Below are 144,179 nucleotides of genomic sequence, written 5' to 3'. Positions count from 1 at the left end.
TCTAAAAACCTAACCAAAGCCTAATACATTAATTCTATGCATTAAACCATGTATTAAAAATGCATTAAAAGTCATAACCCTAAAATCTAACCTCTCAGACTATATAAAAACAATATTGTATAATAAAACCATTAAAAACATTACAAAACTCTTATAACAGCGCCTAACTGCTGGATTAACCACGCGGGGAGTCAACCGTGACAGCGGGGCTCATGTGAGAAGTTCAGGGGTTATATGAAACAGTTACCGCAGTAGTTAGACTACAAGACGGAACTGTGTCATGTGTGCGTAACAGTTGGAGGTCATGTTACCACCAGGAGTAACCGCCAAGGATACAGTTGACATGTGAACATTTGTTGACAATTGAACAGAACCGTCGGGGGTAAGACCGCCAGGTAAGCCGCAACAGTCGGAGGGTATGCGTGTTCACATGGCAAGCCACACCGTAAGTCGAGACCGTCGGGATGATGACCACAGATGTGGACGCATGCGGTTAGTCTGCGGCAGTCACATGCTGGTCGTCTGCTTCCTCATCTCAGTTAGCTAAAGGCTAGGTTTTTCACTTATCCTAAACTCTAAAGTGGGTTTTTCATTAATTTTTGGTCCTATATTAATTCAACTACCATGGCAACCTTATCTTTAGGTGTTCAACCATGATATGACCGAGACTCATGAACCCTTTTGCTAGCCATTCATGCCAAGTTTATTCAAAGGAGTTCGAATGAACCTACTGAGCCTATAAATTTATCCTTTTACTCATGGAGAAGGGATAGGGTGGTTTTGAGTTTTATGTGCAAGTTCTAGAGGATATAGGCGATTTTGTCTTCAGTGTAATAGGAGCATCCGAAGTTAGAATTGGGAACCGTGACAGGCGTTGGAAAGCTGGTTCAAAGAGATTTCTTATGACAGTGACCAAAAGTGCCTGCATGCACATTCATTTTGGTCAATTTGTTTTGTAATCGACCCCCTCATATTCAATCCTAATAAAGTGGTCTCACATCTTGAAAGGGGACCCAAAGACGTAGTCCATCAGGGACGAACTCTGTAATTAATCTTGTTGTTTGGTATCGTTGTGTATTTGTTGTTTTCACTTTTGTTTTTTCATATTTCTTATGTTTATCATCGGTCGTAAAGTCTTTCTTCTCAACCATTTCTCATGATAAAAGCACTTTTAGTTAACATTCTGTTCACTAATGGCATTAATCAATTCTACATCATGTTGACATATGATCATTTCATATCACAAAACATCCACTTAAGGTTTGGAAAAATATTACAAAAAGAATCTCCTGTGCTCATATAAGAACAAGTTGAAAAGGGGATAAAAACTTAATGAAGAACATCAAATTCAGAAGAATAGAACAATAGCAACTCAAACACCTCCTTTTCCGAAAAGGTTAGTAGAGAAAAAATTTGTATTCTCTCTTCCTGAATTTGATATTTTAGATGAATTGAAAAATTCCTATGTTAAAATTCCTTTATTACATGCTATTAAATATATTCCTATCTATACACAGGCAATTAAGGAATTATGCATCAAGAAAACTGGAAAAAGGAAGAAAGATCCGCCCACAATTTATGTCATTGGGAAATTAACTAGTCTTATGTCAACAAATACTACAATTGATAAATATGTTGATCATGGAATACCTATGGTAACAATTTTAATCAACAACTTCTCAGTTTCTAAAACTCTAATTGACTTAGGAGCTGTTATCAATGTCATGACAACAGAAACCATGAAACGTTTGAACTTGCCAAATATCCAACCTACCACTGCAATTTTGGAACTAGTTGATAGATCCAAAGTAGTGCCAGAAGGAGTACTTGAAGACATCATTGTTTCTTTGGATTCATGGGAATATCCTGTAGACTTCCTAGTCCTATAACCAAATTCAAACTTAGGAGCTCATCTCTTAATTCTAGGGATACCATGGTTAGCCACAGTTGATGCCTTTATTGGATGTAGATCAATAAGTATGATCATATCACATGGAAATGAAAGAAATCACATAACATTATATCCTCCTGCTCAATCTCCTTCTTTATTATCATGGTCTGATGAACAAAAAGAAGAAATTCAGCCTATCTTAACCATAAATCAAGTTTTTTTATTTTAGAGAAGAAGATAATGAGGACTTAATAGATCTTTTCATTTCAGAACCTGATATTTCACGGAAGCTAAGAACTATCCAATATGAAGTTGCAAGTCAACTTTTAAATCAATGTTTTTAGGGAAATGGCACTATTAATTCATTGCAAACATCATTTGAAGCTATATTTCCAGTTAACTCCATTACAAATTCTCAAAGTAAAGTGACTCAAATCAACCCTAGAAAGAATCTCAACATTGGTAACAATTTACAATCATCACAAGAAGAATAAGTAATTGCACTATTAAAGAAATATTCAAAAGCATTTGCTTGGGATTTGCTTGGGATTACACTGATATGTAGAGCATTCATCTGGAAACATGCATTCACCATATCTACACATATGATAATATTAAACCTACAAGACAACCACAAAGAAGAATGAATCCAATGATGAAGGAGATAGTAAAAAAAGAATTGCAGAAACTATTACAAGTAGGATTTATCTACCCTCTCTCAGATAGTCAATGGGTTTCTCCCTTAGTTGTGGTTCCCAATAAAAATGGAAAATGGAGAATCTGGGTAGACTACAGGGAATTGAATAAAGCAACACTTAAGGATCATTTCCCACTACCATTCATCGATCAAGTCCTAGATTCATTAGCAAGAAGAAAATTATTTTCTTTTCTTGATGGATTTAGTGGCTATAATCAAATCAAAATAGCATTAGAGGATCGGGACAAAACTACATTTACTTGTCCATGGGGTACATATGCTTACAATGTGTTACCCTTTGGATTATGCAATGCACCTGCTACTTTTCAAAGAGCAGTCCTAGACATCTTTGCTGATATTATTCATGAATGTGTAGAGGTTTACATGGATGGTTTTACTGTTTATGGAAAGACAATTGATGATTGTCTAAATAAATTGGAAAGAGATCTACAAATATGCATTGAGACAAACCTATCTCTAAGCAATGAAAAATGCTTTATGATGCTAGCTGAACGGATAGTGTTGGGACACCATATTTCATCTTTTGGAATAAAGGTGGATCCAACAAAGATACAAGTCATCGAAAACCTATTACCACCAACAACTCAAAAAGTAAGAAAATTTCTGGGTTATGCAGGTTATTATCGGAGATCCATTGAAATTTTCAATAAAATGACCTTGCCTTTATTTAAATTACTTGGAAAGGATGTAACATTTCATTGGGATGTTAATTGTTAAGTTGCATTTGAAAATCTTAAGGAAAAACTATCCATAGCACCTATTTTAAGAGGACCCAATGGCGCTTTTCCATTTCACATTTATATTGATGCATCAGATACTGCAATAGGGGCATACTTAGGTCAAAATTAATATCATATGACTTATGCTATTTACTTCATTAGCAAAAATCTAACCCCTGCAGAATTGAACTACACAATAACTGAGAAAGAAATGTTAACAGTAGTCCATGGTGTTAATAAATTTCGACATTTCTTAGGTCCCTATAGTACTAGTGATTCCCCCATTACTATTGTCATTGTATCCCTTATTGTTATTGTTGTGCCCCTATTTTCCCCATATTGTTATTATTGTGCCCCATATAAGACCACTATTGTTATTTTTGTGCCCTTATATTATTATTGTTAGGTTGGCTTTGGTTATATTGTGACCCCTTAGACTCCTATATATAGAAAGGAGGTTTTGTCATTTGTATCATCCAAGAATTATTCACTTGTGTAATTTAAAGGAGGTTCCCCTCGAAGAGGCTTATTTTGAAGGCGTTTATCTATCTTTTCTATCTTTTTGTGAGCTGGTTTCATAACATTTGGTATCAGAGCTTTGAATTTAGGGTTTCACTGCTACAAACAAGTCATCATGGAATTTTCGCTATAACTTTTTTGCTACGAAGTTTCAGAAGCTAAACAAAAAATCCATTTGAGAAGAAATTGGTCTAAACCTCGAGTCTGAATTTCAGATCTTTTCTCTCTATATTTTCGAAGCTATGATCTGAGGAAGTTAGAGTTTTTGCAAGCTCCAGAATTTCATCTCAAACAGGTCATCGTGGAAGTTTCTCTATAATTTTGTTTATATGCAGGATCAGACTCTGAAATTAAAACCCATTTGAGCCGAAATTGTGATGAAGCTCGGGTCCGAATTTCAGATCCTGTATCACTATATTTTCGGAGATATAATCTGAGGAAGTTAGGGATTTTGTAGACTCCCGAATTACATTCTAAACAAATGACCTTGGGAAAATCATCATAACTTTCTCTCTAAGCATCATATTGAAATTTTTTAAGAAGCTACAAGAAGAGGACGGATTGTAATTTTCTGTGTATTGTTTTTAGGTCCGAAGGTTGAAACAGTAACACGTGGCACTTCGCACAAGTTCGCTCTACTGAATATGTATATAAGCAGGTCATCTTGGGAGGTGGGGCATAACTCTTTCTTGAAGAATCCAATTTCGGTAATACTGGTGGCATTAGAAAAAGGGCACAGAGGGATACTGCAGGTCACAATTTCAGACCTTGGAGATCTGAAATTACAGAGTTACAGCCATTCAATATCGAGCTCCTACGAAGTGAAAAAAGGTGTGTAGTTTTTTTTTTTTTTTTTGCATAAGTTTGGTTTGAAAAATTAGTTTGAAGGAATTCAAAGAGCATAGTGAAGCATTCTTATCAGTAATTGATGCCCCAAAGAAAGAAAATGGAAACACCTAGTAAGCAACCTGAAAACTCTAGCATGACTCATAAAGAAGAGAAAGAAATGCAACAAGATATATCAAAATTACGAGAACAAGTGCAACAAATTTTACTCACACAAAAGGTGACAGACGCTAAAATGGATGGTTTAAATAATGACGTAGAAGCTAAGATGTATGGTGTGTAAATTAAGATGGACGTTTAAAGAAAGGTGTAGAAGCTAAGATGGATGGTTTGAAGAAAGGAATAGAAGCTAAGATGGATGGCGTGGAAGCTAAGATGGATGATTTAAAGAAAGGCATGGAAGCTAAGATGGAAGATTTGACAAAAATTCTACAAGAAATGCTTCCTAATGGCGAAAGAGTAGTAAAGGAAACTCATGATGAGAACAAAATAAATGTTAATCATGATTTCATAGACTCTAACGTTGGATCGAAGAACCACCATGTTCCAAAGATCGATATGAGGAAGTTTGATGGCAAGGATCCCGCAACATGGATACTACAGATGGAGCAATTTTTCGATCCCCATAATGTCCAAAACACACAAAAGATACGCACTGCAACTTTATATTTGGAACCAAATCAGTTGGTATGGTATCAATGGCTTTGCTCTCGTAAACAAATTGTCACTTGGGCTATTTTTACGGATGAAATGATAGCACATTATTAGGATACAAAAAGCAACGCGTTTTTTAGCTAATTGATAAATCTCAAACAAAAGGGTTCAATGATGGAGCACATTGAGGACTTCCAAAAATTGAATATAAGGGTAAAAGATATTCCAGAGGAGCATAGGATTGATGTTTTAATAGGGACTTTAAAGGATAACATCCAACATAAGATTCGCCTTTGGGAACCTGATTCATTGGAGAAGGTGTTCAGGTTGGCAAGAAAAATGGAAAGCAAAATTATGGCAACAAGAAAGCCTACCACTCACAATCATAAAGATAGAAGTGTTGTTTCCCCTAGCCATCCACAAACTACAAGGTTGACACCACAACATTTGGAAGAAAAAAGAGCAAAAGGGCTTTGTTACAGTTGTGATAGCAAATACACTAAAGGTCATAAGTGTGCTGAGAAGAAATTACTTTACATAGATTGTAAAGAGGAGGAAGAAAAGGAACATGAAACGTCAAAAGAAGAAGATATACACCAGGAACAAACCCTAGAGAAAGAAGAAATTAATCTAGCCACATCTTGTAATGCATTGGCTGGAATTACCACTCCTCAAACTATCAAGATAGAAGAGCATATCAAGAAGAAAAAGTTAATAGTGTTGATTGATTCGGGCAATACCCATAATTTTATTCATTGTAAGATAGCCAAGGAATTGAATTGCTTCCTATATCCAACACCAGAGTGTCAAGTGATGGTTGCAAGTGGAGGAACCATAACTTGCTCAGGTAAGTGCCATAATATCAAGCTATCCATGGGAGAATATGTATTGAATAGCCCAATGTTTTCCATTCCAATGGGTGGTGTTGATGTTGTACTAGGAATCAAATGGCTACAATCCTTGGGTACAATAACTTTTAATTTTCAAGAACATTTCATGAAATTTTCTTCAGAAGGAAAGGAAGTTGAATTAAGGGGTATCGTAGGGAAACCGAGAAGGATAATCAGCTCTAACGGAATGACGAAGCTTCTAAAGAAAGAACAACGAGGCATAATTGCACACTTATGTTCACTAGAGGTTGCCACATCGAAATCATCTATTTCTCTAGATCTCCAAAAAATCTTGGACAATCATTCCAAGGTATTTGAGACTCCCAAAGGCCTCCCACCTATTCATGATCATGATCATGCTATTCATTTGATTCCAGGAAGTGTTCCTCCAACCATCAAGTCTTACAGATATCCCTATGCCCAAAAGAGTGAAATTGAACGTATGGTTGCAGAAATGCTAGAGGCTAGTATAATTCAACCTAGTCAAAGTTCTTTCTCTCCTCTAGTAGTATTGGTTCACAAGAAGGATGGATCATGGCGCATGTGTCTAGATTATAGGGAGCTCAACAACCTCACTATTAAAAATAAATTTCCCATTTGGATGAATTACATGGATCAATTTGCTTCACCATATTGTATCTTCATTCAGGATATCATCAAATCATAATGAAGACTGAAGACATTCCAAAAACAACATTTATAACTCATGAGGATCATTATGAATTTTTGGTCATGCCTTTTGGTCTTACCAATGCACCTTCTACATTTCAAGGTTTGATGAATTCCATTTTCAAATGTTTTCTTAGAAAATTTGTGTTAGTATTTTTTGATGATATACTAATCTACAGCAAGTCTTAGAAGGATCATGTTCAACATGTTGACATGGTGCTCAAACTATTGGAGGAGAAACAATTCTATGCAAAAAGCTCCAAATGTTTCTTTGGAGTACAAGAGGTGGAATATCTGGGTCATATTGTATCTCATGAAGGTGTTAAGGTAGACCCTAGCAAAATTAAAACCATTAAGGAATGGAAAATCCCCACATTCATAAAGCATCTATGAGGATTTCTCGGGTTGGGAGGGTATTATCGCAAGTTTCTTAAGAATTATGGGAGAATAGCAGCACCTCTAACAACATTATTGAAGAAAAATGCATGTTCATGGACTCTAGAAGCAACGAAGGCCTTTGAACATCTTAAAGAAGCAATGTGCCAAGCACCGGTCTTAGCTACACCAGACTTCACAAAAACCTTTATTGTGGAATTTGATGCCCTAGGAAATGGAATTGGTGTTGTTTTAATGCAAGAACAAAGACTTGTTGCTTTCGAAAGTCATCCAATCAAAGGAAAGTATTTACACAAAGCTATTTATGAGAAGGAGATGTTGGCAATACTACATGCACTTAAGAAATGGTGACCCTACCTAATGGGAAGACACTTCAAAGTAAAAACAGATCATGATAGTCTTAAATACTTTTTAGAACAAAGATTGTCTTTGGAAGAACAGTAAAAAAGGGTCACAAAGATGTTGGGTTATGACTTTGAAATAATCTACAAAAAAGGGACGCAAAATGTTGTGGCAGATGCACTCTCAAGAAAGAATGAGGATGTGGAAGCATTTATTTGCGCCATTTCTATTATCCAACTAGATTGGATAAACGAAGCAAAGGATGAATGGAGAATGACGAAGAAGTGTGGGCACTCATTCAAAAGTTACAACAAGATGTCAGTACACTTGATGCATTTATCTAGAAAAATGATTTGTTATGGTACAAAGATCAGTTATACCTATGTAAGAATTCCAACTCAAAAAAGATATTCTTAGGGAATTGCACAACTCTCCCTTAGAAGGGCATTCTGGATTTCTAAAAACTTACCACAAGGTTAATAAGGATTTTTTTTGGGATGGCATTAAATCAGATATTCAAAAGTTTGTGGCGGAATGTTAGGTTTTCCAACAAAATAAAGTTGAAACAATTAAGACCCCAGGTCTATTACAACTTTTGTCCATTCCAAGCCAACGTTGGGAGGAGGCTTCAATGGATTTTATCATAGATTTACCCAATTCTGAAGGAAAGAGTGTTATCATGGTGATAGTTGACAGACTTACCAAGTATGCACACTTTTGTGCATTATCTCATCCATTTAAAGGGAGTACAGTTTTTACTGCATTTATGGAAATAATTCAAAAGCTACATGGAAACCCAAAGATTATTGTAAGCGACAGAGATCCCATTTTCACTGGAATTTTTTGGACAGAATTGTTTTCTTGTCTTGGTACTCAGTTAACTCATAACTCATCTTATCATCCTCAATCTGATGGGCAAACTAAGATAGTAAACAAATGTTTGGAAGGATATCTCCGTTGCTTTGTATTTGATAAATAGACACAATGGGTCATATGGTTGCCTTTGGCTGAATGGTGGTATAACACTTCCTTCCATACTGCAACAAAAATGACCCCATTTATGGCACTTTATGGATATCATCCACCATCCATCACATCATATTTAAGAGAAAATTCTAAGGTTCAAGCAGTGGAAGATCACATCGAGAACAACAAGTTCTTCAAGTCTTAAAGGATAACCTCACCTTAGCACAGAATAGAATGAAACAGCAGGCGGATCAACATCACAACAAAAAAAGTTTTGATGTAGGTGATTGGGTATTCCTACGGCTACAACCATATAAACAAATGTCCCTCAAGCAATCTAAGAAGGATAATAAATTATCACCAAAGTATTATGGTCCATACAAGGTGTTGTAAAACATAGGTACTATGGCATACAAATTGGAGCTTTCTGCAGCTTCCCGAGTGCACCCAATTTTCCATGTTTCGTTCTTAAAGAAGGTTATAGGTGACAAGCTCCCAGTTCAAACAATATTGCCAAAACTTGATGAAGAAGGAAAAATCATATTGGAACCTAAAACAGTCAAAGAAACAAGAACTCGACAGTTATGAAATCGATCAATTTCAGAGTATCTCATCAAGTGGAAGAACTTACCTGTTGAAGATTCCACATGGGAGGGTGAGAATTTTATACAAAAGCATCCAAGAACTACTCAAGCATTGAGGACAACACTTTTTTGAAGGAGAGGGGCATGTTAAGTCCCTATAATACTAGTGATTCCCCCATTACTATTGTCATTGTATCCCTTATTGTTATTGTTGTGCCCCTATTGTCCCCATATTGTTATTATTGTGCCCCATAGAATACCACTATTGTTTATTTTGTGCCCTTATATTATTATTGTTAGGTCGAATTTGGTTATATTGTGACCCCTTCGACTCCTATATATAGAAAGGAGGTTTTGTCATTTGTATCATCCAAGAATTGTTCATTTGTGTAATTTAAAGGAGGTTTCCCCCTCGAAGAGGCTTATTTTGAAGGCGTTTATCTATCTTTTCTATCTTTTTGTGAGATGGTTTCATAACAATATTACATCATAGGTTATGAAGTCTTTATCCATACAGATCATTATTCCATCAGGTATTTAATGAATAAGCCTATTACCAATGGCAGAATAACAAGATGGTTGTTATTGATGCAGGAATTCAACATTGTTGTCCTAGATCGACCTTGAAAGGAAAATCAAGTGGCAGACTTTCTATCTCGAATACAAACATTTGGTGAGATTGTCCCTGTTTCAGAAAATTTTCCTGATGAACATTTATTTGCAATATCATTTATAACTCCATGGTATGCTGATATAGCTAACTATTTATCAATAGGAAAATTACCTCCACATTTTACATCAAAAGAGAAAAGAAAAGTGATTAGAGAAAGTGCTAGATATACATGGCTTAATGGAGATCTTTTCTATACTGGTTCTGATCTTATTATAAGGCGATGTGTGAGACAAGATGAAATATTAGAAATTTTAAAAGTTTGTCATGATGAGCCTTGTGGTGGACATTTTGCAGATAAGAGGACAGCATACAAAATACTCAATTTGGGGTATTATTGGCCATCCATCTTTAAAGACTCAAAGAAATATGTCAGAAGTTGTGACAACTGCCAAAGGATGGGCAAACCAGTACCATCTGATGAAATGCCATTGAAGCCACAAGTTCTCATAGAACCATTTGAAAAGTGGGCACTTGATTTCATTGGCCCTATTAATCCACCATCAAATGGAAAAAAGTACATCTTGGTATGTACTAACTATGTGACAAAGTGGGTAGAAGCAAAACCATTGATCAAAGCAATAGAACAAACAGTGGTGAATTTTCTCTTTGAGGAAATTTTTGTTAGATTTGGAGTCCCTAGAGAAATTGTCACTGACCAAGGAGCACAATTTACCTCTAAACTGGTTCAAGACATAGCAAAGAAGTACAAAATCAAGCATCGCAAATCTACACCATATCATCCACAAGCTAATGGTCAAGTGGAGTCTACTAATAAAACTCTTGAAGCAATAATGACCAAGACAATGAGAATGCATAGAAAAGATTGGTCAAAAAAGCTTCATGAAGCTCTATGGGCATACAGAATCACTTGGAAAAACACAACATGTTTCACTCCTTACCAATTGGTATATGGTAAGCAAGTCCTACTCCCTATTGAATTCCAAATTCATACTTACAAATTGGTAGTTGATTTAGGGATGAACCTGGATGAAGCACAAAAAGAGAGGATGATGCAATTAAATCAGCTAGATGAGATCAGACAACAGGCATTACAACATACTCAACTCATTCAGCAACAAAGGGCAACATGGCACGACAAATTCATCAAGAAGAAGAAATTTAAAGTAGGAGACTAGCCATTATTATTTGACTCAAAGTTCAAGGACTTTCAAGCCAAATTCACAACACACTGGCTTGGTCCATATGAGATTCAAGAGATATATGATAATGGTTCAATCAAAATTAAGACAATTGATGAAGAACAAATTTCATTTTTGGTTAATGGACATAGGCTAAAGTTATATAACAAGCCTATAGACAAAGAAACTTTCTTGCAGAAAATTACAGAGAAAAATGAGATGGAGGTATTGGGAAAACACAGTCATGTGTCTACCGAACTTCACCATTAAAAAAAAAATATATATATATATATATATATATATATAAGGAATTTAGTTGTGAAAACCAGGGAACTAGCATAACATAAACTCAGAATTCTCATTGGAAAACCAATTCACATTGGCTAATGGGAATTCACAAAAAAAATAGTTACTTCATCTGTTTCATTTCAATGACAAGTTTTCAATAGAATAAAAACAAATTTTCATGGAGACTTAAGGACAAGTCAACACTTTAGCGGAGGAGAAGGTGCAAATATTTTTTTAAGTTTTCTTATTTATATTCATGTGCACCAGTCTTTTCTTGAACAGAGGGACCTATTTTGAAAGAACAACATCAACAGTTGCAAGTGACAGAGAGACCTGAGGTGTTGTCAGAAGGACATCTTTAAAGACAGTAAAAGGAATTTTCAGACTACGTTAACAATATCTTTTGACAAAGGGACCTGTACCTTACTCTAGCAATAAAATTACAAATTCAGAAGATCAGAAAGAATAAGCTCCAGCTACTACAAAAATTATGATAGCTTACTCTAGCAATTGAATTTCAAGATCAAAAAGAAGAAGCCTCAACTTACAAAAACCAGCAAGTAATTGCAAAATCTGTAAGAAAATTTAATTTTAATGCTTTACTTTTGAAAAAATTTATCATTTTAAAGTAGTGATAATGTATTTATTTGATTAATTCATCATTCATTCATTCATCTATCTACCTTACTTACCCTATTTCATCTACCTTACCTACCCTACTTATCCTACCTCAAACTTATCCACACCAATCATGAACCCAACATGCTCTTTTAAGGAATGTCAAAACATTACAACATGGGCAAAGGCAGCAAAACAGGGCAGTCAATAGAAGGTACAAGGCATCATTTTTAGCAAAATAGGGCACTCAATAGAAGGTACAAGGCATTATTTTTAGCAAAATAGGATACTCAATAGAAGGTACAAGGCATCATTTTTAGAAATGCAAAGAATGAGTATAAGGTATAAGCCTAAGGAATATTGAAAATTTCATTTGTCAATATATAAAGCACATATGAGAACTTATAAATATGATAGCTCTCTCTGCTGACAAAACTGACACCTACAGGAATTTTTTAGTAAACATGATATCTTGACAAAACTGACACCTACAGGAAACAAGTCATATATAACGAATGCATAAAAGTTATAAGTGCCTAGGGTATAGGTGTCAAGTCAAAAATTTTAATTCAGGATATAGTGAATGTCATTGAGAGAAGTTAAAAAAACTAAGAGCCATTATGTTGTGAATGCCTAAATGTCTAAATACCTGAGCCCGTTGTGTACAAAAATCAAAATGTTTACCCTGTTGATTTGAACACGGAGCCATTGTTGAAGTGAAATGTTGTGGGTGTTGTGTCAAAATTAAATGCCGAAGTCGTATAAAAATCGAATGTTAAGCCTGAACGCAAATGTCTGTTGAGTGTAAGCATTGAATGTAGAAAGCCTCTCTAGAGTGGAATGCAGTAATTGAACATTGTGAATCCCTGTTGGGTGAAATGTTGGGCGTGTTGAGTGAATGTTGAGCATGTCTGGAGTGGAATACGCAGAATTGAACACTGAGAATGCATGTACGCAGTTGAGCATGTTGAGTTAAAAAAAAAAAATCAGTGGAATGCGTTGAACTTGTTAATGCCAGAAACTGAGTGAACAAAAGTTGGATACGAGCCGTGGTGAATACGTTGACCAATTTGTAGTAGAAAATCACTTAGGGAGGATTTCGTTGAGCATTAAAAAGGTAAGCCTCATTTCTCTGCCAAAATAAGGGAGAAATAATTTTCTTGTTAAGATTATGTGTCAATATCTCTCCAAATCTCAGTGATCGATTTTCAAGAGCATCAACCAAAGGAATCGAGATTTTGTTAACCTATATTCAAACCTATGTTGCACGAAACTTCTAGGTGTTGAAATATGGCAACAAGAATATTCCAATTTAATTTGTCCTTGAATTAAATTATGAATTAAAATCGAATTTAGTCTTAACAGCTACTTGGAAATAATTAATTAATTTATTTTAAATTAATTAGTTGGAGAAATTCAAGTTAGAACTCTTTCTAAAGTCATGCAAGAGTTATCCCTTAAATTAAGGAGATAAGATTGAGTTATATTTGAGTTGTAATTAGTTAACTCAGTTTACTGAGTTAAGTCCAGTTGAATTAGTTCCAAATTGTTTGAGGAACTAATAGTAAGTTAACAGTCAGTTGATGCATTAATGCACTCAACTAGTGCTACTCCAGTTAACTGAAGATTACCTCATCAGAAACTCATGCATGTCTATTCTGAGAAAGACCCAGTTGAGATTAATGTTCAAGGACAGTGTATTATCAGTTGCATGTGTTTTCTCATGGAGAAAACTCATGCATGCAGTCAAGGATAAATCCTTGAGGCTTGCGCAGTTTTGAGGAGAGATCATCCACTTAGTAACTTGGAATCATCTACAAGGAATAGCGCAAGGAAATAGGAGCTTGGAGGGCAGAGAGGAAGGTTGGAGAGAAGCCAAGATTTCCCGTGAGCATCTGTGAGGATTGTATTGAGATCTGGCTTTGTATAATTCCTATGTATTTCCACCATCTATGATAATACAATAGTGTGGGGTTTCTAGCTGAGGCTTTCCCAAAAGTATTTTCATGTGTATTGTGCCATTGATTCTTCTTCTTCTTGTTATATTGTTCAGCTGGATCTTTAAGCTTCCGCAAATTGATAGTAGAAGTAGGTTATAGTATTTTGCTTTGATTTATATTGCATTATCGGGTTAACCTACCAGAGATTTTCTACATGGTATCAAAGCTGTGAACAGTGTACTGAGAAGAGAATTCGAAGTTTGAAGTTCAGGGTTGCAGGTGCAAATCAAATTCATATCATACTTCAAGGTTGGCCAATGGTGTTCTATGGCTTGAGACTTGAGTATGCCTTGGAAGGTAGCTCGAATTACATAGCATGGAAAGATAGAATGGAGGTTGTATTAAAAGACAATGGCTTGAAGGAATTCATTGATCAAGAAATCCCAAAGCCAGCTTCAACCGATACACAAGAGTTGGTTGAGTGGAAAAAGTGTGTGGCAAAGGCGAGACAGATCATCCTTAAGGGAGTTCGAGACCATATTGTCTCAAGTCTCCATGGGAAGGATACTCTATTTTCAATGTGGAAGACATTTAAGGACCTCTACCAGAACAGTGGCGACCAAAAGGAAATTGGCGCTTAAGGATAAGCTTCGAAGAATCAAGATGGAGAAGGGTGATATTATTTCCACATATCTGAACAAGCTCACCACCTGCAAAGATGAGCTTAGCAGTGTGGGAATAACTACTGTCGGTGATGATATGGTGAGCCTCGCTCTCCTTGGCCTTCCAAAGAGTTGGAATAGCTACAAGGACTCTGTGAATGGAAGGGAGAAACTGTCGGATTGGGAACGACTGTGGTCGGATCTTATGCAGGAAGAGATTAGCAGGAGCACACGAGATGGTTCTTCATCCAAGAATGATGATGAAGAAAATCTGGCCTTAGCAAGGCAAGGAAAGGGAAGGGGAAAGCTTCCCATTTCAAATCAAATTCTTCTCATGGAAAGAAAAAGGGTGACATGTCTAAAGTAAGATGTTTTAATTGTCACAAGATGGGACATTATGCGACTAATTTCCCATCGAAGAAGTCCAAGAAGGGATCCTCGAAAGGATTGGAAGGTGAGGCATTAGCCTTTCAGTTCGAAATGGACTTTACCCTCATCGCATGCATGGTGGCATCGATGATGGGTTTTGTCTGGTATCTTAACAGTGGAGCCTCATTCCACATGATCGTTGATAAGAATTTATTCAGTGCCTTGGAGGAGAAAGACCTCAAGATGCGCATAGAGATGGGTGACGACGGAAGGTATGGTGTTTCAAGAGTGGGCACGGTTGCTTTTCAGAGGGAGCATGGAGCTCCTCTCACCTTGACGTATGTGATGTATGTGCCTGGACTGAAGAAGAACTTGCATCAATCGCGATGTTGGAGGAAAAAGGCTACGATGTTGTCTTCACTAAAGGAAAGGCGTTCCTAAGACACATCGCCACGGCTCAGACGAAAAGGATAGGGATTCGGGTGACGAATCTCTATAAACTAGAGGTAGATGATTGTGTAGCATTGAGTACGAAAGCAGAATTGGTGCAAATCCAAGACATTGGCGAGTTGTGGCACAGGCGGTTGGGTAATTTGCATCATGGGGCTTTGAAGATATTGCAGCGGATATCTACAAGACTTCCCAAAGGTAAACTTGAGCAAGTTGACACATGCAAAGGTTGTACCTTGGAAAAGTACACCAAGACTTCCTTTCATGATCGAGACAGTCGAGCAGAGGCTATCATAGAGTGAGTTCATACTGATTTGTGTGGACCATTCTCGACGGCATCCACAGTGAAGCAAAATTATTATGTGATTTTCATTGATGATTATTCTCGTAAATGTTGGATTTATTTCATGCAGAAGAAGGACCAAACCTTCACAAAGTTTTGTGAGTTCAAAGATTTGGTCAAGAAAGAGTCAGGGAAGAAGATCAAGCCCTTGAGAAGTGACAACGGTGGAGAATATGTCTCTCAAGAGTTTAAGGACTTTTGTGCGGCGGAAGGAATTAAACGAGAGTTGACGACACCTCATAACTCACAGCAGAATGGGGTGGCCGAGAGGAAGAACAGAACTATTGTAGGGATAGCACGGGCAATGCTGCATGACCAAGGCCTACCACTTCACTTGTGGGCTGAGGCATGCAACACAACGGTCTATTTGCATAATAGAAGCCCGCATTGCATTCTTGGGATGAAGACACCAAAGGAAGCTTTCTCCGGTAAGAGACTAGACGTGGGTCACTTTAGGATCTTTGGCTCATCAGTATATTTCCATGTGACAAAGGATGCAGGGAAGAAACTTAAGCCTACAACAGAGTTGGGGGTATTTGTGGGGTACACTGATACACCTCACAACTATTGGTTGTACTTGCCTACCAGTCGAAGGACAGTGGTTCGCAGAGATTTCAAGTTTGATGAGCGGAAGGTCGTGCAAGTTTCCCTTGAGAGGGAGCTCTAACTACAGGCTGTGGAGGAACTGTTGGTTCCTAAGGAGGAGGAGCCTCAGACTTATGCGGAGCAGCCGCATGCAGAGGTTCCAGGAGTGGAGACATCCACTCAAGCAAAGTCCTCCATAGATGGACAGAAGCACGCAAGAGAAGCTAACAGATTGTTGGAGGATGCAAGAGATAATGTGGGAGCACCATCTTCTAAGCGCAAACAGAGGAGGTCACCTAAGAGGTACACTGGATACATGGCCCTTGCTGGGGAATGTGTTGAGACCGAGCCATCTTCCTTTGAGGAAGCAGTGTAGCAGCCGATTTGGGTTGATGTTATGGTGGAAGAGTATGACTCCATAGTTCGTAACAGTGTCTGGGACGTGGTTCCGAGATCGGAGAACAAGTCAATTGTGAGTGCTCGTTGGCTTTACAAGGTAAAGAAAGCTGTTGATGGTAGTGTGGAGAAGCATAAGACAAGATTTGTTGCTCGTGGCTTTTCACAGGTTGAGAGGATAATGTTGTTGCAGTATATTTCGACAGAGGAGCAAGATGTTGACATTTTGACAAAGGCATTGTCAAAGTGAAAATTCGAGTTCCATAGAGACAGGATCGGGGTGGCAGATAATCCCTTTCTTGTTGAGAGGGAGTGTTGAAATATGGAAACAAGAATATTGCAATTTAATTTGTCCTTGAATTAAATTGTGAATTAAAATCGAATTTAGTCTTAACAGCTACTTGAAAATAATTAATTAATTTATTTTAAATTAATTAGTTGGAGAAATTCAAGTTAGAAGTCTTTCTGAAGTCATGCAAGAGTTATGTCTTAAATTAAGGAGATAAAATTGAGTTGTAATTAGTTAACTTAGTTTACTAAGTTAAGTCCAGTTGAATTAGTTCCAAACTGTTTGAGGAACTAATAGTGAGTTAACTTGATGCATTAATGCACTCAACTAGTGCTATTCCAGTTAACTGAAGATTCCCTCATCATAAACTCAAGCATGTCTATTCTAAGAAAGACCTAGTTGAGATTAATGTTCAAGGACAGTGTACTGTCAGTTGCATGTGTTTTCTCATGGAGAAAATTCATGCATGCATTCAAGGATAAATCCTTGAGGATTGCGCAATTTTGAGGAGAGATCATCCACTTGGTCACTGGGATCATCCACAAGGAACAGCGCAAGGAAATAGGAGCTTGGAGGGCAGAGAGTAAGGTTGGAGAGAAGCCAAGATTGCCTGTGAGCATCTGTGAGGATTGTATTGAGAGCTGGCTAGTTGTGAAAGCTAAGGCTTTGTATAATTCCTATGTATTTCCACCATGTATGATAATACAATAGTGTGTGGTTTTTAGTTAAGGCTTTCCCCAAAATATTTTCATGTGTATTGTGTCGTTGATTCTTCTTCTTCTGGTTATATTGTTCAGCACGATCTGGGAAATCAAGAAAAGAGTTGAATTTTGTTTCAAAATGGTATCTAGAATTGAACTAGAATAGTTTGATATTTCTACAATACACCAAGATTGTTTAGGGCTTTTAGAGACAAATCACTAGACTTCATTTTTAACTAAATTCAATGGGCATAATAAGAAGGCATCTCTAGAGTTTGCAACATCATTTGATGGAGAAAGAGCTACTATAGGAAATCTTACTATCGGGTTATCAGAAGACATCATGGCATAGGTCAATGGGCTTCCTCAAGAAGGAGAGTGATATTTCAAAACTAAATAGTGGAAAGAGAAATCATGGGCACCATTCATTTGCAGATCTAGACTATCATCAGTCAACTGGAAAAAAAGAATCTTTAGAAGTTGGCTCATGCATCCTTGGGATGAAATAGTGTATATCATCCACAATTTATTACATGTGAAGGGAGGTTTAGCATAGTTTACCTATATCATGTTAAACTTTTGCAACACCTAAAAGGAGATTACAAAATCAATATGCCTTACTACCTGTTGCAAAGTCTCGCTAAAATGGAAAAAGGGGTACAAAAACAAAGCAATAATCCAGAAAAGAGTCTTTATCATTACGGATTAATTAAAATGGTCATCGTGCATGAGCTTCAAAAGCATAACTCCATGTGGAATCAGTACATAACCGGAAATAACCTTGAAGAGGAGAATGATTCAGAAAATGAGTATATTTGTGTTCCAAGTGAGGATGAAAAGGAATAAGTCTTTCTAAGGGCAACTAGCACAAAACCACCCTTGGAGAAAAGGAGTATGATCAGAGAAGAAGGAAAATTGAAAGAACACGACAAAATCTTCCATACATATGAAAGAAAATCTAGAAAGCGATCTCATACTCAAAAAGGACAAACTTTGGAGGAAAATGATAAGGCACAACAATATCAATATGATTACCTTCAAACTCTGGAAGAACAGGAGGAAAGAGAGAGGCAAGAAGAGGAAATGATAGAAGAGATGCCAATGAATGAACCAGAGCCCATCATTCCAATCAAGGTAGAAGAGAAAATTGTTTCAAAGAAAGATTAGAAACTCAAGAAATTAAAAAAATGATTGTCAAGGAAATGGAGGTGCTTGAAAGATACTTGAAACAGGAAAATGAAAGGTTGAAAGATCAAAGTCAAAGGATTCAAATGGAGAATGAAAAGCTAAAGAAGAGAAATAAGAGGTTGAAAGTGAGAGATATCCTAATCTCTAAACAGGCACACAAGTGGTATCATCAAAAGAAGGCTTTAATAGCAAAATACCAAAGACTGAAAGTTCTCCACATGGCACAGAGAAATGTAAACATTTTTTTGTAGGCAGCAGAAGAAGCAGAGGGGCAGTAACGAAAACACAGGGATACTTTTTGTGCATGAGAAATGCAAAGACTTCCTCTTGGGGGAATGTTGGGTGTCACTTTTTGTTGTTTTTCCTTCGCCATATAAGCTACTTTTGCCTTCATTTTCCATTTTTCACTTCCACTTCCACCCATAAAAGCTTTAAAATTAATCAAATCAGGTGCAATTGTCATTTATTTTGAATGATTTAAATTTTGATGAAGTTTTGCTTCAAAATTAAAATTTTAGCAGTGATTACGAGATGTTACAACTTCCCGTAATAGCTCCATGGTTTTCATACACGCAGGACAACTGGGTGAAATCCGAAAGTTGCAGGGTAATACTCATTGTACAAGGATGGTGAAACTCTCATTTTGCTCCTTTAAAGGTTCACGGAAGTCTCCGGCCAACGTTGGTCAAACTAGACCAATTGTGCAGAAAATCCCCTATTTTAGTGATAGGAGTGTTGAATTCGAATTATAGCCTCTATCTAAGGTTGTCATAAATGCATTTGAATATTTTTAGTTAAATCTGTTCCAAACACTTTTATAAATATGTGATATTTGAAGGAGGAAGACATCTATTATCTATGTAAATTTTGAAGACTTTTGCAATTTAGTAAAGAGAGTTGGTTCAGAGTTTCTTCTATCTTTATTGTGCTTGATGGATGATGTTTAATATTGTCTTCAATTTCTTCTAAAGTTTGTACTCACTTAAAGCGTGCAAGCAAAGAGTGGAGGGGCCCCATTGCCAAGCATATGCACTAGTTTCTCATTATTTTGGTATGGTTTTCAGATTGTTGTAATTTCATTGAGTATATTTGTGATTTATTTTGGTATCATTTGACAAAGTTGTTATTGATATGCTTGATAAAAGATATTATGAATTGACCTCTTGTAAGAGAGCTTAGTATTTCTTTCATTTTCAATAAGCTAGACTAGTCAAAGATTGCTCATTTTGTTTATATGTGATTGAATCGCTGCAATATTAGTTAATTCAATGTTTGATTGAAGGAATTGAGGACCTAATGGTGTTAATCTTGTCATTGAAATCTTTTTGAATCCATCTCATGTAAGGGAGATTGAAGTTTGCTTGACAATAATGCTTAAGATCTCAAACTAGCTAAGTGTTAATCTTTTAGAAACCATCTCTAAACCATAGATTTTGGTGTTCTTCTAAGCTTACAAAGTCCAGATTGATAATAGAATTGAAGATCTAATTTATACCCTTAAATTAGACTGACACTAATAACTTGCAATGGTCTAATAAAGTGGTTGAAATCTAACTAGATGACTTGTATTACTAGGATGGGAAACAATGTCATGGATTGTGTGATACTAAATACCCCTATATACAACCAAATAGTACCTTTTGGCCTTTTAAATATCCACGAACCCAACTCTCATCATAAACCTTTAACCCTAGGTTTAAACTTTATCATGCCAAAAAACATCATTGAAAAGAACTCACAAAAATTGATGTTGATATTTTCTTAGAGGATTTAAATAATGTATTAAATCTATTGTTATATAAAAGAACAATATGAAGACCTTTGTCATAATTTTATGGCAACCATCTGTAATTTCATTTACAAATTCTCTATCAAGTTGTATGTATTAAAAAGGACAAAAAAAAAACCCAAACAAAAAAATATATATATATATATATATTTGCTAGAAAAACCATTAAGGATGCCTCTAATTACTACTTAAATATGATATGAAAAATAGAAACAAAGCCTTGATTAAGAGGGACAAAATGTATTATATAAATAGAAAACAAAAAGGGTTCCAAACCTATCTAAAATAAATCCTAGAAAATCCAAGTAAATTTTAAACTCAAACTAAAAATAATATGATTCTCTCAAGGACCCAAAATTACTACCTTAAAAATCTTTATGAATTCCTAATGTTATGGACAGCATTCCACAAATGTTTCTGCAAAGCATGATGTTTTTTCTTTAAAAGGAAAAGTTTGGGGTCAAGTAGCTCGCAAAAGGGAAAGTTGAAGACATCAAGCACAACCACAATGAAATTTTAAAAAATGAATTTATTATTGTCTCTCATGTACACAAGATTTTCAATTTCGCGATGACGCAAGGCTTCTTTAAGCCCTGCACTCGAAGCCTCATTATACCTATTTTTAAAAGAGGGAATAAAAGTAATCCCTCTAATTATAGAACTATTATGATAGGCCCATTTTAGCCAAATTATCTGGAATTATTTTGGAAAAAAGGATAACAAATAGCTAAAATTTCCACAAAATTAGAGCTAGAGGCCAAGCCAAACTTAGAAATTACCATTCAACTATGGACAGCATTGTTATGCTTAGGGTCATTGCAATGGAGTTTCATCGATATAATAAGCTCGAGCATAAACAAATAGCTAAAATTTCCACAAAATTAGAGCTAGAGGCCAAGCCAAACTTAGAAATTACCATTCAACTATGGACAGCATTGTTATGCTTAGGGTCATTGCAAAGGAGTTTCATCGATATAATAAACTCAAACTCTCGTTTTGTTTAATTGACTTTAGGAAAAAATTTAACATAGTTCCAAAGATTAACATTTGGAATAGGTTAGAAGATGCAAAAAGGTGCTTTTGAATTGAGTATTGTTGCAACTAAATTGTATGAGAACATTATTTTCATGTTTACAAACATTAACTAGTCGAAATAAATTAGTTATAATATAGGAGCCAAGCTAGCTAAGTTATCCCCTATCTGCCACCACTTTATATACATTAGCAAGTTAAAAAATTGTTTGGAAGAAGTTGTGACTACTAAATTCTCTTTAGTATAGTCATTATCCATTTTGTTTGCATTCAGTATATTGTTCTTATGGTGATGTGTTGATCTTGATAAGCAACTAAGAATCGTCAACTATTTCTGCTTTAGTGCAACTATGAACACTAACTAAATGAATGTTAAGATAATTAAATCCAAAAATATCACCTACAATGCTTGCACATGTGACAAGAGCAACAAGGCAGTACTTTCATACGAGTATCTCAAAATTGAAATTCATCACAAGCTCAATCAAAAATATAACTTTGAGGAAAAAAACAAATGGATCATGGAAAGTTTATTATGAACTTTTAAACAATCATAAATCAACAAACCTTTGGCTATGGAATTTAATTAAAAAAAAAAAAACAGAAATACAACCCTTTGATACTATCACCACTCTTATTATCTTATATACATATAACATTTGGGATGCAATATCACTAAATAGTCATGGGGAGGAATAGATAGATTCAAAAGAATTTTATGACTTGTAATTTCAATACTAAAGGCAACACACCCTATTCTATCCTCATACGAGCATGCATTTCCCCTATTGAGAATATCACTGTGGTTAGATAACTAATATACAAAAATAAAATAAACAATATAGAAAATAAGAGGCTTCCCAAAATTGTTTCAAACTTGGGCAAAACCACCTAGAGCTCAAGGAACATGGACATGGATCATACACCAAAGGGCGTCATACACCAATTTGGTGTTTGGTTTGGCCGTGACTTTAAAATTACATTATAATATAATTATAATTTATAAAAAGAGCATGTCTTCACTAAATCATTATGTAGGATAACAATAATATTAAAAATTGTGGTGCGATAAAGAATTAGAGGATAAAAGAAGAATAAAAATATTATAAAAATATAACCAACACCAATTTAACCAAAAAAACATCTTTTTGTTTGTTTTGAATAGCGTTAAAACTAGAGAAAACTATTCACAAAAATAAAAAGTTGTTAGAAAATGAAAAAATAAGAGGTAAAAACAAAAAAGAGTCAACATTGATAAATAAAAACAAACTTTCACTTGGGCCTGGAGTATGCCCTAAAATTACTTTTGCTTAACTAAAAGTTGGGCTTCTTCAAACTAAGGAAACAGGTGAACAACACAAGATAGAAAGACATATGGCAAGAGTGAAAGTCTGCTCCCTTATGGACCACCAGCAGGTAGTTCCAGATGGCGTAGTTTTCCTTGAATAACAGTGATGAGTCAGCCCACATCTGCAGATAACAGTGGGTGATAGTTGTCCCCACTGCTGGTTTGACAAATGAATTATGATGGGTTTTCCCATTTTCTAGATAAAATAAAATAAACTAAACTCTCACTAGCTCCATAGTGAAAGTGGATATTGAACGATTCCCAAAACATTATAGGTCAAAAGAATATGTCATTTTAGCAACACTGAAAGGATTGAAGATGAAAAGCACTTTCTCCTAAAATGTCTTACTTATACCCAAATTAAATCACAACTTCAAAATGTTTGTCACAATACCGCCTTCCCTAACTTTTTAAGTCATCAAATCTCACAGTGATATTGGAACATTTTTCTTAGTACTTTTTGCGTTGGAAATTATATTCCAAGGAAATCCAAGTAATCTCTTACATTTTTAAAGTCCAAAAACCAAATCTAATCTCAATAGATGTTAAGTATCGTCATCACAAATCAAATCACATCCAATATTGAGAAAAATGAGATGATACAAACACTCATCCAATAATATTTATTGTATTATTTTATATTATTGTGACATGATAGTGTTGCTGCTTCAAAGCACCTAGGATGCAAATAGATACAATTAAGATGAACTGGGTCATAAGTTTATCACATCACGTAACACAAGGGTGCAACAAGGCTAGTTATTGGATGTAATTTGGACATTAATGGCCAATCATAGCTCACAAATTAAACAATAAACTGTAGAATCGAGATAATGCAGAGTGGATCAAATTACACAATAGTTAGAGTGGATCAAATTACACAATAGTTAGTGGTTTTGGTGGTTGGTTTCTAGATCCAGAGTAGACACAAATTACACATCTCACCAAAAATGGAAAAATAAAACAAAGTTACAAGAAGCAATTTGGCCATATATCACAACATAATGCAGGGCCGTTTTGAAAGCAGAGCAGATTGCTAATCCTCCTAGACGGTAATTTTAAAGATGACCTGCTGAAGTCACGCAACGATTTATAATGAGAACGTAAATTGCATACTCCTAGCACGTAAATCAATTGCTGCAACCAAAGTCGTTGCTACAAGCCCTCCACCCGAGTCACCAGTCATCGAGTCTACATTCCAAGTATTGTCATATATTTTTCCGATCCAATGAACATTTCTATTATCCTTTGCAAAGCACACTATATTTTGAGCTAATGAACCTAAAAAGGTATACATCTTCCAAGTTCAGATGTGAAATTTTTCAGCCTTAATATAATAAAAAGGCTATTTGTATGTATTCCGAGAAATATGCCCTATCTATGACAGAAGTGAAGTGCTAAAACTACAATAGACTAAGCATTCTACCAACTAGACAAAATACTCCTAATTTAAAGCATTTAAACAAGCAGAATTGATAAGAAGCATAATCTGAAGATTTTGTACATCGATTTTGATATCTTTCGTTGTCCAACAGATTAGCAGCATTTACATCAAGAAGATGCAGTTTCGTAATTACTACAACTCTGGTCAAAATTCAAATATGCCATGCTTTATTTCGTACAGTTTTATCACACGAAAATATACATGCCAATGAAATCAAGGTTCCAGACATTCGTAGATTGTAGAATATGATGCCAAATTAATGTTTGTTATGCATAGCATCCTAGAAACAGCTATATATAATCCCAAAAAGGTTCCAGATATTCGTAGATTGTAGAATATGATGCCAAATTAATGTTTGTTATGCATAGCATCCTAGAAACAGCTATATATAATCCCTTCCTTGATGGACGTGAAGCTCGTAGGCCAAAACATAATATCTAGGTAGAAAGAAATTAAAGACAATAACAAAAGTAGAAATTGAAGTGGATGTTTCCTACAGAATAAATGCGTTTCAAGCTTTGGCGTTGCTTGTTTTCATCTTTCTCCACGAACTCATTTCAACTGGATATTGCTAGCTGATACTCTTAGTAGATGCCAATCAAAATTACACGCTATTAAAAAGCTTGTTTGGTTGCACTTGCAAATGTGGCAATGAATTAAAGTTCCAAAACAAATGTCACCCCAGCAAGAGACATTGTTTGAATACAGAGCAATCTGCTTGATAAACTTCTCTGTCACTTTAACATTTGCGATATCCCTAAATAGACTTTCCCACACAAAAAAGAAATTAAAAAACATAATCAGAAATGAGAGTGAATTTTCCGAATAGAAGAAATGCATATTAGCATGTCCATCTTTCTCCATAAACTCATTTTATGTCATTCAGATATAACAAGCTGATATTCTTAGCAGGTGCAACTCGAACTTGCATATTGTATAAAAACGTTTGTTTAGTTGCACTTGCAAATGCGATAATGAATTTGTTTAAATTCCAAAACAGATGTCACCTCAGCAAGAGACCTAGTTTGAATACAATGCAATTTGGTTCATAACCTTTCTGTCACCTTAATATTGGAAAAGCTGCCTCCAAAATTCTAACAGATTTTTCCCACAAAAAAGTTAACTGAAATTTGAAAGACAACGCCTAACAAGAACCAACAAAATTCAATAATTTTGATGCAATTAACGCACTCAATTGAATGTGTCAACAACAGTTACACGATGAACTTCAAGATGAAAAAGAAACTTACCTCAAAATTACTAACACAGACAATAGTGCTTATAAGGGTCCTCCAAATCTACAAGTCCGGTATTTAAAAATCATGTCACATGGACTGTGATCATGTATGATCAGTAACCAAAACAAGAAATACATCCTGCAGAAAATATATGATTTCCTTTCTTTTAAAATGCAATGATAGCATAACTGTCCAAAAGAGGAAATTTGCTCTTGTTTTTTATACATGATTTGAGCTTTTCCACACACAAACCTACTGGAACCCCCCTGCAATACGGTAGATACTGGCCCATTTTAGGGCAAGGGGATGCTAAAAAGTACAGACACTAATCAGTTCCTATGACATTGAAATCTAATTAACTATCATATAACTAGTTTTTCTAGCAACTAGTTAAATGTGACATTTACACAAATAAGCTAACCACAAGCAGAGCTTCTCTTACAATCTTGTGGAGCAAACCATTTTGATGATAAATTTTATATGGTACTATAAACACAGCCAGCCCTGTCAGATGAAGAGCAATGGCAATCGTTATAGCATTCATTGATAAGGAGGTAGCTGGCCAAACAAAGAAACTACAGACTTGAAGTGACTATGCAGGCAAACTGCCTTGAAAAGGTCACGCATTCAACTGGTTTTCCCTTTCAACTTCCATTTATTTCAACTCCAAAAAGGACAGTGAAACAACACTTTCCAACTATCTTGATCCCAGCAGATAAGATAGTGTTGAAATCAAAAAACTGGTCAAAGCAATGCCTTTAGGATTGTGGGTTCTAGGCCAGGCTCCAAATAAGGCCCAGCTTGAAACTCTGATTGATATTGAAGTTTTCCACTCAAATTAACCCACATCAAAGCAATTTAGTAAAACTCAAGACAGCCTTCAGTCAACTTAACAAGCTAGGGCGCTAGTAAAATCCCTGAAAGGGAAGACGTTAAATCTGGTAAGGCTCTCTGGCTGGTAGTGACATCAGAACCTGCTGGATGGGAAACAAGCACAGGCTGATTACTAACAGCTTTTGCAGCAGCAACATTTTCCAAGCGCTTCCATGTCAGTTCACGTTTCTCCTGTAAAGTTTTATCTTTTTCTTCATCTTCACGGGACTTGTTTTGGCAATCTTGAAAAAGATCCTGATCCATCTCCAGAAAAATCTTTCTTACATTTAAAGTCAAACTGTGAACAGACTGATTCCAGTGATTCTTTGTATTTCTCTCCAAAGCAGGGAAAATGATTGGCAAAATGACATGGCGATTTTGAGCAATCAAGCTTACTATATGATCATTATTCCAAAGAAATAAAGCCCGCTCAGCCACCTATAAAATTAAATCAAGTAAGACTGCCAGGCAAACATAAGACGTAAACAAAGTAATCAAACAAAACTGTAGCTTTGACAAATTAAATAAAAATTATATAATGTGCAAAAGCAACTAGTACACTAGGAATGCTCAATAATACCAACCGGAGAGAACTTTTAGTTCTATCCAGAATTAATCAATAGCTGTAGACAGGATCATACATACATGAAGCAAGCAAAGGAATAAATTCATTGATACTACGATGAAGAGAGCCATTTTTCTGAATTCATTGATATTCTGAACAGCTATGCAAGCAAGCAAAGGAATAAATTCACATACAAGGGGAAAGCTTTAAGAAATTTGTGCAAGAAATTTATTCAAAAACTGATTTGTAGGTACCAAAATCACAATGCAAAATAAAAACAGATGTCGAAAACCATAACTAGATGACAGGAAAAAAATTAGCTGACCAATATTTTGGTGATTCCAGAGAATTTCATTGCATTATTGGCCGGCAACAAGGCAAAATTTCTACAATTATAATTTATAAATTTAAATTAGACTATTTTGATAGTCATGTATGAAACTACAAAATCATACCTTCTACTTCTTTATATTTACTCGAATACATGTTAGTTGGGTTATTGCTTTACAAAATATGTTTGTTATAAGGTTTTAACTGGCGGACCAAAGCCCATAAAGGGCAAAAGATCCTTCTAGAAAGATGTCGAGAACAAAGACCCAGCTCTTAGCTATGAGATATATATACAATGCACATAAGTCTTCTTGTCTGAACCCCAATAGCTAAGGAAAAAGAAGATATTTATAAAGCTATGGAATCTACCAGCACTCAGTGATGCTGTACTGCTAGAAATAAGGTATAGTTAACCCATATATGAGAATCTTTGACATCTGACATGTATTTAATTACAGGAATAGGTATCTTATTTCACAAAGTGTACCCTATTACAAGGTCCTAAGCTTTAAAGTGAGCTAATATGTCATTAGGCAAGTGTTTTATAATCTATGTTGCCCAGTATCATAGGTGCAGCCACATATTGCAAGCACAGGTATGACGACATCCCTTTCAAAATCAACGTGGTTCATTAGGGTAAACTGTAAAGGGTGTGTCGCACACGACAAAACTTATTTTAAAACTGAAGAAAAATCAAAAAACAGAACTTCAACCATTATATAATATGTTACTGATATCAGAAGAGCCCTAATTTATTCAATCCTCGTAGTATTGAGTCATAAAAATTTCATGCTGAATTAAAAGTTATAAAAGGATTCAAGGAAAGAGGTATTGGTGACTAGATCATTCCATCACCTCCAGTAGATGCAAATTCGGCCACTGTACAACACTTTTGAAACGCGGCAAATTCATACCCAAGCAAAAGGTATCAGATTGAGCTGAACTTAACTCTTCATTAAATCTTCCATATAGTGTCCACGGAGTCCCATGATGAATTTTATTTGAGGACTTCAGAGATGTTCACACATTTGTCTGCTTGATCATGGTGATAAACATGTTGGTCGACAAAAAATTCAGATTTTGGGGTTGAATTTATTATTTATCTTTGGTCTCCCTGAAATGGTTTTATACTCTTGGCTACAAACAAGATATGTTCATTGTTAACACATTGGTTTCATCTCTAGCAGGTCACTGGTCAGTCCATTCAACCATATATCGATGTCATCAACAAGCTATATATAAAGCTTAAGGTGAAGGGCCGTGATTAAAACCCTTTGTCTAAAGTTCCTTGGACTTTCTGCACACATCTCTGAAAGGAGTTGGAGATGTTTATGTAATGTCCCCAAATTTTGGATTACCTGGTGAGGTGGTTTGGAATGTTTTCCAGAGCTTGTGTCAGCTTGGTCATAGAAGTGGGATTACTCCATCGGTGAGATCAGAAGGTTTTAGAGAAATTTTATGGGTCCGGCTGGGATCGCTTACCTTATTTCATCATCGGGATCAATTCCACATGGTTTGCTCTTGGTTCCATTGCATTCTGACAATTGCTATAAAATGACGTTAGTAATAGGCATATTTTAATTAATTATGTTTAAGGTGTACCTTAGTGTAATAGTTTGTTGGAATCGGGGCAAAAAGATATACAGGGCAGAATGATAAAAAGGGGCTTTGGATGGCCAGTGTGACCACCGAGGAGAATTAGGCATTTTCCAGCATTAAAAGTGACTATAATTAGTTTATAGAAGTCACTTTATTAAATAAAGAAAGGAAAGGTGCTTTTAAATATTTAATGGGAGAAAAGAGGTGAGTGAGTTACAAAAAGGGAAAGGAGCAGATCCCTCCTCATTCTTTCACTTGCCTTTTTGGAGAAAAGAGCTCTTGGAGAGTTTTTGGAGAGAAGCTTGGGGTTTTGGAAAACCTAGCCACCATTGCTAACTTCGATGTTAGAACTAGATACCCTAGTTGGACCAAAGAGTGAAATCACTTTGATTTCACCATTGGGATTCAAAGGAGAAGATGATTTGCAGGAGACATTGAGGTAGAGAAGTGTTATTAGTTGATTTTATTATCTTATATGGTATTTTCTATCTCATCTTTTCAGGTTGAAGAGAAATCTATAAGAGCCCAGTTCCCAAAGAACAAATCTGGCCAAGTCTTGCTCAAGGAAGAAGGGATTCGAAAAAGTGACTACAGTATTCATTACCTCTACAAAGGAACTCGTACAGCCAGTAAAGAAGGCTTCAGTACATCACAGTTAAAAGAAGTTCCTTCCCTAAGCCAAGGTCAAGTTCGCTAAAGAAATCTGGGCAAGTTGGTGAAGTTCTAGATTGAATTTGTTGCATATTGTTGGTCGAAGTTTAGCCCCCAAAATGGGGTCGAAATACCGAAAGGAGAGAGTGTGGAATCACCCTCTGTGTATTCTTGAAAACTGTGCCGGTTTAATCCTCACTGGCACAAGCTGGACATAGCTAGAGTCTCCCTCTTATTGGCTGTGTGTATGGCTGATAGAAAGAACTCTCTGCACAAAGACCTATACTACTCAGAAGGACCACGACTTCAACATATTCCCGGTTGTTGAAAACTGATATAAAGCAATGTTCCACAAGAATATGTCCCCCAGGGTGGGGGGCGCACCCCAGCGCTCCCCCATGCTCCGGGGACGGGGAAACTCCTGGGGAAACGTTTCCCCCATGTCCCCTTTTTGGAGAAACTCGGGGAAACTCCGAGGGGGCATTTTTCTGGCGACGAAACGCGACTCCTTTGCAGGGGGGACGAGGGGACGTCAGGGGGACGCAAGGGGATGCCGGGGGGATGCAAGGGAGAAGGGGGACGTCGGGGGGAAGCAAGGAGGACATCTGGGGCACACATATGCATCCCCCTTTTTTTGTCTAATAATTTTTATAAAACATTAAAAAAAAAATTAAAAATACAAATTTAAATATATGAAAAAATTAAATAAAAAAATGAAACAATATTAAAACTTGAAACTTGTTAAAAGTTAAAACTTTTTTTTAAATAAATTAATTAATTAAAATATATTAAAATTTTAATTTTTAAAAATAAAATAAAACAATAACAAAAATAAAATAAAAAACTTAAAGTACATTAAAACTTAAGACTTGGTATTTATTAATATTATTTAGAATTTTTGAGAAATTTACTAGTATTTCATTGCTTAGTGCTTTCTATGTTTACTTTTAGTTTAGTATTTTATGGCTATTTTAGAATTCAACATAATGTCAATGCCATTGTCATATGATGAATTTACTTTTTATCGTTTTTGAAAATTTGATGTGCATTGCATAATTTCAATTGTCAATAGATGAATTTAATTTAGATGTGCCTTGCATCATGCCAAATGATGAATCTAGAAGGAACATTGCATAATGTCAAATGATGGATTCAATTTAGTAATTTACTTTTAGATTTACAATGCAGAAATATCAAATGATAATCCATAAATGATAATAGTCTAATATGTAATGATGATCATATGCAGTCTTCAGATGTACATTCCATAATTATTAATATTTTCTATTTAGTTATTGACATATTTCTGGGATTTTATTTTTTTATTTTTATATATTAAATTTTTTATAATTTATAATTTATAATTTTATGACTATGACATCCCCCGTTTCCCCAAAAAATCCCTAAAATTTAGGGTTGCTTATATACGTCCTGTATCCCTGCTCCCAAGTTTCCCCGTCCCGGAAACTCGGTGGAACATTGCTTTCAAAACACATTTGACTTTAATAACTTAAGTTACAAGGTACATCTCCCATAAAAAGTAACTTAGCTCCTTGACATTAATAAAACACATAATGTCAATTAGACAAAAGGGTATTAATGAGTCTCCCTAGGCCAATAGGATAAACGCCTAGGAACACTTCCTTGATACCCTTATTTTTAACATCTATCACTTTGAAGATTAAGGATTTGGCCAATGGAGAAATTATAAAGAAAACCTATGGGAGAGGATAAAGACACATTACATTGCTATTGTTGAGAGAGCAATTTTCTCAAGGAGTGAGAGACTCCAGGACCGAAGAGAAGCGAAAAGGATTGTAGCAAGGAAATTCTGGAAGCAAACTTCAAGGAGGCCGAGTCTAGGAGAAAGAGGCTAAAATGCTAAAGAGGGATGGCCAAGTTTATCCAGGGGCCAATTTTTCTCAAGTGTGTAGGGGTTGTAGGAAGGGAGAATGAAGGACCTAGTTAGCTGGTGAAGGAGGCCGATTTCCAAGACCAAAACTTTCAAGAAGGTCGAGTTCCAGGGGGGCCATATCCTTGAGGCTGATTTTGCATGGGGGCAGATTTCCAGGTTCCAAGCACTTGTAGTTTTTCTGTGTATTCTTTGTGGGTCTAGCCCCTAATTATTCTGAGTCATATAGAGTGAAGGAAAATTATTTTGGGCAGAATTTTCTGCTGTGGTGTGATTGATTTCCCTATTTTATTTCCACTGCATATTTAATTTCTGAAAGTTAAAATACAAGTGAATTCATTTTGCAGCAGTTATCAGATTTTATTGAGTAGATAATTTCTGGGTATAAATAATTGTTGAGGTATAAATAAATTAGATCTCGTATTGAAGAGATTTAACATTCTCATAATGATGAGGGATTTTCTTAGTAATCCAATGGACATCAATAAAGATTTTCAGCCACCTAGTTTATATGTTGATAAAATTCCTCAATGAGCTTCCAACGTACTTCAGAGATCACAGTTATCCTAATGACTACACTTGATGTTTGCACACAAAATACAAGACTCAAATAGAACATTGCCTACTTGGTTGGTTGCAAGAGAGTTTTAACTACATAGATCAAGTGGCTGCCTAAAGCCACTTTTCCGCAACAAATTCCTCATGTATGCTGGAAAGTGAGGTCAGTTACCCTAACTAGGGAAGAAATATAATGAGATATACTCCATGTCAAACATGTGCAAATTTCTAAATATGGAAAGTAGTTGCATTCTTATCTAATACATAGCTCTTCCTCTTCTAGTTTTTCTTCTCTTCCACATTATCAACTATGAATGGACGTGATTTAAAAATCCAAGTGACAATCTTTTTGCGTCACTCGTGTTAACAAGTAAGGTATTGGACTTCATTCATAATGGAAGTGATCACTTTCTAATCAACACACAATAAATCCAGCACATATCCATCTTAACCCAAGATCTATTAACCACAAATATGAATCAAAGAAACCAAGGAGAAAACTTCTCAATGCTTAAATTTTGTGGTTAAGATGGATTTATGTTGGATTTTTCTATTATCATGTGTTTTTATGTTAGTTTATTATCATTAATATTATTATAGAATATTCAGATTGTGGTAATTAATGTTAATTGTTTCATATGATGGACCTCAACCTTTTTTGCCATTTTGATTTGTAGGTTACACATCTCATTTGTACTAGGTTATATGTTGCACCTCATGATAGCCCAATATACAAAAGAACAAGAACACCAATATAGTAGAGAACCCTCCAATGAATAAACTGCACTCTCAAATATGGTTCGGTTCCTCTACAAGTCCAAGTGAAGCAAGGCCTTAGACCAAGCGAAGCAAGGCCTTGTATGTATAAATATATAGACACTAAAAGCAAGAGTTGGGGTTTAGCGAGTTGCCCCCAAAACCATAAATGTGGGACCACAAAGCCCATCTAATTAATATCAATGTGGGTTATCACCAAGGGCACAAGTCAAGATTACAATAAATACTCTAACAAGCCGGCAACTTGTGCATCATACCAACTTGGCGTAATATACTCTATATGTTAATAAAATTACTCAATAACAATGCTTTAAAATTCAGCTGAGCCGATTCGGAATCGACCAAGCCGGACCCCTGCTCAGGCCGGCTCGGCAAAAAAACCAGTTCAATGGCTGGTCTGTTGCCGAACCAGCCGAGCCAGTCACCAATTCAGTAACAGACCAGTCGGCTCGACGGAGTCCGACTTAAACCAGACGAGCCAGTCAAACCCAATTAGCGACGTATTTTGGAGGGAAAGTGGACTCCAAAATTGCTTTTTTTTGGTTTTAGGTTTTCTGTTTATTCATCTAACCTCTCCCAAGCCTATAAAAGCTACCCAACCCCCTCACATTTCCTCACAGCTATCTCATTGCATTTGTGTGAGAATTTGTGAGGAGTTTGTGAAGAGTTGTGGAGTTGGTTTTTGGAGCAGCAGTGAGGAGTCTTGGGCAATCATTGGAGCAGCAGTGAGGAGCTTCTTGGGCAATCATTGGAGCAGCATTGAGGAGTTGGTTTGTTGGAGCAGCGTTTGTTGATTGTGTTTTTTTTTTGCAAATCTGGAAATTGAAAAGAGTAATTTTTGTAAAAGAAATGAACATTGAAGAGTTGTTTTTTTTCTTTTCATTTTCAGATTTGTTTCCTTTCATTTCCAAGTCCAAATATCAGAAAATGGCTCCTAGAATGAAAGATGTTGCTTGGGCATATGTTGAGATGATTGATAATCAAATGCATTGCAAATTTTGTCATAGAAAAATTAAGGGAGGTGGAGGGGGCATTCATAGGCTGAAACAACACTTGGCTAGTATTAGAGGCCAAATTGCTCATGTGCAACACTAGCGGAACAAATTGGGGATATTAGGAAGGAGTTGATAGAAAAAATTGAGAAGTTTGAGGAAGAAAAAGCTAGGCAAAAAGAAATAGAGGCCGAAATTGGGAGTAAGAGCAATATAAAACACATGATGGCTGCAATGTGCAACACATGGGGTCCAAAAGATGGTCAGGGCTCTTCATCTATGCATTGCACTGACGCATCCAACCCCTTTTGTTATGTTCCTCCCTCTTTGGAGTCTATTCATGAAAAAAGGGTAAAATTAAAAAGAAGGGTGATATCAAAAGTTATTTCACACCCTCCTCTCCTTCTGATAGTGCACAAGGTCCTCAAGCTAACAGAGGTCAAATGCATCCCACTTTAGGTGACCATTGGAAGAAAGAATTGAGAGAAACTGTCTGTGATTACATAGCTAGATGGTGGTATGAGATATCCCCTTCAATGTTTCTCGTTCACTGTATTATGAACCTATATTTGATATCATATTTGCTACTGGAAAGGGCTTCAAAGGCCCTTCTATGCATGAGTTAAGGGGATCTATTTTGCAAAAAGAGGTTTTGTCCATTGATGAATATTTGAAAGATTTCAAAAGCTCATGGGCAGGCAAAAACAGTACGTACCATCATGTTAGATGGATCGACTAATCAAAGGAACCGTACCATCATAAACTTTCTTATCTTTTGCCCACAGGTAACCATGTTTCTAAAATCAGTTGATGCATTTGATAGGGTGAAAGATGCACAATTGTTGTTTCAGCTTTTGGATGAGGTTGTTGAAGAGGTGGGGGTGGCTAATGTTGTTCAAATCATCATAGATAATGCCTCTAACTATGTTCTTGCTGGTAAAATGTTGAGGAAAAACACAAAACCATCTTTTGGACCCCATGTGTTGCACATTGCATAGACCTCATGTTTGAGGATATTGGTAAAATAGATTGGATCAAGAACACTGTAGAGCATGCCCAAAGCATAACAAAATATATCTACAACCACTCATGGATTTTAAACCTGATGAGGAAACACACAGGGGGCAGGGATATTATTAGGCCTGCCATCACTAGATTTGCAACTCATTTTTGACATTGCAATCTATGTTTTCCCAACATAGAAACTTGCAAAGAGTGTTTTCCAGTGATGAATGTTAATGGTCTCGCAAATAGGATGGAAAAAATGTGAGAAAGAAAGTTAATGAAGAAATATTTTGGTCTCGCAAATAGGATGGAAAAGATGTGAGAAAGAAAGTTAATGAAGAAATATTTTGGAAAGAGGCAGCAGAGATTGTGAAGGTTGTTGAGCCACTGGTTAAGGTGTTGTGGTTGGTGGATGGGGAAAGATTGGCTATGGGCTTCATTTATGAGGCTATGGATCAAGCAAAGGAGAAAATAAAGGCAACATACAAGGATAGAGTGGCTGAGTATGGGCCCATTTGGGAAATCATTGATCAAAGATGGAACAATCTACTCCATCGCCCTATACATGTAGCTGGGTATTTTCCAAACCCAAGGTATCATTATAAATCTATGGAGGCAGAAGCTTTGACTAGGGAGGTTAGAGATGGATTGATTGATTGCATTGACCGCATGGTCCCTAAGGAGAGTGACTAGTTGGAAATACACCGATAGATCACTTGTTTCAGCAAAGCCACAAGTACCACCTTTGGCAAGAATCTAACCAGGATTGCAAGGGAAGCAGATGAGCCAGGTAAAAAAACAATTTCAATTTTCAAATTCTTATTTTGCTAAATGGTTTATAATTTGAAAGTTGGATATATTTTGTTGTGCTAACTCATTACACAACTATGTTTTTTGCAGCACAATGGTGGGAGGCATTTGGTAGCCATTGTCCTCAATTGCAGAAGTTTGCAATCCGTATTTTGTGTCAAACTTGCAGTGCTATTGGGTGTGAACGCAATTGGTTTGTCTTCGAGAGGATTCACACAAAGAAAAGAACTTGTTTGGAAAAAAATGGTTAAATGATCTAATCTATGTCCAATACAACCTTTGGCTAAGGCGCAACCAATTGTTAAACAAAAGACCTGATACAGATCCCATTGTGTTCGAAGATATTGATCAAACATCAGATTGGGTATTGGAGAGTCATCCAACAGAGTTTGATTATGATGAGCATATTGGTATTGATTTGGATTTACAAATGAAGGTATTAGTTGAACATCATGTTCAATTAAATGCAGATCCACTAGTACCAAGCCCAACCCCAAGTCCTCCAGTTGCAGGCACTTCCTCTACTCAGCGACGACGCAAGCGCATAGCTCGTCTATCTCAGCATGCAGCTGTTGCGCCTGCTAGTGCTGCTACTTCTACAATTGCACTTGGAGATTGTGATGAGGAAGAGCCATGGGTTTCCCTATCTGACTCTGATTTAGAGTTTGGGCCAGATGATGTTGGCTTCTCTAACAGTAGCCAGTAGTGACTAGTGACTAGTGATGTTTTACTTTTGTTGTAGAGACCATTTAGAGCCTCCTTGGTTATGTGTTTTTGTTCTGATCTCTATATCATGTATGTATTGGACAGTGCACTGGGTGCCATTTTGATATAATGGATATATTCATTAGCCTACTTTGATCATATGTTGTCTTCTCTCTATATTCTAATGCTTTGTGTTTGGATTCTGGAAACGTGAATGAAAATCTTTAAAATTATGTTTTTTCATTAAAATATATATATATATATATTTAATGTATTTTTTACAACGATCGAGTCATTGAAATCAAACTGGCCAAGTCGGAGTTGGAGTCGACCCTCGATCGGTTCCGAACTCGAGTCAAAGTTTTAAAACATTGCTCAATAAGTTATCAAGGTAATGTAGATATAACTATCCACTTGTAACATCCCTTGTTCTACCCCTGATCTTTGTAATAATAAATGTGACTACAATACTAGTGTGGGGGAAAACCACGACTAGCTAAACTGTTGATTAAATATTAGACAATTATTAAATTAAATTAATCAACTAAAGCAGTTTTAGGAAGGATGGCCTTGCAAATCCTTAGTCCGAGGGAGGCTTGCTTGCTTGGTTGTTTGAAAAGCCATAACACATACCAAGTCAAATTAATGCCACAACTGCTTGCAGCCTGGAGAAGCCATTGTCTAACAGATTTGATGTGATGCGATTGGGGTTGAACTAAGTTTGTAGAGCCACTCACTGCCATTACGTGAATGGATAGGGTGGTGGAAGGACAAGCAACGCCCATTCCCCTTTCCTTTCGCAAATCGAGGAAACACCCCTTCAAAAGACAAGGTCGAAGAGATAAACTACAAAGGGGAGAGAACATTCGAGAGAAGCCAAGACAGGGTTCTCTCTAATGTTAGAAGGGACACTCTCAAAGAAACACAGAAAGAAGAAGGAAGTGCTCTCTCCCTTTCTCTCTTTCAGAAAACACGAAGAGACGTTGCAAAGGATATATACACCCTCACAAAGGACACAGGAGCTCTCGCACTATCTCTCGCTCATGTTGGCTCAATCAAGCTTGCATATTTGTTTGGGTAAACTTATTCTCCAGGGAGAACAAAGTGCATTCAAGGCAGATTCTCAGCATTGTGAAGTTGTGGAGATACCATGGCAACACTGGAGCAGACTTTGAGCCTGTACTCTGTGACCCTAGGTCATAATCCTTGTGGTTGTGTTTAAAATCATTGAGCCCTTGTGTAAGCCTGTGAGGCCTGTGTGAAGCTCAGAGAATGAATGGACCACTAAGTGCTTGTTGTTGAGTTGATGAACCACCAGAATAGTGGACTCCATCTCCTAGCTACTTAACCAAGCCATTGGTGTGAATTTATCCCCTATACAAGCATCCCCTAACACTCTGAATTCGGCTCACGGGTGGTCAACTGCAAGAGAGTTTGCAATGTAACTAGCCTATGGTTGGGTAGAGAGTGGAAGTCTCTCCTTCAGTTGTCTGCTAATCTAACTCACTCAGGTAAGCATAATGGTCTAAGTATATTTATATGTCTTTGGGAGTTGCCTTATATGTCTTTATGATCAAGTTGAACTTCTGGCACTAAGTATATTTATATGTCTTTGGGAGTTGCCTTATATGTCTTTATGATCAAGTTGAACTTCTGGCACTAAGTATATTTATATGTCTTTGGGAGTTGCCTTATAATTCTTTATGATCAAGTTGAGCTTCTGGCACTAAGTGATTGTTATTATCCTCATGAACTGCGGGGTTACTATATGAATATGTTTGGTTCATCTCTCAGATAACCTATTATAAAATGTGCTTTCAATTATTGGGAATGATTATGCATCGAATGGATCATGGTGATACTTAAGATTGTAGACTATTATGCATTGAATGGATCATGGTGATACTTAAGATTGTAGACTATCTCACATGTTAAGAAGGTAACTTATGTATAGTGCGTTAAATGAGGATTTAGCTAGTGTTGACGAACACTTGGTTTAAGAGTGATGTGATGATTCTACAGTGTATGATAGAGTTGTGATATCATAAGATTCAGTGATCAAGGTTTGGCCTTTGGAGTCATTTCTTTCTTTCATTCAAAATCCAAGGTAAATCAAGCCCTGTTGGTATCCTTGAGATCTAGTGGTCATGGCATAGCATCTTTGAGGGTTCCTCGGAATTTGGTCATTGTTTCAGAGATTTGGTGTTTTGGCAAATGTCTTAGTAAGACTTCGAGTAAATTTCTTTGAGTTACCTTCGCTGCAAGGCCTTGGCAGTTATCCCGGACTTATTCAAAATTGAAGTGCCTTAAAACTTGGATGGATCCAGTGATCCCATATTCGAGGGTGGTAAAGAGTTTAAACCCAGTTGAAGGCCCATATGAGAGCCAAGCTGGATCTCCCTCAAATAAACACTAATGCCATGTCATAGCACCGGATCAGCCATAAACCAAACTTAATGCAGAAGTGTAGCCAAACAAGTAAAGGAGCCTCAAAGTGGAACCTCAAGTGTCGAAACTCTATCTGCCACTCACCGCTAAGAGCATTAATGTTATCAGGCTATGTTGACCAAGCGTGCCAGCAGCGTCAACCAACTAGACCATGGATCTACCGCGGAACTTTGTTCACTGCCCAGTGCTCACCACAGTAGGTGTTAGCGTCGGATATCCCTTGTGGGGATGGGCGGCCAATGAGGGCATAACCATGAGCGCAGAACCCCCACCACCTAAGTTGCAGGAAACGCAGGGTAGGAGGCCGTTTTCGTACGGAAACGAAAACAAAACCCTGAAACGCGTGTAGTACGGCCGTGAAACGCGTTTCCAACCGTACTGGCACATTTCTCGATGCGGAAACTTGGCCAGTACGGCCGGAAATGCGTTTCGCGGCCGTACGACGCACGTTTCCACTTGTAACTTGTGTTTTTTTTTAGGTTTTCCTAATGACTTCTAATTGCTTCTAGATGCCTGTCTAAAGTTATAAAAGTGAACTTTTGCCCTAGTGTTGATATGCAGTTCATCAGAAAATTTGAGGCATATGCAGTGCATGGTAATGTTAAATTCTTAAAGTAAAAGTGATACTTAAATTTTTAACATTACCATGAAATGACTCAGGATGTTTGAGAGTGGTTTCACCCTCATTGGATTTCATATGGAGAAAGTAGAATTTTAGATCTCAGAAAATCCAACAGACTTATCTGTTTTTCAGGATTTCAGGATTGGGGGGATTGCAATGTTTCGATTGGATTTTATCATGTACTAAGGTATGGAACTTGTATTTAATCAAGACAACCAAGCCCTTTATGCAGGGGACACTCCCAATAATCAAGAGCATGTAGGGTACTATGGTATGAAACTTGTATTTAATCAAGAGCACTAAGGTCGTTCGACTATGTAGGAGGAAACTCCCAATCAAGCACGAGACAAGAAATTAGAAATTTCTCATGGCTGATTTTGGATATTTCTATTTTCATTATGTGATCATTCATGAGTAAATGTGATGTAAATTTAAAGACTTATAGTTTATGCATTGACAATTGACAATTTTATCATAATGTAAAAAATTAGAATGTATCATATATGCTTTATGATTGCACATATTTCTTAAATGTCCTAATATATATATATATATATATATATATATATTCGCGTTTCCCCGTTTCCAAAATTTGGGGAGGTCGCATTTTGTATCGGTTCCCGTTTCGAAAACTTGTACCTGTTTCCCCGTTTCGTGCAACCTTGCCCACCACCTAATTTTGAGGATTTATTAGCAAGGACAGGAGAGTTGCGTCAATCTAGCATCTCGTGGGTCTGTGAACCCCACCAAAATTGGGATCTGGGTCGAAATACATTCAACATGGAAAGCCCTGCAAGCACATAGGGTAGAACGATGTGAGGCACATGCCTGGATTGACATTGAAGTCCAATAAGGGCCACACGTGGGTGCTATGTGGCAGCCAATGCTGATGTGACTAACTAATTAGCCAAACTTTAGGAGGGCATAACTTTTAATACGAGAATTGAATTGAGATAAAACTTATATCGTCAAAAACTCTTGACAAGCTAAAGGCAATGGTGGCATTGGTTTCAAATTTTACGACACTAGAAAAAGTGAAATTTTTTGACCACATCTTCATAATAGATCTTGAAGGTCGGGTTAAGTTATAGGTAACACCTCCCACAGCCCGAGATGGTAGAAGGGAGTGGGAGGGAGCATTACAAAGTGGTAATAGAGCATTTGTTCAAACTTTGGGCCTGGAGGACCAAAAATACACCATATGAAGCAAAGCAGTGTTCCACGGGAACTCGCCCCCCCTAGGGGTCTAGTTTCCTCGCTCCCCCGCGCTCCGTGCACTTGGGGACGAGTAGGGGACGTTTCCCCACACTCCCAAAATGGAGGAAACTCGGGGGGACGTGCCAGGGAAACGTTTCCCTTCCCTGAGGGGACGTTTCCCCACGCTCCCAAAAAAATGGCCTTGCTTATAGTTTATGATTTAATAGACCTAAAGTGGTACAAAGCTACTCATGTTCTGTATAGGGATAACGTCTTGTGTTGTCTTTTGGTTTCAACAAGCATTATTTTAGAGGGTCAGTATCATGGAAATTTGCTAGACCATATAGCACGTACATGAATTTTCCCTTTTAAAACTTCTCCTTTTTTTCTCAAGTGATGGCTGGATTACAGTGGGGAGATAACTGGAGTGACCGGCAAAGAATATGAGACATTCAGTTTGTGTTTTTAATTCGCATGACATTTGACATACAAACTATGGAAGCAGCACCTATGTCATGTGGGAAATAATTGGATGGACTATAGACTAACATGCGTTTACTGCAAGCATGACAAAATACTATGGGCAACAAGAATCTCAGGAACTGTCGTTATATATGAATTTATACAGTTACAAAATTTACACAGAGCACAGTGGCTTAGCTTGAATTCTCAGGTCTGAAAATTATTTTCACCCCTGAAATACACTGCTAGTTTGAAGTTTGAACTGCATGGCATTGCTCTAATAAGGTAGACAAATTATCCATGCCATCGTTGGTCACCCAAGTTGGTTCGCAGATGGTCATCCTGCAGTCAATGTCATTTGATAGTAAACTGTCAGAAACTCTTTCATGTGATCTTCTCATCTCTCCTGGAACTAAAACTCTTCTTTCAGCATATGGTGTACTGTCTATATTATATATAATATAACAAACGTTCTAGCTGTTGGATCCAATACAGCTGGACAACCCATTGTAGTTGCCCCTTCTACTGCCAATGCAGTGTTCCTGATCTGTTCATTTACCTTTTCACAGAATTCAGTGGCTACCTTATCAAGCTGAAGCTCTCCCTTTGTCTGACCAAAATCTAAATTAGAATTTGACCAAGCTGAATTAGAATTTTAAATTTATTATTTTATATGATATTATAAATTTGGATAATGTCAAATGATATTCATATCAATGATCATGCTTTGCAGCTTTTCAATTCAAACCAAATTGTCATAGTGGACTCAATTAATAAATTATATTTTATATTTATAAATTTTTAAGACCCTGACGCTCCCCCACGTTTCCTAAAAAATGGTAGGGAGCTTTTGCATAGGCCGCTCCCGCGCCCCCTCGTCCCGGAACCTTGGTGGAACATTGAAGCAAAGGTTCAATATTGGACCTTTAGGGATAGAGATGGAGGCTCTAATACAAAGTGGTGACAAAGCCCAGGTTCAACACTTCGACTAGATTGGCTTTGAAAGAGAAAGATAGAATCAAAGCCTAGGTTCAACACTGGCCCTGAAGAATCACATCATTTCTGATAATTTATTTGTTATATATATATATATATATATATATGTTGGCCTTGAACTTGAAAATGTCGTGGTTGCTAACCTTGATAAAATGTTTACATGTCTCTCTTTTTTTCTCATAATAGACTTGCGTTTTGGATGTGTGAACAGGGTAAGATCAGCATGCTTAGTGTGGCATGCCAAGGTAGTGAATTGATACATTTATGATGGATTTAGCTAACAGCTATGTATGTGTGACAACACATAAGAAGACACAATTGCAGCAAGAAATAGAGGAATGGACAGTAGTATGGTTCAGCACGATATGAACCAAATCCATCTTGAGCAAGAAGAGGAAGGATTCCCTAATGGAACTGATACCCTCAAAAGCTTGAGAGTTGAATTGGAGAGTTACAAAGTAGAGAATACAAGGCTCATTAGAATGCAAGAAGAAAAGACAAAGCTAAACACAACGTTGCTACAACACATGTACTACATTCAAGGGTTATTGCAACATGGATGAACCTCTGGAGATATACAAGATCGGAGAGAAACCTCCTAAGGTTGGGAAGAAGAAAAGGTCATTGACATGTTAGGGTTGCAGAGAAAGACACCCGATCTGTGAAATCCCTAACAAAACAAAGGAGGATAGCCCATGTAAACTACAGATGCATGAACCAACAACCAGAAATACTAAAGGAAGTAACACAAAGAGGAAGAGAAATGAGGGAGCATCCCCACAAGCTCTCTAAAATATTGAAAAGCCCTCTTGAACTATCTAGAAATATTTTTGGTACCTAGAAGTTGCCATTGACCCCAAGGAAGACTCCGATTAACATTTCGTGCATGTACTAAGTGTTCTTGTTGAAGTAAACATAGAACGTTGGATGCTTTATGAATTGAGATGTTTTGCAATTCTTTTTGCGTCATTGGCTACATGTTTTTGTTTTATTGACTTTGAGCATGGTTGGGCTTTGTGCTGTTTGTCTTGTGTTGTTGTTTTCCTTAGAATTCATTTTTGTTTCCTTTTTCATTTGGTCTTGGTTTGGTTTGTTGGGTGTGAAAGAGGAAAGACGCTCATGGAGAAGAGCTAAATAAAAACTAACTCGAAGTTCAAGACCCTGATTAAATTCGATGCATGCAATAAACTACATTAGAAGGTAGATGAGGATAACGAATCAGCCAAGGGGGTCCATTCCACAGGAACAAAATCGACAGAAATGTGATGGCTATGAAAATGGCATAAGAAGGAAGTTCCCCTAACTGAAATTATGCTTGTCTCAATATGTGAGTGATGGGAAAAATAAGAGAAGGGTATAATGATGCCATTTCGTTTGAAATGTCATTTTGTTGAGCACCATCATAGTAAGATGATAATTAATTTAATTTTTAAAACATGATGATCGTGTGAGTGGTATACTACTTGGCTATGTTTTAAGTAATATAGTGAAGTTACCTGATGAATCCCATGTCACAAGGAATGCCCATCAAGCAAGCGTGCAAGAATCATCTCTTGTTGTTAAATACCACTGATAGTATGATATGATATGCTTCAGTTTATGAGCCTCATCATGTATATATTTGAAAACAATAGAGGTTGAAAGCTAACTTTAAAAATGATAGGACAATATTAGAATTTGTAAAGTGGATACTTAATATGAGTGCCTTTATGAGAGTTTCATTGGAACTTGTAAACAACTGAATTAATAGAGTTGTGATTAATATGTGAAGTTGAGATAATTTCAGGAACCACTGAAGATTGCAACAGTATGTGTTGCTAAAATCCAATTGGATTCCTTGAAAAGACTTCAATTAAGAATGTTTGCGATGACAACCAACTGCCAAGTAAAGCAAGCAGTAAGCAAAGGTAAAAAGGCAAAGGAAAAGAATAGGGTAAGAATTCCTTTCGGCTGAGTTTGATATCTATTGTTTCACGATTAATGCAAGTACTCCATGGATGCCCAGGAAGGGGTATGGTTAAGGAAAATAGCCATCGGCATGAAAGATGGCAATGACTTAGTAATGAATGCAAAATGAAATAGACAACCAAATTTCTTATGAATTCAAGATATGCATTTCTTATTTTTGATTCGTTGGGTTGCTTAGAATGAATTTGATGCAGCCATACGATGTCATGATAATTTCATTTTAATTCAGTGGAAATTGACGAAATTGTTATATTCGCAATAATTTTTAGATCACTTCAAGATGTTGTGAATCTTTGTAATGAAAAGAAAGTGTATATGGGTATTGATAGTTGTTTCTCTGATTGAAAGATCAGATTGCAAGTAGAGTGTTGGAATGGGGTGTGAGATAGAAGCCACCATAACTAAATAACACCACACGCAAGGGAGCCTAACAGCATGACTAAAGTCTCATGCCTCTGAGATCGGACTTCTAAATGAAGCAAAGTTAGGAAATTAAAATATCTAATCTGAAATATTTTAGTATATCTCATGGAAATTACATGATGTGACATAGGTGAAACGAAGACCGTTGTGGGGACATGGCAGCCCTGTGACAATTTCATTACCTCATGCAAGTAATTCATAATCAGTATCTTGACTCCATAAGCAGTGCAGTGGAGCACGCCAGACCATTACTTGGTCATAAGACTCCATGCATATTACATTAAAGCATGCCAAATTGGTACTTGGCTATAAGACTAATGATTACCCCATGCAAGCAATCCCTTGAACAGGTAGACTGCCCGAAATGGGGGTTGCCTAGGCCCATAAAGGTGAGTAGCTAATGGGGCCCATGTAGGAAAACCTATGCACAGGTAGACTGCACGAAATGGGATTGTTTGGGACCGTAAAGGTGAGTAGATGATGGGAGGAGAAATATGCCCCACAATCACTTGGATGTGAGCACAACGAGGTTTGTTCAGTAAGATAGAGCTCGTTTGGTAAAAACGGGGCTTGTTCGATGACGATTGTGCGTTGCACTTATTACCTATGCAGGCAAGGAAGCAAAGAGTAACCACAGAGATAAGTATCCCTTTAAAGAATTCCCTGTTGAAATTGTGGTTTAATTTGATTTAAAATTTGTATGATAACTCTCATAAGAATTGTATGATTCTGATATAGGTGAGTTGTTGAACTATCCAGCACAATTATATCATGTTGATCACGAGAAATATTAGAGCAGTATCAGCGAGCTAATATCAAAGTAGTGCAGTAGAAGCATAGTGGCTCTTAAGATCTTAGGGACTAGGCTATTATGGCGACACTACAGCCCAATGATATGCATTGATTGACATGAGGTATATTGTGACAAATGTGTTGTGTTATTACTGCAAACCAGAAGGATATCTTGGCTATGAGACTCCATCAAGAATCTTCATGTGCGAGGAAGCTTTGCCAAGGAATGGATAACCCGATGGACTAGGGAGGCAGAGAAGGGGATACCTGAACTTCAGTTAGCCAAGAAGGGGTATGCTTAAATCAGTTAGCCATCGGTATGAAAGATGGCAATGACTTAGTAACGCATGCAAAACAAAATAGAGAGCAAAATCGCTCATGAATTCAAGATATGCATCTCAATTTTTATTCGTTGGGTTGTTGAAATTAAAGTTAATTGTATTATGAATTGCTTAGAATGAATTTGATGCAGCCATATGTTGTTATGATAATTTCATTTTAATCCAGTGGAATTTGACAAAATTGTTATATTCGCAATAATTATGAGATCACTTCAGGACGTTGTGAATATTTGCAATGAAAAAAATGTGTATAACAGTATTAATAGTTGTTTAGCTGATTGAAAGATCAAATTGCAAGTAGAGTGTTGGAATGGGGTGTGGGATAGAAGCCACCAAGGCAGAATAACACGACCTGCAAGGGAGCCTAATAGCATGATTAAAAGTCTCATTCCTATGAGATCACACTTTTGAATGAAGCAAATTTAGGCAATTAAGATTTGAAATTTGAAATTTTTAGTATATCTCATGGAAACTAAATGTTGTGACATTGGTGAACTAATGGAGCATGAAGCTCAAGAAAAAGACTATCATGGGGGCATGGCAGCCCTGCAACACTTTCATTACCTCATGCAAGCAATTCATAATCGATATCTTGACTGTGAGACCCCATGAACAATGCAGTGGAGCACGCCAGACCGTTACTTGCTCATAAGAGTCCATGCACATTACATTTGAGCATGCCAAATCAGTACTTGGTTGTAAGAATTTAATGATTACTCCATGCAAGAAAGCCCTTGAACAAGTAGACTGCCTGGAATTGGGGTTGCCTTGGCCTGTAAAGGTGAGTAGCTAATGGGGCCCATGCAAGAAAACTTTGTACAGGTAAACTGTTTAGTTTTCCTTGGCAATCTTGAATCAAGTCTATGACTAAAACACGATCACAAACACACTAAAATGCCACAACACTAAGCACTCTGCACAGCAGAAAATGTACATCAGTGAAATAATGTAGTACACAAGAAATTTTACACAACCCAAAACTTGTTATGTTACAACTTTAATACAACAAACATAAAGCTCCCAGACAAGGGATCATAGCCTTTACAATTAGCCCCGGTACAAGGAAACTAGAGCTTGATGTCAACAACGTATGACAACCAATCTACCCTTGAACAAGACACACTTGACTCACTTGATGAAGGAGATCTCACACAATCCCTTTCAGTCCACGTACCTTATACACCTAGCAGGTCCTTTGCCACCTATACTTGCAGAGGATATTGTTGCTCCAATGCCTCTGCCACTGCTGCTCACAATTTTTTCTGCTGCACCAAAATGGCTTGCATCTTCAGCTCATCAAACTGCCTCTAACAGTCCACTTGCTTCACCAAGGGTCATTATACTTAAGCTCAACAAGACTGCCCACTAATGTCCACTTTCTCCACCAAGGTGACTGTACTTAGGGCTTACATAAACAACCCCTCAACTGCTATGAGTGACTACTCTTGGGTCATACACAAATTTGCCTCTTAATAGTGATATAGCTCCTTTAATATCACAGTCCTTAGGCTCCAAAAGAACTGTTGTTCAACACCTTATGAACATAAGACCACAAACATACCTCATTAGAAACGCGGCATAACCTCTAACACTCCTCAGTTCTGGGCATGTACTTTGATAGAGATTCTCAGCTTAAACACAATCCTCTACAGCCACAACAACTCAGACCTCTTACTATTACCCCAATCACAAAACAAAGCCTCAAACATTGTGATACCTCCCCTTCTAGCCTTTGAAGCTCCTTCATTGTTCTTGAGAGAACTCGACCTTAACTCGGCCTAGTACTCCAACCTCAACAAGGGTCTCATCCCTCTCTTTAGTAGTTGTTTTCAACTCGGCCTGGTCACATAGATTACCACATAATTATATAACAGAAGTATGCCCAGACTTCCACATGTAGCCCTTCTTGAACTCATTCAGATAGATCACAAGATAAGAGACAAGACTCGTCCTTCTCCTCCTTGCTAACTCGGCTCCTTGAGGTCTTTGATCTTCTTGCGTAGTATTCTATTGATGTATTGCACTTATGGATGATCCAAATGAATTTTCTTCTTATAGTGATCTTAGGGCTTAACATTAAACCCTTGTTGAGAAATTTAGCGCATAAAAGATTAGGGTTTTTATAAACTTGATTTTTCTTTATTCTTGACACTTGCTAGTGATATTAGATTAGTGCTTCAATATTATTACGTTGTTCTATTCATCATCAAGACAAATGCCAATAAAAAGATCATAATGCAAACAAGAAGACACCAGAAATAGGCTCCAAGCCCGGGCAAAACCCACAAAGGTGAAAACCCAGAAACTCCTCTTTACAGAATCAATTCAATGAAGACTTCCGAGACCTTGACCAAAGACCAACCACCAAAAGAAAAGGCAACCACTCTTCAACAAATTCTCTGCAAAAAAAACGGATCTGAGCAGACTTGCACACATGAACTAGAGATGCCAAAGACAGAAATTTAGTTCCTCCTCTTCTTCGCTGCTTCTCCTACAAATTTCGTTCTTCCTTGTTTCGAATCAAATCAGAAACTTGTTATGTTGTATATCTTTCTAATGAGCTCGAGCTTCTCTTTTATAGGCTTCTTGATGCACAGATTAAGCCACTTCTAGGCCGACTTACCTTTTGGTGGGCTTCTAGACTCATCTTTTACGCAATAATATTTCTCTTTCTTTGATTCTTGAGCCACACAAGGGCTATTACATCTTGACTTTGACTCTTTGACATGACTCAACAAATCCTAAAGCACACAATGAGTGCTTGACCTACAATGAGCTATTTTCTTTTTCTTTCTTTTTACCAATACAATAATGACATAATTATGAAGACCGACACTAGTTACATCTTCAACAACCCCAAGGGTTATGTCTTGTAGGTCAAGCCGGCTAGACCCTACACATAAAAACCCCACTAACATAAAAAATAAATTTTCTTTCATTTGTTTTTCGCCACTACATTGAAGCCCCACGTGCCCCTTAGCCCTTCAAGGATGCCCCCCATGAATCTAATGAATAAACAATCAATATATCCTTGGCTCTTTCACCCACAACTTTGGGTACAAAGCCCACCACTTGGGTGCATTGTCCACGGAGCTTCATTTTCGTGGGTCAACTCCTCAGAAACCCAATACCCCAGGCGTTATGGGATTACCTCCCAAGCTACACATTTCAACATTTTCTCTTAGCGAGGGAGGGAGGTACTTCCACTACACGGAAGTAACTTGTCATCGTCAACTACACTAGCCCAATCTCTAGCATTCACAACTGCAGCATACCCTATAGAATGGACCACACTATTCTTTATAGTGTCCTTGCCTCTAGAACCTTCCCACTTCTTCTCCTGAAATGCCTCCAAGCCATTCCACGATTCCTTCTTTCTAGCAGAAGTCCCCTTACTCCCCACTCACCATGTGCTCTTCTTGGGATGCAGATTCTCCCTCTAAACCTGCATACTCTAGCTCGAACTTGACTCCCTCTCAGTCTCATGAACCTACTTCTTCCATTGATCTATAGGCTTGCTGTCAACCGACATAGACCATGCTCCCTAACTCTAATGATAGGTCCAATAGAGTTAGAGCCTTTGGGCTTGAGTTTTTCTTTACCAACCCGGAAAATCACCTCAAACCCCTTCGCCTCAATCACTGAGATAAACAACACGTGGTGTCTGAGCTTTGGTACCCATGGTACATCCTGAACTCGTAATAGCCCACCTAACTCCATCCTAAATGGCACAACACATGACCCTCTAACAGCGTTATGATTCTTGCCGCCAACCTCCATGTGCAACTTCGAGTCCCATTCAGTTAGAGTCTCAAGAACTTCACGCGACCCTGTCATATGCTTTAACGCTCTGCTATCTACATACCATGTAGCCTTGTCAATGGCACCCTCAGAGCAATGAGAAACTAGAGAAAAGTCATCCTCCAATATTTTCGAGAAGTCATGCAACTCAAAAGATGTAGAAGCACCAGTTATCTCCTTCATCTTCTCATTATCTCCCTTCTTCTTCTGCAAACACTTGCTTGCATAATGACCAAATTCACCACATGTATAACACTTCATCTTGTTCAAGTCCTTCTTCACCTTGCCCTCCATCTTCTCTGCAAGAACCACATTATCATCAAAAGTCTTCTTCCTATGAAGGTCCTTGTCTTGCAATTCTTCTTGGATGAAGTCGTCCCATAACATGTTCCAATCTGGAAACATATCACGAGTGGCAATCCCTTTGATAAATGGCATACATTCCTCGAAAAAGCCCTTCAAAGCAATCCTCACCAACTTAGACTCAAGAACATTATCTCCTATGGCAGCTAGCTCATCACGAACTTGAGAAAGTCTTGTCAGATACAAAGCCACACCTTCACCATCCAACATCTTCGTGCTCTTCAACTTCTCTCTCAATACCAACAATTGTTCTCGTTCTTAATTCTTGAACAAGTCTTGAAGAGTTTTCCACAACTCATGGGCAGTGTTCTTCCCAGTCATATGAGGTATCAAGTGATCTTTGACACTGTCTAGGATGATCAACTTAGCCTTCGCATCCAATGCTTCAAATACTTCCAACTCATTAGGGTCAATTGGTTTCTTAATCTCCCTGTCAGCAAAGTCCCAAATCTTGTTCACCAACAAGACCAATTTGTTCCTTTTCTTCCAAGGACTATAGTTGGACAAACCATCCAATCTATCTCCGTACCTCAAACTAGTGACCAACTTCGCCATGTTGCTAGTCCTTCAACAAGAAGGAAACCAACTCCCTCTTGAGTTATATGTTGTGCACACTCCGATTCAGTTGTCCCTTCAAAGTAGCTCTAATACCATGTTGAGTTTTCCTTGGAGCTTCAGAATCAAGTCTATGTCTAAAACATGATCATAGAAACACTAAAATGCGACAACACCAAGCACTTTGCACAGTGGAAAATGTACAACAATGAATCAATGTGGTACACCAGAAATTTTAAACGATTGAAAACTTGTTATATTACAACTTTAATACAACAAACATAGAGCTCTCGTATCAAGGATCATGCCCCTTACAATTAGCCCTGATAAAAGGAAACTAGGGCTTGATGTCAACAACGTATGACAACCAATGTACCCTTGAACAAGACACACTTGACTTACTTGCTGAAGAAGATCTCACACCAACCCTTTAAGTCCACGTAACTTGAACAACTGGTAGGTCCTTTGCCACCTAGACTTGCAGAGGGTATTGTTGCTCCGATGCCTCTGCCATTGTTGCTCACAAGTTCTTCTACTGCTCCAGAATGGCTTGCATCTTTAGCTCATCAAACTGCCTCTAACAGTGCTCTTGCATCACCAAGGGTCACTATACTTAGGCTCAACCAGACTGCCCACTAACTGTCCACTTGCACCAAGGTGACTATACTTGGGGCTTACATAAACAACCCTCGCAATAACCCCGCAACTACTATGAGTGATTGCTCTTAGTTCATACACAAATTTGCCTCTTAATAGTGATATATCTCTTTTAATATCACAATCCTTAGGCTCCAAAAGAACTATTGTTCAACACCTTATGAACAAACCTTCCAAACTTAGCAATTTCATCAAACATAAGACCACAAACATACCTCTTTAGAAACTTGAAATAGCCTATAACACTCCTCGGTTTTGGGCATGTACTTCGACAGAGATTCTCGGCCTAGACACAATCCTCTGCAGCCACTACAACTCGACCTCCGATTGTTACCTCAGTGAAAAACAAAGTGTCAAACATTGTGATACCTGCCTTTCTATCCTCTGAAATTCCTTCATTGTTTCTTGAGAGAACTCGGCTTTAACTCGACCTAGTATTCTAGCCTCAACAAGGGCCTCGACCCTCTCCTTGGAAATTGTTTTCAACTTGGCCTAGTCTCAAAGACTACCACAATATATAAGAGAACTATGACCAGAAATTCCACGAGTAGCCCTCCTTGAACTCCTTCAGACAAATCACAAGATAAGAGACTAATCTCATCCCTCTTCTCCTTGCTAACTCGGCTCCTTGAGGTTTGTGGTCTTCTTGTGTAGTCTTCTATTGATGAATCGCACTTATGGATGATCGAAATGAACTCACATTCATCTCTTCTTATAGTAATCTTAGGGACTAACATTAAACCCCAAGGATCATGTCTTATAGGCCAAGCCGACTTGATCCTACACATGAAAACCCCACTAACATAAGCAATAAATTCTCTTTCATTTGTTTTTCACCAGTCCATTGAAGCCCTACGGACCCTTAGCCCTTCAAGTTTTCCCCTCATGCATCCAATGAATAAACAATCAATATCTCCTTGGCTCTTTCACCCACAACTTTGGGTACAAAGCCCTCCACTATGGTACACTGCCCACGAAGCTTCATTTTCGTGGATCAACTTCTCACAAACACAGTACCCCAAGGGTTGTGGGAGTACCTCCCAAGCTACACATTTCAAAATACTACCTAGAATGGGGGTTGTTTAAGCCCGTAAAGGTAAATAGTTGATGGGGGCACATGTAAGAAAACATTTGGACACGTAGATTGCCTAGAATGGGGGTTGTCTAGGCCAGTAAACGTGAGTGGTTGATGGGATGAGAAATATGCCCCACGCTCACAAGGATGTGAGCATGACGAGACTTGTTTGGCAAAGACAGAGCTTGTTTGGTAAAAATGAAGCTTGTTTGGTAACGACTATGCGATGGACTTATTACCTATGGAGCCAAAGGAAGGAAAGAGTAACCATAGAGATAAGTATCCATTTCAAGAATTCTCTGTGGAAATTGTGGTTTAATTTGATATAAAAAAATTATGATTACTCTCATAAGAATTGTATGATTATGATATAGGTGACCTGTTGAACTATCCAACACAAATATATGATGTCGATCACAAGCAATATCAAAGCGATATCAGTGTGGTAATATCAAAGTGGTGTAGCAAAAGCATACTAGAGCTTAAGACCTTAGGGAATAAACCATTATGGTGACAATGGAGCCCTGTGATATGCATTGATTGCCATGAGGTATGTTGTGACAAATGTGTTGTGTTATTAGTCCAAGCCAAAAGGATGTCTTGGTTGTGAGACTCCATAAAGACTCTTCATGTGTGAGGAAGCCCTGCCAAGGAATGGATCACTCGATGGACTAGGGAGGCAGAGAAGAGGATACCTGACTTCAAAGTTGTGTGACTTCAAGGAAGAGGAAACCTAAATCAATTGGTTTTCAAGGAGTCATGTGCATACTTATTGGGATCAGAAATGCATTAGTTGTGTCCCAAGAAGCAATAAGTTGAGTTTGTTCCTAGTGGAAGCCTTAAGGACAAGGAACGACATGACTGGACATGACAATTTAGGACATGGGAAAGTGTCGTTAAGATAGAGTTGTGGCTCTAAATCTTAGTTATTGTTTATGTTCTCATTTATAGAACACCGAGGACATTGTTCCTTTACGAGGGTCGGGTTTGTAACATCCCATGTTCTACCCCTGTTTTTGTAATAATAAATGTGACTGCAATACCAGCGTGGGGGAAACCACAATTGGTCGAACCCCTGACTAAATATATGACAATTATTAATTACAATTAATCAATTAAAATAATTGAAGGAAGGAAAGACTTACAGATCCTTGGTCTAAGGGAAACCCACTTGCTCGAATTTTTGAAAAGCCATGACCCATACCCAGCCGAATTAATGTCAAAATTGCTTGCAACCAAGAGAAGTCATTGTCTCCCAAGTTTAATGTGATGCAATTGGGGTTGAACTAATGTGGAAGAGCCATTGACAGCCATTATGTGATTGGACTAGGGTGATGGAAGGACAGGTGGTGCCCATTCCCCTTTCCTCTCGCAAATTGGCAAGAAAGTCGTTTAAAAGATGGGGTTGAAGGGCCAAACTTCAAAGGGGAGAGAACATTTAAGAGAATCCGAGACAGGGATTTCTCTAAGGTCTAAAGGGACGCTCTCAAAGAAACACACAAAGAAGAAAGCAGTGGAGCTCTCTCTCTCTCTCTCTTTCAAAAAACACAAACATGCGCTAAGAAGGATATATACACCCTCACAGTGGAGGACACAGAAACTCACGCACTATCTCTCACTCGTGTTGGCTCAATCGGGCTTGTATATTTGTTTTAGTAACCTTATTGTTCGAGGAGAACAGAGTGCATTCAAGGCAAATTATGAGCATTGCGAAGTTGTGGAGCTTAACATTGCAGCGTTGGATCTGATTTTGAGCCTGTACTCTACGATCCTAGGTCAAAATACTTGCGGCTATGTTTGAAACAATTGAGCCCTTGTCTAAGCCTATGATGCCTGTGTAAAGCTTAGAAAATGGATGGACCACTAAGTGTTGGTTGTTGAGTTGATGAAGCATCAGAATAGTGAACTCTATCTCGTGAGTACTTGACCAATCTATTGGTGTGAATTTATCCACTAGGATCTGGCTCGAGGGTGGTCAAATGCAAGAGAGGTTGCATGGTAGCTGGCCTGTGGTTGGGTAGAGAGTGGAAGTCCCTCCTTCAGTTGTCTACTGATCTAACTCACTCTAATAAGTATAATGGTTTAGGCATATTTGACTATGAGTTGCGGCAGTTCTTGTTATGTTATTGGTTGATGTGTAGTTTTGTATGCCTTACGAGTTATGACGATGCTTGTTACGTTATTGGTTGATGTGTAGTTTTGTATGCCTTATGGAATGTTGTTGCATTCATTGCATGATTATAGTGAATGAGTTGCCTTATATGTCTTTATGATCAGTTTGAACTTCTCGCACTAAGTGATTGTTATTATCCTCATGAACTACAAGGTTACTTATTTGAATATGTTTGGTTGTGTGAGTTCTCTCATATAATCTTTTATTAACTGTGTTTTCAGTTGTTAGGCATGATTAGGCTCATGGCCATACTTAAGATTGTAGACTATCTCACATATTAGGAAGGTAAATTATGTGTTGTGTGTTAAATGAGGATTCAACTAGTGTTGATGGTCACTTGGTTTAAGAGTGATGTGATGATTCTGCAGTACATGTACACTTGTATAATGTTGTGATATCCTAAGATTCACTCATCAAAGTTTGGCCTTTTGAGCCATTTCTTTCTTTCATTCGGGATCTAAAGTAAATCAAGCCTTGTTGGAATCCTTGAGATCTTGTGGACATGGTGTAGCGTCTTTGAAAGTTTGTTCCTCAGGATTTGTCCATTGTCTCAAAGATCTAGTGTATTGGCAGAAGTTTGAATCTTCAGGAGATTTCAAGTAAATTTCCTTTAGTTTCCTTCTATGCAAAGCCTTTGCAGTAATCTTGGACTTATTCGAAACCAAATTGCCTTGAAACTTGGTTGGATCAGATTATATGAGATCTGAGGGTCGCAAAGAGTGCAAACCCTAGTGGAGGTTGGAATGGGTGCCAAGCTAAATCCCCCTCAAATAAACAGGTGGATCTGTAGATCGAATGGATTGTGAGGGTAAAACACTAATGCCATGTCATAGCACCAAATCGGCCGCAAAATAGACTTAGTGTGAAATCGTTTCCAAATGAGCAAAGAAGCAGAGAGTGGGACCAAAGTGGAACCTCACGTGTCAGAAGTTTGTCCACCGCCCATTGCTCACCGCCGAGAGCATTGTTTAGACAAGCTATGTTGACGAGCGCACCAACGGTGTTGACCGACCTGACCATGGTTTAGCGCGAAACTTTGTTCACCACCCACTGCTAACCACCACCTCACGTGTCAGAACTTTGTCCACCGCCCATTGCTCACCGCCGAGAGCATTGTTTAGACAAGCTATGTTGACGAGCACACCAACGGTGTTGACCGACCTGACCATGGTTTAGCGCGAAACTTTGTTCACCACCCATTGCTAACCACCAGCAAGTGTTAACACTAGATATCCCTTTTGGGGACGGGCAACCAATGGGGCTGTAATCGCGAGCACAAAACCCCTACCACAGCTTGTCACCCACCATCCAATTTTGACGATTTATTAGCAAGGAGAGGAGTCATGTCAATCTGGCATGCCATGGGTCTGCAGACCCGACTAGAATTAAGATATGGGCCGAAACGCGTTCAACAAGGAAAGCCCTGCAAGCACATAGGGGTAGGACCCTATGAGGCCCACACTTGGGTTGACATGGTAGTCCAATAAGTGCCATACGTGGGTGCCACGTGGCAGCCAATGTTAATGTGGCCTAATATGATTGCCCAAACTTTAAGAGGGCATAACTTTTAATCCAAGAGTCCAATTGAGATCAAATTTATATTGTCAAAAAGTTTTCGACGAGCTAAATGCAATGGAGGCATTGGTTTCGAGTTTTAACGACATTGGAAAAAGTGAAATTTTGTGACCCCATCTTCATAACAAAACTTGTAGGTTGGGTTAAATCATAGGTAAAATGGTACAAGGGAGTAGGAAGGAGCGTTACACCACTAACTCTTTCACAATTTCTCTAGACCATTTTTCCTTCCAAATTGAATGCTTAAATTTGGCATTTGCACATGTGCATCCCAATTTCCCCTTGATAATTCAAAAGCAAACCCTTTGTAAAGCAATGTGTTAGATGTGTAAAAGAAAAGATTAGCCTTTCATTTTAAACACCAAAGCTTTATTTAATGACGACAATCTTAAATAACATCCCATAAGTGTTGTCAACATTCTCTTCAAAAATGTTAAATGTTCACCACCCACTGCTAACCACCAGCAGGTGTTAGCGCTGGATATCCCTTGTGGGGACGGGCAACCGATGGGGTTGTAACTACGAGCACAAAACCCCTACCACAGCTTGTCGCCCACCATCCAATTTTGACGATTTATTAGCAAGAAGAGGAGTCGCGTCAATCTAGCGTGACATGGGTCTGCAGACCCGACCAGAATTGGGATATGGGCCGAAATGCGTTCAACAAGGAAAGCCCTGCAAGCACATAGGGGGAGGACCTTGTGAGGCCCACACTTGGGTTGACATGGCAGTCCAATAAGGGCCACAGGTGAGTGCCCCGTGGCAGCCAATGCTAATGTGGCCTAATATGATGGACCAAACTTTAAGAGGGCATAACTTTTAATCTAGGAATCAGATTGAGGTAAAATTTATATTGCCAAAAAGCTCTCGACAAGCTAAATGCAATGGAGGCATTGGTTTCGAGTTTTAACGACATTGGAAAAAGTGAAATTTTGTGACCACATCTTCATAACAAACCTTGGAGGTTGGGTTAAATCATAGGTAAATAGTACAAGGGAGTGGGAGGGAGTGTTACACCACTAACTCTTTTCGCAATTTCTCTAGACCATTTTTCCTTCCAAATTGAATGCTTAAATTTGGCATTTACGCATAACTAGAAATTTGCACATGTGCATCCCAATTTCTCCTTGATAATTCAAAAGCAAACCCTTCGTAAAGCAATGTGTTAGATGCGTAAAGGAAAAGATTAGCCTTCATTTTAAACACCAAAGCTTTATTTAATGATGACAATCTTAAAACAGTGCGAAACACGCATGTGAAAGAATATCAAATGAATTGATTCACAAAGAGCAAACAGCTCAATGATAATACAAAGATATTTACAATAATAGAAACATCAGGTTTCTATGTACAAACAGTTTCATCTAAGAAACTGCTAAAAGAATAAAAATAGCAACAGCTAAAAGACTGAGCATTAAATACTAAATAGACATATTCTAATACCCTCCCTTAATGCTCAATCTATTTACAACACCAATAGACCCTCTGAATTTTACAAATTTATCAGGACCAAGAGGCTTGGTGAAAATGTCGGCGGGCTGCTCTGTTGTGGGAACATATTGCAACTGAACTGAGCCGTCTTCAACAAGCTGGCGAATGTAGTGGCAATGAGTTTCCACATGCTTTGTTCGTTCATGAAAGACTGGATTCTTGGCAAGTTTGAGCACTCCCTGATTATCACAAAACAAAGGAGTAGGCCCTGTCTGAGAAACATGCATATCTGCAAGCATACGTCGAAGCCAAACTGCCTCACAGGATGCCTTAACTGCTCCTCGATACTCTGCTTCTGTTGAGGAGAGAGCCACTGCCTGTTGCTTCTTACTAGTCCAAGTAACAGCACCGGATCCTAGACTAAACACATACCCAGCTGTAGATTTACGGTCATCAACCGAACCGGCCCAGTCAGAATCAGTGTAACCACTGAGTATAGGATTGGAACTTCGAGTGTATAGGAGGCCATAATCAGAAGTGCCACGCACATATCGTAGCACACGCTTTGCTGCTATCCAATGATCAGCTTTAGGAGCTGACATGAAGCGGGAAATATAGCTTACTGCAAAACTGATGTCAGGTCTGGTAGCAGTAAAATAGATGAGACTGCCCACTAATTGCCGGAATAAAGTTTCATCCACAAGGGGAGAGGATGACTGTGCTGAAAATTTGAGCCCTGGTTCCATAGGAGTCGTGGCCGGTTTGCAATCCTGCATTCTGAACCTGTCCACAAGATTTTTGGCATACTTGGACTGAGATAGAAAGATCTGATTTTCAGTCTGCCAAACTTCAACCCCCAGACAGTAATGAAGAAGTCCCAAATCTGTCATCTCAAAAGTTCTGCATAAATCTTGTTTGATCCCATGGATCAAATGTACAGAGCTGCCAGTAATGATAAGGTCATCCACATAGACAACCACAAACAAGATATCATCACCAGTATGCTTGATATACAAGTTTGCATCAGATGGGCTCCGCTGAAAACCCTGATCTGTCAGGTACTGGTCAATTTTCATGTACCAAGCCCGAGGAGCTTGTTTCAATCCATAGATTGCTTTAGCTAACCGACACACTTTCTGTTCTTGACCAGCAACCTTAAATGTTGGAGGCTGCGTCATGTAGACTTCTTCTTGGAGATCACCATTTAGGAAAGCACTCTTTACATCCATCTGATGAACTTTCCAATTGAACTGAGCTGCTAGGGCAAGCACAAGCCTTATGGTACTCATCTTGGCTGTAGGAGCAAAAGTCTCCTCATAGTCGATGCCTTCCTTCTGTGAGAACCCCCGAGCCACAAGACGAGCTTTATACTTGTCTATGGTTCCATCAGCTTTGTATTTCACTTTATACACCCATTTGCAGCCTATGGGTTTTTTCTCTGCAGGAAGATCAGAAAGTGTCCATGTATGATTCTTCTGAAGACTCTGGAATTCGGCTTCCATAGCCTGTTCCCACTCAGATGTACCTTTAGCCTCTGAATATGTTTGAGGCTCAAAAATACTGTGTAGGTTAGCCATAAGAGCAAAATTGACTATAGACTGTTGTCTGTTCTTATGTCTAGAAGTTCTACCTTCAAGGAGCTCATCATCCCGGAGATCACCAATGGTTTTAGCCCACCATTTTGGCCGAAGAGTAGAAGAACCAATATCAGGAGTAGAGGAACGAATATCAGGAGAAGGTGGAGAAGACTCAAGAGCAATAGGAGCCGCAAGAGGAGGGTTATTTTCTGGAGGAAGCTCAGATAGAGTATTATCAAATACTGATGCTACATCATCCCTCCCATCAGGTGGACCGACCGGAAGAAGAACACTGTGAGGCTGATCCTCAGAACACTGCTTAGAAGAAGAAGACTGAAAGAATCCTCTGTCCTCATCAAAAACTACATCCCGACTAAAGCTAAGACGACCAGTGGCTATATCTATCAGCCTATAGGCCTTGTGATGATCACTGTACCCTGTCATCATGAGTTTTTGGCTTTTGGAATCCAACTTAGAGCGCTTAGCAACTGGAATCCAAACATATGCAACTGAGCCAAACACTTTGAGGTGACTGATCTTAGGCTTACGGCCGGACCAAACCTCTTCAGGAGTCTTCCCTGTCATAGCCTGAGTGGGTGATCGGTTAAGAAGGTAAACAGCAGTAAATACTGCTTCAGCCCAGAATCTGTTTGGAACACTCCTGTGTTGTAACATGGAACGAGCCATTTCAACAACCGTGCGGTTGCGACGCTCGACAACACTGTTCTGCTGAGGAGTGTAGGGTGTGGTTAACTGATGTTTGATGCCATGAATATCACAGAAATTGGCAAAAGCTGAAGAACAAAATTCCCCCCCATTGTCGGTCCTAAGAGTCATGATGTTACAGCCACACTCTTTTTCAACTAGGGTTTTAAACTTCTGAAAGGTACTAAGTGCATCAGATTTATTTTTTAGAAAATACACCCACATCTTTCTACTGAAATCATCTACAATAAGTAAAAAATATTTGCAGGCAGTGATAGAAGCTGTATTCATAGGACCACAAATATCAGCATGAAGTAACTGGAGTACCTTAGATGCACGCCAAGATTCTCCATTCTTGAATGACGACCGATGTTGCTTTCCCGCTTGACAGGCGCCGCATACCCCCAACTGCTGAGTCTGAATATCAGGTAATCCTGACACAAGTCCCTCCCGGGAGAGCTGAGAGAGATACTGCATATTTAGATGCCCATATCGCTGATGCCAAAGAGTACTGATGGGAGAGACACGTGCTGCTAGAGCCACTTCTGGAGAGTCACCGGTGTCAAGTAGCCTGTATAGACCATGGTCCTCTAGGCCAACAGCAACGGTTAGACTAGTCTCCCTGTCAATAATGGAGCACTTGTGTGCACTGAACACAACATCAAGCTGAGGAGAATTCCTCATAATCTGGCTGACAGATAGCAGATTAATTTCCATACCAGGAACATAGTATACATTCAGAAATATGAGTGTGCGCCCACCAGACTGAATTTGAATTGTACCTCTGCCAGCTACTGTGTACTTTTCACCTCCGCCAAATACCACGGAATCACTGAAAGGTGAGAAGTCAATAAACCAGTCACGCCTGTGAGAGAAATGGCGTGATGCACCAGAATCAATGTACCATGCAGAAGAAGGAACATGATCTGAAGACCTTTTAGCCATAAAGGCATAAAAGGCTTGATTTCCTTCTAACATTAGATTGGTGAGCGTGGCCATTTTTCCAAAGTCAATACAGAAGTCTGACACACAAAAAAATGTAGCTGCCTGCTTAAAAAAATTCCTTTCAAGATGACTGTACCAAACCTTAACACATTCTGTTGTGAAAGAAATAGGCTTGCACACAAAAGATTAAAACACTAGACCAAAAGAAAAAATAACTCAGATCTGATCACGCCACTTTACAGATAACTGTGATGCTGTTTTGATCAAAACACCAGATCAAAACCAGATGATAACTGTGATGCTGTTTTGATCCCACTTCAAAAACTAACTGTGATGCTATTCTGGTCCCACCGCTTCAAATAAAATCACAATAAAGTTTAATCCAATTGCTAAGAAAACACGTGAATCTGGAAAATACCTTTACGTGAAAATGCCAAATATTTTCAATGCCGTCACCATAATCTGGAAAATCCCGTCGCGTGATACAAGCAGGCTTAAATCACTGGAAGATCTCGATCTGTGGAATACACTAGCCAAAATGGTGACGCAAACACTTCAGTCTTCGGTTTCCGCTACCGCTTCCGATTCTGAGTTAGGCTCACCGCTTCCGCTTAGCACTTTGATTCCCGTAACTGTAACTGCGATTCCCGTAACTGTGTTGTTCACGTTCCCGTGTTGCAGAGATATGTTATTTCCACGCCAATACAACAAATGCAAACTACCGCAGAGAATTTCGATCGATCAAGTTCGATCTATCAAAACATATATTCTACCGAGATATGAACCACAAATGATTGCCGAAGCTCTGCAGAAGATTCGTAAGCGGGATATACTGATGACCAAAGGAATTCAAAGATGCTATTATCAGAAATCTCGATATCCGGAGATTGGTCGATAAATCGAGAGCCGACTGTGCCAGAGATTTCGGCCGGAAAAAACAGTCCCTCTAGAAAGACAGCTTGACAGCACCTGTAGGGTTTGTTCAAAGCCCGTGGATCGAAAAGAAGACCCGAATCAGCGAAGCGGGTGCCGCTGGAGAAAGTGTCGTCACTGAAAATGCCTTCACGTGATGAAAATGCCTTCACGTGATGAAAACGGAATTAAGTTGCTGGAGAATCTCGATGAATACGTGAGCCAAAAAAATTTCCGCTTCTCGATCTGGTTCCGCTTTCGATTCCGATACACGATTTCCACTGACGCGTCTTGAGATTCGAGTCACGATAGTGGCATCAATGGCCCCGAGGGCAGAGAAGCGGCCCGCGGCTGGAAAAAAATGGTAGGTAATTCGCCTTCAACAACAACAAAGTCTTTGAAGCCGGAAAAAAATCTACGAAGGGAAGACGACAGAAAACGCAGAAGCTGGCTATTACAGCAAGGGTGAAAACCGAATACGGGTTTTACCGAGTCCTTGAACTTGTGCGTATTCTTCCTCTTCAGTAGCTAGGCTTCAAGGGCCACGAGAACCGTGAGGCAACACAGCTTCAAACAAATAAACTGTTCCTTTCAAAGCAATTTTACGATTCCGATGACCACCACAAAGTTAATTCTTCATACAGTGATAATGCAGGAGAAGAATCCCTTTCTGTATCGAGATTGACGACTGTAAGCTTTTATCACAGTGAGCAAAGCCGAGGCTAAGACTCAGTGAAGGCTACCTGGCTTACAGAGGGCTCGACCTTAGAAAGAAATCTACAGATCCTGAGAGCAGTTTCGAAATGAACTACTGAATTTTTCAAACTATGAAAAATTATTTCGAAAAAATCCCTGTGCTCTGATACCATAAAACAGTGCGAAACACGCATGTGAAAGAATATCAAATGAATTGATTCACAAAGAGCAAACAACTCAATGATAATACAAAGATATTTACAATAATAGAAACATCAGGTTTCTATGTACAAACAGTTTCATCTAAGAAACTGCTAAAAGAATAAAAATAGCAACAACTAAAAGACTGAGCATTAAATACTAAATAGACATATTCTAATAAATCTTAAATAACATCCCATAAGCGTTGTCAACATTCTCTTCAAAAATGTTAAATGTTCACTGCCCATTGCTAACCACCAGCAGGAATTAGCGCTAGATATCCCTTGTGGGGACAGGCAACCGATGGGGCTATAACCGCGAGCACAAAACCCTTACCACAGCTCACTGCCCACCATCCAATTTTGACGATATATTAGCAAGGAGAGGAGTCGCGTCAATCTGGTGTGACATGGGTCTGCAAACCCAACCAAAATTGGGATATGGGCCAAAATGTGTTCAACAAGGAAAGCCCTGCAAGCACATAAGGGGAAGACCCTGTGAGGCCCATGCTTAGGTTGCCATGGCAGTCCAATAAGGGCCACACGTGGGTGCCACGTGGCAACCAATGCTAATGTGGCCTAATATGATTGCCCAAACTTTAAGAGGGCATAAATTTTAATCCAGGAGTCAGATTGAGATAAAATTTATATCGCCAAAAGGCTATCGGCGAGCTAAATGCAATGGAGGCATTGGTTTCGAGTTTTAACGACATTGGAAAAAGTGAAATTCTGTGACCCCATCTTCATAACAAACCTTGGAGGTTGGGTTAAATCATAGGTAAAACAGTACAAGGGAACAAGAGGGAGCGTTACACCACTAACTCTTTTCACAATTTCTCTAGACCATTTTTCCTTCCAAATTGAAAGCTTAAAGTTTGCATTTACACAAACATAAATTTGCACATGTGCATCCTAATTTCCCCTTGATAATTCAAAAGCAAACCATTTGTAAAGCAATGTGTTAAATGCGTAAGGGAAACGATTAGCCTTTCATTTTAAACACCAAAGCTTTTTTTAATGATGACAATCTTAAATAACATCCCATAAGCGTTGTCAAAATTCTCTTCAAAAATATTAAATGTGAAAATACAAAGAAGAATCTAAGCTCAATCAAGATAGTCTTTTGTTCTCCATTAAAAAATGTTGATGGCTCTATTAGTAGAGACGTACTAAGCCAAAGTAATTTCCCACACATCGCAAAAACTTTCATCCTTTTAAACTTATAAATGCCTACAAGTTAATTGTGTCAGGCACAAACTAATATCCAACTAAGTGGATAACAACTTAGTATGTAAAAAAAGAAGAAATTTTCATAGATTGACACGTGTATCTTATATTAAAAATTCAAGCTGACTTGTGTTAGGTTTGATGTAGTTTGATTTATATTGTAATATGCTAACTTAATGTATTTTGTTGAAGTATTCCCTATTGCCTATAAGTTATACTAGCATTGGCCCATCTTAAAGATGAAATCAATAAAGCACAAAAAGTAATCACATTTCTCAAGGTGCTAATCCCAATGTTTTTATTTCTTTGGATGTGAAACATCGAGATTGGCACCTCAAGAAATGTGATTACTCTTGATGTTGTATAGATTCCATCTTTAAGATGGGTTAATACTAATCATATTCAAAAGAAGTCAACACATCTAACAAATCTCCATTCCATTGTACTCATCACTAGAACAAAGCTTGTGGCTAATTTAATTATTAAATATCATACTACTACAAGCATTACCAACATCTAACTAAACTAGATTCAAGCATAGACATAAACAACTATGCACAGAACACCTCATTACCAACCCTTGCACCCCAACCATTGAGTGCCCCACACACCAAGAATACTTCTATAACATTTGGCACAAACAATATCACATGCATTTAACTTCATGGTCCAAGTGGATATCAAAGGTCACCCACCTCCTCCACTAACTCAACAGTGCTCTATTCTCTTGGAAGTTTCTTTATGGATTTTTGGGTCCCAAACTTTAGGGACCATTTTGAGGCACTAAACGACATTTTTTAGTGATTCAAGAGGTAAGGGTTTTCCATGGCATACCCTGGTCCTAGTGAAAAGTTGTAATACTCAGATAGTTCTTCTCAACAAGCTATTGTGCGCCCCAAAGGAAATTGTACGTAAAAGTTGCACCCCCAGAAAGTTGATGTACCTACCACCTCAGAATCGGCAAAACTTTTGTCGTTTTTGTTGGAAACAAAATCCTCTTGGGTTATGTAAATGTGGCTTACTCACTTAAGAGGGAGGAAAAAATCCTAAAGTGAACACCAACAGTCATGAGAAATCCATGAGACCTCTTGGAATATTACAAAAAAGGATCAGAAAAATTTTGTATTTAAATGTGTATCCTCTGAATAATATGCCTCCCATGTCTTATATTACCCAATGTCCCATTTATGTGAGTTTAGCAGTAGTATCAGAGTAGGACCCATTAGATTTGTGCTCTACTCAGGCCTGGCATTTCCACAAGCTTGTCTTCAATTGTTACTCTGTCTGACATTCTATCAACTAGTTTTACATTACTTTACTCAGCATTCCACTACTCTCTCTAGAGATTTTTTCATCTTCATTCACATCTGTTTCGTATCTCTACATGTCTCTAATCTTGTTCTACCCATATGTGCGTTAATCCAACCTATTTGTCTTGCTCTCCACTGCCAAAAAACAACTAATCTTCAGCATCACGACACAGGCATAGACATTTCTCAAGCATGAACCTACTTTCTCCCTCTCATGCTTAGAAACATTGTGTTTTACTACCATTTATGAAGGCGTATACATCCTTGTGGAAACAACTTGAGGTAGATTTCAAGTAGTAGGGTTTCAACCATTCACGAGCAGAGTGAATTTTGTGGAAATTTTTAGCTCGAACAAGTGTCTTCCAAATTGGCTTGGTTTATAATACGTGGGAGAATATGACAAAAAAAGGGTCAAAAAAATTTGTATTTAAATGTATATCTTTTGAATAATATGCCTCTCATGTCTTATCTTACCCAATGTTCCATTTATGTGAGTTTAGCAGTGGTATCAGAGCAGGGCCCATTAGATATGTACCCTACTCAGGCCTGACATTTCCTCAACCTTGTCCTCAATTGTTACTCTATCTAACATTCTGTCAACTAGTTTTGCATTTCTCTACCCAGCGTTCCACTACTCTCTCTAGAGATTTGTTCCTCTTCGTTCACATCTATTTCTTTTCTCTACATGTCTCTAATCTCGTTCCACCCATATGTGCATTAATCCAACCTACTTGTCTTGCTCTCCACTGCCAAAGAACAACTACTCTCCAGCATAACGACATAGGCATAGACTTTGCTCAAGCATGAACCTACTTTCTCTCTCTCTCTCGTGCTTAGAAACATTGTGTTTTACTACCATTTATGAAGGTGTATACATCCTTGTGGAAACAACTTGACATAGATTTCAAGTGGTAGGGTTTCGACCATTCACTAGTGGAGTGAATTTGTTGAAAGTTTTAGCTCAGACAAGTGTCTTCCACAAGGTCTTGGTGTATAGCACATGGGAGAATGTCCAAAAGTGGTCACTATAACATTAATTTTATTTTATAAAGTTAAAGTGACTTGTTTGCATTATTAAGGAATAAAATGACTTAAAGTGATTTAAGTGGTCATAATGAGATATTATATCACAATCGTAGATCTTATTGGTTTAGGATTTAATTTGAGCCATTAGATCTAGGTTTAGGGAAAATTCATAATGATGTGACATAAAAGGAGATTCTAGGGAAATGCACCATTATTATTCATTGCATTAATGAGAGAGAGAGACGTGAAGAGTTGAAGAAAGAAGAGTACCAAGAAGGTGTATTTACCAAGAGATTTGGCACACAAACCAAGGAGAACCATCCAACATTTATCGCAAGTCATACAATATTTATTGCAGGTCATACTATTGTTATTTTGCACATAAATCGAGGCTATGTTAATACATAGATTTCAAGGCACATTTGTTATCTAAAATCCATACAACAAATGCATGTAATCATGGCATAGAGACCAATTATTGCAGTTGTCAAATCATATATGTTGTACAGCAAGAAATCGACACAAATTTTGAAGGTCTCTGGCACAAGTTTCGAGGTGGTGAAAAGGCATAATTCTCTAGATAAGTAGAGTCATTTATTGCTAGAAAGAAAATTATTGTAAACTCAATTTTCTATGAGCTCATAATAAAATTTACACTCTCTATTGGTTTTTCCAAGGGCATTGCCCAAAAATACTTTTGTCGTTTTTTATGTGTTTTCCTTCCTAGTTTCCACTCAGTATTTGAAGTAAATGATACAATGTGTTTTCATTTATAGGTTCAATTTACGCATTTATGAATAAGTATTGAAGTCTAACAAGCAACAAAACTGTGAAAACTTATTGAAACTAAAAACCTTCATATTGGGTCAATGAAAAATTTACAAATTTGATCCATACAATAGAGGGACTCATCTTGGCTGGCAAAAATATCTTCTAATCTTTAAGTCCCTATTATCTTTGAGTTGTGCAAGACTTGTCTGATTTAGAGGGAGCAATTGGGTGTCCTCAACAAAGTAACTATTTTTGAGCAACGCATTCTTCAATAGTTAGAATTGTATTGCTACGCTAATAGAGCTATGATTGGAAGCAAAGTTCTTCCCTAAGCTCCCTAACATCAAGCATTCTGAATTTTATATTTCTCAAGTCGAGGTTGTTGAAAGCTATCAATCTCCAAACAGAAACGTAATCGGCACTAGAGAATACAAATATTCACAAATTAAGGTTTTGTAGAGCAGGAAAAAAGTTGAAACCCTTTAATGAATGGTGGGCTAGATTGGAAATGTACAATTAGTCGAGTTATGATTATTCAATCGAATATGTAAGACAACGTGTTCAAGATGTTTTGATTATGAGAGCTTAGCAAACGAAAGTAACCCACCAATTTGGTGTGTAGAAAACAACCAAGAATCAACAAGACCAAAGCAGATAGATCTCTAACAGCAAAAATTTTGTAGCCTAGGCGTAGAAGCAAGCGCAGAAACAAGTGTGAGTTCATTATACAAGATTGGATTTGGATTTCTATGTAAAAAATCCCCATGCTCAAGGGTTTCTCCCATATTAAGATCACAACCATGGAGGATTTATAGTACAAGCAAAAATTTTGAGGCTCCAAATATGGTTCAACTTGCGTTGAAGACTTGAATCTTATTGACAACCAAAGAGCTTGAGGACTACAGTCCCAAGATTCGGTAGGTTATAGACTAGTTTGGCCAACCTTAAGGGTTAATCTTGAAAAATTTTGAACCTGCAATACAATTTGATACTAATAAGTTGAGCAATATGCGTCCTGATAAGCCTATCATTTATAAGCCAAGGCCTCAAAAGTGGAGATCGTGCCCTATCCAATCTATAATTTGATTTCAGAGCTTTTCCAAGGCCATCTTTGAAGTGCAATAGATCAGGAGTGAGCCACAGTGTGTTCAAGTCATATGTTGATAATGAAATATCTTCAATAAGATTATTTGCAACAATTTTCACTATTCTGAAAAAACCACCACAGCTACATAAGCTCTCCTCAAAATATTAATGTTTGTTACAATCCATCTCCTCTGAACCATTAGCAATTAGTGCAAGCATACAAGGAGTTTTATAGGCATTGAAGATCAATTTATTTGTTTCTTGGCCCATTATTACGATTGAGGTGCTACTCAGAGATGGACCAAGTTCCTCATTGCTTCCATGAGCAGCTCCCCCTAAGATGATGATGATTTTATTATGTCATTGAAATCATAACCTACTTTTTTTTCTTCCTTTTCCACTCTTTAGTAGGTTTCCTTTTGTTATCTGCATTTCCTTCATTGTTTAGTCTGCTTGTAGTTGCTTGCATCTTCTGTTTAGAGTTCTTTAGAGTATATGGTTGCTTGCAATCCTTGACTTTGTGACCAAGATTATCACATGCATAACATCTAGTGTGGCTAAGAGATAGAAGGAATGGTATGTGTCTTCTTGTGCTCATATTCTTCCTTACATGCATTTTACGTTCAATAGCTTTATGTCCAAATCTATTACACAAATAACAATAACCATAGAACTGATTTGTGTACCTGGTAGATGATTCTCTTCTTTGATTGTTTACTTGATGAAGCCTTCTTGTTTGTTGCATCTTTTGTTGATTAAACTTGATTTGCTGTGTCTTACATTGTGTTGTAAGATGTCCAGGTTCAAGACAAGAAAAACATGTAATATTTTTCACACGCGCAAAGGATCTCCTTTGAGATCTTCCAAATTTGCTCAATTCATCTCCAGAAGAAAATGACCTTTTTGCAAACAACAATGTCCAGGTTCAAGACAAGAAAAACATGTAATATTTTTCACATGAGCAAAGAAGCTCCTTTGAGATCTTCTGAATTTGCTCAATTCATCTCCAGAAGAAAATGACCATTTTGCAAACAACATTTTCTTTGACTTATTCTTTTCATTTTGATTTAGTTCCTTGCCTTTATTTGTCTCCTTGTTAATCACACTGCTTGTCCCTTCTTCTACATGTGTTTTCAAGATTGTGGTGTCCTCTTGAACAACTAATTTTTTGAGTTCTTCATCGAGATATTCTCTTCTTCTAGCCTAATGTACAATATGTTCTTTTCATCTAGCTCACTTCTAGCTGAAACAATCTCAGCCTCTAATCTTTCACACTGTACCTCTTTCTCCTTTAGCTGATTATTCATCATCTCCTCTATTCTCCTTGCCTCTTCAAGTTTTGTCTTTAGGCTTACAATTTCTTCCTTGAATTTATTTTCTCTTTCATCACATATTTGCAACAGTTTCTTATAGTCTCTGCTCTCATTCTTCAATCTTTTTGTTTCAGCCAAGGCTATGTCAAGTTTGGTTTGTTCTTTGGCTAGCTTTCCTTCACGAGAATCAGGTGCAGAACAAGTCTCATTTGATTGAACATTTTCTTTTTGATAGGACATTTTCTTCCTTCTCTTTTTCTTCTCCTTTTCGACAATGCAACTACTAGTGTCTCCTTCATGCATGAGCTGCAATTTATCCAAGATTTCTTTCACAGATGTAAGATCTATGACTGTATCAAGATCCTTATTATGAAGATTGTTATACATAACACATTTTGCCTTAGTATTCCATTCTTCTTCTTGCACAGAGGGAGAGTCTTTGCAGTAACCATCACATACAAGCTTCCATACACCAAGTCCATAAGTTATTGGTTTTGTTTTAACCTTATCTTTCCATTCATGAAAGTTTGATGTACTAAGCACGGTTACACTTTGATAGTTTGTGACTCAACTAGATCTACCTTCAAGTTGTTAGGCTTGCACCGAAAGAACCGACTCTGATACCAATTGATGAAAACTTGACTAAACTGAGAGGGGGGATGAATCAGTTTAGTCCATTCATGGACATTAAAATTATTTTCTTTAAACTCATTAACTGAAACATTAAATGAGCAACTTAACAAATAATGACCAACAAATTGAATATGTGAACAATAAGTAATAAGCAAACCAAAACATCACATCAGCACATAATAACAACACATATTGACACCAAATATAAGTGGAAACCCATAAAGGGAGAAAACCATGATTTTGTTATTGTTGTGATGCAAAGGCAAGCTCCTACTCCCTTATTACATCTGATTTTCTGTAGGCTCCAACCTACAAGAGGTTTCTACCTCAATTTTCTGCAAGCTGCAACATGCAAGGAAGCTCCAACTCCCATACATTTTCTATAGGCTACAACCCACAGGAGGCTCCTACCTCAACAGGCTCCAACCTGATATTTATCAAGCCACTACTTGAAAGGAGACTACAATCCCCTGATGCAAACAAGAAACAACAATGTGTTGGTTTACCTGGTCATAAATTATGCATATCTCCATCTTCATTTTTGCCTCTTCTTCCCTTCAAATATGCTTCACATAAGCTTCATATGTGCCAGGTAACTAATGCATAACACCTCAATCAATTCTCACACATTTTCCAACTCTCTAACTCCTTCTTGCCTTCCAAAATCACATCTTTTATAAAGATAGTTTGCTGGTTGTTTGTATCCCACATAAGAATATGAAGTGAACAAGCTTGACTCTTTGCCTTCCACTCATTCGTTTCCAAACTCTTCATATTTTGAATATTAGAACACAAAAATAAATGCTCCACCCAATATTGTTTTCATCCACATGTAATGATTAAATTCATCAACATAATGCCAACATCATGTAACATTATAGGAATAACATATGACTATATAATTGAGCATTCATTCCTCATTATCAATAACAACATTTGCCATTAATGCATCACAAAAAAACCTTGCAACATCTTTGCCTTTGCCTTGGACATGCATCACAACATCTTCATGTCATTGTCTCAGCAGGCTTGCCTTGCCTTTGCTGTCATGGAGTATTGCCTTCCATCACAAAAATTTTCCCCAACAAATCAGCCTTATACAAAACATGTATGTCAGCATACCTTGCACCCAAAACCAACAAGCATACCAAGCATACCAATCTGCTTTGCAAACACAACAACCATATATAGTATACATTGTGCCATCATATTTTCCTGCTCCTTCACCCTTTGTTGTTCCTGTTTTTCCTTTGCCATCACCTTCATTTTTTGTTGTCAAATATCCCTGCACCATACCTTTTGCTCCTATTCCTTTGTTGCTCTTTTGCTGCTCCTTTGTCTGTTGCCCTTGTGCTGCTCCTTTGTTATCAATGACAATAATGCCATCAAAGACTCTTGCAAGAGGAAAGATTCACCTTGGATGCATCCATTCTTGGCAATGGCCTTCAACAGCCAAGGGAGATATATCGGTCATATAGCAAAGTTCATTCCCAAGTATTCACAAATCTTGATATTCTGACCAAGGAGGGGGAATTCATAGTCAACTAGTTTCGAAGTCAAATCAAGCAAGCTTGAGCCACAACCAAAACCAAATCCTAGAGCTAGAGTCAGAGTTGTAGCCAAAGGCAGACTCATGTTCCATAAGCACGATTTGGTCGGTGACCAGCCTTAAACCACCACCAATGGAATACTTCGTCCTCTATTACCCATTTGATCAATTTGTGGTTATCTTTAAACCATCATCAGGGAGCACTTCCATTTCACACGAGACATTAGCTTCGAGCCAGATTCATAATTGTTCCAAGAATTGCTTTAAGCCATGTACCAAAGTTGGTGGCCAACCTTAAACCACCACCAGTACAAGACTTTGGCTTCTACTAACCATTTGGTTTGTGGTCTTCCTTAAGCCACCAAATTCAAAGAGCACATTCAGCGATTAAATGTTATACACCTTTGTATTTCAATTTTCTTGGACTCGCATACACCCCTTCAAATTAAGGGGGGCAATGTTGGAAACATAATCCGCTTGGGTTATATAAATTTGGCTTATTCACTTGACAGGAAGGCGAAACGCCTCACATGAACATCAGCGGTCATAAGAAGTCCAACAGACCTCTTCAAATATGAAACCAGCTTCAAAAAAAAATCGCATTTATATGTATATCTTGTGAATAATACACATCTCACGTCTTATCTTACCCTTTGTTTCATTTACATGTGTTTAACAATGTTGTCTTCTAGGGTTTGGGATTTGGACCTCTAGGATTCTTTCTTTATGTTAAAAGATCACTTGCTTGGCCTCTTGTAATAGTTTTTTATGAATGTACGTAAGCGCCATCTCTCTCTTCAGAGATAAGATACCACCATTCTAGCCAATTTGTATTGTATAGCATTCTACTATTTTATTTATTGATAGAAGTTGGGTTTTCTTTGTATCATTATGCTCTATATTATATTTCTTTGTAATTCATTTCCTTCCTTGCCTTCCATTTCATTCCTTATATAGCTTGGATCAATGGTATCAAAGCAATCTGCTCTTTATTGTTTCTCAGTACGTATCCCCAACGAGGTCAAGGTACAGAGAGTTGGGTCTCAAGCTAGTTTCACTTGGAAATGATCACTCTTACCAACCCAAGTTGCTTCCCATGGCAGAAGAAAACAAAGATGATAGTGCAAAAGGTCCTATCAAGTTGTCAGACAGAGTGAGATGTGGACAATTTCGCCCAAATTCTTTGACAATTGCCAATAGCGGTCCAAGCACCTTTAGCAAGCGACAATTTCAGAGGTGTGAAACCCTTCAAGGTACAAGCTAATTTTGATATCCCTTTATTTGAAGGCCAAATAGATGCAGATGTTGATTTTTTGTAGCTTGGGAGGTCTTCTTCATATGATGATGCCTAACATGAAGGGATATCAAAAAGTCTCTCTAGGAAAGAATGTATTTTATATTATAAAGTACAAGTGACTTTATGTTTTTGTATCTTATGACTTAAAGTGAAAATAATAACTTAAAGTGTATTTGATGAGAGATTAAATCATGACCTTCGATCTTGAAAGTGAATCTCAGCCATAAGATTAAAAGAAGTTAAGTTAGTTAGGTCAAGTCATTAATGAGAAAAAGCACATAAAGATAACGAGAGAAAAGGCATTAAAGAGTGTACGAGATTCATATGTGAGAAAGGGGGCATTCATAAGCATTGGATGTGAGAGAACAGAGCTGAGATGAAGGGTTTATTGCAGCAAAATTGAGTGCAAACCAAAGGAGAGAGAAGGGCATGAAAAACCGAGCAAAAGACTCAGCATTAATTGCTAGTACAGTGACCATATAGCAGCAAGAAGGGAAGTTTGAGGCACAATTTACAAGGCAAAGCAGGTTGAAAATTGTTGACTTCTTGGACAGCAACACGAATAAATTTTGCACAGAAATCAAGGAATAGACATGCTATAATCTTGGCTGTACAGTATCGTACAGCAGTATGGATTTCAGAGCAAGTCGGGCACAGAAATTGAGAGGCAGATTTGGCACATTTCTCAAGGAAAAGATAGCAAAAATTAATGAGATAAGCTGTTGTATTTATAGTTGAGCTGTATTACTACAGGACAACCGTGCCTCAAACCTCTCTCTGCTTAAATTTAATGTAGTATTAGGTTTAATATATTATAATATATGTTAATGCATTAAGCTGGAGAATTTTAATATAATATTAGGTTTATTATAATATATTATCATGTTAAATATTAATTAACTATACATATATATATAGATATTTTAAACAATATAGCATTTATATTAAAATATTTGGTTACATGGCCAGAGCCATTTACATGTTTCAGAAATATCCCAGGCTTGCAAATATGAGATTGAGCACAGAGGCTCAATCCAAACCCTCAAGAAAGTTTCCTATGACACAAAAGTTTCAGTCCCTTTTCAAGTAAATTTTTTCCAAAAAACCCCCAATATCTAGACACGCTTACATTCCATTTTTCACTAATTTTATTTTTATCTAGTTTCCTTTTCAACATTATTCCTTGTGGCTGCCAGAGGGGATGAGGGGATCTCTTTTCCAAGAGGGATTGTTGCTTTTCCACTAATGTGGCATCCGAGGAATCCTTACTGGCGACTGGAGAATTCACATTGGCATGCGATTTTTCCTTCTGAGATTTTGACATCGTGGATGTGTTTTCTTTGACTGTATGTGCTTCCTTCTTATCTGCTGGCCCTTTCTTGTCCAGAAGCTACCCTCATTTTCTGCAAATTCCGGCGGATCATTCTTCAACAAGGGCACGACAATATCTTGAAATCTTCCTCATCCGTTTGATCTGCCCAAGAAGTTGCCTTTTCAACATCATTCCTTGTGGCTTCCAGAGGGGATCTGTTTTCCAAGAAGGATTGTTGCTCTTCCACTAACGTTGCATCCAGGGAATCCTTACTGGCGACCAGAGAATTCACATTGGCATGCGATTTTTCCTGCTGAGATTTTGATGTCGTGGATGCGTTTTCTTTGATTGTATATGCTTGCTTCTTACCTGCTTGCTCTTTCTTGTCCGGAAGCTCTTCCTCTTTGAATACCGTATAATGATCACCTTGCACTTCTTCCCACCATTTGGGCATTCGGTATTTTTTTTCGGTCTTTGCTATTCCGAGAATGTTTGGGGCTGTTTTTAATTACACTCCCCATCTCATAGCATGCTATACACCGAAATGAAATACTCGTAGTCAAGCTTTTGGACCGAAACATTGTTCAAAGCTATCAAATTAATTTCCATGGGAAAACCCATGTTAAAGTCCATCTCCACACAAATGCGGGCATAAGTAGTGTTGTAAAATTTTTCTGTTTCAGGACAACGATGATAAAACTTACCTAGCGCATTCTCTATGGAGGAAAGCGATGTAAGATTACAAAAATGCAAGGGAAGGTTCGAAAGCCTTACCTAAACAAGGGTTGTGGAGATTGATGCCATTACATGATAAAAAGAGGAAGTCCAGGGCTGCATGAAGAGATTGACACTACCCCAAAACCACGACCTAACTTCACAGATGGCCTTCTTGTCCTCTATATTATCAAAAAGCAGAGCGAAAAAACCCCGAGCCATAGGGTAAATGTCCATGTCAAAAGGGTCTTTCATGTCTCAGAGATGCATTTGTGCAACCATAAAGAAATATTTACATAATATAATATTACATTATATTAAAGATAGTATTTTTTTTCTTTTTCTTCACTTCTGGTTCACGGATACCCGGGTCAATGGGTAGCCGCTACATCCAGGGTTGTTCAACACTGAGTGGACGCACCCGAAGGCATCAACACCCCTCGGCCTATTCACTGACCTAACCCCAAGAGCTTTCGGGATTCGACCCTGTGACCTCCCATTGGCGAGGCACTTGATTTGACCGATTGAGCTAACTCTTGGGGCTTATTAAAGATAGTATTATAATACTATAATATTAAATATATTATTATAATGTTTAAAATAAAATATTATGTTATATTTAATTTAATATTATGTTTAATAGTATTATTATTATTATCCAATTTTAAGGTCACGACCAAGCAAGACACCAAATTGGTGTATGAGACCCCCTTGTTTGTGGGACAAGGGACCCACCTTCGCGCAGTGATTTGACTGCTAAGTCTACGAAGGCATACATATTCTACCCACCTCTGGTTTTGAACCTATGACCTCTTAGGAGGAAACACATGTTATTAACCATTAGGCCCACTCAAGCTGCATTGAATATAGTATTATATAATAGTGAATATTATTAACCATAGAGGAAGAGCAAATAAAGCTTTTACAGATGGTAAAATAAGTTGGATTTAGAATGCCATCAAAGTCTCAAAATCAGATAAAAAACGAGATACCAAAAATGATTGAAATTTCACTAAATTAAAGGGGTAAAAGCATATGTAGTGTCTTAATTCAAGTTTAGATTACTTTGACATTAATATTTAGCTTTTTTACTGAAATAGATGCATTGATTTTAGTGTAGATGTTAATTTCTAATCCTATTTGATTGACTGCACCTGATGAATTGATTTCAGTGTAGATGTTGATTTTTAATTCTATCTGATTGTTTGCACTAGATGCATTGATTTCAATGTACATGCTAATTTTTTATTTGATGTAACTAGATGGATGATGTGCATTGCTTTCAAATTAATTATATTAATAGTGTGAATTGATTTCAATGAATGTACAAAGCAGTTATTGACAATGTGAATTGTATTACTAGTGTGAATTGATTTCAATGTATGTACAAAGCAGTTATTGATAACGTGAATTGTATTAATAGTGTGAATTGATTTCAATGTATGTACAAAGCAATTATTGACAACATGAATTGATTTTTGTGCCACAATAACCATCGACCTATATCCATCTTAAATAGAAATGAACAAAAAGTGAGTCGATAGAGAAAGTCACAAGAAATGACAACCAAGGATGCATTGATTTCAATATAGATGTTGATTTATAATCCAATTTGATGGTTTGCACTAGATGCATTGATTTCAATATAGATGTTGATTTATAATCTAATTTGATTGTTTGCACAAGATGCATTGATTTCAATGTGTATGCTAATTTCTGATTTTATGTAACCAGATGAATGATGTGCATTGCTTTCAAAGTAATTAGATTAACAATGTGTATTGATTTCAGTGCATGCACAAAGTAATTAATGATAATATGCATTGATTTCTGTGTTACAGTAATCATCAACCTAGATCCATATTAAATAGAATTGAACAAAGAGCCTAGATCCGCCTTAATCATCAACCTAGATCCATCTTAAATAGAAATTGACAACAAATAGCAAGTCCGAGTCAATAGAGAAAGGCACATGCATGAGTGAGTCGAGTCCTGTCATACTTAGGAACATAGCTCTATAGTCCCTATCATGTGGTACGATGCCCTGCTATCCACAAACCATACACCAGTTTTCTCGCACTCAACAACACTGCTCCTCGAACGATAAGATGCAAAGGAAAACTCCATTTCATACTTTTTCGTAGACTCAACAACTCCAGCTGATACAACGACCTGTTTCTCGTATTCCTTGTTGTTCCTCTTATTTGGACATTGGCCTGCATAGTGGCCAAACTTGTGACATGCAAAACATTTGACTTTGCTCATGTCCTTCTCGGAAGTAGATCCCCACTTCCCTTTACCTTTCCTTAGCCTTTGCCCTTTGTTACAAGGGCCACATTCTCTTCTTCACTCTTATCCTGTGGAACTGCCTCATTGTTGTTCCTCATTTCATTTTGCATACAATCATCGCACAATCTTTCCATGAGGGAAGATTCTTCCATGCAAAGATTCCCTTAAACAAAAACTCCCCAACTCTTAGGAAGACCACTTAAGGCAGTCCTTGCCAACTCTGTAGGTGGTATAGTCTCACCTATGACAACTAACTCATCCCTCACCTGAGTGATTGTCATAAGGTATGAAGTAACATTGTCAATCTTGTTCATTTTTATTGCTTCCAGCTTACCTCTTAAAACCATTTTCTTGTTTTTATCTGAGCTTTGGTACATGTTAGTTAATGCTTCCCACATGTCGAAAGCATAATTCTTTCCTCTCACATGAAGAATGACATGATCCTTAATGCCATCAAGAATCAGTCTTTTTGCCTTGGCATTCTTCTTCTTGAAGTCTGCCAGCAGTGTAGCATTTGTAGGTATGATCACTGCCTTCTCGACTATTTCCCGCACCTCATTCTCATCAAACATAGAGACTATTCTCTCCCTCCAGGCACTAAAGTTCTCAATCTCTTCTAACCTGTCTTCATACCTGATACTAGAAGTCATCTTTCCCAACTAACCAACAATAACTTTTCCCTTTTCCAACACACCCCCCTTTGCAATCCCTGCAATATCACTGTGTCAAATACCTTGATATCTCAACAAAATCGATGTGTCCACTGCACTGAGAGTCCCAAATCTGATGCCTTGTAAAAAAATCAGTCAAAATCACTAATAGTTCACTTAGAGATTTTTTCAAACACTTAACATACACTGATTTATAACTCCAGTAAAACTTCAAAGTAAATGCAGGCAACTGTACATTTACAACTTAGGTTTTATAAGCAAAAATACCATCCTACGTAATTTATAGCAAAAAATAACAACAATAGACAAACATTCATGAACATAGTGATGTTGGAGCAAAGCCTAGGGAAAATCCAAAGAAAGAGATTTCTTTTATTCCTTGAGCAAATAGGAATAAATTGTAGTGATACAACTCAACTATAAATACAAAAGCTTATCTCATTAATTTTTGCTATCTTTTCCTGGAGAAACGTGCCAAATCTGCCCCTCAATTTCTGTGCCCGACTTGCTCTGAAATCCATACTGTTGTACGATACTGTATAGCCAAGATTATAGCATGTCTATTCCATGATTTCTGTGCAAAATTTATTCGTGTTGCTGTCCAAGAAGTCAACAATTTTCAACCTGCTCTTTGCCTTGTAAATTGTGCCTCAAACTTCCCTTCTTGCTGCTGTATGGTCACTGTACTAGCAATTAATGCTGAGTCTTTTGCTCGGTTTTTCATGCCCTTCTCTCTCCTTTGGTTTGCACTCAATTTTGCTTCAATAAACCCTTCCTCTCAGCTCTGTTCTCTCACATCCAATGCTCACTAATGCCCCATCTTTCTCACATGTGAATCTCTTACACTCATTAATGCCTTTTCTCTCGTTATCTTTATGTACCTTTTCTCATTAATGACTTGACCTAACTAACTTAACTTATTTTAATCTTATGGCTGAGATTCACTCTCAAGATCAAAGGTCATGATTTAATCTCTCATCAAATACACTTTAAGTTATTATTTTCACTTTAAGTCATAAGATACAAAAACATAAAGTCACTTGTACTTTATAATATAAAAGTACAAGTGACTTTATGTTTTTGTATCTTATGACTTAAATAAGATACAAAAAGTGTTTTTGTATCTTTTTAATATCCCTTCATGTTAGGCATCATCACATGAAGAAGACCTCCCAAGCTACAAAAAATCAACATCTGCATCTATTTGGCCTTCAAATAAAGGGATATCAAAATTAGCTTGTACCTTGAAGGGTTTCGCACCTCTGAAATTGTCGCTTGCTAAAGGTGCTTGGACCGCTATTGGCAATCGTCAAAGAATTTGGGCGAAATTGTCCACATCTCACTCTGTCTAACAACTTGGTAGGACCTTTTGCACTATCATCTTTCTTTTCTTCTGCCATGGGAAGCAACTTGGGTTGGTAAGAGTGATCATTTCCAAGTGAAACTAGCTTGAGACCAAACTCAAACCACGACCGCTATTGGTCGAGGAATTCATTTCTTCACAAACCACGAACACACAAGCCAAGCCAAGAGGGGTAATTTTTGGATCCACTTAGCAAAGCAAAGGATGGGGAACAAAGCGACCCAGCTGAGTGAAGCAATGGGAGGTGCAGGGCATTATAAATATCCTTGACAAATATATCACACTCCCCTCTTAGGAGACCCACCTTTTCCCTAATGGACAAAAACTCAATTCTGACTAAGTCCCTAAATTAATGTCCATGAGCATTCAGAACATCATAGTTCTCTCATTACAAATCTCACTAATTCATCGCTTGCAATGAGTATCAATTCAGAATGAAAATGTAGGCAAGCATTGACTGGCACAAGTTTTAAATGGAGTAAGGATTACCATGGATTTAAGACTGCGTCGTCAACCAAGGTGTATTATTCTTTCCCACCTTAGGTGCGCTCAATAAAATGGAATCAAACTCAAAAGTCAAACAAGGTACCAACAATCGTAACCAGAGAAAATACAAGTTGATGCAATTTTATAATCATTTATTATTGCAATGCTAAGATTGCTATTTGGCATTATCATCCATATGAATCTTACATGAATCCTCAAATCTGAATCCCAATCCATATCCGATTACAGATTCACAGATCCAAACCCCAGACCTAACGAATCCGAAAACATAGCCAAGTACAAGTAGTGACATGACCAACATCAAGTTCCACAAAAGTTTCAGGTCAGCGATAAGGTGTGATTGTATTTGCAAAAAGAGTGCCTCACAAGCCCACAAAGGAAGCTCAGACGACTCTAATATGGACCTTACACATTCACAAAGGTTGTGGGCGAAAATGCTTTTGAATCAAGTATTCACCCTTTCCTTGGTTTGCACCCAATATTTAATGTGGAGCGGCTTCAACTATATTCTCCACCTGTGTTGGATACCTCTCGGGTGACCAAACAATTGACCCCCATAGAACTCAATCTCGACTGCATTGAACAAGGCTTTGTGGATCAGCTCGTGGACAGTAAGACAAGGAATACCCACCAACAAAACATACAACTCTATCAGGTTATCAAAGCAAAGAAGTAGCTTCCCCAAGGCAAGTGGCTCACTAATAGCTAAATTCAGCAAAAATTTCCCATCTTATGAGGGAACTTGACACAATAGAGACCATTGTTTCCTAGGCGGATAGGATTGGGTTAACTTTTAATACTAAATATGATTTGATTTCCTAGCTATTTATTTTATTCCTAGAAAATATTTCACACGGTAAAATATTTTCCTGAAAACTATTGAAAATAAATACATTTAGTATTTTAACTTCTAAATAAACTTGTAGCAGAAAATAAATGGAAAACCAATCACGTAACACAACAAAAAAAATATTCCCAACAAATTTTCCTTCACATTCTATTACCTTCGAAAATTATGGCCTCCTTTAACAATGAATTTGACCCACAAGGAATACACAAAATTATAGCAAATGAACTTGGCAACTCGGCCCCAAAAAATTTGATTTGCAATTATGTTGGTTGTCTCCACAAGTTTGGCACACTAAGAGTTGTTCACCCCCTCCACAATTGCGGCCTCAACCTTCTCAACCTTCCCACGTTCATTGTCTGCTTGCTAATGGCTTCAACACTCTCAGGCTCCTCCTATGTGCAACAAACCCTCGACCTTGTCAACCTGCAAAACTCTTGCCAATCGAACATCTAGTTGTACACCTTTCTCTTCTCTACAATTGTGAGTCTCTCACTCTCTTGAGAAAATCGCCCTCTCAATCATAATGTGTCTTTCACCTCTCTATTAGGCTTATTTTATAATTTCTTTAAGCCAAATCACTAACCTATTGACAGTGTTGGACCCACCAACATTCAAGGGGTCTCCCCGATATGAAGTCCCAATTAGACCTCACACTGTTTGGTGTAGGAGCCCCATCTGGAATACGGCCCGGTTATCGAAGCAATGGGTTTTAATGATGTGCCTTGGGCTACAATAATGCCTAGAGTGGTGTATTGGTGACTTTGGGGAAACAAGTGTGTGACTCTGCGAAGGACAAGTGCAATGTATGAAAGGTTCTAACACACGAGAGGAAAATGAGTGAGCCCCTTAGAAGCCTATAATAGTACGCAACGTGAAAGGAACACGAGCATAAAAGACATCACGAGTTAGCCTGCGAAATAGTTCACACGTTAACCATGACGGAAATAAATGGCAACACGCATTCAACAAGATTCATACCAATGCAGGAGAAATATAGTTCATAAGCGTTAGCGTAAGTGAAATAACATATATTGCAAACATGACAAGAATAGTCCTACTATATTCACAACATATGCATGAAAATACATCGGCACTGAGATTTTATTAAAGTGAAAATACCAAGCATACATATACCATTGACGAACCACTAGCTCTAATAGTGGAACACGAAGTCTACACCTGCGCCTCTAAAGAAAGATACTCCCTCTATGCTACAAAGAAGCCAAGGCTCTCAACAATCTCCCAAGCTCTTGATCCTAAGCTAAAATCCTAGCCAAAAGCCCTTTACATGAGTTATGAGGATATATTTATAACAAAAGGGGTGACTATTCACTTCCCCTTTGTGACCCTTGGACTTCCCTCGTGACTCTTCAACTTCTTTACAAAATGACACTTCAATTTCATTACATCATGATCCTTCACATCCCACAATTAACACTTGGAATTTCACTTACAAATTAATTACAAAAGAATACTACAATATACTTGTACCCATATAAGACAAAATTGGGTAGAGCCAACTAGACAGCCTAAAAGACAAAAGTCAAGCTTGAGTTTAGGGAAACTCCAACTTAGCAACTTCGGCTTGTAGGTTATCGATCACATGATGGTGCCAAGCTTTGTATTGTGTGATGACTTCCCCAAACTGTGCGATGGGATCAGGCTAAAAGCAAACTCTAGCCTCCATGGCATCTGGGTACACTGATTTGGAACCAGTATGGATTTCCTTCTTTAGCAGGAGCATCATAGTATTGATTTAGACAGGGCCACCAATGTACTTCTGCATATTCTACCTGTTCACTTCAAGATCTTCCTTGGTAGCAACCTGTCTGAACCGTTCCAAGTATTCTTCAACCTCTTACCTGACCTAATTCCTATGTTTGGCTTTTGTGAGTGAGCCAATTGATGGGATCTTGTGCGATTTCACCATGAAATCCACGTTGTTGTACAATCGTGCATATGAGGCATGAATATTGGCAATGAATGAGGCTAGTTGTTTGTTCCTTTGAATGATCATCTGCACTTGTGCTTTCTCCAACTCTGCCTACTGCTTTGTTTTCTTCGCCAATTCAGGCGGTGCCCCTTTGTATTACATGACCGTTCATGCACGACAGTAATGATTGTATGGACAGCCTTAAGACTTTTGCCATTATCCTTACACTTTTGTTGCATGTCGTGCAAGTGGACAACTGCCTTATGCACAGTGACAAGTTCTTCATACAAGCTCTGCATAGTTTCTTCCAATGTTGATGCTTCACCAAGTATAGTTGCCTTAAGTTCTTCCAGATATACTTGCACGGGAGCTACATTCTGAACCACTGCTCGAAGTTGTTCAACTTCTTGCCTTGCAGACTGCAAGTTCTTTGCAATTGTTTGTTCTCTACCATCAAATACTTCGTGTTTGACTTTGTGGCACCTACAAAGGCCAAGTTGGTTGCAGCAATGGCATTCAGATTTCTTCTGGCGTCTGTCGCAATCACCCTTGCTCTGATGAATGCAAGAGATGCAAGGTCGTTTATAAAATGTTTCATCCTTGCTTGTACAATCTTTTTCTGAAGCTCGTCATAAGTCAGATTGTACATGTCCATGACCAAACCATCATCAAGAGTAACAATTTCCTCTTCCTCGCTTGGAGCTTGCTCTACTGCTGGAGGATGGGTAGGTTGAACGGTGACTTGTTGTGTACTTGGCATCAGATCAACATCTTGGTTTTGCGGCTCCGGTTCCACCTCCTTGTCTTGGATCTCGATCAACTCCTTGTCCTGCATCTATTTTCTCTCCTCTTCTAGCTGTCGGTTTTGCTCTTGTTTTTCAGCTTGTCTTCGTGCGACGTCTTCTACTCTTCGCCTTTCTTCTTCTTCCTGCTTTTGCCTTTCTTCCTCCAATCTCCTATGCTCTTGTTCTTCCCTCTGCTTTTGTCCTGCTTCTTACATCCTTTGTTTCCTTTTCTTCTCTGTTATTATGCCCGCTTTAAGTATGACTAGATTTGCTTTCATCTTGCGGCTTCGCCCTCCCCTAGACTGTGTGCAGCTTTCCTCTTACCCTTTTCGTGTGCTGGGTTGCACCCTTCCACTAGTACTGCCTCTGGAATGACTTCTTTCTTCAGACTAACCTGTAATGTTCTAGTGAAGTTGACTGGTTCAGGGGACTTGGAGGCATTATAACAATTCTTCCATGCTTCCTCCTCAGGTCTGCGAAAGGTCCGACTTGGCCACTGATAATGAATCCTTGCACAGTGGTCTTTGCAAACATTCCTTGGGCCGTACAGATTCAAGTCAAAACGACCGAATGTGAATTCCTCTATTGCCTTGCCTTCCGTGTCTATGACTTTCAAATTCTTGTTTTCATACAACCTGATCTGCATAAGAATGCTATGTGGTGAATACTAGAAAGTTTTTTCTCTTCCTCTATGTGGTGAATACTAGAATAAATCTCTAATTGCTACAACCAATGATTTAACTTCAAAGCATCAATCCCACCTTGATATGGTTTGATGTCAACCTCCTTTTCCATCTTGAATAAGAATTGTGAATATTTCACAGCAGTGGAACTATATTGTTCCTTTTCGAGTTTTCTTAGAATCCCTCTCTGGTTCTTATTAATCCCCCTGTTTCCCCTCTAGTTTGACCCCTTAAGTTGAAATCTTCATCTTCTTTGATTCCTAACTTATTCGTCAAAGTCACCATAAGGAGACTCATATAATAGTTGATATTTGTGACCTGCTCTTCTAGCCTCAAGAACCTCTCCTCTACATAATCTTGAGGGTTATTAATGGATTCGTTGGCCATGGATGGGATTTTATGATTTTCTCCTTAAACCAATCTAGATCCCCTGCAACCTCCCACAAAATACCCAAAGACACCTACTTTGATACCAATATGATCCGTAAACTGTCGTGGATATTCAACTGGACAGTGTGTCACAACATATCTATTAAAATATATTTGATAATCCAAAATATCCACTATCAAAGTTAATTTTTCCATAGATTTATAAATTCGTTAATTATTGTGTTATGTTTATGCATGCAATAGATAAAATATGGAAAATAAAGAACAGCAAAATAAAACTCACAAACCACAATGAGCACAAGATATGATCTAGGAAACCCTTACGGGAGAAAACCCAGTTGAAAGGTGAGGCTACTCTGCACTCTCTTTCTTTGGATGGAAATAGATGCAAGTACAAAGGAGTGAGACTTATGGCTCATGGGCTGCTACAATACACAAATCCTCTTTGTTTGCTCTCTCATTAGCCCCTTTCAACTACTTTGTTCATCTATGAAACAAAATGCACTCCAATAAAATGGAAACTTTTCCCTCTTAGTGGCCCAGTTGTAACATGGCCCAATAACCTACTAGTGTTTAAGTTTGACTCCTTCAACTCTTAAGTCTTAACTAGATTTACAACACTGGCTTTTATAGAGTCTTCTTTATCATGATCACGTGGTTAGCCCCTTTTCCATGAAGCATGGGGGCTGATGTGGCATCCTCTTGAATCATGGTGGTCAAAAACAGTAGGGTCAACTTCCAAGCGGCGTAACTTTTGCGTACGAACTCCATTGAGGTATTTCTTGCGTTGTTGAAAAGTTATCTAAGTGTAGAATAGCAATAGGGGGTGTTGCTTAAGCAGCAAAGTTTAACCTCCAAAAAACGTCATTTAATGGCTCAAATTGCTTCCAAAAGGTTTCAAACCCGAATTCGCCAAACCAGGACCCACATGTAAAAATGGTCATGTGAGTTGATTCCTCCAAATTTTTCACTTTAAAAACATCAAGATGGATGACAAATAATTTAATGATCTAATCTAGATCAAGTAAAGAATTCTATTTTTGTAGGTGCCATGCTTTGGTTTATCTCTTTTTTATTTCATTTTGTTCACATTTCTTCATGTAGCTCTAAAATTCTATGCAATTGCTATTTAAGAACAGTATATTAACAATTAGGCCCCAACACTCTTAGAGGTGACTAGTAAAGATGGTTATGATTGCAACCAAGATCCACCTACTAGTTGATGAGTCAAAATGAAGGGCTAAAACCCTTATCGATATGTTTCTATTTATTCTTCTTGTTTGTTAGAATTCCTCCATGCATAAAGCCAAATGCCCTATTTTTGTATTCAATGTTGCCATAATAGATATGCAAGTTTCCACATTTATATAAAGTGCAATTCCAATGTTCATATACTTTGTTGGCACAATTTCATTATTGGGGAGTATGATATCTTGTATCCTCTATTTTTGGGCCATTTTTTGTTCTAAATAGTTTAATAATTGTTGCCATATTATAGATAATGAAAACACTATTTTTTCACTAATAAAACTACGACTTTTTCCTTGGAAAAAATGAAAACACTATTTTCAACTTTAAAAATCATACTGTCAAAATGATTGAATTGCCTAATATCCTAGACCCCACACATGGCAAGAGATTTTTTATTGAAGGTCGTTTTTGAAACCAATCAAGATATCAGTTGCATTTTTGCCTCTTGTATAATAAACATATGCTTCTCGTCCCACAAATTTAACTACATAGACATTTAAGGGTGCAATGAAAAGTCTATATCACTCTAAATAGGGTGAAAACTTCATTTTATACACTTCTAAGGATATTATAGTGTGCAAACTTTGTTTTATACACTTCTAGGGATATTACACTGTCTACCAAATAGGATACAAATTTAGATGGCAGTCTTTGCCTCAATAGCTCAATCATTCCCCCATTGGAACAGAACAATTAACAATGAAGCCGGAATGATTTCTATTGACTGGTTTGTTAAATTTTATTAGCCAACCTTTTGAAAGATCTACATGTGCTTCTCCACAATGATATGTTATATTGCAACTCTATCTTAGAATCTTTCGCTAAGATATCATTTGTGTGCATCTTAAATAAGTTATTTCCGTATATGATCACCTAGAGTGAAGGTCCAGCACTTGATGCTTGAGCAAAGATGTTTCAAAGGAAACACTTTCTCTGGACTCCTGTATACAAGCTCAAGTTCTCAACAGCATTTTGTAAACCTCTCAAGTCTTCTTTCAACTAATGATAAGCAATTATGTCAAATATAACATCGTGCTATATGCTTAGAAAAGGAGACTTCATAAAATTGCAAAAGAAAAAGGTACGCAAAAGCATTAAATTTTGACATAAGAAGGAATTGTTGACTATTTCAAGCTTCAGACAGTGAACAGCATGCAATAACGTTATTTCAAAAATGTGAAAACAGAAACATAAAATGTAAGAAGCTATTGTCGACTCTGACAAGCTTCAGGCAGTCAACAACTTGCAATATCTTTCGATCAAAATGTTAAAGTATTCATACCTGGAAATGTGAACTGTTCAGGCAACGGCCAATTTGTCGAAACAAGGGTACCATACAGCGCTGGAATTCAGCTGCCTGAGTAGCCTCCAAAATTTCCTCCAGTTCTCCTAGAAACATAACCTCCTTTTGACTATTTGTAATTGGCCAATACTTCAACAAACCCCTGATTACCGTATCCGCTAGCTTGAAATCTTTCTCCACAAACTGCGTGATGCAGTAGGATAATTGTTGATGATACATCGACACACATTTGGGTTTGTGTAGAGGAATCAATGCTCTTACAAGGGAAAGTTTGTGTTCCTCCTTTAATGGCAAGGCAAACCCATTAATAATGCTGCCTAGAATCTCCAGCAGCTCAGCTATCCCATTATGCCTTTCTGTCTCAAATATAAATCGATAAAATATGTTATTGATAGCTTTTCGAATGAACGGTCTGTGCACCATGAATTTTCCATATATGCGATGCATTATTGTTTTCAAGTATTCTCTCTCTCTTTGGTCTTCAGAGTCAAAAAGATCCAGTAACCTCAAGACAAAAGAATGGTCAATATACCTCTTTGCTGCCTTTGCATCTGTCTCAGATGATGCCACAAACCTCAGCAAGAATTCATAAACTATTTGCAAGTGTGACCAAGCAGGTTCCATCGCTGACTCTTCCTCTTCTGGATCATAACTTTCCAGTACTCTGTTTTCACGAGATGAGGGGGGCAGTGTTCTGAACAAATTTGCGGCAACCATTTTTGTGATTTCCTGCATAACTGGTTCAGTAAATTTTCCATTGCTGGATGTTATATAATCGACAAGTTCAAGCAGTGTCTGCCGCTTGATATCTTTCTCCTTAATATTTTTAGTGGGGTCAGTGAAGTCAAATACCACACTGCAAAGATTCAATTTTCTGATAAACAAGTTCTGTTTCTCCGAGCTTGGTACATCCCTGAAAGATGGCAATAGTTCATAGGAAGGAGGATTCTGATTTCCAACACTAGGAGGAACGATGGAAGGTGATTTCTTCCCTGCAATGGACCGAGATGTCGTTGAAGAGTTTGCCCCTATTGCTGCACTGTTATTACGTTGAACAGAGATGTTGGCATTTCCAGTTCGGGTTGCCGTTGCACCTCCCCTTGCATTGTTCAAAACGTTGCCATGAGGACCACTTCCTCCAGTTGAACCTAGACCTCCATTTCCTCCTGGGGCAGTACCTCCTACATCATTGTTATCCGCAGATTTTGATGGCTTGCGAGGAAGCCTGCCCAATATCTGTTTGATCATGCCTAGAAACTTGCCTAGACCACTTACTTCCTCCTGGGAATTGGGAGCCACTGTCAGAGACCCCGAACTGTAAGAGCCAGAGCAAAAAAGCTCCAAATGTGCACAATGCGGGCATACCACTCAACAGAGTTTAAAGAAACAACCTACTGATGCGCAATCTCCGGTGATATATAATCCTACGAGAGAAACGAGTACACGATTGGATTGCGATAGTTTATGCAACGGCCAACCAAAAGTTCGTCAGTTTGATTTCAGCACTCCCATGACAACCAACTTTCCGTCACTGGTCCTTGAGATGACAAAACTTCGAATTAAAAATAGATAATGTATGCCCTATACTGGTATTCCATCCAAAATTACAAAGGTGCTAATAGGCATTTTGCAAAAACACGTCTTATAATATATATCCCCAAAACAAGAAATAGAAATTTGTCCTCTGTAAAAATAAATTGAAATTGGGGTATAGACAGAACGAAAAGTTCAAGTTTGCAGTGTATGCAAAGAGTGGATTTACACACCTGGTTATGTTAAACCCAATCTCGATCCAGGAGTAATGTCTTTGTGAAAATCTGGACAAAACAGAGCCTGACGATCAGCCAGACGATCAATCCCTTAACGTAGATTTACTTAACTATGGCAGAATCAGAAATAAAAGATCAAACAGTTCATCTGGGTACTGCTCAAATTTCCTCAAAACCCGGCAATTTTATAGAAATCGATCAAAATCGCTTTGATGAACTAGATTTCCCCCTTGACAATCAAAATAACGTACAATGCTATCAGAACCGCAAATCATGATAGAACTCACCCTCGAGGATCTTGAAGGATCTCCGGATTCCGACTGTCGCCGAACTGATAGTTGCATTCTTCTCAGGGCAGCAACAACCAAACCACGAAAAATAAAGACGTGTTTAAACTCTCTGTAACCCTAACGGCCAGGAAGGTTAATCAATGGAGTTTCATACGAATTACAGAGAAGTTTTGATGCAAGGAATGGGATGCGAACACGCGACCGACCCGTCTCAGTCTTTAGCAGACGCCATTGTCGGGTCGGTTCATCGACCTGGAAGAAAACTCAAAAAGACTGGACCCCGGGTGGGCAAATGTCCATAGCTAAAACCCTCCGTCCTCTGTACAAGTAAAGAAGAAATGAAAGACATTAAGTCCAAACACAAGCGAAAAAGAGAGGAAAAATAGAGATGCCTTGTGCTGTGAAAAGGATGTAGCGCAATTTTATCCTATTTGGATTGGATTGACTGTACAGAGATCTCTGTTTTCTTTCTGCCAGGTTAAAATGATGGTATTGTTATTGATGATGGTTTTGTTAAATATAGAGAGGGATGGGTAATAAATATTTGGGAGATTAGAGGTTTTTCAGGTTTGAAGTTTTAAGTCAGGTAACGCTACATTTAGTGGTTGAGGTGGGGTGTTAAGTTTCTGCCAGGATAAAATGATGGTATTGTTATTGATGATGGTTTTGTTAAATATAGAGAGGGATGGGTAATAAATATTTAGGAGATTTAGAGGTTTTCCAGGTTTGAAGTTTTAAATCAGGTAACGCTACATTTAGTGGTTGAGGTGGGGTGTTAAGTTTCTGCCAGGATAAAATGATGGTATTGTTATTGATGATGGTTTTGTTAAATATAGAGAGGGATGGGTAATAAATATTTAGGAGATTAGAGGTTTTCCAGGTTTGAAGTTTTAAGTCAGGTAACGCTACATTTAGTGGTTGAGGTAGGGTGTTAAGTTTTTCAGTGCGTTATTTTTAGGATTAGTAGTATTTTAGAGGTTTGAGGTTTTAAGTCAAATAAGAGTAGATTTAGTGGTTGAAGTTCGGTGTAAAGTTTTTCTTAATATTTATTAAGATTTAAATGTCATTTATAATTTTAAGAATTTGTAAGGTTGAAAAGAGAATAAAAATAAAAAAATTATTTAAAAACTTTTAATTTTATTAATAAATTGTATAACAATAAAAAAATATTCTCATATTATTAAATTTAAATCATTTTATTTTTTAAATAATTTATATATAAATTTGATATATTATATATTAAAAACATGAAAAAAATAATCATTATTTATTATTCTCAGATATAAAACAATAGATTTATGATTAAACTGTGATTCTTAAATTAGAAAACTTGAACTTTAAACAAGTTTCATATTCAAAACTTCACTCTTAAACAAGGTTCATATTGAATTTCAACATTTTCTTTTAATTAAAAAAGTTAATTGTATACTTGCACGTGGGTTTGTTTTATAACTTCCAAAGTCGGGATTTACTTTTGAATCCCGGGGTATAGAGCTTATAACTTAATGGGCTATACTTCCTTTTTGAGATCAAATTTTGACACCCAATCGATGTACTTGAAAACATCAAATATTATTGTAAAAATAATATAAAATTTATTTATATGAAAATTCTATAACATTGTTTATCATAAATGATAAATTATAATATTTTTATCTTAATAATGATAATTAATTAATTTTTAGTTAATTAAGTTTTTATTAATTTTTTTAAATAATTTGTTTTTTACTATTTAATTAGATATCAATTTTTTTCACGGGTGGTATGTACAAAGGATATGTTTTTATCTTTGGAAAATATGTAGAATAATTTGAATGGAGATTATGTAAAGCTATAACTAATTAAGTAGAGGTATTTACTTTTTTCTAAGGGTTGAATATTATTAACAATAAGCATATCAAGAAGTTAATTGTCATTAGGGATTAGCTCTAATCATCAAACTAATACTCGGAGTCATCTCTTTGAGCAATGGCTCTTTAACAAGAATAATCATTTGAATCAAGTGAGGAGTTGCCAAGTTTGAGAGTGTTGAGTTCTATCAAGTACTCAAGACACTCAATCATCAAGTTGATGATCTAGCCGACAAGATAACTCTATTGAAATGTGGCAAAATAAGGTTAAACTATGGGGAGGTATATTACCCTACCCCTTAAGTTTTGAACTTTATGATGAGTGCTTGAATGTCAAGTAGTTGGCACAATAGTTCAGTGGGGTTGGTCATATTCCACAGTCGACAGGCAAGGTGCATTTGTTGTGCATTCCCCTCACACATGCAAATGTTAATGCAAGTTCAACCTCATCAACCATTTTCGATTGTGGATTTCCTCATGAATGGGATGATGACAATGAAGCGTGAGGAAATGTGGCTCTCAATTATGCTGCATTCAAATTCAAGTTGGTGTTTTACTTTGGAATTTTACCCTTTTGGACTTTAGTTGGGGTGTTTTTGCTCTGGATTTTGGTTGGTTTTCTATAAATTTATCTATGGCTTAAGAGCAATAGGTGGATCTAAATTGAGCTTTGATTTATTTTGTGCTTCTTGATTGCTCAACAAATCATGGATGTGGGGGTGTTACCATGGCATTGATGGTTCTCTAGTTGATTTCCATGGCTTAGCAATTCAATATTGCAGCATTGCACCCATCATTACTCAACACCAATGGTTTCATTCTATGATAGGGCCAGTGTCCAATCCTTTGACTTCACCTTTGTCAAAATGTTGAACAATAAAGTAGAACTTTTGGAATGAGTGTGGGGAGTGGTGAAAAAGGTCTTGCTCAATGTTCTGGTGGGAGACCAAGATAGAGCATGGACATGTTGAAAGATGCCCTTTATGTGAAACATCTGAAATATAGAGAATCCTAAGATGACAAAAGGTCTATGTCACTATAAATAGAAACTCAATAATTCCATTAAGTGACAAAGTGCAAACCTAAGAAAAATCTAGAGATATTAAAGTTGCATTTATGATAAAAACCATTTACAACAAATTAAGGAGTTACAAGCTAAGCTCGCATTTCCTCAATAATGGTCATAAGTCAAGTAAGAAGCAATTCCACAACCCATTCAATTATTTTGCTATCTATTGGGTCTATTCAGGTTGAGGAAGAAGAGATGATGCAATAACAGTGAGATGACATGGAAATGTTAAATGTGGATAAAATTATGTGACTAATGGAAAACAATGGGAAGAAGTTTGTAATTAATATAGATTCATCCAATAATGGTCAACATTTATTTAAGTTTTTTTGTTGTAAGAAAAGTTTATTAGAATATATACGTGTAGTAACTTATGAAAATCATTTTTAAATAATTGTTTTGTTATCATAAATTGTACGTGTCAAATTATAAATGCATCTTTATATGTTTTGTTGGGTGGTACTTTCATATGTAGCTTTCATGTTGAAAAATGTAATTATAACAATTTTTAAATCCAAATGCACTGTTCTTGTTTTTTTAACATCAATTTCCTTTTATATATTAAATTTAACTTTAGTTGTTTATATTACATGGTTCTCATTACTACCTTATTTTGAAAAGAATAACTTTAATGTTGTTGTATTGGGTGTTAGAGGAGTAGAGAAAAATTTAAGGCAATGATGCAGTGATGTAGGAATTTAGTGATGCAAAGAAAGAGAAAGAGTGACTAGACCACATTTCATAATATGTGTGTGGGTCACAAAAATGTGGAAATGCATATAAGGGAAGAATCACATAGAAACTTAGCGCCACACTCTACACTAGATGTGGCGATGTCAAAAAGTGAATCTCAACCATGGGAAAAAAAGCATCAAGGTTGTTTGCATTCCACATTTCATATTTAGAATGCAAAAATGTAGAAAATGCAAATAAGAGAAAAACAACTTAAAATCGTGATTATGCACCCTTCACTAGATGTGGGAATACTAGAATTCAACTATAGGAAGAAAGAGAAAGAGAAACAAGACTCTTGATATTCCACATTTCAAATGTAGAAATGCACACACACACACACACACATATACATATATATATATATGTGTGTGTGTGTGTGTGTGTGTGTGTGTGTATATCTATACATATATACATATATGTAAATATGTATAGATATATACATACATATATATATAGATATCTATAGATCTATATGTATGTGTGTGTATATATATATATATATATATATATATATATATATATATATATATATATATATATATATATATGTATATATGTATATATGTATATACACACACATACATATATATAAGCTAGATAGATACACAGATATTATGATCAAATCCACTGATATTGAAAACCAACACATATAGAATCTTTAAACGTTTGATCACGATCCTACCAAAAAAATGAAAATACTAATTAATATAAGTTATCAATCAATCTTGCTAATGTAATTGAATTTCAAGGGTTTCATTTTGTAAGATGACTAAGATTTAAACACCAAAAAAAATCTAACAATATCAAAAGTTGTTGTTGCCTAGACCGAATGTAATCCCAAAGTGATTTTAAAAATATCAAAAGCCTAAATCATAACTTTTAAACAAAAAATTTTATCCCACAAATACATTTATATAAGAAAAATCTATAAATTACTAAAAACCCACTATAATATTTCATTATTTTTTATTAATAATTATACTAAATTTATCCATTAAAAATATAAACTTTAAAATATAAATAAAATTACATGATATCTTAAAATTTGATTTATGAATACAAAGTTTATTTGCAGGTTTCATATTAATTGAGAAAGAACATTGCACCATATAAACTCTTCTTATGAAATGAATGTGTATAAAGATTAAATGCCTCTCACACATATATAAAATATATTTTTTATAACAAAATAATGTCGTGACTAATATATTGGGACTAATATATTGTTAAATGGAAAGAATTTATCAGTGTGGTTAACATATCTCAGAATTGAAATAATTTATTATTATGGTTAAATAAATGTCTTAGAATTGAAATAATTTATTATTATGGTTAACTAAATGTTTGAAAATAAATTATGGGTAGTTTTGAAATATTTAGCTTTTTGAGTGAATAGTTTGGTCATTATTTAGAATGATTGAAATTAAAGTATTGATATTATTTTTTAATATTTTAGATTTAGTTTTCTGTAACCATTAATCATGGAGTGTTTATTTAAATCATTAAATATTTCAAAACTATTACATAATTTATTTTATAAGAAATTTCAATAATATTATTAATCTTGAAAAAATATATAGTTTATGTGGGACATTTTAATTAGTGATTATTGTGTTATGAAGTATTATGTAAATCTTGGGATTCAAGGTTCAAATCTTCCATAAGTCAAGCCAAAAAAAACAATGAAAATATATGTTTTAAAATCTATCATCTTTAAGTTATTCAAAAGATAGACGATGAAGTTTGGCTCGTGTCACACTCTGAGCCGCCTCACTATAACAATGCTTTCAGCCTTTCGTCTCTTTTGTTGGAAATTGGTTACAGTTCTCATTGGCTTCGACAATCAGTCTCGAGTCCGTCGTTTTGTTAGCTCTTGTTTTCATTTGAGGATGGTGAACCCTTAGGATTATGTGGAACTCACAGAAGTGATAGAGAGGATGATTAACATTGTCAAGTTGTTGTTAGCCTCAATTAACAGGCTCGAGCATATGGTGGAATGACAAAGAAGTTGTTTTTATATGTTCATGGAGGCGAAAATTCTCACTCATCATGTGGAAACAAAGGACGCCTTGGATGATAGAATCCCGATCGGAATGAGGGAGGGTGTCAGAGGTGACATGGTTAGTACAACAGTGATTATTACAATCGCACTCCACATGCTCAAGGCAGGGAGTGCGGTGTCCTTCGCCTTGAATGCATGAGAGGTGGGCTGGAAAGGTGGCTAAGGGGGGAATAAGGAAGGGTGGCAGAGATGGGAAGGGTATTCGATGTGTTGGGCAGGTGAATTGTGCAGTGGAGATGGAAGGCAGTGCAGAGCGGAAGGGAGGCGGAGAAACTACGTCTGCGGGCTAGCGACGGCTCTCTGGTATGTAGTCTGGTCTCGCCCTCATTTAATTCATATGTTCTGGTCAAGTTCATGTGGTAATTCCATGCGCTGGTGGGAGTTCTGCTAGGGGGGAGGGAGAGGCGAGAGGCCACCCTAATGGGGCTTAGCTCAACCAGGGAGAAACCAGGGGAGGCAAGGGGGGCCATGGCTCGGCTCTATGTCGTATTTATATTGCTTTCAAGCAAAAGTTTTGGCATTGGCATGAACAATATTGAGCTGAGCCGAGATACAAGACCCTACTTGTATGCATAGAATGGGGTTATTGGGGCTAAAGGGCAAGTCACGCCAGGGGCGACTGAGTGTAGCCGAGCGAGGCAAGGAAAAGTTGCAGGCAGGGGGATGGGACACTAGCAGTGTGGGCAATTTGCTGAGCGAACCCTGGCATTTGGATATGCAGGGTAGTGAGATTGCAGTTAGGGACCCCGGGTGGCATGAGTGGCAGAGGGGTGAGCAGAACCTGGGCAGGATATTGCTGGCAGAGGGAGGGGCATGCGGGTATGACAACACTTGCAACGCTTGGCTCCAGATGGGTCTGAAGGCCTAGCTACGGCTACAAGGGGATGACCAACCACTGCACCTTGGTAAGGGGGAGAGGCATGGTGAAAAGCTGGGTGAACCTTGCTCAGAACCCAATTCCCCTGGCCACTTGTGGGCACAGGGATACCTTAACCCGTCGCAGGCCAGGCAGGGCAGAGAAGCAAGGCATGAGCAGTCGCGTCGGGCTGAGGTGAATGGAACGATGAAGCTAACGATGTTGGAATGTCTACAGGGCACAAAGGAACAGGGCATGGCTCCAACAAAACGTGGACGTGGCCGTGGCAGCAAGGGCCCGGACCCCTGGGCAGCTAAAAGACCAAGCAAGACGGAAGGCCGCAGGGGCCGCAAGCCTGCTGAGCACTTCATAGCAGAGGCAGTCGCGGCATACAAGGATGAAACAGATGAGGGTATCCATAAGCTGATTGATGACTGGGAAGATCAGATAAAACACGAAATGGAACTGGATGATGAGATAGAAGTCTGGAGGACGATGGTTCTTGACCCGGGGAATACACGAGGTAGAATTACGCAATTCAAACACACCCTGTATCTATATTTCCCGATGAAAATTTTGCTTGGTAAAGCAATGGAGCAAATTTCTGTGGGGATGGCAGTTATAATGTAGGGCCTACCCAATTACAAAAAAGACATGGAGAAAATCCTATTTCTATCAAACAAACAGGACATCAAGATGTACCGTATTGACCCTCACATCCCTTGCATCGTGGAGCTATATGGAATGCCAGAAGAAACTACTGAAGACCCTGCCCCTGTAGCCTCAGACTCTGAGGAGAAGAATGTCAAGAAATATTAGTCTCCCTATTCTTAGTTTTTGTTTATGCGGATAGCATTTAAATTTCCAGTTGTTTATGTCAGTTGTCATAGTTATACAGTATTTGGACATGAGACTGAAACTTACCTAGCCTTGCTAGAAAGACTGAAGCAATTTTGTTTTTGGATGGCGTATAATGTTGACCGGTGGCCAACAGACTCGATTTCCCCTTGGGGCAAGTTGAGGCCACCTGGTAAAACTGTGTGGTGTAAATTTGCCTTATACATATAATAGAAAATGGATGGTCGTGCCAAGCATTACAAAAAAAAAGACACCTTGGATGATATAAAGGAGGAAATTCTCCTTCCCTCGGATCGGTTTGTTGCTCTAGAGATGTCGTTGTCTGAGGCAGATGGTAATTCAAATGAAATTTGTGCTCCAAGTCCATCTTTCTCTAGTGGAAAAGAGCTCATCGTCCATGGGGACCTGACGATGTTGGATAAAGTGTTAGGTGACTCTTTTTCAGACTTCAAGTTTCTTTGGCTTTTTGTGGCTAGTTCTATTCGTGTCTTCTAATATATAATAGGAAATTTTGTAAATGTATCTCGTTGATAGGGTCTTATTGCAAAATCTACAGTCGTAATTTTTTTTTATATAACCTGGAGCAACCTCTCTCAACATAGTAAACTCTCAGTTTACTTTGATAAATATACATATGTTTTAACTAAGAAGAAATATAAAGGTGTTGAGCTCTCTCTCGCTTTTACATTAATACAAACATATACATATATGTTCCTTAAAAAAAAAAATGATAAAAAATACTTTTCTTTATAATAACTTACATATACTTACATTAAATTTAAATTTCGAAATATTTTATAACAATGTCAACATTTTTAATCTTAAATCTTTTAGATTCCAAAATTATAAAAACTAAAATTAAATTATTTATTTAAATAATTTATAAAATAATACAGATTTAATAAATAAATAAATAAAATTATATATACTAATATTGTATTTCAAATAATAAATGAAATAGTCTTTTCCAAATATTTTTCTGAGTTTAAATTTTTTAATTTATAAAATAAATACATGAATTTTTTAAAACTTGAATCTATTTATACATTTAATATGCTAAAATGTTCAAGTTATAAAATTAAATGTTTGAATTTTTATAAAAACTTAAATCTATATATACATTTAAAAATAATAAGAAATCATAAAAATTGAATTATCGAATTCTAATGACAAAAATCATTTCGTCATTTTCATATTTTAATAATCATTTTTTTTATTTTTTAATTTATATATATATGTATGGTCTAACAATGCAAAAATAAAAAAACCCTAACGACATTACCAATTTCCAATTTTCGAACCAGACCTGTTTTCTCCCGAAATATGTGTTGTATTTCCGAGCCACATAGATTTGATATAGTAGTGGTTGGACTAGATAAATTTATAGCCATTGTGGTGAAGGAAATACATCATCCCCTCTCTTGAGAGGGATGGTTTCCACTTGTGTTGTGTAACCTCTAATATAGGGTATGTGGGAAAGGGACCTATGACATCAATGTTGATAGTTACATAAGTCAAATGCTTAGGGCATTAGGTTGATTGATGTGATGTTTTTTGGTTTTTGTTTTTTTTTAAATAATATTTTGGAGTTAGTGAAAGTTTTCATTAATAAAATTTTAAGCTTTTTGATATGCAATGATATTAATATGTGTAAATAAAAATTATTTTATTCGAAATTAGATGTTTAAAAAATTTAGGGTATTAATTTTATTTTTTTAATGTTTAGGTATACGAGTTTTTAGTTAATCACAAATAATATTTAAGGTAAGATTCCAATATCAAAAGGTTATTTCAATTTATATGGTAGTATAGTTTTAATTTATTAGATTTAGTTTATTTTGTGTCAATAATATTTAGTTCTCAAGAATTATTTTATTTATTTAAAAAAATGGATTTTATTTATATATATAGAGAGATATAATATCCATTTTTATGGGATAGAACTAGGGATTTTTAGCATAATTATTTGCGCAATATCATCTAAGAAGAGTAAAATTATTGGTACTTCAAATACATTTTTTAACACAATTATTTCGTAGATGAAACATGTTGCTCTTTATTGATAAGGCTCCAACTTTCTTGTCGAAATTGATCGTACAGGTTAGTTGGAGGTAAAATCAACGTTTCGAAATTTAAGAATGAAATTATTGTTTTTTTGGGCCATATGATTATGGTAACTTTTGTAAAACATTTGTAATAGTGATGGTTTTAATCTTGGATTTAATGTATATATTGAGAGTAGCGACCTCAATATGAAGTTCCTTTGTTAGAATTCACTACTTCAACAAATGATAGGTAAAATATGGAGTTCCAAGGCCTATTCGACAAATACAAAGATGCCCAAGATGTGAACGATTGAAGAGAAGTAGGTAAAGGTGCAGTAAAAAGTGATGCATTGTGATGAAGTGTAAATGGGCTTATATGTTTGGGCAGACAATTGTCACATAGGAATATAGTTAATCTTTGTATTGTTTCAATGCTTTTTGTATCTGAATTGAGATAGTTAAAATGATGTATATGTGTTGTAAAGGGTGCATGATCGGTTGTACCAAACACCCCTAAGTATTGGTCCAAGTTAATTTCTTAGGTGTGTTGTAAGCTTTATTGAGACAAGCATGTAGTGTTTATCCCTCTTAGGTTGAGAGAGGATGTGACATCAAGTTGTGGAATTAACCACTAGGTAGGTACAAGGGTGGCAGGTGTAGTGTACTTGTATCTAAGCTTCATGTGTAGTTAAAGTGTGAGATGGAATGTGGGGGATCAATCAAAGAGAGTTTAACATGATTGATGAACCAAGTAGGTGAAAAGAATTCCTAAAGAACTAGCGAGTTCAACGGATGATACCCATGTACCTTGGTAGATAGATTTATTTTTACATGGACACCATAATCAAATGTACGTAGGTACAAGAGAGAAAAGAAGAATGCCCATTGTGAAGAAAGCATAAGGGAAAATAAGAACGACTCAAGATAATGCTTTTGGAGGCACTATAACAATAGAGGTTGGCGCAATCCCGGATGCGGGTGGATAATCTGGCGAGCAGCACGACGGCGGCGTGGAGGGTGGGCGCGTGGCTAAACACCATCGCCAGCCGGCCTCGCATGGGGTATGAGTTAATGACTCAGTACAAAAACTTAATTGATGTATTAACGCAGCTATTGTCCTCCCTCCAATTTGATAGTTTAACTGTAATGGTGCTCTGCTTGTTTTTCACTCCTACTCCTCCCTTGCGCTCAAGCTGGTCTAGCGAGATTGAAGATCCTCGCTCTCGAGACGGATCAGGATAATGTTTGGCTCGGGATCAAGGCGTTGCTATCCATCAGTGCTTTCATGCTTCTAATTATCAGTTTGGCATCTTCCTCCAATGCCCGCTCTCTGTCTCCATCGCTGCTGTTTGTTCCACTCCTCCTGCAAACTTCAAAATGCCCAGAGTGCGCTCAAGGATGAGCAGCAGAAGAGGTAGCTCCCGTGGTCATGTCTCCCGCCAGCCTTCCTCCACGACCTCGGACCCTTCGTCTGAAGCTTCGGACTTTGGCTTTGATAGATACCCTGTGACTAGAAGTGGTCGGGGCAGGGGACGAGGGCAATTCATCACAGAAGCGTGCTCTCACCACTCCCAATCTCACACGGCTCGCTTTCGCTTCCCCTGCTCTCTGGGCAATTCCTCCTTCATTGCGTCAGTCACCATTGAGTTGTGTGAAGACACTGTCGGTCCGGGGGCTGTTGGCCCAGGGGCTCCCTTGGAGCTGAGTAAGGCAGACAAGAACGAATCCTCGCAGATTGAGATTACTCAGGGAAAGGACCAAGGTGGCTCAACAACACAGGAAACGAAAATTCACGCCGGTCCAAGCACTCCTGCAGGTGGTGGTTCTTCAAGTAAAGAGGGCCAACCCTCTGAGTTCGAAGATCCTGACCAATTCGATTGCCGCATTGTTGAAGAGCCGCCTCCAACCTCGCATGAAGATTAAACAGGTCTGCACCTTCTGGTTTTGTTCAGTTGCTGTAAGAAGACGCCCAATCCCTTCCGGTTCCAAAGTCATTTCTTGTTTTACAATTCTCAGAATCAGGTCTTTTGCAAATTTTGACTTGCCGGTTTCCCCTGCGTGGGCGGCACTCTCCAGTCTTTTGGTCATTGTCTTGGTCACTGTTTTTTGGTCACTGTCTTTCTGGTTAATGTCTTGGGTCAACCTGTTTATGGGTCAGCTTTCGGTCAAAAAAGGGCTGCGCAGTACTGAGTTTTTGTTTGGTTCCAAACACTCTGTCTCGGTTTTCAGTTACAGTCTCTAGATACATCAAGTTTTAAAGCAAGTCATTATGCAGGTTTTCTGGTCAGTTTTTCAAGCGCTATTTTGTAAGCATGCCTTCTCTTGGGCTAGAACTCTTGAGGTCACAGCCTCTCTGTAATCATATTTTGTATTAATATATGAGTAGCCAAATTCAGGAAAAAAAAATAGAGGTTGGCGCAGTAACTAAGATTGGATGGTGGAAAAATGTAGGTAAAGGTGTGCTGAATAATGGAAAAGTCATGATCATATGTCACACATATGTTTGCAAGCAAGTCTACAAAGTTATGATTAAATTGATGGAGTTTGTAATTGTACCTGAGTCATACCCCATAAATGACTTTGTAGTGTAGGCTTATGGTTACACAAAAACCACTTGAGGGAGGGTCAACTGAGAAGACCTTAAGCATGGTTGAGGGTGAGCTGAGAAAACCCTAGGCATGAGATGATGATGATGATGATGAAGGGGGAGGTATAAGTATAAAGACACATTTATTGAATGAACCATGTACGTGAAGGGGCATCTTAGTAAACCAATGATTGCAGCGGTTAGGCAGCCATGCATTTCAGTGGATGGTTGTTTTTTTATATGGTCGTCAACATTATGGTCTTATTTGTAAAGACCAGGTTGTACTAGATGTAAACTTTGTTCTAATTAATATTGAGACAAGTGGTCATTAAGGGGGAGTGTTGGAATATGTAATTCTCACTCGTCTCAATGTGTGTTAATGAGTTTATTCCTAATATCTAGGAGGTTGTTTAGGCCTAGTTGGTTGGTTGAGAGATTCCCTCCAACTAGTAATCTTATATTGGTGTGTGGTTGAGATACTCTCTTAACTAAGTGATTATGTGTCCAAGTTAGTTTGTTTATCTTTAGAGAACACTTCATTTGTATGTAACATAATCTGATCAACGAGAAGTGTACGTTGTTGGTGGAATTATATGTACTCTAATTCTGACATTTAATTATCGAATATGGGATCATAAGAGTTAGATATACAAGCACAAGGAATGCAGGATTAGAGCCTATTCTAATCTATGCTAACAACTATCACTATAAAAAACCAATCACTAAGGATTATAACTTATCACTAGACTGTGGGACTATAATTCTTATCAGGTTTCGAACCACAATCTTTCATTACCAACAAACAATGTTCATGTGGTTGTATTTATGTAGCTTATTAGGTCTTGAGAATTTAACAATTATAATCTATAGTGATGCATATAAAAACTCATTAAACATGATGTAGAAAAGTAAATTGCAGAAAAATAAATCCCAACAACTATAAGAAAAAGTGTGTAACGCAAGTAAAGAAAACAAGGCAATAAACTACAAGAAATGTCTTAATAAAATAACAAAAAAAAAACGTTAAACATGCTTAGAGTCATAGTGATATATTGTAGGTTCTTATTTGTTGTAGGACTCTTTTACCAAGTGACTTCAAAGCTCTTAATTAAATAAATAATCCTAAACTACAAACCACCAATTATTCAGTATTCAGATGTAGAGTCTAGTTTCTAGTATTGAATTAAGTATTGAAATTAAAGTTCTCATTCTGGTATCGAATTAAGTACTGAAATCTGGAAATTAAAATTTGAAATAATGAAGTATATTAAAAAACCAACTTCAATATTTTTTAACTCTTACGCCTAGAAAATCAATTCGTATTTGACCATAATGCATTCTACTTAATAGATCTGAAAATAGAGCAACAAATCTAATACTATGTGAAATACAAATCTAATGCAAAATTGAAAAGAAATATCAAATAAAATATGCAATCAATAAAAAACTAAATATTACCCTACTCTATGAATAAAAACCATTGCATTACCTAAGTTGAGGGGTCCTTCCCAATCTAGAAACATGCCCAAAAACTAATTCAAATCAACAAGATGCTCAAACTTCAATGGATAATCTTCATTGCAATAATTACTCTTCTTCTTACAAAAAATGTTCAATTACAAACTCATGATCCCCTTTATCAGTCCTATGAGACTCTATTTATACATAAAAACTAGTGAATAAGGATAAGATCCAATCCCCCGAACTCAGAAAATGAATTTACAACTTTAGAGGAAAATCTCAGAAATCTGGTTTTTTTGTAATTTTATACAAATTGGCTTTAAAGAACCAACCATAACTTCTCGACCATGATGTATTTTGGGGAGTTTTTTCTATGGAGCCTAATTTGCCATATTATCAACAAAACCTCTCTTGTAATTTCTTGATTCAATTCCATGACCTCGGAAATCGTGCATGAATTTGATTGTTTAGATACTTTTGCCAATCTAGGTTTTGTAAAAATTTTGTACAAAACTACTTCGAAGAACTTTCTATAACTTTACAACTGAATAGAATTTTTGGAAACAGTATGAGATCCAAGTAAGTTGCTATCTTTTGCAAAAACCCATTTTCCATATTCTTGAGATTTGCCACCATATGCACAAAAATCGAGGCAAAACATGGCAGTTTCAAAATTGTTACCTATTTTTGGTTGTAGCTTAAATCATGTGCTAGGATCCCACATGTGTGAGTTGGGTATATTCCAAGGCTTGTACCAGCATATTAAGCCCATGTGGCACCTAATTTACCATGCTTTGAGAAATAAAAACATATTTTATAATTTTGACTTTTTTTCCTCCATTCATGCAAGTGCAGAATTAAGTACCGAACTGTTGAACTGATACAGAGATAGAAATTTTCGTAGTGGAACATGCTCCTTGGCCACATACCCACATTAGTAAGCCATCATTGAAACTATATTAAAAACTCATTTAATCATTAGAAAAACAATAAATTATTAATAATTAACCACAAGGTAAAATGAATGCATTTAGTGAAAATTGGTAATATAATAGTTACATAATATGTTGTAAGGGTATGAATATGGCTTGTAAATAGAAGGTTTGGATAGAAAATGCTATAACATATATGGGGTCCAACATTTCCCCATGCCTAAGATTTTGCATGCCCTCGTGCAAACAAAATATGGGCTAGGAAGGGATGGTGGAAAATTGTTATAGATCTGACCTGCAAATATATGAAATGATACCAATATACCCAATAATTGTAAATAATCACCAGAAATAACAAGATCTGAATATAGAAATGCTTCACTTTATTAATCAAACCCTTAAGGTAGGGCAACACCATACATTCACTCCTTAAGGAAGGAGAACACTCCACAATCCATATGCTTGTCCATACAATATTCCTTGACCTCTCTCAATGGGGAGTCTCTAGCCTCTATATAGGCCTCATACATACAATATCACGGGTCATTCCCATGGTTCCCTCAATACCATCTATCTAATACAATGGGCTTATTACATTATTGCTAACTACTTGTGGTCCCTTACATGATACGGGTTAACCACTTTATTTATTACTATGGCCCATCCCATTATTACATTATTCCCTTGGGTACCTCCCTCTGTACCCCATACTATCCCCCTAGGTATACTACATTCCACCCCCCTTAAACATGTTTTGTCCCCAAAACATAAGAAGAACACAAATAATAATTCTACTCAAAAGAGTAGTCCATTGGTACCATGCATGTGCATTTAGCCATCCAAGAAAAAGATGAACCCTCGATCTAGCTGGTGCCTCGCTCGCCTGAGATGGAAGTTGATCCTGGCGGCTCTTCTGTGTTGATGTCTAGTAGGTGGATCATTGCCCCTCTCTATTTGTCATGTGGGGGTTTTTGTCGTTGTGGCTAATTTGTTGTCATTGTGTTGGTTGTTTTCCTGCAGGGTGATGTGGGTGGTGATATGCTGAAGTTTTAACCAACGATGTATCTTTCTTTAATTCACCACCTAATGGAGCCTGATTGATATTTGGTACATGTTGTGGCGTCTTTTCTTGTTGCTTATCTTCCAATATTACTTCAACCACAGATTCTTCATCTGATGTATCCGTACCTGTAACATTTTTTGCTTCAGCCTCCTTGGACTCTACCTGTTTTTCTGGTGCCTGGTTTGATGTTTGTGTTTGGTTGTCGACCATTAAGGGCTCATAATTTGATGTGTCAATCCCTGTAACATCTTCTGCTTCGGCCTCCTTGGACTCTACCTGTTTATTGATGGAAATATCCTGTAATGTAATTTTCTTCTTTTTATACCAGAGCTTAAGGAATTTCTTCTGCACATTAATATTGATAGTACCCACATTTTCCATCCAAGGATATCCCAAAACAACATCCATGTTAACCATATATGAAGTATAAAAATCACAATGCAACACATACTTATCCATAGAAAGCTTCAATTCTTTATAAACTTGAACATCCTCATTATCAACCTGTGTGTTTTCAATGTGTTTTGCTAGGACTTGCAATTTTTTTGCCAAATTAACATTGATAAAATTATGCTTGCAGCTAGGATTTATAGACACAATGATCTTCTCTTTTTGAATACATCCATGAACCTGCAATAAGGAGATACCAGTAGAAAATAACCCCTTACATGTCTCATTCCCCTGTTTTCTAGTATGAGACCATTTTTCTAAAAGGATTTCTTCTATTTTTTCATGAGGAAGTCGCAACACTGAATTGTCAAGTGAGTACCACCATTTAGCAACCTCATCTTTTATATTAAATAGTAGGCAACTTGTCCAAAATTGTTTGCGTCGAGACTTGTGATATTTTATAAATTCTTCAATAGTAGGACCATTATCTTTTCCCATAAAAATAAGATCTTTGCTAGGTTTTTTGGTTTCCTTCTTTCCAGTGTGAGACCATTTGTCCAAAAATAGTTTTTCCATTTCATTAGCACTACATAACTTCAGAAACGCACTGTCAAGTGATTTCCACCATATATCAGCCTCATCTTTCAAATAATACCCTATGGTGTCCTTCCAAAAGAATGCTCTGTCACACTTTTGATTTTGTATAAATTTTTCAATAGTGAGTCCATAATTTTTTCTTGTAAAAAACTTACTATTATAAGCCATGAAGAGGGTTTTGAAAACAAATCGCTTACTTGACAAAAATTTGAAATGGTCACATTTCAATCAATATTGCCTAGAATCTCTATTATGATCTGTTTTCGGAAATGGAATAACCATTCTGCATCTTCCCATGTGATAGAAATCCCGATCTATGCACTGGAATTTCATATTCGTGTTGCAACTATCCCGCCATCACAAAAATTTCTGAAAAAAAAGGAACTGATTTTAAATCAACGATATCTCCCTCATTCGGAGTCCGATTCGACTGTTTTTTTTTTTTTTTGGTAAATTGGATTTTTTTTGCAAAGAACCCATATCTGTAATGAGATTCTGCAAATTTTGCACCAGAATATACAGATCTGATCTGCAAACTCGAAGCGCCAAAAAGTTCCTTAAAAAATAAAAATAAAACTAAATAAATAAATAATAAATAATCCGCTTTGCCCAAGAAAGTGCTCTGATACCACTTGTTATAGATCTGACCTACAAATATATGAAATGATACCAATATACCCAATAATTGTAAATAATCACCAAAAATAACAAGATCTGAATATAGAAATGCTTAACTTTATCAATCAAACCCTTAAGGTAGGGCAACACCATACATTCACTCCTTAAGGAAGGAGAACACTCCACAAGCCATATGCTTGTCCATACAATATTCATTGACTTCTCTCAATGGGGAGTCTCTAGCCTCTATATAGGCCTCATACATACAATATCATGGGTCATTCCCATGGTTCCCTCAATACCATCTATTTAATACAATGGGATTATTACATTATTACTAACTACTTGTGGTCCCTTACATGATACAAGTTAACCACTTTATTTATTACTATGGCCCCTCCCATTATTACATTATTCTCCTGGGTACCTCCCTCTGTACCCCATACTATCCCCCCTATGTATACTACAATGATATAAGGTGATAATGAAGATAATGGCTAAATAAATATGGACTTGGGAACTTGTAAGACCATTATTTACTTTGTGGTTCTTTTATCATATAAGAAACAATGACTTCATTCTCTTATTGAGAGCATTCATATAATGATTTTGTGAATGCTTTATGATGTACAAGGAGAAGACACTATAGATATCATGTACCACAATCATTCTTATGACCTTACTAGCATATGCATTCATGGATTTGGAAATGAGGGTTCAATAGTGGTTTAAGAAAGGTGAATATTTATGGAATAGGAAGTGGTTAATCATCAATATTCCTTAAAATTAATGAGTTAAAGATCCTTTAAACATGTTTTACCTCAAGTGTACATTTTAAATTTTGATATATACCGCAGGCTGCAATGGAAGTTGTATGGAGCTGAAGATGAGGCAAAGTAAGGTTGGGAGTCTTAAATGATGAATGTTGATATGATCTATTGAAGAGAATAAACTGAAGATGTTGAAAAGTTCCCAACAACCACTCTCCCATGCCTTAGCTTTTTCATGTCCTCGTGCAAACAAGGTGAGGTAGTGAAGAAGTGAGGAGGGTTGTTGAGATGGATCTAGTACAAAGGAACCTGAAAAAACAAAAGAATGGAGCTAATGAGATGAATACTTAACAAAAATAAGTCATCTCAGATTTATTAAAATGATTTAAAACTAACATTAATCATAAAATAAATTCAAATCACTCATTACATATGATTTCATCAATTCTTAACAGTGTTATGCTCAAGAAAAGAAATTTATGGGGCTCTCCTTCTTTATAGGTAGGAGGCTTTTTTACGATCACAATAAATGATGAACCAATGGAAAATTAATCATTACTAACCAAATCCCAAAGTCTTATAGCCATCCGAGTATTACAGATAAGCGTTTCAGTTGAGTTTTATTAATTCTTTATGATCATAGATCCCACTTCTAAGATAGTTAAATCTTAGGTATAGTATGGAAAACTAGTGATAGAGGTCTCAAGGTTACCTTAAAGCCATTATTTAGCAACAAATTTATTGAGTTCATTTTTCCATTGACTTCATCCACACATGCTTCCTTTTGATTGTAACACTATAGAGTAACCATCATACATGTAGACAAAAGCCCCGGTTTGGTTGACACTTCTTTAGGCAGAATACCCCTTGCCCACTAGCCTCGATGGGTTTGCCTAGTGTTATCATAGGTCCGTACCCACTGCCAACAAGTGTCCATATCGTTGACGGGTTAACCTCTTAAACCTATTTTACACTGAAGGCTCTAGTCCCATGTTTCCTACCATTTTAGTTTTATATTATGGATATTGCTTTTGCAATTGGCAGATGGGGGAGTGGCTTCATAAAATCCCTTAAAGGCATAAGATGGTACCTTTCAGAGTGATTTTGATTACCTGCATAATGTCTTGGACGCATAAGGTTCTTATAGGTACTCAAAGGACATAACATGAATGAGCCATTTTTAATGTGAGATGGATAAGGCTAACAAAGAATAACCAAAAGACATATAAATTCCTACCAAGCATAGGTGTCATGTATGCTTTCGCTTTTTAAAGTGGTGTTCCACTATGAGTAGAGACTTCAGTAACTCTTCTGCAAGTCTTAATAAAGATGCTCGATTATCATACTTGGGTGTTTTAGTTATAGTATTCAAGTTTATTTTCTCATTGGTATCACTGTATGGACCTTTTAATTTTGTTTTAATCCCCTTAACATGTTTTTGTAGTTATATTTTGAGCAATTGTTTCATATTGATAATCGTAATCTATATGTATAAAAAAAATGAAATTCCAAAAAGGGTACATCAACTATGAATAGTTTGGAATTATCATTCAATTCAACTTTTATGAAAAGGATTGCTTATTCAATCATCTTTATGAAATAGCGGTCTTAAAACATATAAGTAATGATAAAGCATGAATGCATCATTTTTAACAACTTAAGGTAAAAGGAAAGATGTCATCAAATACTCCCCTAAGTGTTCCATTATTTTGATGAAGATGTCATTTATGCTTTTTGAGTATCAATATTCTTCCAGTGTTTAAGCATCCCAAACGAACAAGATCCTTGAATTTGAATTTGTCTTGCAAAATAGCAAATCAGTACCAAAATTTTGGGTACTGGTCAGTTGACACAAGGTATCAGACAATTGGTATGCAATACTAGACGATGTTTCAATGCAATCGTTTCCAACTTCACATAAGATTCCAAACATAATAGTCATAACTTACTTTATTGAAAAGAAAAACTAGAAACAAATCTAACTATCAAAAATAAATAATAAGCGGGAAAACAAAGTAATAGTTGAACCATGCTGCAATTGGAAATAAGACCGAGTGGCAATCTTCATTAAAACAATATGCAGCTGAAAGAGACTCCAATAGAAATATGAAATAAGAACATAGATCTCACATTTTCAACTAATTGTTTTTTTAATTGTTAGCATTCCCACTTATACAAAAAAATGAGAGATATGTTGCACTATATCTTTAGAACTAAACTATTATATGCAACATTTATTTATTTATTTATTATCCTACTCTACTTGAGAAAAATAAACTCCTCTCCTCAAGTATATGAGTATTTATAATGTAGCCATGTGCGTAATAAGTATAAAAATGCATTCATACTCAAGTTTATAATATAATCTGTAATGCATACCTAAATATGAAGAACTAGCAATTTCGGTGATGATGTCAAGAAGTAATGAAGAATGAAGGAGAGGTATGGTCTTATAGTTGCTTGAAACCAACTTCCAATAAAATCAAAATTCTCTTGGTTTACCTCTTTATTTGGCTTATTTAGCATTTCCTCCTTTATTGTGCCATGTAGATCTTCTAGTATTAGATGATTATCCTCTTGTGTGCTCAGAGGATCAGCAGATAGGCATGTTAAAAATTATTTAGTCTCAGGTTCTAATGGTTTCACTCCATTGGATGTGATCCATGATTATTTAATTTCCTCAACAATTTTGCAAGGGTGAAGATCTTCTTGTGGATGTGGTTCATGGACTTGTTGTTCTTCTATCACTTTTGGGGAGGTAGATAAGTTTTTGATTGCTGTCAAGATTTGTTCTTCTTGAGAAGCATAAATCCCAGTTGCTGCTAAGATTTGGGAGAGTTCTTTCAAACTCTTGATCATCCTTGAATATTGCTTTGTTGGTTCCTAATATTTGTCCTGCACATGGATTAGAGTATGGAATTGTTATCAAATGCAACAAACCAATCATGTGCTTGAAGTGCCACCGTGCTACTAAGACCTTGTTGTCACCAAGTTATATGTTCACACAAGTTATACTTTTTTTCATGAATCAATCTAAAAGAAAACACACTTGCAAAGAAAAACAAGGAAACAATGAGGCTTTGGAGCAACCACACCAAAGTGGATGTGTAGGTTCTTATCTCTCGTATTACCGTTTTATCTTCGCCCCAAGTTGTCCTTGTAACTAAGATCATGCAACAAAAAAAACTCGTGAAAATAACTATGCTCTAATCCCTTTAGCAACTCCCTGATAACGACACCAAAAATGTTGGTGGGATTATATGCACTCTAATTCCAAAATTTAATTATCGAATTCAGAATTGTAAGACTTAAAGATGCAAGTGACTGCTGAACCGCCGCCTCGGCCCTCTGCGCGATGCTGATCCTTCCTTTTGGTGATCCGGACCCTGTCTTCTTGATCGTTCTGAGCTGATCTGGGGGCTATGCCCGTTGTTCAAGGTTGAGCTCAACTGGAGCGAGCTAAAGTTGATCCAATGGAGCCTCCTTCGGCCCCTTCTGAAGCCGAGGCTTTTGTTAACCTACTGAGATCCCTTCCTAAAAAGAAAAAGTCCGAGGCCGCGAAATTTGTAAAACGCTTGGATGACATCCCTGAGATCTCGCTTCCTCTCGAGAAGCCGATCCAGGTTGCCCTCTCTCTTGCTGAGCGTGCTTTGGTTGGGCAGTTCACTAGGCTCTGGCCCTCCCCCAAAACTACAGAGAGCTGGGTCGCAAGGAACTGGGCGCCACTCATTAAAAGTAGAGTTACCTCGTATTTTCTGGGGAAGGGTTTCTTCCTGTTTGAATTTGCTGAAAAAGAAGATAAGGAGCTGATATTCCGCAATGGCCCTTATATCATGGGCCCTCAAGGTATGTATCTTAACAAATGGACGCCTGATTTCGATCCAACAGTTGACGTCCCCTCAGCCGTCCCTGTGTGGGTCCGTTTGCCCAATCTGCCAATGCATTGCTGGAACTGGGAATCCCTCATGCACATCGGAAATACCTTAGGTAAATTCATTGAGCGTGCCAACAACAAAGATCAATTCGACTGCGCTAGAATTTGTGTTGAAGTTGATCTGGAGGTCGGTCTGCCTGAGGCGATAAAGATTAAAGTGGGTAGTTGGTCACATGTCCAAAAACTAGACTATGAGCAGCTCCCGTTTAAGTGCAGGAAATGCCACGTCTACGACCATTTTGCTAGAGGCTGTCTGAAAAACAGTGAAGCAGAGAAGGGTAAGGAGGAAGGATGGACTCAGGTTAAAAGATCCAAAAACAAAGCACCAAGATCTGGCAATAACAATGCCAAAGTCCCTCAGACTGGCTCAGGGCTCCAAACCCCTCACATGGAAGAACAAGGAAATAAATTCATTCAATTAAGTTCAGCAACAGAAAATTCTCAAGGAGCAGAGATACAAAATGAAGGACCATCTAAAAATGAGCCCCCACCGGAGTCAAAGCAAGTCGAAAAAATGCAGTCATAACGGAAGAGATACCCTCAGAAGAGACTGAGGATGTGCAAAGTTCGGAGGATTCAGAAGAAGAAGGAGAAATAGCAGGTGCACAATCTTCGCCCAGACGATCAATGAGAGGCCGAAAATCCGCCCGAGAAAAGAGAGAGCAGGAGACATACAAAGACAAAGTGCAAGGAAGCCAGCCTACCCTCGAGAAACTCTTGGCTAAAACTCCGAAGATGACTAGAAACCAGATCCAGAGCTCCAAAGGAGCTCCCCACTCCAAAAGCAAGTGATGAAGATCGTCTCCTGGAACTGTAGGGGTATGGGGAGCAAAATAAAAGAAGAAGCCATCAAAAGTCTGATAAGATCCTATTCTCCTGACATACTCCTCATCCAGGAGACTAAAATGGAGGACAAGGCCTTCCTCCACATAGGCAAAAATATATGGAAAAGAAGTGAAGGGCAAGCAGTCTCAGCTCGGGGTGCCTCAGGAGGCCTGGCCCTCTATGGAACACAAACAAATTCGCGAAGGTTCAAGAGGTCGCCAACTCTCACTGGTTGTTCACAAAGCTGAAGCATGTGGACTCAGATGAGACCCTTTGCCTTATTAATGTGTATGCTCCAGTTAGCGCTGGAGAGAAAAAGATCTGTTGGGAATCCATTAGAGGATTGGCAGATTCTGAAGCCCTGGAAAACATCATCATTGCTGGGGATCTAAACCTCACCTTATCATTGGCCGAAAAACATGGAGGAAGCATAGTAAGGGACCCGGCGCGCGAATGGGTGGAGGATCTGCTTCAGGATTGGGATATGATCAACATCAAACCCTCATCGGGCAAATACACCTGGTCCAATAGAAGGCTCGACCCGGGTCACATCGCTACAAGGTTAGACAGATTTCTTGTTCAAAGTTCTTTTCTTCTTCTTGGTTTAGAATCTAGAATGCTCATTCTCCCTTGCAGCATGTCTGATCACAGACCCATCAAACTAGATCTCGTGGCCCATATGGATCAAGGCCCTATTCCTTTTAAATTCAGCCCCCTATGGGTCAAGGAGCAGACCTTCATGCAGCTAGTAAAAAACACATGGAAGCAGCCTGTCAACGGCTCTGCCTTCTTCGTTTGGGAAGAAAAGCTCAGGAGAGTGAAGGCTGCATTGAAAACTTGGGCTAAATCCCTTCCCAATCCAGTAGTGGAAAGAAAAAAGATTCAAAAATGCCTCGAGATCCATCAGTTGAATGCGGAAAATGAAGAGATCACAAAAGAAGTCCTGGATAAGGAAGCTGAGGTCCAGCAAAAGCTTCTAAAAGCAAGCTTGGCCGAGGAAGAGTATTGGAGGGTCAAATCGCGCAGGCTTTGGCTTAAGGCAGGAGATAGGAACTCTGCTTTCTTTCATAAGCAATCCCAGGCTCGAAATTTTTTTAACTCCATCTCTGAATCAAGGAAGAGAACAATACCCACAGAGATATCCAAAGCATAAAAAATGCCGCCTTCCGTCATTTCAAAAGTCTGTATAGTGAAAAAGAGGACCAGGGGCAGATATCATCCTTAGTGAATGAGGTACCAACTCTGATCTCGGCCAGAAAGAACCAATTATTGGAAGCAGATGTCACTAATGATGAAATTAAAGCCGCCCTATTCATCATGGAGCCTGACAAGGCTCCGGGCCAAATGGCTTCACTGCCAGATTCTTGTAAACTTGTTGGCAGATTGTGGAAAAAGATTTAGGCAGAATGGTTTGAAAATCTCAAGATTGCCAGAAAATAGGAGGAGGTACCAACTCGGCTTTCTTAGCCCTTATCCCTAAGGAAAAAGGAGCCAACACTTTCTCCAGATTCCGCCCTATCTCCCTTTGTAACATAGGTTACAAACTGATAACAAAAGTGATTGCCAATAGGTTGAAATCTATTCTTCCTTCCATTATTCCAGAGAACCAGGGAGGTTTCATTTAGGGAAGATAGATTGTGGACAACTTTATCCTGGTCCAAGAGGCGATCCACTCAAGTTTGACCCGGAAAGAGAAAGGCATGGTGGTCAAACTAGATCTTGAAAGTGCCTTTGATAGGGTAAGGCACAGATTTCTGCTGGATGTCTTGCACAAATTTGGGTTTTGTCCCAAATTCATCACCTGGATCAAGGCTTGTATCAGTGAGCCTTGGATCGCCCCTTTGGTGAATGGAAGGGCCACAGACTTTTTCAAAGCCTCCAGAGGGCTGAGGCAAGGGTGCCCTTTATCACCCTTGCTCTTCGTCCTCCAAGCCTCCGTCCTTAGTTTCCTTTTGAATAAAAAGCAGGCTGATCAAGAAATAATGGGAATAAGCATCGTAAGAGGCGTCAAAAGCATAAACCATGCTCTGTTTGCGGATGATACTCTTCTCCTGGGCGCTGCCTCCCTTCCTTCAGCTAAAAAATTCAAGGAAGTGCTGGATGTCTATTGTGAGGACTCAGGAAGTAACCTCAATAAAGGCAAATGTCACATATTCTGTTGGAATATAAAGGTCAGAACGATCCAAGCCATTTCTAACTGCTTTGGTTTTGCAGCCTCCTCTGCTTGGTCATCCTTCAAATACCTGGGTCTCCCTATCTTCCAAAAAAGAGCCCTTAGCAAAGACTGGTTGCCTTTGCTGGAAAAAATCAAGTCAAAAATATGTTCCTGGGGATACAACTGGCTCAACCTAGCAGGTAAGACTGTGCTAATAAAAGCTGTTCTAAATAGCCTTCCTATCTATCAAGTTGCAGTGATGATGGCTCCTCTTGGAATCACAAGGAAAATTGAGGAGTATATCAGGAATTTTTTCTGGAAAGGAGGGAAAGCTAATGAGAAGAGAATTCCTTTAGTAAGCTGGGACACAATCTCCTTGCCCAGAATGGAAGGGGGACTGCATTTCAAGAACATCAACAAGCAAAATATTGCCTTGGGCGCAAAGCTGTTATGGAGGATAATCGCTCCAAATCCGGGCTGGGCTCAGCTTGTGTTATGGAAAAAGTACTTCCGTGGGCAGAGAGTCCGTTGTCTTGACAATCCTATCACCACCTCTGGAACTATGATTCATAAGCTGTGTGACAGAGCCTCTGCTTTAATCAAATAGCACATGCACTGGATCCCTGGAAATGGGAAGCGTATTAACATATGGGAGCACCGCATTATGGGCAGCGACCCCATCATGGATGATCATTCTCTGACCCTGTTAAAAGAGTGGATGGACATCGCTGGAGTCAAAACACTGTGAGATTTATCACAATGGGAAAACAACAATTGGCAGCGCTTGAGAAATATTGAGGTGCCCTCGCACCCGTCCAAAGAATACTCCAATCTCCTCAGTTAATTAAAAGGCAAATCTCCTCTAAATATCAGCAAAGCAGATGCACGAGGATGGGGATCGATCCCAGGTAAGTATACAGTCTCGCAGGGCTACAAACAACTCAACCAGCATCCGAACGCGCCGCCTGATCTGAGGCCTTGGCAGGGATCTAGTCCCATTCAATGATCCCCAAGATTGATATATTTTGCTGGCTTCTTTGCCATCACAGGATACTGACTGAAGACAGATTGCGCAAAAGAGGTGTTAACGGTCCCTCACCCTGCTCGCTGTGCGAAAACTATGAAGAATTAGTGGCTCATTTGATGCTTTCATGCAATTTCGCATCTGCTCTTTGGAAGGAGGCGTTAAGTCCTCTGAACACTGACTTTACCACGCCTATTCATTGCTCAGACCTATTTGCTAATTGGATGCACAGGTATCCTGGTGGCACTCAGAACCTTCAGATCAAAATTGCCTGGCTCGCCCTACCTAAAATCACCTGCTGGCACATTTGGTTGGAACGAAACAATAGGATTTTTAATGATAAAAAGAGCGATTATAAAATGATCTGGATCAAAATTAAAAGTCACCTGAAGGACTGTGTGGGAGATCAGTTGGACAGAGAAGGCCTTATTGATCAAGACGCAACTTGGGGAGATTCTCTGGGCCTCCAGTTCGTTGACAAAGTCAGGCTTCCTCCTCCCCTAAAGCACTGGCAAATCTTCCTCAAGACTGAAGAACTCGTTGAGTTATGCAAAATGAAGGCAAGAAAAACTATGTTCTTTGACGGAGCCGCAAAGGGCAATCCCGACAGTTCTGGAGTAGGTGGTGTCATTAAAAATGCAGATGGCAGAATCAAATCTAGATATGCCTGGGGAGTGGGCTTCAACTCCAGCATCCAAGCTGAAGCCTTGGCTCTCCTTCAGGGACTCAAGATGCTCATCTCTCTGGACATCAAAGATGCAATCATCTTTGGAGACTCCCAGTCCATAATTAAGGCCATGGTGGATAAATCCTCTCCCTCGGATTTAAGATTATCAAGACTCCTGAGCAGAATTAGAGTCCTGACAAACACCTTCCAGAATCTGGAGTTCCTTCATGTTAAGAGAGAAAACAATAAAGAAGCCGATGCTGAAGCCAACAAAGCGGTGCTTCTCCCCCCTGGAGCACTCCTAAGAGATGGAGAGGAACGCTGGGACCCCATCCCTTAAACAGCCTGCTTAAAATGTTTTATTGCCTTTTAATGAAGCAGTTTGTCTGTATCAGCAATTTAGGAAAGATAGATAAATTTACAAGAACTATAGCTAGTAAAAATCGCAGGCTTAGTGGAGGGGAAATCAAATGGATTCTGATAGAAGAGAAATCTGATCTCTGTGCATCTCTTTGTAATCTGAATTATGGCTTTCTAGCCAAGAATTAATACATCAACCTACTCTTTTCTGTCAAAACAAGAAGAAGACTTAAAGATGCAAGCACAGGAAATGCAAGATTAGAGCCTATTCTAAGTTATGCTAACAACTAACACTAGAAAGAACCAATGAATAAGAATTATAACTTATCATTAGACTGTGGGACTCTAATGCTTATCAGGTTTCAAACCATAATCTCCCATTACCAACAAACAATGTTCATGTGGTTTTATTTATGTAGCTTATTAGGTCTTGAGACTTCAGCGTTTATAATCTATATTGATGCATATAAAAACTCATTAAACATGTTGTAGAAAATAAATATTGGCAACTGTAAACAAACACATTTATGGCAAGTAAAGAAAACAAGACAATAAACTACAAGAAATGTGTTAATAAAATAACAAAAATAAATGTTAAACAGGCTTAGAGTCATAATGATATATTGTAGGTTCTTATTTGTTGTAGGACTCTTTTACCAAGTGACTTCAAAGCTCTTAATCAATTAAATAATCCTAAACTACAAACCACATATTATTCAGTATTCAGATGTAGAGTCTAGTTTCTAGTACCGAATTAAGTACCGAAATTACAATTCTGGTTCTGGTACTGAATTAAGTACCGAAAATCTGGAAATTAAAATTCAAAATAATGAAGTATATTAAGAAACCAACTTCAAGATCTCTTAACTCTTAAGCCTAGAAAATCAATTCGAATTTGATCATAATGTATTCTACTTAACATATATGAAAGTGCAACAATAAATATAATACTATGTGAAATACAAATCTAATGCAAAATTGAAAAGAAACATCAAATAAAATCTACAATCAATAAAAAACTAAATATTACCCTACTCTATGAATAAAAACCAGTGTGTTACTTGAGAGGGGCCCTTCCCAACCTAGCAACGTGCCAAAAAACTAATTCAAATCAGCAAGATGCTCAAACTTCAATGATTAATCTTCATTGCAACAATTTATCTTCTTCTTACAAAAAAATGTTCAATTACAAACTCATGATCCCCTTTATCAGTCCTATGAGGCTCTATTTATACATAAAAACTAGTGAATAAGGATAAGATCCAATCCCCTAAACTCAGAAAATGAATTTACAACTTTAGAGGAAAATCTCAGAAATTTGATTTTTTTGTAATTTTATACAAATTGGCATTAAAGAACCAGCCATATCTTCTCGACCATGATGTATTTTGGGGAGTTGTTTCTATGAAGCCTAATTTTACATATTATCAACAAACACCTCTCCCGGAATTTCCCGATTCAATTCCATGACCTCGGAAATCGTGCATGAAGTTGATTGTTTATAGTTTTGCCAATCAGGGTTTTGCAGAAATTTTGTACAAAACTACTTCGAAGAACTTGTTGTTAGTTTGCAACCATATTGAATTTTGGGAAACGATATGAGATCCAAGTAAATTGCTATGTTTTGCAAAAACTCATTTTCCAGATTCTTGAGATTGGCCACCATATGCACAAAAAGCGAGGCAAAACATTGCAGTTTCAAAATTGTTACATATTTTTGGTTGTTGCTTAAATCATGTGCTAGAATCCCACGCATGTGAGATGGGTATATTCCAAGGCGTGTACCAACATATTAAGCCCATGTGGCACCTAATTTACCATTATTTGAGAAAGAAAAACATATTTATAATTTTGATTTCTTTTCCTCCATTCGTGCAAGTGCAAAATTAAGTACCGATTTGCTGAACTGATATAGAGATAGAAATTTTTGTAGTGGAACATGCTTCTTGGCCACATAACCACATTAGTAAACCATCAGTGATAAAACCATTTTAAAAACTCATTTAATCATTAAAAATACAAGAAATCATTAATAATTAACCACAAGGTAAAATAAATGCATTTAGTGAAAATTGGCAGTATAATAGTTACATAATATGTTGTAAAGGTATGAATATGGCTTGTAAATAAAAGGTTTGGATAGAAAATGCTATAACATATCTAGGGTCCAACATATGTATTATGTGCTTTATATTTTTGTGTGAAGGTATATTAATAGCAAGTGATTAAAGAGAATCCAAAATTATAGATATTTAAGCTTATATTTTGATAAGAAGTTAATATAAAAGTTATGCATAACAATAAAGAGGATAATAGAGATGGAAAACATTATTCTTACCACAAAATAAAAGTTTGTCAACAAAGGTTTGACATCTTTTTAATATGTAAGTATGTTTGAAAGTGTAGGAAAAATGGTTGCTCAATTTCTATCACATAATCAATATAATCTTTTGTTTCATGACTCTTTGGATTGTTCCCATATTCTTACGTTATATCTCAACAGATGTGAGTTGGTTCTTAGATATACCATTAATTATTGTCCACACCATAAAATATTAACCTTCAAATAATTTTGTATTACATATGCTCTAAGGTACACACCAATTTAAATCCATTCTAATTTTAGATGCATTAAACGTTGAGCATGATAAAAACAAAAAAAATCATGACTAATTTACGTAGTAACACATATTAATTCTAAATGTATTGAATATCAAGTGGGATAAAAAATAACACAATTAGGATGCAAATTTGTCAATACTTAAAAGAATTTGAGTTAAGATGGTTGATTTATGTTGGTGTGTTATATATTGAGAGAGGGGCAAAGTTTGGGGGGCTAACTCTAGTGGTTGAGAGTTGTAAATAGTAAGTAAGAGGTATGAGGGTCAAGTCCTTGGGTTGATTGCCTGTGCATATGTCGACCTCACATGATGTGCCTACCAAGTTAGTGTGTAATAGTTTACACAACCCACTTTACACTAAAATATCATCCTCAAAATGAGGAGAAGTACTAGGACTTTCCAAATGATGTATTTTCCAAAGAAAAAATAATGATACCTTGTTATTTATGGGGAAAATGAATATGAGACAATTATATTTGACTCGCTTTCATTATGTTTTAATCTATTTAAAGTATGGACAATGATCTACCTATAAAAACTCATATTTAATTTTGTATTTATATTTTTTTTATATGATATATTATTATAATAATTTAATTTTAAAGTTATGGCTAAGTCAAACATCAAATTGGTGTATAGGACCCCTTTGCATGTGACACAAGATACCAACTACATTTATGAAAATGTACATACCCTACCTCTTTGCATTGAACCCTACAACCTCTAAAAAAACAAAACTCTTACTAACATATACTTGTATTAAAGTTATTAATAAAAATTACAATTCTTTAATTTTAAATACATTTATTTTTTCTCACTATAATAATAAATATTTATAATAAATCGTTAATTAGATGTGTTTATGATGGTTAAGAGAAATGGTGTTGGCTTAAGTTCCCTAAAAACCTAAACATATATATTTTATATATAAAATATAAAAATATTTCATTTAAAACAAAACAAAAAAACATTTATAATAAGTTAATTAATTAAAAAATATAACCCACTGCTAGAATGTTAACAAACTTTTAAAATGAACAATATTTAACTTGAAACCCAAAGTCGAATAATATCCGTGCGAAAGGTGACCATTTTTGTCAAACACGTGGTGGTTGGTGTAATGACCACGCAATGAGGGTTTACCAAGTCAAGGAAGATGGGATGCACATGGATAACCCATCTTTAAACGTGAGTTACGCAATGAGTTAAGCGGTGAGGGTAGTGAAGTTCCCTTCATTTGTTTCACTACTATCATTACCATTATCACTTTTGTTGCATGAATGATATTTTAGGGGGAATTTAAAGTTTTGTTGGTGGTCAAAATGATATTTATATGGTTGGAGGTTCTTTTATAATTGGTATAGAATGATTGAATAGATTTAAATGATTAAGTTGAATTTAGAGTAAGGTTAGTTTTAATGTCAGAGGGAAAGATGGTTTTTCTAATTATGAGATGTTATTGTCAATATTGCATGAGGCCTGGTTGAATCTAAACATCTTATTGGAAAGCATTTATCCTTCATAATTGCTTGCAATTTTCAATTTTTTCTTTTGAGATTTGAAGTTGAAATTGTATGAGGACAAAACCTCACACAAACGTCTCATGTGATTTTTAGTTTTTTATTTTTATTTTTAAAATTAGTTATTTTCTATGTTTATAATTTATCCCAAAAAAATTATAATCATGCTTGTTTGTGGGAAAATTAAGATTGCAGCGAATTAAAAACAAAACAAAAAATACTCATTTTTAAAGTGTAGACAAGCACTTTAATTATAAAGGTTAATAAAAAAAATGGTCTATAAAGCATTATTAGCATCTTAAGAAATAAAATATTCAAATCATAGGAATATATTAGTTTTAGTGAAGACACCAAACATGAGAAAGTAGAATAAGGTTAGCTAGCCTACAAGACTATTTGCTTATGTCTATGCATTTTGTGTATCTTATTGCAGTATGGGATCTTCAATAATGAGAATCAGGTTAGATGTTGTGCTTTTTAAACATTGAGTATGCTTGGATACTATTAGAGGGTTATTGTCCCTGTACTGGGGCTACATTGTTATGAAACCAGCGCACAAAAAGATAGAAAGATAGATAAATGCCTACAAAATAAGCTTCTTCGAGGGGGGAAGCTCCTTTACATTACACAAATGAGCAATTCTTGGATGATACAAATGACAAGACCTCCTTTCTATATATAGGAGTCTAAGGGGTCATAATATAATCAGACCCGACATAACAATAATAATGTAAGGGCATAATAATAACAATAGTGAGCTTCTATGGGGCATAATAATAACAATATGGGGACTACATGGGCACAACAATATAATAAGGGGGTTGTACTAATAACAATAAGGGGTTACATTAGTAGTATAGGGAACTAACATGCCCCTCTCCTTCAAAAAGTGTTGTCCTCGACACTTGAGTAGTTGTTGATGCTTCTGTATAAATTCTTGTCCTCCCATTTGAAATCTTCAGTGGGTAAGTTCATCCACTTGATGAGATACTCTGAAATTGATCTATTTCGTAGCTGTCGATTTCTCGGTTCTGTGACTGCTTCAGGTGCCAATATGATTTTTCCTTCCTTGTCAAGTTCTTGTAATATTGTTTGAACTGGGATCTTTTGCAACTTTTGAATGAGTTCTCACTCCTTTAGGCATATGGATATCTGTAAGGCCTGATGTTTGGAGGAACATTTCCTAGAAACAAATGAATAGCATGATCATGATCACTAATAGGTGGGAAGCCTTTGGGAGTCTCAAATACCTTGGAATGATTGTCCAAAACGTTTTGGAGATCTGGAGAAATACATGATTTCGATGTGGGATCCTCTAGTGAACATAATTGTGCAATTACGCCCCGTTGTTCTTTATTTAGAAGCTTTGTCATGTTGTTAGAGTTGATTATCTTTCCTGGTTTCCCTTTGATACTCCTCAATTCAACTTCCTTTCCTTCCCAAAAAAATTTCAAGAAAAGTTCTTGAAAATTAAAAGCTATCGTACCCAAAGATCGTAGCCATTGGATTCCTAGTAAAACATCAGCACCACCCATTGGAATGGAAAGCATTGGGCTATTCAATACATATTCTCCCATGGATAGCTTGATATTATGACACTTTCCAGAGCAATTTATGGTTCCTCCACTTGCAACCATCACTTGACACTCTGGTGCTGGATATAGGAAGCAATTCAATTCCTTGGCTATCTTACAATGAATAAAGTTATGGGTACTGCTCGAATCAATCAACACTTTTACCTTTTCTTCTTGATATGTCCTTCTATCTTGCTAGTTTGAGGAGTGGTAATTTCTTCCAATGAATTACAAGATATGGTCGGATTCATTTCTTGATGCTCGATGTGATCTTTCACTTCTTGAACATTTTTCTTCTTGATATGTCCTTCTATATTGATAGTTTGAGGAATGGTAATTCTGGTCAATGCATTACAAGATATGTTCAGATTCATTTCTTCTTTCTCGATGTGATCTTTCACTTCTTGAACCTTTTTCTTCTTGATATGTCTTTCTATCTTGAGAGTTTAAGGAGTGGTAATTCTTTCCAATGCTTTACAAGATATGGTTGGATTCATTTCTTCTTTCTCTGGGGTGGGTTCCTGGTGTATATCCTTTTCTTTTAATGTTTCTTGATCCTTTTCTTCCTCCTCTTCATAATCTATGTAAAATAATTTCTTCTCATCACACTTACGACCTTTAGTGTATTTGCGATCACAATTGTAACAAAGCCCTTTTATCTTTGTTCTTCCAATTATTGTGGTGTAAACCTTGTAGGTTTTGGAATGCTAGGAGAAAAAACACTTCCATAATTATATTCGTGAGTGGTGGGATTCCATGTTTCCATAATTTTGCTTTCAATTTTTCTTGCCAACCTAAATGCCTTCTCCAATGAATCAGGTTCCCAAAGACGAACCTCGTGTTGAATGTTATCCTTTAAAGTCCCTATGAAGACATCAACCATTTTCTTCTCTGGAATATCATTTACCCTTATATTCAATTTTTGGAAGTCCTCAATGTGCTCTGCCATTGAACCCTTTTGTTTGAGATTTATCAATTGGCTAAAGAAGGTGTTTCTCTTTGTATCCTCATAATGTGCTATCATTTCCTCTGTGAAAATTGACCACGTGACAAGTGGTTTACGAGAACAAAGCCCTTTATACCATAAAAATTGATTCGGTTCTAAATAATTAGATGCAATACGTACCTTTTGTAACAGTGGTACACCATGTAGATCAAAATATTTCTCCATCTGTAGTATCCAATTTACCATATCCTTGCCATCAAACTTCATCATCTCACCTTTCCTTGATTTTAGGAGCTCGATCTTCAAACGATTGTAACTCTGTACTTTCGGATCTCTAAGTTCTTAAATTTAGGTCTGTAATAGCCCTCTAAGTCCTCTTTCTAACTTCGTAAGTTTGATCACAATTGGATTCCTAAAGAAAGATTTATTCCCAATCTCCAATGATGACTTAATTATAGACTAGTTTAGTAGAGTGAACTTGTACGACGTGCCACATGTCACTGTTTCAACCTTAGGTTCTAAAAATAATACCCAAAAAAAATACAATCTGTCTTCTTTCTGTAACTTCTTATGAAATTTCAATCTGATGCTCAGAGAGAAAGTTATGACGATTTTCCCAAGGTCACCTATTTAAGATGTAATTTGGGAGTCTGCAAAAACCCTAAATTCCTCAGATCATATCTGAAAATATAGCGAGACAAGATCTGAAATTCGGACCCGAGGTTCAGACTGATTTATTCTCAAATGGGTTTTTTGTTTAGGTTCTGAAACTTCGTAGCGAAAAAGTTATAGTGAAAATTCCACGATGACCTATTTTAGATGAAATTCTGGAGCTTGCAAAAACCCTAACTTCCTCAGATCATATATCCTAAAATATAGCGAGACAAGATCTGAAATTCGAACCCGAGGTTCAACGAGATTTCCTCTCAAATGGGTTTTTTTTTTGAGCTTCTGAAACGTCGGAGAAAAAAAGTTATAGCGAAAATTCCACGATGACCTGTTTAGAGCAGCGAAACCCTAGAATCCAAAGCTCTGATACCAAATGTTATGCAACCAGCTCACAAAAAGATAGAAAAGATAGATAAACGCCTACAAAATAAGCCTCTTCGAGGGGGCAACCTCCTTTACATTACACAAATGAACAATTCTTGGATGATACAAATGACAAGACCTTCTTTCTATATATAAGAGTCTAAGGGATCATAATATAATCAGAGCCGACATAACAATAATAATCTAGTGGGCTTCTGTGGGGCACAATAATAACAATATGGGGACTACATGGGCGCAACAATATAATAAGGGGGTTGTACTAATAACAATAAGGGGTTACACTAGTAGTATAGGGACCTAACATAAATACTTTGATGTAAATATCAAACATTACCCTAAAGATTGCTTCAAAATTCTCATCCGTCAAGTCCAATTTATGGAGGGTAAGATGTTGTGGTTGCTCCATTTCCTCCAAAAAAAAATTGTGATATAAAGGTTTTGTTGAGTTTAGTGAATTTAGTGAGCCTAAAGATTTTGGTTTCATTGTATGAGAGAAACTCATATACCCTCAAATTTAGTTTCATTATGCTCTTTAGAAAGCTTCTTTATTGTTTAGAGGATTGAGTTATGTAGTTGTGCCATCTCTTACTTTACTTTATTGGAAAACAATTTGTGGTAATCCTTGACTACCTTCATGACATTCTTCTAGGATTTGGGAACAAACTCGAGAGGCTTCTAAGGGAAAGAATTTATGACATTTTCCTTGGACCCCCATTAGAACCTTCTTTTGCTAGACCTAAGACCCATTTCATTATCCAATTTTAATGTAGTCAAATACAACATTAGGATAGGTGCTACAAATAACAAAGGTTGCATAAGATAAAGTATGAGAAATGTGATCATGAAAATGGCCAATGGATTAGCGTTTGAGACAAGAGAATCAAGGCTCATAGTGAATTTGTTGAGCTCACAATGGAACTAATCAATAAGATTAGACTCGAGCTAGAAGATTCAAGCTTGAGGAAGACAATGTTACCACTATTGCGCCTCGATGCATCTTTCTTCCATGGACCCTGTGCTTTTACAATTGGAGAGGGATAGAGAAAACCAAGTCTCTATTTTTTCTATATTGGCATATGATACAATCATACCAAAAAAATTATATCAACATCTATAAAACAATCTATATTAATAGTCCTTGCCCTCTATATCCTCTACATCTTAATAACTTCCACATGCTTTTGCATACTGACTACATTTCTAAAGACAAGGACATGTTGAAAATGTCCATATTTAAATGAATAAGACTCCATCCATTTGCACTCATATATATACATAAAAATTATTATTAAAAAATATTTAATTTATTTAAAAAAATCATTTTTATTGTAGAGATTTCTGGAATAACACTATATAATATGTGTGATATGTTCAACATTTTGCATGGTGACTCTATCTATCATTCAAGACCAATCACTTGAAACGTGTAATATATTCCACATTTTGGATAGTAACTTTATCTATTATTAAGGATCAATCACTCGAAATATTAAACAAATCATACATATTACAGAATGTTATTTCGAAATCTCTATCATATAATTACTTGTAAAAGTCTTTAATCACTCACATTCTTTCACTGTATCATAACATTAATAGAATAGAAAAGACAAAAGTGCATTGTGGCATAGTAAGAATGGATAAACGTGAATAAAGGGATACGGTCACTAAAAGAGAAAAGAAAGTGAAAGATGTAATATAAATTAAGGAAAAATTAAATATAAAACGAGGGCGGTGGATAAAACAAATAATTGTTTAATATTACAAGTTGGGTGGGGGACGGACGGAAAATTAGATGAAAATGGAAGATAATGGATAAATAAATGTACTCATTTTTATGAAAAGTCAAATCTGAATGGAAAGAAATGATAAGTGAGGATTAAAAAATGTTACAAAACCTTATAATTTAATTGCACGTGTTTAAAATACAAGAATTAAACGGGAAAGTCAATCACAATCCCGAGATCCAACATCCAACCGAATATAGCGTTCGCCTTTATTAATTTATTTTAATCACTTTACTTTACCAATATCTTTTATATTATTTAATGACCAAAGAAACGATCATTATTCCTTCTGTGAATGGAGATGACAATGATGTTGTTTGAGGGAAACATATGGTTTTATTATTTTCATAAATATGAAACTAATTAAGATGTTTGGCGCACATGGGAAGTTGTATTTATTTATTTATTTTTTATGGATGGTTTACGGACATTTTTGGTCAATTGTATTTATTTATTTATTTTTTATGGGTGGTTTACGAACATTTTTGGTCAATGGGTGGTGCTACGTCCACTTGAAAAATTTGGGCTGATGTCCTTTAGCCTAAAGACTTGACCCCAAGAGCTTTCGGGAATTGACCCTGTGACCTCCCATCTGGCAAGGCCCACCGATTGAGCTAACCCTTGGGGCTACATGGGAAGTTGTATTATGTTGATAGATGAAGATTTTATTTTATTTATTTATTTTTTAGATAAAATTAGTGGGAAAAAGAAAAATAAGATAATAATGGAAGTAATTTTTATTTTGGTTTTATTTTTAGAAATTTAAATTTTCAATTTTATGATTTACATAATATTTCATAATACAATAATAACCAAATAATTTATTGTAGAGTAATGATTATATAAATTTTAGATATAATGTAAATTATAAATTATAAGATAAAGAAATATAATTAATTCTTTATTGTTTATATAATTTGTTTGGGTTAATTTTGTTATATTTATCATTACATATTTTTAAATGTTTATTTTCAAATTTTGATACTTATTTTTTTTGTAAGCTTGGCAGGGCTTTCTTTTTTCATTAATATAAAAGCAAGTTACATCCACATAACAGATAGTTAGGTGGCCTCAACTTGCCCAGAGGGAAACCAAGTCTGTCAGCCACCTAACAACGTGATATGCCATCCAGTAACAAAAAATAATAAGTATTTCTAACCAAGCTAGATAAGTCTGAATGTCTTTGCCTTGCTTGAATTCTACATGCCTAAAAACAAAACTATCAGCATTCTGAAAACTAAAAGCTTCCCGCATACAGAAAAGAAAAGAAAACTGAGAGACCAGCTAGCATACTACTCTGCTCCATCGGCAGATGCAGACTCCACTGGAGTCGGGTCCTTAGCATTGGATCCCGGGAGCTCTGTCTATGGGAGAATGCAAGGGAGATGTTCTTCTATTCGCCGAAGGCGGCCATCCTATTTTTGCATCTGAAACTAGAGCTTCTGAAATTCCTGTTTATAATCAGGAAAGTCCTTCACTGTTGTTGCCATGCCCACAGAGACCTGCTCCAAAGCCTTTCCCAAGATACTCTTCATAGACCAATACAAGAACAAGGTATGTTTAAATTGAGTGACGCAACCACTGGTGTGCCCTGGATCCGACACCATAGCCCGTCAATCCTCTGCATCGATTTCCATCATGTCAGCTTGACGATTCAAGTTTGCTTCCCATTCCTCAATTAACTATCGGATTTCCTCCAACATACCTTCATGATAAGTTGTAGCCGCATCATTTATGATGTTGGCAACTGGTTTTCGACCCCTCGATTTTCCCCCAGAGGAGCTGGGTTGCCCTGTCAACGCGACTCCCCTGGTTCTTTTGCCTCGGCCCTTCACAGTTGGGCTTTGTGCCTTTGCAGTCATTGACCAAGCCATTGCCATGCGCTTACGGTTTATAGTGGAGAAAATGGTTAATCGAATTGCTTGCACAAGTGGTAGCCCGAGCCCAGAAGCTCCCAGCTTCTAGGTGACACTTCTGCCCCGCACACCTGCCAAGGAAGAAACATGAAACAATAATTTCCAATAAAGAACCTGAGGGACTTCCCCCCTTCTCTTCCATTGAATACATTCCTTATCGACCGACCCAAACAAAGACACAATCACTGTAACCAAGAGCCAACTAACATAACAATAAGAAATTGGTATGGAGAAAACACCAGAGCATATTCCACAAAGACAAACCATGTTCCCAAACCAAAGGAGAGTCACAAACATATGCCAGAGATGGCTCCCACAGGGGCAGAGACCATGGAACCCACATAGGAACCTCTAGGGAGTGTTTCTACAACCAGAGAAAAAGCCCCGAGCCATCCCAAGGAAATTCAGAAAGACAAGACCTAGGAATGAAATTGCAAACTACCCACCCCCAAGTCCAAGTGATGTCAGGCTGAGATAGAAGGATGTCCCCGGGATAAACCATAGTGACAAATACCCAATATAACCCCATCTTGGATAAGACAATCCTGAACAGAACAGACACAAGACAATGCTGGGAAGTTGGACCTGTTTCATAAGGCAAACAAACGCATGCAGATGCATGGAGCCTCTCTTTCTTTCAAACCCCGATGATTCAAAACCATACAATCCCAATTCCATCAAACAGTTAAGTCATTGCATGGAAGAGAGAAAGGAATGGCGAATCACATACCAATTTACCCACGCTGGGAGAAGCCTAGACCGCCACCTCTCTTGTTTCCGCATCAATCCATACCACCCTTCAACACTCCTCTACCGTGAACTAGACACTTACCAACTTCACTCACAAAGCAACTTACCAAATGCCAAAACCAAAACACAATACTGATGTCACCTCCTGCGGGAGTATTAACACCATGCATGCACAAAGCCACCACACCATATGCCCCAAGCATGTGGACGATGGTTGCTTTGTACCCCGAGGGTGCCTTCATTAATTTTCCATAATGGAGATATTGTCCAGCTCGCACCTCGATCAAGGGAAAATTTGATACCTAAATTTGACTTGTCTTTGATTCATGAGTATGTTGTGTATATTGTATGAGAAAATTGTTAGGTAAACTTGATTTGGGGCAAGAGTCAAAGTTGATTGGGTTTATAGTAGTGGTTTACATAATACTTCATAACACAATAATTACCAATTAAGCTACCCCAATAGGCTACTAATGACCAAATAAATTTTAAATATAATGTAAAATATGAATTATAATATCTCGCTCTCAGTTGTCTACATTGGTGACATCTCTATGAATGCTTGACTTCATTGATGATTGGGTTTTGCAATAGAATTAGAAGTCTGCATTTAACTTTGATTGATATCTTTGTGCTGAGTATTCTAGTTGTCCTATGCATTGTATTAATGTTATCTATCCAGAATGTTATTTGTGCATTGTGACATTATCTATGTTGAGAGCTTTGGTACAAGACTTTGAATTGGCCACGTTGTTGAGAAGGATGCATGAATATCTCATAGTAATAGGGTCATAATTAATTGATGTTATGCTCATATCCTTATGAGACTATGGCTTTTCATTTTATGACCAACACTAATATATTCGATTGTCTGTCAAACATTATTTTCTCTATCCTTGTCATAGTAGATGTCTTTAAATTTCTTTTGCATTGGACATATAACATGTGCTTAACTTCTACAATTATGAAGTCTTAGAGCATGATAACTTTAATTCTATAGATGCAAAGAATATGGTTTGCTATGAATATGGTTTAGATGTCGATCACATGACACTAGATGATGAATACTTCTAGAAACCATACATAAAGAAGAAGAATGTATCGAATATTCTCCTCTTGACTTGATATCATCATTTTTGCTTTCACTTTATATACTTGAAGAAGTTTCTTGCTTTGCTTTATTCACAGTTCAAAGAATATCAATTGAGTACGTAAGCAATACAAAATAGTTTGATGCATAAGTCATGTAAATTTAGAATTATCAAAGGCTGAAGAATTCTGAGGAATTCTAATGATGCAAAAATTTACTATGAGCTAGACTCATATTCAAAATGCTTTGACTAGGTCTGCATAGGCTATGATAAATCATATGCATTCTAAACATGCATATTTACTATGTCATATAAATTTTTTTGCATAATATTTTGTATCAAAGGATAAACTTTTGAATGATGAAACAAGATGATGGTGTCTTCCATAATAAACACGGTTTGGTTCTATAGGTACAAGCTGATTTTTATTCATGCTCCTTCTTTGCCTTCCTTAAATTCTTGACACTTAAACGTTGCTTCATTTTTGTTTTCTGCTTGTTGTTGTTTGTATTCTTTTTAATTCCGATCATGTGCTTCTTGTTGCTCTTCTTTACTTCTTGTTGCTTCTGTAGAGTCTCCCCCTTAGATAGTCCATTCTTTTCAAATTCTCTACAGTCCTTTGAAGCTCCTCTTTGAAGTTAAACTAATAAGAAGAGAGAGCAGGGATTATCCCCAACTTGTGCCTTAGATATTTGAATGTCTCTCTTGCTAGTGGCTTAGTAAATATATCTGTTATCTTCTCTTTTGTTGATATATATTCCAACTTCACTGTTTGCTCAGCCACCTATTCTCTGAGGAAGTGATACTTTATAGGAATATATTTAACCTTTGAATGAAGCATTGGATTTTTTGAGATGCTTATTGCACTAGTATTGTCGCAATTAATAGATATTGGTTCATTGACGGTTACCTTCATATCTTGTAGGGTTTGTTTCATCCACAACGATTATGTGCAACAAGCAATAGTTATTATGTATTCGACTTCTATTGTAGGTGAAGATACCGAGGATTTTTTTTTGCTTAACCATGCAACCAATGATTCTCCTAAGTAGAATGCACCACCACTCATAATTTTACTATCAACTATACAACTGGCCTAGTTTGCATCTATGAATGTTGTCAATGTGAAGTCTTTTCCTTTTGGGTACCATAGTCCATAGTTTGTAGTCCCTTTGAAATATCTAAATATCCTTTTTGTCTCTAGTATATGACTTTGTTTAGGTGTTGACTGATATCTTGCCACCAATTTGACTTCCAACATTATATATAGTCTAGAGGTTGTTAGATATAGTAATTTGTCTACCATAGATTTGTAAAACCTATGGTCAACATCAAGTGATTCATCATCTGCACACAACTTGCATCCAACCGCCGTGGGGGTTGAGACATATCTATAGCCTTCGATTTTCTTCTTCAACATATCCTTTAGATAATTATCTTGAGAAATGAATATACCTTTTGAATTTTGTAAAATTTGTAGCCCCAGGTAAAAGGTAAGTTCTCCAATCATTGACATCTCGAACTCAAACTCCATGAGAAAACCGTTGCACTAAAGAGTCTTTGTTGATTCCAAACATAATATCATCTACATACACCACCACAATTAGGAGTTCATCTTCATTGGCCTTTATGTACAAGTTACTATCAGTTGCACCTCTCTTGAAACCCTGCTTTTGAAGGTACTTGTCCAACCTAGAGTACCATGCCCATGGTGCTTGTTTAAGTCCATACAATTCCTTCTTTAACCTGCATACATAATTAGGATTATCTAATAATAAAAATCCCTCATGTTTTTCTATGTAGATCTCCTCCTCAAGTTATCCATTTAAAAATGCAGACTTCACACCCATCTAGTATACTTTGAAATCGTTATAACAGGCAAAAGCAAGAAACATTTTGATTGCCTCTAATCTAGCCACTGATGCAAAAGTTTATTCATAGTCCAAACCTTCTACCTATGAGTAACCCTTGTATACAAGACTTTATTTTTATTTTCTAACAACTTGTCCCTATTCATTCATCTTATTTTTGAATACCCATTTTGTACCTATGACATTCTTTCCTATTGGTCTTGGTGTCAGTTCCCAGGTCTTGTTCTTTTCAATATGATCTATTTCCTCGTTCATAGCATCTATCCAGTGTTTGTCTTTGCTTTCTTCAACAAAATTCTTCGGTTCAATCTTTGACAACTCAACAATTTGATCCTGATTTGTTGTCTCTGCAAGTTTCCTTCTCATTTGAACTCCTTCACGTTTATCACTAATAATTTGACTATCAAGGTGATTCTTTTGTACATAACTTGAGGGATCTTTTGAATGAGTCTCTGTCTTTTCTGATTCTTCATCCTATACTCCTTCTTAACATGGCATTGATTTAGCGGGTTGTTAAAACCTATGCTCTTGTTCTTGCTAGGCAACTCTTCGTCAAACTTTACATCTATACAATCTACAATCTTATGCAATCATTTATTATAACACTTGTATCCTTTACTTTTTGTTGAATATCCTAAAAATATTCCTTCATCTGACCTCAAATCAAACTTCCCTAACTTTTCATCATTTTTTTATATAACACTTACTTCCAAACATTTTAAAATGTTTTATAGATGTTGGCTTCCCATTCCACAATTCATGTGGTGTCTTATCGCAATTTGTTTTGAGATGTCCCTTATTCAAAATATGAACTATTGTGTGTACTGCATCTTCCCAATAGGTTTGAGGAATGTTTCTCTCTTACATCATGGCTCTGACCATATGTTGTACAAACATGTTTTGTCTCTTTACAACTACATTTTATTGGGGAGTGGCTACAATAGTATACTACCTTTTTATATCAAGTTCATCACAAAAGTCTACAAACTCATCATAAGTGAATTCACCTCCTCTTTTTGACCTTATACACTTTATCTTGCATCCTATTTGATTTTTTGCTAATGCCTTGAATATTTTGAACTTCTAAAATGCTTCTGACTTGTTTCTAAGGAATGTTACCCATGTCAATCTCGAATAGTCATCAATTACCAACATAAATTATTTTTCTCCTCCAAGTGCTTATGTTTTGGAAGGACCACACAAATCCACATGTAAATTGCAAAGGCTTTCTACTTGACAATGTATCCTTGATCTTGATTGAAGTTCAAGCATGTTTTCCCATTTGGCATGATTTGCAAATAGGATTTTGAGTTTTTGTGATCTTTGGTAGATCTTTAACTGCTCACTTTTTACTAAGCCAATGATGTGATCAAAATTGAGATGCCCCAATCTCCCGTGCCATAGCCAAGGCTCATCCTTTTTGTCGATGTAGCACTCTTCATTATCTTCCTTCAAGATATATACATTATTTTTTGTTCGAACTCCTTTAGCCATTGTTGTCCTTGTTGTTGTTGACCTTATCTCACAATCCTGAGCTCTGAAGAGGACATCACAACCTTTGTCACACATCTGACTAACAGTAAGCAAATTATTTTTCAGTTCTTCAACAAATAGTACATCTTGAGCTTTTTCTCTGCCATTATTTAAATTGACTGTACCCTTTCCTCTAATTATTCCCGTTGCATCATTTCTGAATATGACATTTCCTGTTTTATTTTCATTTAAAGACACAAAATTGCTTTCGTCCCCTATCAAATGTCTAAAACAACCATTGTCCCTATACCATTGACAATTATGAATTTGAGCATACAAAACTAGGCCAAACTTATTAGCTTTTTTTTCTTCCTTGTTCTTTCTTCACTGCATATTTTATTCTACTCTACAATTTTTCTGAGGTTGTGACCTATTGTTTTTGAGTTGACATTCATATGACTTATGCCCAACATTGTGACAATAGAAACATTCAGTGATATCAAAGAGTGGAGCAAATGGCTATCTAGATTCATGTTTGTTTTGATGTTTGCATATCTATTGTTACTTCACTTCTTTTAGGGTTTCTCGTTTCATTTCTTCTAACATAAGCTTTGCAATTTATAGCTTTGTGTCCAAAAGTTTTGCAAGAATACCAATTCCATAGAAAAGGTTTCCATACGTAGTAATGGATGATACTTGAGAATAAAACCTTCTTGGCATTTGATAATTATCTCTCTTGAAGAAGTACGGTGTCTTGTAGTTTATTGTTTATTTGTCTGCTCCTTTTATCAACTGCAATTGGCTGGAAGTGGTTATTTGTTGCCACTCCTTAGGTGCAATGTTGCCTTTTTCATTAAGTGTATTTCTGACCTCCTTATTCTTAGGTTGACATGGGTTATCATTGTCTCCTTTGACTTCTTTTACAAAAGTGAAGGTTCTTTTGTGTTTCGTTTTCTTTTAACTAGATTATCCTTCATAGCTTATCCCAAATTTCATAAGTGGAGATTTTTGAGCATTCAATATCACAATTTTTCAGATCATTTTATATGTTGATGATTTATATTCAAGTCAGTTTGTGTTTTATCTAGCTTTTTCCTCAACATTACTACTTCCTCTTCCACCTTTTTGCACTCACTTTTTCTCTTTTATTTGTTGTAGGAGAATGTCCTCCACCTTCTTAGATTCTTCCAGTTCATCTTTCAACTTGATAAGCTCCTCTGAATTATATTGTTCTTTTACATATTTATTTATTTTTGTTTCTTATTCTTCTGTTTGAGTCTATTTATTTCCTTTAGGGCACTGATCAACTCCTCCTCAAGATCTACCTCACCTTATTCTTCTTCTTCATATTCATTATGTTCTTCTGTTAGGTTTTCTAGGGTCATCTAGATAAATTTGCTAGCTCCATATTCACCAGAGGGTTCACTTGAATCTTCATATGTACTACTATCTTCTTGTGCATAAAGGCTCTTTTTTTTTTTAAATATCTTTCTACATTTTATTAAACTTATTCTTTTCCTTCCCTCTAAACTGATTTTATTCTTTCTTATATTGACATTTTGAGGCATAATTCCGCACTCCCATAATTAAAACATTTAAATGGGAGTTTTCCTTTGTACTTACTTGTACCTTTCTTCAATATTTTGACAAATTTCGCTTCATCTTCGTCAGAGTTTGAGCATGAATATTCCTTGTCCTCTATAGACTTATCTGCTTTGAAAATTGTATCTCATTTGGGTGTCTTTCCTTTTGCCATCTTCATTTCATATGATGTCAAAGAACCATGCAGTTGATCCATGTTTAGTGTCTCAAAGTTGGTTGTTTCTTCTGTAGTTGAAACCTTAGGATCAAACTTTGAAGGTAATGACCTTAGTATTTTTTGGACTATTACACTCTCTTTGAGTGTTTCTCATATAGCCATCATGACATTAACAACTTCATCTACTCTTAGAAATATTTTAGCAATATGTTCATATTCATTCACTTTTAATGTCTCAAATTGCATTCTATGTACTTGTAATTTGGTCATTTTTACTTTGCGATATACTTCATGAATATTTTGCAATTTATCCCAAATTTCTTTCGTTATTTTACAATGCAATACCTTAATAAATTATGACTCACTTAATCCACTAAGAAGAGTATTCATAGATTTTGCATTGGATGTGAATTCCAATTTGTCATCTTTGTCACTACTCATTTTCTTTGGTTCTACATACCCCATCAATACAGTAATCGAGACTTCTACTACAAGAGATGTTAAATATGTCTTCATTCTCACTTTCTAGAAGACATAATTTGTGCCATTAAACAAAGGGGCTTTGTTTATTTAGCATCCTTCTTGCTTAGTCATTTTAATGATTTAGGACTTCCTTCTAGTTGTTAAATTGATGCTAAAGGAACCTACTCTAATACCAATTGATAAATACTTGGCAATTATTGAGAGGGGGAGGGTGAATCAAGAATTGTCTATTCAATTATTTAATTCAACTTAATTTCCTTTTTCATGTATTTTCTTTTGCAACTAATGGCTTATGTATGCATTCAACTTTTAATTGTTTCTTTTGTCGTTACCAGAGAGATATTTGCATACATAAATAGAATTCAAAAGCATTCACACAAGTGAGGCATTAAACATTCATCACACGAGGACACCAAATGTAAGTGGAAACCCATAAAAGGATAAAAGCATGATTTTTTGGTTGAAGTGATGTGAAGGCAAGATCATACTCCCTTATTACGTCAAATTTTCTATAGGATCCAACCTATTGGAGGTTGCTACCTCAAATATTATGCAAGCTTCAACTTGCGAGGAAGATCCAACTCCCACAATTTTTTTGCAGGAAACAAGGGTCATATGAGGCTCCTACTGTGACAACCCCAACCATGGTTCTCTCATAAAAATGCATTGTAAACATTTTCACAAAAAAAATAAAAATTAAAAAGGGTGACTGAGTCAAGGGACACAAATTCTAGAGTTGAGGAGGAGGTTGCTTTCTTAGGATGTTGAGGTTTTGTTGTACAAAAAAATCTGAATTGTTTGGACAACCATTAAAGGTTGGTTGGTGTGTTTAATGAATTTTCGTTGATCATAATTAAATGTGTTGCAAGAAGAGGTATGTAGGTCCATTTTTCTTGGGAAATCACTCACAAGGCAACAAGGATGAGGTAGTATATGCAATCCAAAAAAGAAGTCGAGGAAATAGTTATAGGGGGCATTCATTCATTTAGGAAGGGAAACCATTCGAGCAACATTTGACAGGGAGCAGAGCAGGAACTCGCAAAAGAGAAGTGAAGAGAAGTGAAGGGTATTGGTCTTATGGTTCCCTAAAGGTTGTGGGTTGGGATGCTAGTCTCTAGAGCCCTGTAACAAATTGGGTTCCCTGGGGTTTTGGGTTGAGATAAAAATATCTGGGCCCTTGTAATAGCTTGGGTCCCCTGGAGGCTATGGGTTGAGATAGTAGTCCCTGGATCCCTAAACAACATGGGAAGAGATTAGTCTTGAGTTAATATCTATAGAGGTCATGCCTAAAGGTTTTTGCGTTTACACTTTGGGGTTGTAGTAGATTTTGGACTTCCTGACAAGGAGGTGCATCTATGGTATTACCCTTGAGGGTATAGGTGGTGAACCTATGGATTCCCTGTGCAATGATTACAACAACACATAACTGGTGGGATTGAAGAAAGAGGTCCTCTAGAGTCCCTCCCCCAGCTGGCAGTTGGTGTTTTAGTCCTTTGAGCAAAGCCCCCTCTTAGTCTTTGGAATTTGGCTCGGGGGTGACAACTGCAAGTCAACTTGGCTACAACTGTATGTGGTTGAGTGGAGATTTGTTGTCCTAGACTCAATTGCCATGTAAATTTAAATATAAGTATCCTTCTATACTTGTTTAAATGTTAACGAACTTATGATGCATTTCTGGTTTGAAATGGTCCTTGATTATGGATTGTAACGATGTTGTTAATTTAATGAGTATGTGGTTACGTCCTTGTGTGGAAATGGCACTTACAAGTGTGATGAAATCATATAAATAAACGTATCACATCTCTGAAATATATGATGCTGCTAAGTAAATCAAGCAATTGTGTGCCTTTGGACTGGGAATGAAGTGTTATTTGAAATGCTTGTTGGTGTTATTCAAAATATATATGTGTGTGTGTGTGAAAAAGTGTGTAATGCTTTAAATGATAACAAAGATTATGCTATAACCCTCATCTAGAGTTTTTTCCTATACAAACGATGGAACGATGTTGTTAACAATACATATGTAAATAACACAAAGACATTATGAAATGCTACAAACAATGGAAGGATCTATAAGGATTTGGACTAAAAACCTGGAAACATTAGACATAAAGATCCCTTCTATTAATATGAAGTGATTACATAAGAGACTACCTGCTTAGTAGGGTTAGTATATACAAATATATATTTATTCACTTAGTTACAAGCCCGTGAATCTACACAGGTGGAATTGCATTAGTGCTTAAATAATTGTTTCCTCTTTTAAGGGTAAGGATAGATCGAAGCCCTTACATGAAGGCTTGGTTAGCATTGCATTTTCAACAACCTATATGTGTTCAATGAGCTTCCTAATGTTGTTGGTTAGGCATTAGAAGCTCCTGCAAAGCGCTATAGAGTTTCTTGCATGCTTGGTTTGGAGTCTGGGACCCTTGGTGTGTGGCAGGAGAGGTGGAGGCGCTATATATATCTGTGTGTGTGTGTGTGACAAAGTGTGTAATGCTTTAAATGATAACAAAGATTATGTTATAACCTTGATCTAGAGTTTTGTCCTATACAAACGATGGAAGGGTGTTGTTAACAATACATATGTAAATAACAAAAAGGCATTATGAAATGATACATATAGTGGAAGGATCTATAAGGATATGGACTAAAAACCTGGAAACATTAGACATAAAGATCCCTTCTATTAATATGAAGTGATTACATAAGAGACTGCCTGCTTAGTAGAGTCAGTGTATACAAATATATATCTATTCACTTAGTTACAAGCTTGTGAATCTACATAGGTGGCATTGCATTAGTGCTGAAATAATTGTTTCCTCTTTTAAGGGTAAGGATAACTCAAAGCCCTTGCATGAAGGCTTGGTTAGCCTTGCATTTTCAACAACCTAGAGGTGTTCAACGAGCTTCCTAGTGTTGTTGTTTAGGCATTGGAAGCTCCTGCAAAGCGCTATAGAGTTTCTTGTAGGCTTGCTTTGGAGTCTGGAACCCTTGGCGTGTGGCAAGAGAGGTGGAGGCCCTTCAGGAGTTCATTACGAACCCCTGATAGAGAGTGGTCGCAAAAGTGCCTATTCTAACCTGCCTGGAATTGCCTATTATGATATGGGCAATCTCTAAGGGCTAGGAACTCATTGGAGTGGCTTTCGCCCAAGCTCAACACGGGTAGCACCATAGGGTGCTTTAGTAAGCCACCACTGCTAGTACTAAATACTAGTGTCAATCTTGATGATTGTAAAACCTTTGTGGCAAAGTCATGATTGTAATGACTAGCGAGAAGTGATCAACGAAGAGATGGAGTAAGATCTCATGATGACCATTGAAATCCAAATCAAGTGCATCACACAAGGCTTGACAGGGTTCTCTTGGTCAGGTCATGGCAGATTTTGAGGGAAAGCTTTGATGCGGCACAAGAGGGAAAGCCTTAAACTCATAATGCAACTTGGTGAACCGTATCCTTCATCCTGACAAAAAACTTAACCATGGCCACCTGGTATTGGTGTACGTGATTTCCCTTTAGCGTGATTAGCTGAAGATATGTTGACCTGGCCCAGAGGTAAATTTTGGAAGGTTTATCTTGGAGCTTTGTTTTGCATAATAGTGGGATTGACTGAGATGACATCAGCCGGGATGAGTTGGCTGACACACGAGCCTAACAGTATTCCCATTGGTCAGAGCAGAGTCCACCATCCAACTCATCCCATAGGTCCAAGATCTCATAAGGTTTAAAAAGGTAATTGTAGAAAGGCACGAGATGACGTGGGTTTGGGCTAGGTTTGCCTCCATGTAAACCCGATAGCCTATTGGATGGGGATGGATCCACTTGACAGGTCATCCCATCGGGTTCACCGCGGAATATTTCCAAAGGTGTAACTGAAATGGAGAAGGGTGAGTAGCATAGGATGATGTGGTAGATCCATTTCATATATCAATTGAGAGTAAGGGTTGTGCTATGGTGAAGCCCACTAAACCATGTGTCCTAGAGGTGTCAAGTGACGTACAAGGGAAAGTGTCGGGATATGAGGATCAAGGTGATGTGGCGTAGGTTGTGGTGGCAGGAAAGTTCTGAGTATCAAACCCATGGAAAGGAGGCCATGTGACCCCACTACACACGTAAGCCTAGTAGTGAGGCCCCAACGGGTAATGAAGGAGCACTCTTAAGAAATCGTCAGGATGGGAGAAGCAGGAAGACGTCACTTGATGTCACCATAGAAGTCTCACCCCGGAGGAATGCTAGGGTAGAGGAAACGAAGGTGCTGAGAATGGCCAAGTAGGATGATGCAAGGTGAGTGTGTGGTAGGGCTTAGACTGATGTAGACAACCCATTGGTGGTTAGGTGGACCCACCTGACAGGTCATCCCATCGAATAAATCCATGGAGTTCATAACAGTGCAATAAGTAGAGCACCAGGAGGGAAATCATCGATATGACGTAGCGTGGGGACTACCATGACCGTTAATGGTGGAGATCACCATAGATTGGATAGATATGATGAATTGTGACACCCATTGGGGAGTTAGCAAAAGGATGAAGGGAGAGAGTGGCATAATGAATATCAACTGTTGGATGAGCGGAGATGAGCAGGGTCATCCGATATAGGCAGCAGAACCATTGGCCAGAACCTAAATTGCACTACCCCCTTACCATGATAATAATCAAGCATGTTAGCTCGATCCAATCCAACTAATCCAGAATGATCGAGGGGATCAAAATATGCTCAAAAATAAAAGTGCCCAGGATTTCCCGAAAAATGGTGCCAAATCATAGATCTCGTCATTATAATTCCAACGACGCTTGAATCACCTCCATCTAACATTGTATGCAAAAGTTATCGCATTTTGAAGTTTTTGGCAAACAGTTAAAAAGTTAACTTGCAGAGTTAACTGGGCTACTGACTGGGCAAGATGTACAATGAATTTATGTTGATGTCGTCATGTTGAATGGGATGTACAATGGACAGGTGGACCAATCCAAGCTCGATAACTGGCAGCACCGTATGAGGTTAGGTGTCCAGATTTCATTTTTCGTTGGGTGTTTGAAGTGGTCCAATGAGGAGGTGTCATGTGGCCCAATGGGAGGGCGCCACATGGCCCATGAGGAGGTGTCATGTAGTCGAATGGGAGGGTGGTACATGTCCCAATGGGAGGGCGCCACATGGCCCTCATGAACTGAGTAAAAGTTTGTTAAGGGTTGACTAACCCCGACAGGGGTCGACCTCGCGACCTTCTGTTGAACATCCCAACGAATTACCGCCATGCCACACTAATGGTTCTTGATATGTATTGAGTCCCAATTTTATTAAATTAACGCACAATGGAGTTGGGGGGAGGGGTCGGGTTTGTGGGCCTGCTCGATCGACCCTGAACTCGGCTAGATTGTTGATCATATTCCCACGGTGTAAAGACTCTAGCGAAGGGGGTGGGGTGAGGCATCGACCCCCGATCCATTTCCAATCACACGACCATCGACAGAAGCGAAAGCGTTGGGGTGGGTGGTTAGCCTGACACCCGGTCATGTTTAACTACCTGAAACCAATGGTTAGTGGAGTAGAGGGATAAGACTAGAGGGGTTGGCCCGTGACCCAACCCATGGCCACATGGCTGCCCACGTGCTAGTGTTGTGAGGGAAGTTTTTTGGGCACGATTGGTCAATTTAAATAAGTGACAAATTGCACTGTTTATAATAGAATCAATTCCAGTCTTGAGCAAAAATATTTCAGGAGGCCTAATTTGGTCATTTTCAGTCCCGAGATATCTATCCTGCAAATTGAGTTTGGGTGTTCTAAACTCAATGGAAGTGTTATTTTTGTGATGTGAGCTTTATATGTTGAAGAAATTGCAGAACCAGGTCATTTTGTGTTGCAGGTAGAGATTCGGTTTGCCTTTTTGAGGCCATATGGAGACCTTTTTGAGCATGGAACGAGCCTAGACATGGTTTTTCTAGCCTTCCAGACGCATCTATAGCAACTGTTTCTTCATTAGAGCAACCATTTTTAGTCTATTCTCAGTTTGTTTGTGAAAAGAACCATGTCAACACTTCACTTCGAAGCAGTGGAATTTTGTGCTTTTGATCTCATAATGAGTACAAGGACCAGTTGCCACATTTAGTGTGAGAGTCATTTTTCTTTTGTTGCTATCATTTATTTGATAAAGGGAGTTAACTTGTGAGTGAGAGTTATCTGAAGGAGAAAGAAGTGCCACTCTAGATGGAGGTTTACTCAATGAGTCAAAGATTTGTAATGTACTCTTTTTGTTGCTGAGATCAATAAAGTGGCCTAACCATTGGAGCAGGGCCCAGAGATGTAGCCCAGGAGGGGTGAACTCCATTATCACATGGTTTTTCATTTCTACCATGTTGGATTGCATATGATTTTTTTTCGTCCTTAAGTTCATTGAAAACTTAACTATACACGGTTGATCAAGTATGGAACTAAGTTAACTTTTGAAAGACCCATATTTATCAAAACTTGCAAAGTGTCAGAGGATCATCAATTTTCATTTTTAGATCACGTGGTATCAAAGTAGGTTCTGACTAGATTGCAAGCATGGGTGAAAGTTTGTAGCATGCAAGACTCCTAGAATTGGAAGAAATGAATTCTTTTCTCCAAGTGGAGAACATGGAATTAAGAAGATTGCTTGAAGCAGCAGAGGATGAGAAGAAGAAGTTGCGTCTGATGTTGCAGAATGTTATTGAAGAGAAAATTGGGGAATGTTAAACTACTAAAGCTTCCCCCAAGGCTAAACAAGTTTGTGGTCATGGGATGAATGATATTTGTACCTTTTTCCATATGAAGAACATTACTTATATGTTAAATCACAAGAGTGGTTTTCTTGAACCCTCATCTACCACTTCATCTACAAAAGAGAAGGAGGAGGAGATGACTAAGTTCTAGGAAGAGGACCAAGAGTCTCAAGCAGAAAAGGATGTAAAATATACTTCTTGTCCAATCCATTCTCTTAACAATGATAATGCTTCTTTTGCATGATTTGAGAAACATACCAAGGGTATTAGTATGAAACTGTTGACGAGAATGGGGTACAATGGTAAGTGTCTTGGAATCGTTAATCCTATTAAGGTGAGAACACAACCTTATCATGAAGGACTAAGCTATGTTCAAGAAGAAGTTGGAGAATTCTCCAAAATTGCAAAGTCAAGGAATTCTTCAAGTGTGAAATTTATGAAGAAAGAACTCTTGTAGGTTGAAGAAGAATCATGTCATGATGATGATGTTTATGGACAAATATCTCCAAAAAGATAAGAACACTTCAAAGGAAGAACTAAGTCAAATTCTCCTTGCCAAACACATATTCAAAAGGACCATCATAAAATGTATAAATGTCTTGATTATTCAAAGATTTTCTATGACTATGAACAACATGATGATTTGAATAGAATGTTGTGGAATGTGTTTCCCTGCACTTTTTATTATGCACCTAACCATTGTGTAGCCAAGTGCCAAAAAGGAAAGCATTAGTCAGGAAAATGAATATGTTGATTGGAAGTGAGACTAGGAAGGATAATCTACTTCCAAGTTCAAATATATTTTTCCAAGAAATGCTCACGAAAACTTTTGTACTCATTGCAACATAAGTGGGCATTGGATCAAGAAATGTTCAAAGTTGCATCCACATCTGTATCCAAAGAAGGAAAAACAAGTCATGAAATCACCTGAGAAAGGGAAGGCAGAAGAACGTGTGGGGCACACCTTAACCATTCCCAAAGCAGCTCTAGAGGAAGCAAAATGCAGAAAGAAAACTCCCTAGCTTGGTTGGGTAAGAAATGGTTGGAATAGTTGGCTAGTTAAATACTGCATTTCTTTTGTATTTTACAAGTTGCATCTCCCCCATAACTGGGTATTTTGTAAAAGTGATGTTGTGAATAAATAAATTATATGCAACAACGTTTTGTTTGGCATGTTATGTTATTTTGGCTTGTTGTTAAGTCAATTTGTACAAGAATTTGAGCATCGAATTTATGACTTATCATAAAAATATGCATTTCCTTCATGGATATTGTGGTAAGCATACTAGACTTCGGATGAGCAGTTGCATTACATCCAGTGTGTCACAATTGTGTCAAGCACTCATCTACGCAAGTATTTCTATTTGAAGCTTGTTTGGGTTATTTGCCAAAGTATCTTTTGTGTTTTATCTTTGGTAAAGATTTTGTAGTAGATGGAGTCCATAATGATGTGGAGGTTGATCATTAAGTGAATATGATGGAAGTTGAAGGTAAGATAGATAACCATCAAGTTGCCATTTTAATATTTTCTAGAGCTAATTATAGTTATCTTGATCCTAAACTTGTTGAAATATTTAACTTAAAGAAAACCAAGCATGGTAGGACTTGGTAGTTCAGTTATCTACAAGAGCTAAGAGGAATAAATGAACTTGTAAAAGCATGTCAAATTAATATGAATTGGTTGAGCATAATTGCAGATTTGAACATCATACTATTGAGATTATGCGATTTCCTAATTGGTGTGGATTGATTGGAAAAACGTCATGCAATAATAGATTTTTATAATAAAGCATTTACTTGCCTTGATGAAGAAGGGAAACAAAGACAAGTGTAAGGATTTCCAAGATGAATTTCTGTTAGGGAAATATCATCCATGTAATTAAAGATTTTTTTTAGAAAAGTGTGCCATGTAGCCCACATGGAGGAAGAAACCAAGCATTGGGCACCAAGCATTGAAGAACAAGGTACTTAACGAATTTGAAGATGTATTTGCTAAAATACCAAGTTTACAACCTAAAGGGATACTGAATTCTCTATAAATTTGGTACCTAGAGCTCCCCACCCTACATGATGAACATACTAGAACTTAAAGAGTTACAAATGCATTTAGAATCTTTTTAAAGAAAGGGTACATACACCCCAAGTGTGTCACCTTGGGGTCTTTGTTAAAGATAAGGATGATACACTAAGGATTTGTATTAATTTAGGGAAACTGAAGAAAGTAATAGTGAAGAGCAAATATCCTTTGCTAAGAATATATATGTTGTTTGATCGACTAAGGGGTGCTAAAGTATTCTCCAAGAGAAATATGAGGTTAGGATACCATCAAGTAAAAATCAAGGAGGAAGATATCAATAACATAACTTTTTGGACTCAATATGGCATTATGAGTTCGTGGTGGTACCATTTGGGTTATCTAATGCTCTAAGAGTCTTCATCTAATGCTCTAAGAGTCTTCGTGTGCCTTATGAATGGAAATGTCCATAATTATTTTGGTAAGTTTGTTATTGTATTTTTTTAATGATATCACAGTGTATTCAAAATCTAAGGAAGAGCATGAAAAACATTTGAGGATGGTATTGCAGGTACTTAGAGAACATTAGTTATAAGCTAAATTGAGTAATAATTCATTTTTTCGAAGTCAAATTTATTATTTGGGTCAAGAGGAAAGGATAGCAGTAGACCTAGAAAATATCAAAGCGAGTGGCCAACACCCAAAAATATGATAGGGGTAAGATCATTAATGGGCTTCGTAGGCTACTATAGAATATTTATTGAGGGATTATAAAAAATATCCCATCTTATTACTCCTTGCAGAAGGGTGTAAAATTTGAATGATCTCATAAATGTGAAGAGGTATTTCAACATTTAAAAATGTTATTAACAAGTGCATCAATACTAAATATAGTTGATCCAATTGAATATTTCATTGTGTGCATTGATGTACACGAGGAGGGGCTTGGAGGAGTCCTCATGCAAAATGGGCATGTGATGGGCTATGAACCAAGGAAGCTAAAAGAGAATGAAAGGGATTATG

General features: G+C 37.2%; 2 protein-coding genes across 13 annotated transcripts; one reads left to right on the top strand and one right to left on the bottom strand.

Moving 5' to 3' along the window:
• Window positions 1-25,600: 25,600 nt before the first annotated feature.
• LOC149222519 (serine/threonine protein phosphatase 2A 57 kDa regulatory subunit B' theta isoform-like) lies at window positions 25,601-89,204 on the bottom strand. 12 transcript variants are annotated; one of them, XM_089385483.1, is made up of 5 exons: window positions 88,697-89,204; window positions 88,407-88,473; window positions 88,036-88,177; window positions 86,620-87,938; window positions 25,601-26,997 (listed from the first exon to the last, which is right to left on the bottom strand). In XM_089385483.1, coding segments are annotated over exons 3-5 (1,734 nt in total). In that variant the 5' UTR covers window positions 88,037-88,177; window positions 88,407-88,473; window positions 88,697-89,204; the 3' UTR covers window positions 25,601-26,583. The 12 variants fall into 12 exon arrangements, with proteins under 12 accessions (XP_089241609.1, XP_089241610.1, XP_089241613.1 ...); XM_089385484.1 differs by having other exon boundaries at window positions 88,036-88,171; XM_089385487.1 differs by having other exon boundaries at window positions 88,032-88,177; window positions 88,407-88,457.
• A 25,193-nt stretch (window positions 89,205-114,397) lies between these two features.
• On the top strand, window positions 114,398-115,537 carry LOC149222518 (uncharacterized). The gene is made up of 2 exons (XM_089387617.1): window positions 114,398-114,414; window positions 114,556-115,537. The coding sequence occupies exons 1-2, from the start codon at window positions 114,398-114,400 to the stop codon at window positions 115,535-115,537; spliced, it is 999 nt and encodes a 332-aa protein (XP_089243743.1).
• The last annotated feature ends 28,642 nt before the right edge of the window (window positions 115,538-144,179 follow it).

This window comes from Pinus tabuliformis, chromosome Q (genome assembly GCF_031772625.1).
Source record: "Pinus tabuliformis cultivar Carrire ecotype Pingquan chromosome Q, CPIR1, whole genome shotgun sequence".
NCBI classification, from domain to species: Eukaryota; Viridiplantae; Streptophyta; class Pinopsida; order Pinales; family Pinaceae; genus Pinus; species Pinus tabuliformis.
The sequence above is the reverse complement of the archived record's forward strand: the minus strand, read 5'-3'. Positions and strand labels throughout refer to the sequence as shown.

What these genes read in the sequence shown, in the direction of transcription:
- LOC149222519 (XM_089385483.1), bottom strand. An exon ending in TGAACAGTTCACATTTCCAG is followed by an intron (nt 26,998 to 86,619) that starts GTATGAATACTT and finishes TTAATTTTATAG; the next exon opens with GTGGCTGAGCGGGCTTTATT.